The 116,266-nt window shown below is 43.0% G+C and overlaps 3 protein-coding genes across 5 annotated transcripts; all 3 read left to right on the top strand.

Moving 5' to 3' along the window:
• Positions 1 to 21,739: 21,739 nt before the first annotated feature.
• On the top strand, positions 21,740 to 26,468 carry LOC117054829 (transmembrane emp24 domain-containing protein 7-like). Its single transcript, XM_033163989.1, has 4 exons — positions 21,740 to 21,861; positions 21,953 to 22,169; positions 24,794 to 25,039; positions 25,898 to 26,468. The coding sequence occupies exons 2-4, from the start codon at positions 21,981 to 21,983 to the stop codon at positions 26,132 to 26,134; spliced, it is 672 nt and encodes a 223-aa protein (XP_033019880.1). The 5' UTR covers positions 21,740 to 21,861; positions 21,953 to 21,980; the 3' UTR covers positions 26,135 to 26,468.
• Positions 26,469 to 38,511: 12,043 nt separating this feature from the next.
• TICAM2 (toll like receptor adaptor molecule 2) lies at positions 38,512 to 39,412 on the top strand. Its single transcript, XM_033163988.1, has one exon. It carries the CDS (start codon positions 38,548 to 38,550, stop codon positions 39,229 to 39,231), a length of 684 nt encoding a protein of 227 aa, XP_033019879.1. The 5' UTR covers positions 38,512 to 38,547; the 3' UTR covers positions 39,232 to 39,412.
• Positions 39,413 to 56,895: 17,483 nt separating this feature from the next.
• FEM1C (fem-1 homolog C) lies at positions 56,896 to 67,349 on the top strand. Of its 3 annotated transcripts, none has more exons than XM_033164856.1 (3): positions 56,896 to 57,036; positions 57,997 to 58,713; positions 65,416 to 67,349. In XM_033164856.1, exons 2-3 carry the CDS (start codon positions 58,170 to 58,172, stop codon positions 66,723 to 66,725), a joined length of 1,854 nt encoding a protein of 617 aa, XP_033020747.1. In that variant the 5' UTR covers positions 56,896 to 57,036; positions 57,997 to 58,169; the 3' UTR covers positions 66,726 to 67,349. The 3 variants fall into 3 exon arrangements, with proteins under 3 accessions (XP_033020747.1, XP_033020745.1, XP_033020746.1); XM_033164854.1 differs by lacking the exon at positions 56,896 to 57,036 and adding an exon at positions 57,101 to 57,279; XM_033164855.1 differs by lacking the exon at positions 56,896 to 57,036 and adding an exon at positions 57,533 to 57,619.
• The last annotated feature ends 48,917 nt before the right edge of the window (positions 67,350 to 116,266 follow it).

The raw sequence follows: 116,266 nt of genomic DNA, 5'->3' as shown, positions 1-116,266 counted from the left end.
GGCTGAAGGGGCACTTCTCGCCACAGCCCTCGGTGGTGGCTCGTCGAAATGCCTTCTATGCAAAGCGGCAAGCCCCTGGGGAAACCACAACGGGGTTTGTGACCTCCCTCCGCCAAGCCGCTCAGTTCTGCAACTTCTCAGAGTTGGAGAACATGCTGCGTGACCGCCTCGTCGGTGGCCTGAGGGACGAGAAGCTGCAACGACGCCTCTATGCCAAGAAGGACCTAACGTTCCAGGTCGCTCTGGAGGAGGCCCTGGCAACAGAAGCCGCCGAGAGGTCGATGCAAGAGGCACGGCCGAGCGTGCCGTCCCAACCAAGGGTCCACCACGAGGACCTCATCGACGATTCAGGATCAGACAGGGAGGAGGTGCACAGAGTACAGCAGCGCACTCAAGCCGTGCACACACCACAGCTGCCTCGACCAGAAGGAGGGAACTGCGCAAGCTGCGGGGAGAATCACGAGAGGAGGACCTGCCGTTTCCGCAATGCCGAGTGCAGGCAGTGCAGAAAATCAGGCCACATCGCCCGGGTGTGTCGGGCTCGGCCCATCCGACGCCAGGCATCAGATGACCGCCCCAAGAGCCCCAGGTCCCGGGGCCCAATGCACCAAGGCAACTCGACGGAGACCACGGACTACCAGGTATACCAGTTGCCCCACCCCAACATAGAGAAAATTTATGTAGAGGTACAGATAGAGGGGGCCCCGTGCCGCATGGAGCTGGACACAGGTTCAACCCTATCCATAATCTCGGCACGGACTTTAAGGAAACTGTGCCCTAGTGGGGGTCCCAAACTCAGGCCAGCCCCATTCACCCTCCGGGACTTCCAGAAACGTAAGGTCCCCACAATGGGGGTGGGGACCTTCAGGGTGCAATATCGAGGGCGGACGCGGCAACTGGACTTGCTCGTGGTCAAGGGCTCCTACGTTAGCTTACTGGGATTGGCATGGTTTGGACCACTGGGGCTAGCCGTCACCGGGGTGAACCGCACTAGCTTACAAGTGGATGTGGACGCCATATGCAAGGAGTTTCCGGCGGTTTTCGATGGGAAATTGGGACAGTATACGGGCCCCCCTATTGCCCTACAGCTGGACCCCGCAGTACGACCTATCAGGCTCAAGGCCCGCCGGGTCCCGTTCGCCCTGAAACCCCGTATAGACGAGGAATTGGACCGGCTCGTGGAGCAAGGAGTGCTGGAGCCTGTGCCTAATGCCACCTGGGAAACCCCGATCGTCACACCCGTCAAGCCTAATGGTTCGGTCCGCATCTGCGCAGACTACAAATGTACCATAAACAAGGCCCTCATGGCCCACGCATACCCAGTGCCAGTGGTCAGCCATGTCCTCGCCACCCTGGCTGGGTCAATTTTTTTTGGCAAGCTGGACTTGGCCCAAGCCTATCAACAGCTGCCAGTAGATGAAGCCACAGCAGAGGCACAGACAATTGTGACGCACAGGGGAGCGTTCAAGGTAAAGCGGCTGCAATTCGGTGTCAGCGTGGCACCAGGCATATTCCAGAATCTAATGGACTCGCTGCTTAAAGGGATTCCTGGCGTCACCCCCTTCTTCGATGATGTGTTGATTGCCGGGCCCACAGCAGAGGAGTTTGAGGACCGCCTTCGCACCGTTCTGCACCGTTTCCAGACGGCGGGTCTCAAGGTGAAGCGGGAAAAGTGTCTACTAGGAGTGCCTCAGGTGGACTTTCTGGGATTTATGGTGGATGCAGAAGGGGTCCACCCGACTGGGGACAAGGTACGGGCCATTTGTGATGCCCCAGCGCCCAAGGGCAAGACTGAACTTCAGGCCTTCTTGGGGCTATTGAACTTTTACCATGCCTTCCTTCCCCATAAGGCAGCAGTAGCAGAGCCCCTACACAGACTCCTGGACAAGCGGGCCCCTTGGGTGTGGGGCCAGCGCCAGGAGGCCGCATTCCAGGCAGTCAAGGACTTGCTCGTCTCAAACTCTGTCTTGGCACACTTCGATGAGAGGCTGCCGGTGGTGCTAGCATGCGACGCCTCACCCTACGGCATCGGTGCTGTCCTTGGACACCAACTCCCAGATGGAAGAGAGGTGCCAGTGGCATACTTTTCCCAGACACTCACCGCAGCCGAGCGGAACTACTCGCAAATCGACAAGGAAGGTCTGGCAATCGTGAAGGGAGTAAAAAAATTCCATGATTTCTTGTACGGGCGGCCCTTTACCGTGGTGACTGATCACAAGCCGTTGCTTGGTTTGTTTGCCCCCGAAAAGCAGACCCCCCAAGTGCTGTCTCCGCGCGTTCTCAGGTGGTCAATTTTCCTTGCCAGCTACCAGTATGCACTGATTCACCGCCCTGGGAAGGCGATGGGCCACGCAGACGCCCTCAGCAGGCTACCACTACCAGAAACAGGCCCCGACCCAGCACCCGCACAAGAGGTTATGAGCCTGGAGCTGCTTCCCGACCGCCCTATTCAGGCACAAGAAGTTGCACACCATTCCAAGAAAGATAGGGTCATCTCCCGGGTCCTGGACTGGGTGTGGAGGGGATGGCCCAGCAGCAGCCCCGGGCCAGAATTTGCTGGCTACAGAACCCGTAAACATGAACTGTCGGCCCACAAGGGGTGCCTGTTATGGGGAAGCAGGGTCGTCGTTCCTGAGCCCCTTCGCAAAAGGGTCCTTATAGCCCTACACGAGACACACCCAGGGGTAGTGAGAATGAAGGCCCTCGCCAGGAGTTATGGATGGTGGCCAGGAATTGACGGAGAGATAGAGACCTGGGTCAAACACTGCCAGGCCTGCCAAGAATCCCGCCCAGATCCCCCAAGGGCCCCAGTCCAGTCGTGGGAGTCTGCCCGAGCACCATGGTCACGCCTGCACATGGACTTCGCGGGCCCCTTCCAGGGGAAAACATTCTTCATAGTGGTGGACTCCTACACCAAATGGCTGGAAGTCGCACTGGTACCATCCACTTCTACGTCTGCAGCCATCCGGGTACTACGCAGGCTGTTTGCAACCCATGGACTCCCTGACACTCTCGTCTCAGACAATGGAACCGCATTTACGTCAGAAGAATTCCAGACCTTCACAGCGCAGAATGCCATCCGCCACATCCGCTCAGCACCATTCCACCCTGCCACCAATGGCCAAGCAGAGCGCATGGTGCGGACCACCAAGGACACCCTACGCCGCATGACGCAAGGGGACTGGGAGTACCGCCTTGCCACATTCCTTCTAGCACAGCACAGCACCCCTAGCTCAACGACTGGCCGGAGCCCCGCGGAACTACTAATGGGCCGGCGCCTCGCAATCAGACTGGACCGCCTCCACCCCGACAGAGCTCAGGATGAGGTAGTGGTGGGTGAAGGCAGGAACCCCCGGACCTTTGTGGCCCAGGATCCAGTGTATGCAAAGAATTTTGGGGCAGGCCCGGCATGGGTACCCGCCACAGTCACCAGGGTGACGGGCCCCGTGTCATACGAGGTGCTAACAGAGGGGGGGCAATGCTGGCGCCGCCACTGCGACCAGCTACGGCGACGATTCCCAGGAGAAAACCAGGAGGAGGACAGGTCAGAGGAGTCCCAAGGGAACAGTGGGGCATTGAGACCCGTAGAGCAGGAGGGGCTGGCAGGGGAGGCAGAATCAGTAAATACTGAGAGGACCCGCGAGGCCGAAAGGGCACCGGAACCAGAGCCACGACAGAGCGAGCTGGTTGCGCCAGACCAAACAGCCCCATCACAACCAGCAGCCTCGGAACATGAGCCAGAACCAGAACCCCTGACCAGGGAACAGCCCAGGCCGCAACGCACACGTAGGCGACCAGCGTACCTTGAGGACTATGGATGCAACCTCCCAGGCACTACTGGAACTTAGAGGGGAGGGGTGTTATGTACTGAGTTGAATAGGATCCAAACTGCAGCAGGCTGATTGGTCCTAGAACAATAGGATTGAGATTGCAGCAGTCTGACTGGTCCCAGAACAATAGGATTGAGATTGCAGCAGTCTGACTGGTCCCAGAACAATAGGATTGAGATTGCAGCAGTCTGATTGGTCTGCAGGAGCCACCCAATCCAGCTCCAGGTGGAAGTGAATCCGCATTCCGATTGGCATACAGGAGTATCCCGGAATTAGCCAATCACGTGGGGCCCATTGTGTAAATAGTGTATATAAAGCAAACATTTTGGGGGAACTGCATTCCTCACTACTATGAGCTGAATAAAGAGCATGAAAATCACACTGGACTCCGAGTATCTTTCAGTCTACTAACTAACTTTCCACCAGAGACAGCTGGTGGAGATGAGACAGAGGCTACACTGTTTGTCTGCTTGTTTGCTTTTCTTTTATCTGCTTCCATTTTCTCAAAAGTGGCATGTGTGCAGGTGGGTGGAGAATGAATTTATGCCATTAGTCAGCAAGTGCAGAATGGGTAAGGAGGTACTCTTCACAGTACAGTAAACATTTGTTCTTCACCTCTACTTGTGCCTTTCGTCCTTGGCATTGGCTTGGGGAGCTGAAATCTGGAGCCTAGCAATGTGTTTTTCTCCTCTTTAAACTAAAAGTACACCCTGTTCATTTGCTAATTCTTTTCGCTTATTTTTGTAGCCTCTCCCAAGCCTGGGAGAAAGTTGTTTGCTCTGCTGGGGTGCAGCATTACCAAGGTTAAAATACACAATCTGCTTGTGATTACTCTCTGGAATTACATGTTGAAACGCTTTTTTTATTACATTGTTTGGCACTTTCCTGTCTTGAGCATTCTAAGTTATAACATTCTGAGTTTGAATGAAATTGAAAGCTGGCAGCAAGGACCCATTACGCCACCAACCCATAACCCATAAAGGGGTGGTGGTTGCTAAAATGCAGTCCTCAAGGCATTGTTGGACTATAACACCCATCAGCCCCAGCTATTATAGCCAATCAGGGATGGTGGAAGTTTAGTCCAACAACAACTGGCAGGCCAGATGGGCTCCACCCCTGCCTTAAAGTATAAATGATTAATGCCAGCTGCTATGGAAATGGAAAATGAAAGACCTTTATATTTACAGAACAGGCATGCCAACAGGAGCTTGATTATGTGACTAATATGCCACTAAAGCAACCCGCTAAGTGACTTTATGATATGATTGCAAACAAAGATATTAAGTGCTACGGTGACCTTCGTAAATGTTTGCAGCAATGGGCCTCCAGCAGTTGTAGCAAGTCACAAGAGGACCGTGCACACCAGGGATGGAGAAGCTTTCTCGGCCCCCAAGGGCTACAATCCCCTTCTTAGCAACCTATCAGTAGCCACATGCCAAAGGGAAAAGTGGACAGAACAACACGTTAATTTTACCCTCTGCACAGTAGGCTGGTTTCTACACATACTCATGCACCACTTTTCTTCTTTCATCCAGGCAAGCAAGAGACATCATTGGAGTTCAGGGGCAGATTCCAGCCAGGCAAGGACACTCAAAGAGCATGGAATTTGCTTCAATAAGATGTAGCAATAGCCACCTACTTGGATGGCTTTAAAAGAGGATTGGACAAATTCATAGAGGCTATCAATAGCTACTAGGCACAATGACTGCGCCCTGCCTCCAGTATGTTTCTGAATACTACTGCTGGAAACAGTAGGAGGGAGGAATGCTATTGTGCTCAAATCCTGCTTGTGGGTTTCTCATAAGCATCTGCTTGGCCACTGTGAGGACAGGATGCTGGTCTAGATGGGTCACTGGCTTCATCCAGCAGGCTCTTAACATTTTTAAGTGCCATCTAGAGAGGTATGGAGGGCCACACCAATATACTCAACAGGACTTACTGCTGAGAGTATTCATGCTTAGGATTGTGCTGTTAATTTTTAGCAGGATCCTGCAATTGAGAGAGGCAAGAGGGGATTTGGAATTCTAGATTGCGTAAAGGATTATATGGATTCTTTAAAGTTACATTGGTGAGTATGGGCGTAGCAGTTCACTGATCAAAGGGTTATCAAATCAAAAGTGTTCTGAAAAGATTAGCTTGAGTGTAATCCTTGAATGCATATGTCCTAGAAATAAGTTGCCTCCAGCTGAATAAGTATTTCCTAAAGTGATAAGAACTGTGGGATAATCCTGTCAGTGTGTGCATAGTACTCTCTGCAGTCACTTTTTACAAAAATGATACACATCTTGTTGAACTGGAAGGGCGATTAGTGACTCACAAGAGAATGTAGTTAAACTACTTTTCCAGTGCACACATACGGTAAATGGTCTGATGGAAGTAAAAGCAGCTAGTTTTTATCAAGCTGACCGATATGGACATCACTGGATTTTATCCATTAACTTTCCCTCAATTTTTTGTTGTAAACTTACTTTAACATGGGTAGTAAGACTACGTAAAAAGTAAGACTCTACCCTGATTTTGGAATAGCGGAAATAATATTTTCCCTCTCAATATTTGTATTTTCTTAAACAGTTCTACTCAACTTACTTTTCTGTATCCATTTTAATTAGGTAAAGATTCCACAAATGATGCTTTAACCACAAGGGCATTCTTGCTCCTGAAATTTTTCAGAAAACAATAAAAATGTAGCTGCATCATTCAGAATGTGACCAAATGAGATTTTTACATTTTTCAGCTTACTATGTGGATTTTAAAATTTTGGTCAAGTATTTTGAAAGTAAGGGGATATCTAGTATGACAATGGGTGGGTTTAACATTTGATTTATCTAATTTACAGTAACTAGTTATTTTATATTTCTTTTTATATATAACTTTTGAGAGTGGGTAGGTGAAAGATACAAAGAAGCAAAAACATTTTCCTATTTATTCTGATCAATAAAAAGCACTTGTAACTATCTACTTCTGTACAGTATAGGAACAGGGCCGGAATGTCTAACTGGCTTTCTCCGTTTTCAGGGTCTAGGTAAAGTATTTCAATACAAGTACTGTATTTACAAAAGAGGTTCATAACTTGACTAACAGCAAAGCAAAGTCCTTGGCTCAAGAAGCATTTGTTTGAGTGCAGTATTAAATTGCAAGCATGTGTTTTGTGTCAGGATCTTAGGTTTGCTCATTGGCTAAGGTAAAAAACCAGATTTCACTTGTTGGCATGTGTTCCTGTATCACATATAACTTTGACTGAACAAATGTCTGAACAAAACCTGAAAACCAAACAGTAACAGCACAGCAAGATTTGACTTGCTTTAGTGGCAAAGGAAATTCTTTGCTTAGCCTGAGAACATTGTATTGTAAATCCCAGTACATTTTTGCATACATCTCCCTTACTGAAGTAGAAATATCAATGGGAGGGTTCCAGAAATTGTTTTTGGTGACTCTAAGCCTTGGCACTATCTGAATTACTTTGGGGTGACTTCTACTTATAGAATTGTAGAACTAGGAGGGATATGAAGGGTCATCTAGTCCAACCCCCTGCAGTGCAGGAATCATTTATTCTCTTGTATTCGTGACTGATAACTAACAATTTTTAATTCTTTTATTCAGCATGAAAGAAGATTTTAGGGATCTAAGAGAGTCAGATATAAATATAAAACTAACTTATATCAATGCACATCTTTCCTATTCAACACAGGTAGCTAATTGTGCTGTCTCTCTATATGGATTCAAAATTGAAATGTACTGAAGTCACAAATATATGTATTTTATAGCTAAGCAAGAAATACTGAATACTCACACCAAGAAAAAAAGGTGAATTAGCAATAGTAAGATTTATTCAGGAAAACAGAACATTCATTACAATGTGATCAAGCATTGCAGCCTAAGCTCACTATTGTGGGATATGAGAAGTTCCTTAGGGCAGGGGACTGCTGTGCTGCTTGCTTGACCTTGTGGTCGCAGGTAGGGTAGAGAGGGTCATGTCTTGTGACAAGTACTGTAGTGTGAGCAGGGAGGGAGGGGTTTAGAGTGGATCCCCTGGTGAGCACTCAAAGGCACTCACATAGTGAAGGGATGTTCTCCCAATCTATTATTTATTGGTTAAATATCTTTCCTCCGCTTAACCATAAGGTTCCAGGGTAGGGTGGGTTACAAAAATTCAGAAATACAATATTAAAATCTATTAAAACAATTTACCATCAATCATCAGAAGAAAAGGGTGGGTCAAAGTGATGAGGTGCATCTTCAGAATGTGATGAAAGCTATATAATGATGGGATCAGATGCACCTCATCTTGTTCAAGGAGAAACATGATAGACCAAACCTTGAACCCCATGAGGTTCTTCCTTCTGAATGTTGGACTCTAGCATTTTAGCTCTGATCTAGGTATTTAATGTACTAAGCCAAGTCAATATGTTAGACAGAATGCTATATTCTGGCTTTTTAAATTTTTAACGTATGCCTGAATTTGTGTTCTGTTTTCCTAAATAAATCTTACTGTTCCTAATATTAACAGTTTTTGCCCCCCACCCTACCACAGAATGAAGATACAAGACATTAATTGAGTTTGAGGGGACAACTTTATTAATGTAAAAAAGGTATGTGCAGTGAGAAACATTTTGTAATTGGCACCTGCCTGTCTCAGAAGACAATGGAGTGTGCCTCCAGGGGTGAAGCCAAACCATTGTGTTAGCAGCATCAAAGTAACCTCCCTGGGGCGCAAGCTTGGGCAGTGTGTATGGAGGTCCTGAACTGCCCAGATGACAGGACCCATCTTGGCTCAAAGCCCTCATGAAAATATACTGATCAGAGCCTTTCTCTACCCATTTCCCTAAAATGGCTAGTTGAAGGGGTTGCCCTAGAGGAGCACCTCTCCTCTCCCCTGGTGTTTGAGACTGTGTGTGTGTGTGTTTGTTTAGCTGCTTTGACTCTGTTTGCTCTTGGAAACAAACCATGAAGCAATAGGGATGCTGGGGTGTGGGGAGGAGAACAGCAAACAACTAGTGACCGTGTAAGCTACCACTGATGCCTTGGGGCAGGAGCTGATAGCTTGCCTTGAACTCTGGACTCAATGGCTGCCAAATTTGAGAGAAGGGGCACGCATGCATAAGTAGCATGATATCTTTTCAATCAATCGGTTAGGGTTGAAATGAATCCTGGATTCTTATTATAACATGGGAATAATATGGCACACAGTTGGGGCTTAAAAACGACCTTCATCTGGAACCAATGTATGCTCTTTTCAACGTGATTTGTGCTAGTATTAGTTAATATTGGTCTCTTAGGATCTGTGAGGCATGGAGTTCATTGTGAGGTGATGTTGTGACATATGTATTATGAAGTGTAATACAATTAAACCTTCTGACTTGAGGTAAAAGGGCTTGCTCTGTAGTTTCCCTGTCCAACGATAAGGGATTCCCTTCCGGATGTGTGACCCAACAAACTGACCAGGCAATACAGGTGACCTTATTTAGGAAAGATCAGATAGCTGTCAGGGCCAAGCAGGACATTTATCAATAATACATATATTATTAATTTTCAATCTTAATTTATATTTTACACACCAAGGAGCTCATTGCGGCATACATGGTTCTTCCCTCTCACATTTCATCCTCACAGCAACCTTATGTGGTTGGTTAGGCTGAGAGGGTATGACTGGCACATGGCCACAGAGTTTTGTAGCTGAGTAAAGATTTGGACGTGTGTCTCCTCAGTTCTAAACTGACCTTCTAATGACTGGGGCAAGCATCTTAAGACATTATGCTCTTGCTTTCACTGTTTGTGGTTGTTTCTGGCTGGTAATGACAAGATGTTTGTGAGACTATAGAGACTATAATACAAAGAGAATCCATAATTTTCCAGAGTCAATATGTTAACTGAACTTGGAGGGTTGTATCTTTCCTGCCTTATCTAGTGCAGTAAAATCTCCAGAAATAGTCCTGCTGTAGGGGATTATTGTGCTCCTCACGAGTAAAACATAGTGACTCAGGATCTGTATATTTACATCAGTTTATTATACAGATATGTACAAACAGAGCTCAAAATTCCATGACCATCTTAGTCACTCTCAGATCCCGGAAATGGTGCTTTGCAAGAGCGCCTCCAGCAGAGAAACCTGGGGATCCCAAGTCTCCTCCTTTCCTCCTTCCGTTTGAGCCCCCAACGTAATTGGGGCGACGCGACTACCAGCTCCCCCTCCGTTCCTGAACTGCTTATTGGGTGTTCGGACTCCACAGCATCCGACAGCCCTTCCACCACAGAGCTCTCTTCCTGTCTCTCGCTCCCACAGGATGTCTCAGGGCTTCTTGGGTGGTGCTGGGTACTCTCAGCATCAGGGGTCCCTCCCTCCACCGCTGGCTCTCTCCTGCCTCCAGAGGTTCCCCTGACACCTGCCCTGATGCACTAAACAGAACTACAGTAGGGCTCAGAGGTTTCAACTCCCTCAGTTATGTTCTGTATGGCATTATGGAAACAAGAGTTACTAAGGAAAATAACAGAGTACTCTTTATTCAAAGTTTACATAATAGTTTTACCTCCAAAGATTGTGGGGGTTTTTGTTTTTTGTTTAATGGCTAACAGATCCTGGGCCAAGCCAGTTTTTCAACTTCTGCATAAAGATGCAAGTGATAACAAATTGGAGGCTTCATATGACTATCTTCAGGGTAACTATTGCTATTGTGGAATACTGCATTGTCCCTAAAGATTAAAAGGTTATGCTAGTAGTCATAAACTTTCTATGGGCTTTCAGGCCTGGAATGTTATGTTTGTTTTTATATGGTGTACTTAGTTCTTTTCAGCTTAGCTTCTCTGCATTCTTATACAGTGGTACCCCTGGTTACGAACTTAATTCGTTCAGGAGGTCCGTTCTTAACCTGAAACCATTCTTAACCTGAGGTACCACTTTAGCTCATGGGGCCTCCCGCTGCTGCCACACGATTTCTGTTCTCATCCTGAGGTTCTTAACCTACTTCCAGGTTACTGGAGTCTGTAACCTGAAGTGTTCATAACCCAATGTGTTTGTATCCTGAGGTACCACTGTGTTGCTTTGAGATTGTGTGTGTGATATGAAATGATGAAAGCTGCCGTGGTTAAGGTATATACACTGAAAAGGTGGTATGTAAATGAATTAGTAAAACCAAGATCTGGACTGTACCACCTTAGACTAGTTGTAGGTTCACATGACAGAATACTGCCTTATGCAGGAGGGTGGGGAACCTAGACATAGAAAGCTACCCTGTCAGGGAGAAGGTTGGACTAGAATAACTCTTGCTGATATGCTAAATTCCTGTGTGTGGGGAATCCTTGGATGAAATGGATGTGAACCCCTACCTATGATGTGAAGAGATTCACCACTGCTGTTTTTGGCAACTAGACTAGAGAGGACACTCTGATATATGTTTCACAGAGTCCATCTAAAGCTTTAAAAAGGAGTTGGGAACCCATTTCAACCTTTTGCTTTTCATTCTCGTCAAACCTTGGCGGCAACATGCCAGTGGTAGTTGGCTAGTAGCCACTAATAGCCACAACATCCATGAATTTGTCTTAATTCTCTTTTAAAGCCATCCTAGTTAGTGGCCATCACTGCCTCCTCTGTAACTATATGCTGAGTGACTTTCTTTGTTTTGTCCTGAATTTTCTAACATTCAGCTTTGTATATCTCCAAGCTCTAGTATTATGAGGGACAAAAAAAAAATCATTGTCTGTTTTCTCAACACCATGCATTATTTTATAAACTTCTATTTCAGACTATAAAAACCAACTTCTTGGGTGGGTATTACAAGATAATTCCAGAAAGACAGTGCTTCTGGATTTGTGTATACCAGACAGTAGGGGTCATCATTCATTGTATGTTATATTGCACGCTTTACAAAATTCCAAAGGCAAAATATTTAAAGAAAATTCAAGAGCCAACCAGCACTCTCAGTGACATTGATAAAATCAAACATCTGATGTCTAGTGTAGCTAAGCCTGTTATGTTTAGCTAAGTTTGCAGTAAAAGCTTCCCAACTCAGTAAAACCTAGGAGTCTAGCCTTGTGACCTGAAATATACGGTGTGCCATATTTGCATGTATATTTTATGCATTATATGTGTTTTATTACATGTGTTTTATTATGCTGTTTTTATGGTAGCTGTATTAGTTTGTTGCAGTAAAACCAATGAAGTGTCTTTTGGTACCTTACAGAATACACGAATTTATTATGATGTGAGTGTTCACAATTTAAAATCTACTTTATTAGCTGCAAGATCACATCTCATTAAGTGGGCTCTAGTCCACGAAAGCTTATGCCATATTGAATTTGTTCCTGTTAGGTGCCACAAGACTTTTGAGGTTGTCAATATTTTGTGGGAATGAGTCAAATGCATAGCGGGAAATTTAGGTTTGCACAATTAAAGTGGATTAAAGTGCTTTGTCACCCTAAACATTCACTTTAAAAAATAAATTAACTTTTTGCAGTTAGGAAAATGCCTTATAAATGCATTGAAATGTGTGGTATCAATGAATAATAGAAAGATTATAAGCACTCTGCAAAGAAATCAGGATGAATGCAGATTGTTGTGTAATCATCCCACAAACAAACCAGAGCAAATGCTCCATAAATACTAGACATAGTCTAATCTCTGTGTAAGCTTTGTGCAAGCAAATCAAAGTGAATGCTCAATAAACAGGTTGTCTGGGGGAGCCCTTTGGCATTGTCATCCTTTCCCTGGCAGGTGTCAGTGGGAGTTTTCCACTGCTCAGGTTAATACCGTAGCAGGGAGCGGATTTTAACTGGGATTGCTGTTGGGGAGGGAAATGTCAAATTAACCTCCCTATTTGCTGCAGTTCTAATGAAAACTGGTCCCTGCATCTTATTAGTAAACAAAGGGAGGAGCACTTAATGAATTTTCTAAGTTGCATTTACTTTCATGGGCTCTGTCTCCGTTGGGATATCCTCACTGCTTCCATCCAGTCCTAAACATCTTGCCTAATTCCTGAACTTCTGAATCATGACTCTTGAATGGTGCGCCTTCTGCCAAGCCTTTACCACTGCTTGCCTGAATAAACACTTATTTTTTACTTTTTTACTTACACATAAGAGGCTTGTAGCATCACATGCAGTTTATCCTAAGCAGGATCGTTCCCTTGAAGAGAGATAACACAATAATACAATACAATGCCTATTTACTTGGAAGGAAGTCCTCCCAGGTCAGTTGAAGTTAGTGCCTGTAACTATATGTAGGACTTAGCCTAAGCACACAGAAATTTTTCAGAAGCAAAGGGTAGTTAACTGGGCAGAAAAATACTTTTCCATGATATGGAAAGCAAATGTTCATGCTGTTTTAGTTGACGGAGCCCAAATACTAATAATTTCCACAACATTTAATGCATTGGCTTAGATACAAAGAAAGGTGAGTGGAAGTGGATAATATAGTGTTATTCCATGGACTCTTACAAAACTGCTAGAGAAAAGTTTCTCAAGATAGCACCACCATGGTTAGGGGTAGTATTACAGAATGAGAAACAAGGAGAATAAGGAAAATATATACAGGCATGGGACAGGCCGCAGCTAGCCCCTTACCCCACGCAGGACCAGGCTTCACCGCCCGCCAACATACAGCCCATGAAGGCCGCTAGTAGTCCAAGGCCCCGTCCTCCATCCTGTATGAGTGGGCTATGAGGCCCTACTCCAGGGCCTAGGCAGCCGCAGCTCAACTTGCAAGAAGGGAAGAGGTGGTGGTGTTGCGTGAGGCACGCGGGGAGTAGGTCTAAGGAGCGGGGCTGAGGGGCCGAGTGGGTCCGGGGCAGAGTTGGAGGGAGATGGTCTGCAAGGAGATAAGATGCTGGCGGCAAGGAAGCCTGAGGGAGAGTGCTGGGCGCCATCTTGAATTACTTATATTGCACAGATACCACACCTTTCACAGGTAAAAATGTGATTTTATGCAAGAAAAATATATCGTCCTCTTTGCCATTTTCCCATGTCTTTTTTTAAAAATTTCCTTCTCCTTTCTCAGCTTCATCAATCTGCTTTAATACCTGAAACATAGGTCGTCGTACTCGCGCAACAAAAGCAACAACGTGTAATTACAAAACAAACTCGGGAACAACGTTCATCACGAAATGAACAACAAAGACAAAGAATGACTCAAATGCGTACCGAGGAAACACCAGATCAACATGAAACCACACGTCAGGATGCACGCTTACAAACACAAGAAACACGTTTCCAACTTTCACACAATAAGCCACAGCAACGCGTGGCCAGGTCAGCTAGTGCTTGATAAAATGGTCATAGATTAAATTTTAAGGGCCTGAAGATAGACTCATCAGATATAATTTTAAACCAGGTTGTTTCTAGGGGCACAACAGATGTAAAAAAACAAAACAAAAAAGCCTTAGTTTTTTTTAAGAGCACTGATGTTCATCTACCCGGTTTAACAGAGGAAGATTTGGCTTCAGAACAGAGTGGACCTGCTTGTATATACAGTAATGCAAGCACAAGTTTTGCGTCAGTCCAACAAAAAGATGTGACTAGACATAGTAACTGTCCGGGGGTTAATACGTGCCTAAGCTCATAGTACAAATATGGACAATCATTTGATCAAGTATAGCAAACAAAGCTTAGCAACAGCTGTGCGTACAACACAGCGGTCAGCTCCCCAAATCAGTTTGCACAAGAGTCAGGCAGCTCAAACCCCACAGTTGACCCAGAAAGACCTGGCAATGGAAAGCAGTGACCCTTCCAGATGGGTGTTCGTTGTCGTATTAATGTCCACCATACATACATTTTTTTTGCAGTCCCCATACACCACCTTTGATATCAAAATGCCAGCCTATATATAACACAAATTTCCCTTTACCAAAGGAAATCCACTAAGTAAAAAATATCCTGTTGTCAATGTGAGATTGGCAATATTTCAGTGACCCATTTGCAAATTAAGCAATCCCTGGTGGTCAGACATACTAGTACAAACTCTGGGCCAGTTTTTACTTTGAGTTTCTTAAGATTCCTGGAGTGAAACATATTTTTCTAGCTTTTATTATATAGCTCTTTAAATGTGAATTACCGGTAGTTTTTCCTCTTTTTAAAAAATCTGGGAAGGTGCTCCTTATCAGAATTTGGTCCCAAGTTGCTAAGGACTTTATATCCTCATAACAAAATCCTGAATCAGGCCCAGTAGCTCAGCAACAGTGAGTGTTGTGGTTTAAGGTGGTCATATATCCCTTCTCATTGCCTTCCATAGCAGCCAGGCTTCAGCATTCTGCACCCTAAATCAGCTGCCTGAGCTGGCTACCTCACTCTGCCTGATAGAGTTGGTCCTGATGCCAAGTCTCTCCATATATAAATATTTAAAGGATACTTTAACAATGAGCCAAATATTAGTCCTTTATTATCCTCCCCCCTCACCATTTATAACAACCAATGGATTAGGAATCAAATTGAAATCTGACAAATATGGATTGGGTTGAGTGAATCTTACAGCAGTAAAAGGAAAGAACAAGTAGAATGGTGTTTCAGCAGCAGCTAGCAAGCCAACTAATACAGTATGTATATGTCTCTTACTGTCTGGAAGTGAAAGGCGCTTATGCAGATATAAAAAATGTGGCCTCAATTTCTTAAGGTTTCCTGAGGGTCAATGCCACACTGCTGCAAGGTTCATCAGCTACACAGAAAGGGGACATTGCTCAGTAGCTAAATAAACACCAGCATGAATGGAGCTTTTGTGTATGCTTCTGTTGTGTGTGCCTTGGAAAGTATACAGAGCAGAAACAAAACATCTTTTGACAGAAAGAGGAAAAACAAAGCTGAAATTCTTAACTATCCATGCCTAGCTTAAAAACTGACACACAAGTTCTTTCTAATGGCATGCACTGTCTCTTGCATTTAGGCAGATATTCAAGGATTTGGATTATCTTTAGCGTTGTTTTTTTAAACTGTGTTTTCATAACTAAAAATCATACCTGGAAATGTAGGTACAGTAGTTTAATTTTTCCTTGTAGGAGTGGCTCTGAACATTGCAGATGTCCAAGCTCAAAAGACTGGAAATTCAGAAAATAGGATAAAAAATCACCAGTCATGTTTGGTCAATTATCTACAGAGGTTTCTCAGACAAGAGCTAGGCTAGTAGAAGACAAAGCAACATAAGATAAGGTGAAAACAAAATAAAAAATAATAAAATTCCTTCCAGTAGCACCTTAGAGACCAACTAAGTGTGTTCTTGGTATGAGCTTTCGTGTGCATGCACACGAAAGCTCATACCAAGAACACACTTAGGTGCTACTGGAAGGAATTTTATTATTTTTTATTTTGTTTTGACTATGGCAGACCAACACGGCTACCTACCTGTAATAAGACAAGGTGGTTTATTATCAGAAACTTTGAGTCATCAATCCCTTGGCTTACTAGACTCATGTAACTCATACACCACATGTCTGAAACAGTACAGGAAGACAGTCCTGAAACCACTTTGACTCTCCCAAACTGACCAAATGTTTCTCTGCAAGGAGGGAGGAAATGGGAAAAAAACCCTCCCCATTGTCTCTGTGCTCACAAATCCTGGCTTAAGGGCACATTTAAGGTGTGAACAGGGTGAGCCTGTGACCTGGCTCAGTAATTACCTTAAGTATTTATCATTACAAAAGAATGGCCAGGGTGCCCAGTTCATCCAATCAGTGACCACTGACAGGTTTTCTGCCAGACAGGATTTTGCTGGAGACCACCTCTTTCTGTGATGTACCAGTATGTATGATGTTTCTGGGGGTGGTCTTGAGTTTGAGGGTGGGCAATTTCAAAAGTCTATATAAGGGCTGCCACACCTTCGTTCTGGGTCCTCCTCCTCTCTCCTGCATGTGGGGTGAGCACCCAGAACATCAACATAGCATGGTGCTGAAGTCTTTCCATACTTGTTATCATTACTTATCCAACAGATGGGTAGCCGTGTTGGTCTGCCATAGTCGAAACAAAATCAAAAATTCTTTCCAGTTGGTCTCTAAGGTGCTACTGGAAAGAATTTTTGATTTTGTTATCCAACAGAATTCAAAAAGGGGAAGGGGCTGTCTTCTTGTGAGTGAAAAACTAATGCTCAAAGGAAATGGCACATTCAAACTATGTCCAAGCACAGGCTGTTTCCAGTAGGGTTTTAGGCCTCAAATATAGAGACAGTCATTAGTTTACCAGAATTTAAAATCCAGGTAATTCCCTTAAAACTTCCTCCTTTCTAAGGACTATGGCATTTGTCAGAATGCTTTGAAAAGATGCAACAGACAGCAATCACATTCATACCTAGCTTGAAAATAGATAGGCTATTCAAGATACCCAATTGTATCCATTACAAGATACCCAATTGTAAACATTAATCCAAACAGAGACATTCAACAAAAGGCAATCAAATATAGAAAATTAATTACAAAAACTTCTTTGGAGCTAAGTCCCCTACTAACATCCACAGTGTTTTTCTCATTACAAGGAACAAACAGTTCCAGTCCATACTTATGTATGATCATGCAGGCTGTTCATTCATTTCAAGCTCAGGGAACATCAAAAGCAAAATACAATCCTACTCTGTTTATTTCCAGAATTTCCAGTATCTGAGTCTGAATTCTAGATCAATGAGTTCCTCTTAAAGTGTGTATACAAAAACTTCCTCAAGTGACTCAACAAGGTTATTCATACAAATGAACACATATTATTGTCACAAATCAGTGTTACATAGCCAGTGTCTGCTACAAACCAGGCTTCCCTGCCTCCAGAGCTTGAAAAGAAAGAAACCTTATAGCTTTTCCTGCTTTTTATCACCAAAGTAGATAGAATAATATGAAAAGGGAACTCAGTAGGTTATATTATGCCTTCCTCCACCAGATCTACTTCCACTGATTTGAGGAACATGGATACAAATCTTCAAAATCTGTAGACTATGCAAGTGCAACAAAGGAGTATTTGTCCAATACTTAAATGTCCCTTATTGTACTAACAATCCCTACTTGGTGGTTGCAGCTGCCAAAATGTTTTATACCATCATAATTACCTGTGAAGTAGCTACCTGATAGGAATAACTTTTTTATTCCCTGGAATTTTACGCCTTCCCCTGTGGTGCTCTGTCTATTTTCTGAGAGATGTTCTTACTAGCATATGATCTCACCTTAGCTGACAAAAACGTTCTTTGAGTATAACCAGAACTTTAAAAGAATATGTTTTATTTTCAATATTTATAAAGAACTAGACTTTGGAAAACTACAGTGGAACCTTGTGTTACATACCGTTCTCCTTGCAAATGCTTTGGGTTACAAGCTCCGCCAACTCCGAAGTAGATTCTCCCGGTTACGAATTTTGCCCGGGATGCGAGCGGTAGTCGCGTGCTGGCAGCGCGGCAGCAGCGGGAGGCACCATTAGTGAAGGCGCGCCTCATTACGAGCAGTTTCAGCTTAAGATCGGACCTGCCGAACGAATTAATTTCATAACGGGAGGTACCACTGTATTCTGATTCAACAGCTCCCTCTAGTGAATTACAGAAATTATGGCTTCAACTGAGAGGTTTACTTTGCAATATTTCATGTGTGCTTTTTCTGACCACCTTGTTAAGTGACTCCAAGATGGTGGCTTATTTTACAAAGGTCAGCAACTTTGGGAAAACCTTATCTGTGTACCTGAGGCTGCAGTCCAGTACTCACTTGCCTGGGAAAAAGTCTCAACGAAATAACGGGTAGCGGTGTGGGTTAAACCACAGAGCCTAGGGCTTGCTGATCAGAAGGTTAGCGGTTCGAATCCGTACAACGGAGTGAGCTCCCGTTGCTCGGTCCCAGCTCCTGCCAACCTAGCAGTTTGAAAGCACGTCAAAGTGCAAGTAAATAAATAAGTACCGTTTCAGCAGGAAGGTAAACGACGTTTCCGTGCGCTGCTCTGGTTCGCCAGAAGCAGCTTAGTCATGCTGGCCACATGACCCGGAAGCTGTATGCCGACTCCCTCGGCCAGTAACGCGAGATGAGCGCCGCAACCCCAGAGTTGGCCACGACTGGAGCTAATGGTCAGGGGTCCCTTTACCTTTAAGTCTGAATAGACATGTATGTCTATTGCGCTGAGACTTCGGTTACCGGTACATACAAACCATACATTTAAAGTACCCCCCTATAAAGCACACACACCCATATATTCCCTACTGGAAATAATATAGGCCTGGAGAGTTAAGAGCATTCTTTTCAGTATTAAGGTATATCGTTTGTTTGTTTGTTTGTTTGTTAAATATGTATACCTCCCTTCATCCAAAAATCACAGGGCAGCTCACAACATAAAAATACAAAATGAGAATACAAAACACATAATAAAATAAAAACTAACACAAACCAATAACCCCCCTCCCTCCCACACACGTTATTTTTTATTGAATTAGCAGGGTAGGACTTTTACTGAACTTCGTGATTTGCAATTCTTATAGAAATAAAAAAAAATAAGAACTGGAAAGCTGATTAAATCAATGATTCAGGGAAAGACTAGATGACCCTTGTATGTTCCCTTCCAACTGTGCAATTCTATAATTCTATGAAATACTCTATACTCAATAACTGTTGGCTATGGGGCCATAGGATTTGGCAGACGCCCCACTACAATGACAGAACATGATATATTTTTTCACCAAGACAGATACACCAGTGGAAGACTCCATTGTCTGCTCTCTCAGGTACCCTGGAGTGTGATGTTGCCAGGGTGTTTGAGGCAGTCAAACGGAAGGAGGGGAGGAATGATAATGAAGATTATTGAGATGTTGCCTGGCAAGGTTGGCTTATTGGGCAAAACAGCTGAAGGAGAAGGTTGTTTATGCAAGTTACCACCAGGAGAGAGACAGTCAAAAGGACTGGGCCTTGCAACAGTCAGGCTATTGGTCCATGAAGGCTTCCCGGAGTTGTATGCTGGATTCAAACCAGAGATCCTCTGCATGCAAAATGTAAGATGTTCCATCTGGCCAGGGCTCCTTAATGTGATCAAGGCATCTTTGAGAAGTTATTGGGCTGGGAGCAAGAGGGAGCAGGCACACTTTTCCCTTTTCCCCTGGCAGGTCCTGAATTCCCATCTTCTGCTTCTCAACTCTGTGCATATCTCTATTTTTCATTGTTGATTCTTCACCTGGCCCATTCCCTTTGGCAGTGCGACCCCCCCCCCAAGTTTTTACCTCCCTGGGTGGGATCAGAATTCCATGGGGGATTTATATACACTTTGCAGGTACTTTGCCCAGGAAGCTTATGTGTAAGTTGTATTACATGGCCTCTCCTTCCTTCCAGATAGTTCTTGTGAGGAGCATAAGGGATTCAAATCTCTGCCCATAGGGATAGCTGGAGACTTGCTATACCATGGGCATTGCTGGCTGTGCGCCTGGGAGTGATGGCTTGAGAGTGCTCTGGCATGTATATGCAGCAATGCTGGGGGCATGTCCTTGTTGTGGATTCACTGGCCTCTTTTGTCGGCAGTACATCTCCCGATTGTTGAGCATTCAGTCTATTTAGGGTTGCTGGAGCAGTGTCTGCTATTTCATACCACTTTTCTGTTTTGTTTCCCTCCTTCTGTACCAAGCTGAGCACACGTAGAATATGGTGGCCATCCTGGTGGAATTTCCCACCCCCCACCCCCCCGCTCAGGTATAAATAGAGTATATGAACGCTTTATTCAGTTAGGGTTTTCCTGCCCCGCATGTGATAAATTAATTGGCAAAGCCCTGTGGTATGGTTTTTTAATTGGAGATTAACTATACTTGCAGGTTAACCAAGTGAGTTACTTCATCACACTAAATTCCTACCATTTATAGATGAAAAATGGATCATCTGCTTATTCTTTGAGATCTTTAGCAGAAAAATGTCTGTTTAACCTAACCAAGCAACAAGCAGTCTGTGCTCCTCTTATTGTTAAATCATGAGCAGCAGAGTAACAATACAGTAAGCTTTTGAATCAAGGGTTTCCTCAAGTGGTTTTAAGGTCTGGTGATTTGTCCTCAATGCTTCAGAAATCAGAGAACATTATAAAACTAGACAGGATGCTTATAAACACTGTGGCTTTTCCCCAAGAGGTGGCAGCAACTTCAAAATTAGTCCCTTGGGTATTCAGAGGAAATAAAAGTGAGTATCACTTTTCGTCTTCCTCAAGGACACTTATGTCAGCAATTGCAATCTAATAAAAACCTACGGGGTTGGTTTTTTTTTTTATAGAACGGGGAAAATTATTTATCTAAACTTTTATTCTCACATCAACAATTTGAATACTGAGGAGTCGTGACCCTATTTTATTTCAAGGGTTGGCTAATTGAACTTAGTTTTAAGAATTAATTTTTTCATTGCTATTATCATTATTGCACTGGCTTTTAAAATTTTAAATGGTTTTATTAAAAAATTATTATGTATTGTAAGTCACTGTGTGGGCAGACATCTTTTGAATGTCAGCATATACTTTAAAAAAAAAAATGAACCATATATGTCACCGTGAGCTCCTTGGAGAAAAAGGTGGGGTATAAATGCAGTAAACGAATGAACGATGAGGTAAAATAAAATTACTTTAAGTACATAAACAAACAAACAAACAAACAAACAAACAGCCAGTGAGTTCAATGGGACTTACTCACTGGTTATATGTGCTTAGTTAGGCGTATAATCTGCCAGCGAAGGAAAAGCGTTTACACACATCCAGGGTGAGGGGTTCGAAACTTCCACACAACGTCCTTCGGCGCCGCTTTCTCCACCTCAACTGAGCACAGACGGCCGTCGCCTCTTTCCCGCTTCCCAAAAAACTCCCTCACGCGCCCTAACGGGAAGCACCAATAAGAACGTCCCGCGGCTGGCGCGGACTCGGCCCAGTTTCCTCAAGCACCGCCCACTCTTTGCCTAGTCCCCGCCCCCGGCCACTCCCCTCCCACCTCCGCCTTCTCCCTTCAAAGAACACCACGTCTACAATTGACAATTCACCCGGAAGTTTCCGCTGCCGGAGCCAGATCACTTCCGGGTCGTTGGCTCCGCTTCGTCCCCCTCCTTTTTTTCTTCGGCCACGCCGCAGGTGGGAACCGGCTTACATCCGGCTCCCTTCACAGGTGAGGTTGGGGTGCGACGCCCACCTTCGCTAGGCGTTGGGCGAGGCCGACGCTTTGATCTCACTTTCCTTTCTCGCTTCTCGCTTTTCAGTTCACCCTTCAGCGCTTACGGCCGAGAGATGTTGCTGAGGAGCTGGCAGGGCCCCGGAGCCTCCCTGGGGTTGCCGGCGGCGCTGCTGCTGCTGCTGCTGCTCAACTTGGGCTGGTCTGTCCGCGCCTCGGAGATCACCTTCGAATTGCCAGATAACGCCAAGCAGTGCTTCTATGAGGAGATCGTGCAGGGCACCAAGTGTACCCTGGAGTTCCAGGTAAGGACGCCATTCCTCCTCGCACGCCAGACAGGCCCTTGTCTCTTGTGAGAGCTGTCTTTCAGTTGCCTGCCTTTGGGTTATTCTAGAATAAGTGCCCCCTTCATGGATCACTGCCTTGTCGTGGTCCGTATAGTTAAAGCTATGGTTTTCCCAGTAGTATTCTACGGAAGTGAGAGCTGGACCATAAAGAAGGCTGATTGCCGAAGAATTGATGCTTTTGAATTATGGTGCTGGAGGAGACTCTTGAGAGTCCCATGGACTGCAAGAAGATCAAACCTATCCATTGTCAAAGAAATCAGCCCTGAGTGCTCACTAGAAGGACAGATCCTGAAGTTGAGGCTCCAGTACTTTGGCCACCTCATGAGAAGAGAAGACTCCCTAGAAAAGACCCTGATGTTGGGAAAGATGAAGGGCACAAGGAGAAGGGGACGACAGAGGATGAGATGGTTGGACAGTGTTCTCAAAGCTACTAACATGAGTTTGGCCAAACTGCGAGAGGCAGTGAAGGATAGGCGTGCCTGGCGTGCTTTGGTCCATGGGGTCACGAAGAGTCGGACACGACTGAACAACAACAGAATAAGTGCTGTTGTTCAATTAGAAGCAGGCAGGCAGGCAGGCAATATTGTGATTTAAAATTACCCCCTAAAGTAGACACTGAAAAGCCAACGTGGAGCGAGGAGATCTACTTTCTTTTCTTTTTTTGCAGCTTTTTTTGTTTCGGTTCTGTTCCTGCATTGCAGGGGGTTGGACTAGATGAGCCTTGGGGGACCCTTCCAATTCTACAATTCTGTGTACATGGCCGGAGGGGTGTGGGCAGGGCACGAATAGGAAATTCTTCTCTTTCTGCTGCTGCTTGTAAATGCCAACAGGTGGTTAAGGAACTCTATTCCAGTTAACTTTCGTTTAGTTATTTCAGTTATTGCATTTAACCTTCAAAAGATAATATAAATGTGTGCTGGTATCTTTCCTTAAGATAAATGCAACGTTTCAGTATCTCATGTGTCTAGTTACAGGTAGGTAGCCGTGTTGGTATGCCATAGTCAAAACAAAATAAATTCCTTCCAGTAGCACCTTAGAGACCAACTAAGTTTGTTCTTGGTATGAGCTTTCGTGTGCATGCACACTGTCTGTTTGTCTGTTTTATTTTGTGCCTAAGGTTCTGTTTTATTTCTGTGTATGTTAATTTGTGAGTGCTCGGCCTTGAAAGGTAACTATTAAGCAATTGAAATAAAAGTGTGAGAAGTAATTGAAATAGCCAGATACTGGCTAAGATAACATGATGAGATGTTTCAAAGTGAAGTTGTGCCCTCATGAGAGAAAAGAGACGTCCAAGTTTATTTAAATGCATGCACGAGTAAAGAGCATATAACACCAACTGCCTGTTGCAGTTTTCAGTTGGAGAAACTCAGTGACTCCTTGGATCTCTGGTGCAGCTGCATCTGTTCAAAAGTAAATGGTAGCATTTTTTTGGCTTTCAAACCATCAGATCTGGTGTCCTTCAGTACTTGCACTACACTGTGCATAGAAAAGAGAATAATAGGTTAAAGGAATGCAGTATAGCTTACAAGACTGAAAAATAGATACAACCAATTGTTACATGACCCAATAAAATGCATCAGTTGTTGGGTGTAATCCAATAAGAGCATATGCATTCTGGTATGCATTTCACACTTTTGATTACTTTCTAAAAACTAATGGGAAAGATTGCTACCATAAGTTATTTCTTTGTGTGCTGCCAAGGCAGAAACTTTGAAAGAATCAAGGAAGTTCATCATATATTACTCTTCCTGATTTCTTTAAGAAGCGGAGAGACATTGGAATATAAAACCTAAATCCAGATTGCTACATTACTCCAGCTACCACTTCTCTGTAAACTGGCAATGAGATGGAGCAGTGGACAGCAGAGATCAGTAGTTGGGGGGGGGTACTTAACCTTTCACCCCACTGCCCCTACTAGTGTTTCAGATTTTTGTTTCCATCTGAAACATGAGCATGAAACCCAGGGGTAGTGTGTCAAATAGTGTTTTCTCTTAAAGATGTTCACCAGGTGCCACCTAAAATGTCAAGCAATACATTTCTTTGCTACCCAGCCTGAATGGTGAATCATCTCATCGTTAAATGGAAACAAAGGGAGCATTCCTTATTATGCAATCCGGCAACGCCAGTTCTGTGAAGCCACAGAACACTGGTATTTGACAACTTTAGATTGCCATTCTACCTACTTCCTCCTTCCTTCCAATCAGCAAGGTAGTACAGTATTGTGCTTCTGCAAATCCACCCACTGCTGTTTGGGTTGAGCAATTTTAGACCGTTATTCCCATTTAACAAATTGACTTTACTGAGAGAATGTTTAAAATAAAGGTTTAGGAGATCAAGTTAAAGCAGTAAAATAGGTACCAACTCACTGGTGTCTTCCACGCATAGCTAACGTGGGGAATTAGTGTTATAAGTGGTCCCTTTTCTTGGCTCCCTTTATAGCTTAATACTCTTCCCATGCTGGAGCTGAACTGCCTTTAATAATTGTACCTGATGCTGACTATGGGTTTCCTTGTGGAAGGATATTTTGCTAGGAAGGGTGATGTGGCTGACTATTCAAAGTACCAGGTTTTTTTCTTCCATAGGTGATCACTGGAGGGCATTATGATGTTGACTGCCGCTTAGAAGATCCAGACGGCGTTGTGCTATACAAAGAGATGAAGAAACAATACGATAGCTTCACCTTTACTGCATCCAGAAATGGGACGTACAAGTTTTGTTTCAGCAATGAGTTTTCTACCTTTACACACAAAACAGTGTACTTCGACTTCCAGATTGGAGATGATCCGCCTCTGTTTCCTAGCGAAAACAGAGTTACTGCACTTACTCAGGTAGTTACACAACTGACTATTAATATAAATTAAGACTTTAATTCACGTACCACGTTAGAATTTTTTGTTTTGCTGTCTTTGGAAGACTTGGGCATTTGTCATAGCTTTACAATGCATTCCTAAGCCAAAGCTACTCAAAAGTAAGTCCTTTTGAATTTAATGGATCTTATTCCCAGGTAAGTGGTTTCAGGATTCTGCAGCCGTAGTTATTAACTGCTCCACTACTAAATAGTTGCTGCTTTTTGTCCCAGCAAGACAAGGGTGAGGTGTTGGACCACTGGGGTAGGAAAGAAATTGCTGCACAATATCAACATACCCTAGTGCAGTGTTTTTCAACCTTTTTTGGGCAAAGGCACACTTGTTTCATGAAAAAAATCACGAGGCACACCACCATTAGAAAATGTTAAAAAATTTAACTCTGTGCCTATATTGACTATATATAAAGTAACAGTGGTTGAAAAACACTGCCCTAGTGCTACTCAAGAAATGTTTACAGTGCACAAAGTAGTCATCCAGCCTATATGATACAAATAATTATATGATGTCTTTATTTCCGAAGGCTTTGTTGTCACATAAAATCAAAACCTACATATTCAAATGTGGATATCATGTAAACAGATCAGCAGTAGTTGATTAGCCTTCAGAAAATAAAGCTTAATAGCTAAAACGCTGGCAGCATTAAGATAAAATCAACAGTATAATTAATTTTGAGTGGTGTAAAAATGGAGAACTGATTAGAATTGTTATAGTAAAATATGAAAACGTAAAATATAAAATGAAAATGAGCTGAAAATGCAAAATCCTGCATACCTTTTTCAATAAGGAGTACTCATCAATCCTCTTTCTTTTTGTATCTAGATGGAGTCGGCATGTGTTTCAATTCATGAAGCTCTAAAATCTGTCATAGATTCCCAGACTCATTTTCGGTTGAGAGAAGCACAAGGCCGCAGCAGAGCAGAAGACTTAAACACACGGGTGGCTTATTGGTCAGTAGGAGAAGCCATCATTCTTCTTGTAGTTAGCATTGGGCAGGTATTTCTTCTCAAAAGCTTCTTCTCAGACAAAAGAACCACCACAACTCGTGTTGGATCATAACTCATGTTGAGAACATGAGTTTGTAAAACCCACTGTTTGTAAAAATATATATGTATATATACTGTTCTTCAAATAATTTCTAGTTACAAAGCAATGAAACATGGGGAACATTTTTAAGTACCTTTGCCCTTCTTAAAGTTGCAAAACACATGCTCCCAAAAGTTGTGGGAGAAAATAGCTTTTTATGTGTGATATATTGGTTTTCTCCTTCTGCTGATGTAGACATCTAAATTAAGGTTGCTTTTTAAAACAAAAAAACAACCATTGAGACTATTTGGTAGGAGCACAGTGCTTTCAAGAAAATTCTTTGAATGATGATTTGGAAGATTGTCCATATTAAAAATGTGTGGCATTCAGATTTTTTTCAAGTTTGGAAAGTATGGGAATATAAAGAAAAACAAACTATTGTCTCAGAGCCTTGTACTGCACTGTTATAATTTTTTATGGAAACTGGTCTCATTTTCTTGCAGAACCATTTCTAGGGCCGGGGGGAAGAGTGTGTATCTTCTTTTACAGTACTAAATTTTAGGCTGAGAATTCCAGGGCAACCAATTCTCTGTACAATGGAAAAAGCTGTGTGGGTTGTTATTTTTTGAATTCATCTTTTAAAATTAAACAAATGAGGAGACTGTCTTGTAATTCTGGAAGCTGGGTCTTTGAGCTTGTGGAGCTGCTTTTTCTGAAGATCTGAAGGAGAAGGCTGTGTCACAAATAATCTATAGTCTGTCAGTACCACTTGGAAACAAGAAGAGTAAACTAAAGTGCACTGGGTTTAATATCTTGTGACTCAAAACCAGTCTTGTAATCTCTTTACTACTTGGGCAGTCCCATGGGACCATGTTGGCCTAAATGGTTTGAGAATTGTAACCTAAAATAAGTGGCTTATCGAGCAACATATGCACAATGCTGGACATGATTGTATAACACCTGTGAAAGCTTATTACATTTGCCTATTAAAGAGTCTAAATAATATATTTTTGCAAAACTCTTTCTTCTGGGTGTAATACAGTAATGTGTCGCCTTGTCCTTGCTTCTGCCACTTTTGGGTTAGAGGGCTGCATTGAGGTTTATGGGAGTTACTTGCCATATAGCCGGTACTCTTTGTATGCCTAATAGAGAACATCTTGCATACTCCTGTGTGCAAGGTTGCTTGAAACAACAGTAAAATGCGCAATCAAAGTATAAGTAACATTATTACCCCAATCATACAACACATCTATATGAAAGTAAGCCTAATTGATTTCACCAGAATTTGCTTCCAGGTATTTATATTTTCTATTGGAGAATAAGGTTTGTTAGAAAGGATAAAGATAGGTAATTTCCAGTGTTTGTAAGCATATGAATACCACTAATCTCAAAAGCTTACAAGTACAAAAATCTTATCTGTCGAATTGCCCTCTTATATAATGTTGACTCCCTCTACTTTACCATTGTAGATGTTAAGATATCAATCTTGGAAAAATACATGACAAAATCTCCTGTCTTTTAATGCTCTGTAAGAACAAAGACTATTGTCTTGAGTTTAAATGCTGATGTGGTATTAAAGGGAGGTGTGGATGTGATCTTAACACTGAATAGTTCAACATCCAGTTTTTTAAGCTTCTTAGTTTGGTTAGTTACTGAAGCTGTTTGAAATGTCTACTTCACTACCACATAGTGTGCAGGTGTAGCTTTTTAGATACAACATTGATTGTGTATTAGTAGCAAGGAAGATCTCAGCGCTGTACTGGTTAAAAGTCCTGCAGAAATAACTTGGTGTACAGTGTTTTGTCTCCCACTTGAGCTTGAGTAAAATAAATTTCTTGACTGTACTTGTCTATTTCTTGCATTAAAACTCTACAATACTCTATTTCTGAAGACAGGCATCCTGAATACAGTTTTCATAATAGAATGCTGACTCATGCTGGAATCCAGCAACTGCTGCAGCTTCCACTGCTTGTTAGTGAAGCATATGTAAGAAACCCACACAGTGGAACAAGCAAAGACTGTTAAAAGTAATGCTCGCAGTATCTGGCTGTAAATTGGGTGGAATCTTACAAAAATATATCTGTTGGGGGGGGGGGGGAAAGTATGATATGATATCCTTGTAAGTAGGCCAGCTGAGAGTTTTTCAGCTCCAAAAATTGGTCCAAAAATGAGCCATTTACAACCACCTTATTATCATGCACGAGATAGGTGAATTTGGATAACCAGCAGTCATCTAAAAATACTATAGTATTTATAAGCAGTCTGCTATCTCCTGCTCTCTGATGTAACCGTGTGGTCTGAGTCTACACATGACTGCTGCCTAATACAGTTGCAGGTGCTCTTGCCTAATAATTCAGCAGCAGTTGTGCTTCAGTTTCCAGAGCAAGTGCAAGTGGAGCCCCACATTGGATTACTGTAACACATCCTATCCATTCATCTTGTGATACCACAGAGTACGCCTCCAGGAGTTAAGTCAAATCACTGCATTAGCAGCACCAAAGTGACCTCCCCGGGGCACAAGCCTAGCCAGTGTGTATGGAAGTCCTGTGGGGCCTAGATAAGACCTCCCTTTCAGCCTCGCTGATGTGGTCCAAAGGAAAGCACAGCAATACATTTTGTGACAGTTTGGCTGCAGTTGCCAGAAAAAAAAGGTGTACAAGGCACCATTCAACCTTGTTGGGGTCTCCACTCCAAATTTGTGTAGCGGTGGTTTAGCATCAGAATTTTTCTTCTAGATGGGCCACCTTGCCAGGTTGATGAACCCTATATGCCCCTCACTTTTAGAACAGGGGACCCCCACTAGTAATCTGGCTGCTGCGTTTGAAGCCAATTGAAGTTTCCAAGTCATCTTCAACTGCAGCCCAATGGAGACGTTACAATAATCTATGAGACTTTCTTGATCCCTAAAAGGTCTCTAAACAACTTACATTTAAAATCATATATCCTATCAGATAGCATGCAATAACATTTTAGCAGTCATCTGCAGTGATGGGATCAGTTACACCTGAATAAGAGTAGTGTTACTCAAAATGTGTTGGGTTTGCTGCTCTTGGTACACCTCTTTGTCATCCATTCCTGCACTTCCTATCTTTCCTTCCTAGAACTAAAAATGAACTGATTTCAGCATCAGTTGACAGCTTTCATTTCCAATAGCTTCCCCTCACGCTATTTTACCACAACAGAAATATTCCTTTAATGTATGTATGTATTCATGTTATAATGATGGCTTGAGTCAGAGACTACAACTATTACCACTACCATCAACCACGTGCTGTTTAGTGGTTGAATTAAGAAAAAAAATCAAGCTCTGGCCAGAGTGTTAACAAGAAGACGGAGACCACAAAGAAAGGGGAAGAGACCCAGAAGTACAAGAGGAAGTGGGAAATTGTATATTTAGCAAATATTTGATGCGAGGGAAACTCCATGTGTTGCCTCCTGGAAATAATGTGACACGACAGTCTGAAAATAGTTTTTATGTAAAATAAATGTGTTGTTGCAACTGAGGATAGGGCAGGGAGCAGAGGTCACAACAGAAACTTCTGCTTAAGAACTTCAACTGCTTGTGGTATAATGGTAATAAATAGGTAAATCAATACATGGTTTCTTTCATTTGTGAGGAATGTCATTGAACCAGTATGTCACAACAGAAATAAACTATCAGTTGCTGAAGAGTAAGGACAGGGAATAAATATCAACCTCATGCCTTTCACAGTGTGCCGGTGTGGTGTAGTGGTTAAGAGCGGTAGACTAGTAATCTGGTAAAACGGGTTTGCGTCTCCGCTCCTCCACATGCAGCTGCTGGGAGACCTTGGGTTAGTCACACTTCTCTGAAGTCTCTCAGCCCCACTCACCTCAGAGTATTCGTTGTGGGGGAGGAAGGGAAAGGAGAATGTTAGCCACTTTGAGACTCCTTAGGGTAGTGATAAAGCAGGATATCAAATCCAAACTCCTCTTCTTTCACATGGACTAATCTGCTTGTATTGCCTGAAACCAAATGGTAAGTACAGTGACACACTGGTCTAATCCTGCATTCCCACATCCTGTATTTGAGCAATTTAGGCTGCAATACTTAACAGGGGAGTAGGTCCTCTTTAATTCCATAGGATTTGTGACAGCCACACCATACATTTACATCTGAGTTTTGTTAAGAAGCCCCTATTCCCCTCACAGAGCTACAATTCTCAGAGAGGTTTACCAATCAAATCCCTCTTCACACAGCCACTGGGAATTGTGGTTCTGTGGGGAAATAGGGGGTTTCCTAATAATTCTCAACATCCTTAACAAACTACAGCTCCCAGAATCCTTTGGAGGAAGCCATGAGTGTGGTTTTATAGTGTTTTAAAGGTGGGTTTGAATGTGGCCTTTGGTAAGGATTGTCCTGAAAGTGGCTTTTAATGGTTCTACATAATGCAACTTTGATAGCACAGCCTTACCAACCATGGGTGGGAGCTTGTCATACATTTCCCTCCGTTTCACAATCCCAGGTAAGCAGCGCCTGAGCTTTATTCAGTCCCTAGGGAACCACCATGCATGGCAGAATCTCCAAGTGTCCCTATATTCCAGGGACTGTCCCAGATTTACAGAAGCCATCCCAGTTTCTGATTTGATCCTGGAATGTTCTGCTTTTCCTTAGGACGTCCCTATTTCCATCAGAGAAATGTTGGAGGGTATGGAGTTATGCAAACCTCGAGCCAAGGAGATAAGTAACTATACAACCTTTAGAAAGACATCTGAAGACAGCCCTATATAGTTTTATGATGTTTTTATATGTGTTGGAAGCTGGCCAGCATGGCTGGGGCAAACCAGTCAGATGGGCGGAGTATAATTAATAAAATTATTATTATTATGGAATAGGATGTCCCTATTTCATCTCGCTTTCAGGCCAAGGGAGCTTGCGTTTGTACACAGACAGTTTTCTGGGTCATGTGGCCAGCATGACCAAACCGCTTCTGGTACAACAGAACACTGTGATTCAAACCACCAACCTTCTGATCAGCAAGTCCAAGAGGCTCAATTTGCTTTTCTGTCTGTTTTTCAAAAGAGACTATGAATGGTTAAAGAACTATAAAACTCAATGGGCAGTTATAAAAGGTAAGAGTGGCTCTTCTCGCACAAGTCTTCCCCATAAGAACAAGTGAGGGAAACCTGGGGCAAGCTCCATTTTTAAATGTGAGAGAAATTCTCACATGCTACAGAATGAAGTTATAGAATTTTGAGCTGGCAAAGTGAGCTGTGCCACTTCAGGCTGCGGGTGGGAAATTTTGACTCCCTGAGAGTCAAAAGTTTGAGTATCGGAGGAAGCGGTTTTAGTCGAGCCCTCTTCCTCTTGTGCTAGGTTTCTGTATGCAATGGTATCTTCACATGGAGGAATATTCAAACATGTAATTACCACCACCCACAGAATCTCGATGGTCTCAGAACTCTGCCGGCTTATTCTGCTGGTATATACAGTATAGACAAGGCCAAAGTCTTCACACTAGTAAAGCCACAAAACAAAACCAGGGTAGAAATTTGAAAACATACAGTTCTGTTGCTGATTCAACTTTGGGGACTGGTCATTTAAGGCCATCAAGTTGCATTGCTGGTTTATATACAGCTTTAAAGTATGTTTTTGTGACACATATTGGGTTTTATTTCATTGGAAGCTGCTTTGAACATTGTGGCTGAGACAGGGGTGGGGAAAAGGAATCCAGTTGCCTTGGTGCCAAAGACTCCACTGTTGTTGATGTTTCCCTCTCCTCTCTAGGGCTTAACACATACTGGATAAGGCCAATGCACTGACAACAACAGCATACCGTACTTCTAGGATAACTCTGCTTATCCTTCACCCTGAAATGTGATACTATCTGTTTCTTTATTAGCATGATCCTTAAGACAGATGCTGACCTATGGTACAATCCTGTGTATGTTCACTCAGAAGTAAGCCCCACAGTGTTTAATGGGGTTTCTTACCTAGCAGGGGTGCAGTGGAATGCAGGGTTCAAGTGTGAAATGACATCTGTGTACTTGTTGTTGTTTTATTAAGAGAATTTCATTTATAAAGGGGGGGGGGAGAAAAAGTGAGAATGGGGGGGGGAGAGAAAAATACGTCACCATACATTAATATACACACTTGTATATTCTTATTATCTTAATGCTCATATAATTGTGAATAACCATATATAGTCTATGTAAACTCATTCCAAATATTATTGTATTTATCCAAGGGTAAGACCAAGGGTGCCAACTTGAATAAAAGATTGGGGGAGCCCGGGTAAGCCCTGCCCCACATAAGCTATCATGGAAATGCCTATCAACTTTTTTGGGGTGGGGTGGGACGGCCGCATCAAATATTTTATTGGGGAGGGTGAAAGGACCTTGGCCCCTAGGAGTTGGCTTCTGTGCGTAAGACACCCCCCAAACACACACAAACACACACAGTGTATTTGTGTGTGTGCATGACTGGAGTAAGACACACACACACGCACACGCACAAGCACATACACAGTTTTGTCGCTCCAGTCAGAGATACCATTGTACAGGTATGTTACACAGTCCTAATTCACATACTGTACTTAGGTTTACATCAGTCTGAAATGTCGACGGGTCCACCCGAGGAGCACGATTGCTCCTTCCTTTGGCCAGCTCCCTCCAGATGGGAAGCTGGCAGAGGGGGGTGGCAAGCTCCTCCTTGCTGCTTTTGTAGCTGCTGAAGGCCAGAAAAAGCCGACGGGTTCAAGCTCTGGGGCCCGCCCCGTCCATGTCATGCTTCCCCTTTTCTCAGCAGTGGCCGGTCGTAAAAGGCGCTGAGACACACATCCTCCCGGCCACAACTTCCGCAGGGGGAGAGAAGCTGGACGTTCCCGGTCGCCTCCGCCGCGGGGAGAAGGAGGACCAGGCAGGCTCACCTGCTCGACGGGTAAGTGCTGCTTCTCAACCAGATGCTGCAGGTGAAGCTCCAGGAGCGGCGACCCCCGTTCTTCTCCCTCGCCCCTTGTCCGACGTGAAGCCCCTTTGGGCAGCCAGACGGCTCCCCGCCCCCAACCCTCGTTTCAATGGGCTTTCGCGTGCAGCGTAGGGAAAGAGAAAGAAAAGAGAATTGTGCCATCTTAAAAGAGATGATGCTACAAAAATCTAGTTACTGGATTGATAGATCAGATGTCAAAGAAATAAACAACTCTGTCTGGCTTTTAGAAGACATCTGAATGCAGCCCTATTTAGGTAAGTTTTTAATGTTTGATGTTTTTATTCTGTTTTTAATATTCTGTTGGGAGCTGCCCAGAGTGTCTGGGTAAACCCAGCCGGATGGGTGGGGTATAAATAATAAATTATTTTTAAAAATATTATTATACAGTACTGGATGCTTCTCTCAGAGCCCCCCCCCCCCCGGTTATTATTTTTTTGTTCAACTGTCCTGTAAGGGCTGTGAGGCTATTATTATTATTATTAAAATTAGAATTTATATACTGCCCTATACCTGGAGGTCTCAGGGCGGTTCATAGAATAAAATCAAAATATAAAACCACAAAATACATAATCAAAATAAAAACAACAATCCAATAACCCCTCCCCCCCAAAACACCACATTTTAAAATCAAATCAGCCAAAGGCCTGATTGATAGCTAGAGGTCAGCAAAGGAGCATTAGGGATTTCCAGCAGGAACAGCCTAAATTGGTACCCACATAATTTTGGGAGTGGGAGGGAAAGGGACTTAATTCCTAACAATCTTCCAGCCTGTGTAGGTGGCTTCGAAAAGGGAAAGTGATGGTATCAAGCTGGAAATGCTGGAAGTAAGAGAGGAGGCGGATCCCAATCTGCTGCTGTCTTCCCTTTGATGTTGGATGCCCCTGGATTTGGACTCTCTGGAAATCCAACTTGTTATTTCTGTCTCAGATTTCTGAAGAACCATATGGTGTGGTGTCCAGATGAATCATACTCAAAGTAGACCCACTGCAATCACTTGACTTAATTTATCTCAGCGGGTCTGCTTTGAGTATGATTTAGTTGGACACACCACCCATTTTCTTTTAAAAACACTATACCTCATGTTGTGAACGTTGCGGGTTACGTGTTTTCGGGTTGCGCTCCGCGCCGAACCCGGAAGTACCAGAACGGGTTACTTCCAGGTTTTGGCGCATGCACAGAAGCACTAAATCGCGCTTTGCGCATGTGCAGAAGCGCCAAATCGCGACCCGCGCAGACGCGGTGCTGTGGGTTGCAGACACGCCTCCCGCACGGATCACGTTCGCAACCCAAGCGTCCACTGTACATAATATAAATCAGCCAAGAAGTTTGTAGGATTCATTTCATAGAAGTAAAAGTTAAAAAAAAATGTTTTTCAACATGGTATTACTGCATTTTTATTCTGCCCTTCTTCCAAGAACTTCAAGACAGCCTGGTAGCCTTTTAATTCTAGTTGTGTGTTGAGTAAAATGTGGGAATCATTGATGGGGAATTCCAGCCTGTTCTATATCAAGATATATTCTCTGCACAGTACTAACTGCCATAGGAAAACATTCTGAGCTCGGGCCAGCTTTTGGCTACAGTTTCATGTGTGCATATTAAAGTGCATATTAATACAGCATTTGCAGTGTACCTGTGCCATAAGGTGGTGCTGTTCCCCCAAAAATAAAACAGCCAAAGTATGCAGTTGCATCTGAGCCAGGTCTGATGAGCATTTCATACAGAAAGGTAACATATTCTGTGGGAATATGTTTTATAGGTGCCCTTGCACCTGTTTATTTATGTTTATTTATGTTTACTTTGTAATATCCTTCCGCCCTTGGAAGGAAGGGTAAAAAGGATCCGACAGGCAGCTCACTGCATGGATCCTTCCGTGGTTAAAAAAAGGCACTCTAGTTTTAAATAAGGTAACGGTCATTAGTCTGTTTCCTGCCTAAACTTAGCACAGTAACAGGATTGTAATTGGTTGATATGCTTGTTATGACGTTGGTTGACCCTTCAATAAATAGCAGCCGCTCCCTGTTGTGGTGTGGATAAAGCGCGAGGCAAGCTGAGTAAGAACATCGTTGCGTGGCAAGCATAGAGAGAAAGAGAAACTGAAACCAACCACGCAGGATAGCGGAAGGCTTCTTCACCAGACTGCAGTCTCCGTTGTGTTTATTTCATTTTTGTCTTAAAACCTTTTATTTGGCCGTCTAGTTTTTGGCCATTGCTTAGTTTAGTTCTTCTTCTTCTCCGGAACCTTTTGGAACTCAGATGCTCGCAGAAAACTTCCGAGGCAATCAACGACTTTCCGAACTCACAAGCTAAACCTTCAGGTCGTGGCCAGCGGACCCTTTTCACGGCGCGGTGGGAGCGGGAACTCCAGCATTACCAGCCGTCCCATCTGCTGGCTACCCCCACAATATTCATCCGATAATCAATCTTGTATGCACAGCTCGTTTTTCACTGCTTATTCCAGGCTTCTTCAGCAAGGGTTGCTATCAAAGTGATGGCTTTGCCATTTAAATTTCAACCCCTCCTTGAGAACACAAGAGCCCTGCTATATTACACCCCAGTCAGCATTCTGTTCTCACAATAAGCAACCTGGTGGCTATGGGAAGCCTATTGGTAGCACATGTGTGCATTAACATTCTCCTGCTCATATTCCCCAGCAACTGGTATTCAGGGCCATGGGACCCAAAGGTAAATGCAGCCATTGATAGCCTTATCTTTGAATTTGCCTGCTTGCTGTCCCTCATTCTCACCACCACCTTAAGCTTAAGTCAGGGAGGTATCCCAAGTGGCCATGGGTGTAGCCAGGATTTTGTTGGGGGGGGCAGACAGAGCCGTCTTAAGGGGATCTGCCGCCCTGGCGCGGCTATCCCTCCGGCGCCCCCGCCATGCCGCCTCTCCGCCGCCTCCCTCCCGCGCTTGCCGCCCCTTGGGAGGGGGGTGGGCGAGCGGGGGGTGAGGGGCGTGGCGCTGGAGCGGCGCGGGGCTCTGCGCGCCCTTCCAGCGCTTCCGGGATGGGAGGCGAGGGCGGCCGGCTCGCGCTCCCGCGCAGCTCGCGCTCCGCGCGCAGCTGAACGGCGCGGCGCTGCTGGGCAGCTCGCGCTGCATTGGGCGGGCGGCCGGCTGCGCGCGGGAGCGCAAGCCGGCCGGCCTCGCCTCCCAGAGCCCCAGCTGGAGTGCTGGAAGGTCGCGCAAAGCCCCGCGCCGCTCCAGCGCTCCAGCTGGGGCTCTGGGAGGCGAGGGCGGGCGGCTTACAGCCCGCCCGCCGGCACGCGAGTGCCCGCCTGCCCGTGGGGGCGGGGGCGGGTTGGGGAGGAGGAGCCTGGTATGCCGGCGGGCTCGCGGGGGCGCCCCTGGGGCGCCCAGCGCCCTGGCGCACCGCGCCACCGGCTTCTATGGATGAGACGGCTCTGGGGGCAGAACCGATGTGATCGGTCAGTTAGTTAAGTATATTGTTTTACTTGGTGGGGTGGGTGGGCAGCTGCCCCCCCCAGCTATACCCATGCAAGTGGCAGTGCAGTATACATAAATATAACCAGTTACAGGTAGGTAGCCGTGTTGGTCTGCCATAGTCAAAACAAAACAAAATAAAAAATTCCTTCCAGTAGCACCTTAGAGACCAACTAAGTTAGTTCTTGGTATGAGCTTTCGTGTGCATGTATCTGCACGTATCTGAAGAAGTGTGCATTCACATGAAAGCTCATACCAAGAACTAACTTAGTTGGTCTCTAAGGTGCTACTGGAAGGAATTTTTTATTTTGTTTTGTTATAAATATAACCAGTTAGGACAGAGGTTTCCAGAATTTTCATGTTGATGACACACTTTTTAGACATGCATCCTTTTGCGGCACAGTAACTCAGTTTTACTAGCAAGCTGGGGGTTAAACTAACCCCTTATAAGAGTGTTTGTGCGACACACTGCAGCCAACACACTAATGTTTCGCGGCACACAGTTTGGAAAGCTCTGAGTTAGGGAAACAAGTGACACCCCCCACCCACCCAAATACATGGGCGGTACTTGCAGCAATAAAACTGCTAGCACATTCGCAAAGCTAAGCAGGGTCCGGTATGGTTTCAAATTGGATGGGGTACCACATGTTGAGATTCCTGCATTGCAGGGGTTGGACTGGATGACCCTCGGGGTCCCTTCTTAACAAATCCTTTCCAATTGCACCCTAGGCTCTCTGGATCCTGGCCTGTGGGGGGGTTTACTTGGCGCGGTAGTTTCAGAATATTCTTGGTTTTTCTTTTATGTTCAACATAGTGAGCACACCTGCGGTTTGCTTATTTGCGGGAGTTGGTGAGCTCACATGCATCATATCTTCAGTGCATTCACACCACTGACAGGGACAAAGACTCTTTAGCATGTGCTATGTAGTCTGAAAGGATGGCTTCCTGTTGTAGATTTAAGTAAGCAGCTTCTGAGAGTAAAGGATGCCTGCATTCCTGGGAGTGCTTTTTTTTTTGGTGTGCACTTGGCAGGGACCTGCTACACAGTGTGCCCTGTTAGTTAACCCTTTGGCCACTGCTTGGAAACAGCTGCAGGGGGAGTATTTCAGCAGCCATTTGCTTATGTGCAGAGCTTTAACCACTTGAAGTGCTAGATACCCGTTTCCTTTTCACAGCAAATAGAAATGCTAAAGTAACTAAAAATTGGGAAGTATAAAGGCAGTCCGAAATAGGGGCCTTTCCAAGTTTGTGACATAATAATGTTCCCCCCCCCCCAAAAAAATTGCTGTGCTTCATTCTGGGCAGTTTACAACATTAATAAAAAATATTCAGTAAAAAACAACAACACCCACCCCATAATAAAACCAATTATAAACAATACAAATCATAACACAAAACAACCCCAAAGGCCTGCAAAAAAACTAAAAAGTTTATTAATAGTTATGCACATGTGTTCTGTCTTTTTTGGGGGTGACATACCCTGTCTAAACAGCACCAGAAACTAATATCCTGTATTATGTTATGATAAGAATAAAAAATTATTATTTATACCCTGCCCATCTGGCTGGGTTTCCCCAGCTACTCTGGGCGGCTCCCAACAGAATATTAAAAACACAATAAAATATCAAACATTATAAACTTTCCTAAGCCTTTTATAGGCTTAGGAAAGTGTGGCTTTTGTAGTTTCTCCACAGTCCAGAAGTGTGGCTATTGTAGTTTCTCCAGAGCTCTGCAGTCAACTGTCTGTTCCGTGTATGTATATTAGAGAGGCTCTTAAATCCCTTTTTTCCTCGTCTTTGTTGATGCATCACATGCTTTTGCTGTAATGTACTTTCCAGAATTCCAGTCTTGCCTTTACAAGCCTCGAAAAACTTCTGCTTCCCCCACCACTGCTGTCCTAGATCCCTTGCGATTTCAGAAATAGCTTTGAATGAATTTTGTGCCATGTTAAAAGATTGAGCTCTTTTCCCCTCTGAACTTCTTTTTCATTTACAGTATTCTATAGACTGGAAACATTCGGATACTTCATCGTCTTTAGATCTGGGTGTTTTGCGCTGCAATGGGAAATGGTAACTCCAAAAGAACATTTCCTTTTTCTCCAAGGACCAGCATGAAGGACAACCATGCAAGTCCAAGACAAGAAGGCTTTAAGCAAAGGCCCAAAACGTTTGAACTGTCACTGGGTGAAGAAACCAGTGGTGGTATCAATACTGAAGAAATTCACAGCAGTGACGAAGATGCTGGGGATGTTTTTTACAGGTTTGTGGTTCTTCATGCTGAGGAAGATGTCGAGGAAGCTGTTAGAGTCCAGGACTTGCTACAGAATGAATTCTGCATTAAACCAGGAATAATATTTGCAGAAATGCCTGGTGGGAGGCATCTGTTTGAAAATTTAAACGATGCAATGAATGGGTCTGCTTGGATAATCATCTTGCTGACCGAAAACTTCTTAAGTGAGCTTTGGTGCGAGTTCCAGTTCTGCACGTGTCTGTTCAGTGCATTGACCCTACCACACAAAGGATACACCGTCATCCCAATGAGGCCACGGAATAACCCACTCCCAAGGGAGAGGACTCCGTTCATTCTCCAGACCATTAACACACTACAGGAAGATAGCCCTGGATTTGCCCAGCAAGTGAAGAACATTTTCCAGGATTCAAGATATAGGCAACAGCAAGCCATATGGCAGTATGAAAAGAAGAAGGAAGAGGTGCAAAAACTGCTCGAGTGGCAAACCTATTAAAGCAATTTCTGTGAAAACCCCGTACACCCCAAAGAACTGCTTTTTTTTTTCAAATGATCCCCACTGAGTGTTAAATCATCCTAACACTTTACTGTGTCTCATGGCAGAAAAATGCTCTCTAGCTGTAAGAACTGACTTCATGGAAGCTTTGCAGAGAGGCTTCATAGATCAGGGGTTACAGAAACAGCCCTTGGCATCTCCAGTTAAATGATCTTTCATAGAGCCAGAAGTAGCTCTGCCTGGGAGGGGCACTACTAGTGAGAGCTGACAATACTGGGCTAAATGGTCCAATGGTCTAAACTCTGTGGTTCTCAAAGTGGGCAGTACCACCGCCAGGGAGGGGGGCGGGTTACCTGGAGTGTGTGTTATGAGATAGGGTGGCTCTGGAGGTGTAAATGACTATCAGACTTTGAGAAGCTGGTATCACTGGATCAAGTTCCATCAGTTTTGTTGCACTAATTGAACTAAATAGTTTTCATTGGATTTTGAATAAATGTGCAGTTATTATTCTGTTGTGTTATAATCCTCCTTCACGGATCATGCAAACTGCTATTCTGAATAACGCTTTTTATAGAGTAGCTGGAACTGGGGGTGATTTTATGGAGCCAAAAAGGGGCTGTGACCCCAAAAAGGTTGAGGAACCACGGGTCTAATTCAATGTAAGGCAGCTTTTGCTGGAGCTGGACAATTTTTTAGAGAGAGAATTGAAAATGGATTGAAAGAGGGATTGCAGTCAGTTGTGCATACACTCATCTTCCATGTTTAGTGAACAGGTTTTGCATTGTTTCAGAAACCTGTTCAACCAGGCACAGGAAGGGGACAAAAAGAAATGTTTGTGTACTTGTGTGTTTACACCAAGAATGAAGAACTTGTTGCCCTCCAGATGTTGTAGGATTCTCTTTTTCCCCCATATCATTTTTATTAAATCTCCAAAATATTCCAAAAAAATATTCCAAAATATTCCAAAAAATCATGTAATTAAAACAACAACAACAGCAACATGTAGTTTCTTTTGACTTCCCACCCCTCATTTCCTGATTTTTTTTACTCCTCATTAGCTGTTTTACAACACGTAAGTTTTAGTTTTCTAAACCCCACCATCATTAATTCTTTCAATAATCCACTGCTTATATTTCAAATCCTGCCAATGACTTCATATATGTGTGATAATTTGATAGATAATCCATCAGTGGACTCCACTCCTCCTTAAGCACTCAATCATTACATCTTCTTAATTTAGCAGTTAATTTCACCATAGTCCGTCAGTTTCATAGGCCATTTCTCCTTAGTTGGTCGTCATCCTTCTTTCCTCTTCTGTGCATATAAAGTTGTGGGATTCTCAACTCCCATTAGCCCTAGCCAGCATGGCCAGTTGTCTGGGATGATATGAATGGTAGCTCAACAACATCTAGAGAGTCACATGTTACCCAACTTGGTGTATAGGCTACTGTTGGAGAGGATCCTGCTCTCCAACCAGTTGCAATGGTCTTAAAAACTACTGCCAGTCTTTGGCCTTCAAGTCAGGTTTGCTGGGGGACTGTATTTCCAGCATCTGAGAAACTTACTGTGGTACCAGATAAGAACTAAGTCTTTCCTGCTAAAGACTATTGTATCTCCAAACTCAGCTCAAAGTGCTATGTTCTCCACGCCTCCTCAATTTAATAATATTTCCAAAAAGAATGTCATTTCCACCTGGTTCAGATGGAACCTGTCAGATGTGGGGCTTTCTGTAAGAAAAGCTAATATGCTCACTGCATTTTTAAAGGGACACAATTCAGTTGGAAGCTTGTTCTATGAAGTTTTGAAATATTGGAAGTTTCTTGTGGAGCTTAAGTGTTAACAAAGGATGCCTCATTCAGTTAAGGCAGTGGTTTTCAAGCAGTGTGCCATGACACGGGTGCCGCGGGCAACCCTGGGCTCTGTCCCTCTTTCCTTTCCTCCATCCTCTTGATGTCCTCTTGCATCTCTGCCTCCCAAAGGCTTGAACAGTTGTTTGTTGCAGCAGCCCTGGCTACAATGTGCTCCCCAGGAGAATGGTGCCTCTGGGGCTGGCCAGGGGGTGCTGGTTGCCAGGAGCTGAGGTTGCCTCAGAGTAAGCAAGCAAGTGGGTGAGGGAGCCCAGCCAGCCAGTCCACCAGCCCTTGCTGTTTTGGAATGAACGGACAAGTGGGAGCCCACTTGCTCTGGCCTTTCCTATGCTCGCTGTGTGCAAGGCCTGCTTAGGAGTTGAATGTCTCTCCGCCATGCAGGCCCGGCAGCGCCTGCTGCTGCTATTGCTGCCTCCCAAGGTAAGGTGCTGGCCTCACATTCACCTTTGGCCAGTCTCCATTGGGCCACTAAGGCTGAGGGCAGCCTCTTACCAGGCACCTCTCTTTGGGGCAGATGGGGGGCCAGCTCAGAGACTGGGGAGGGGGCAACAACAGCTGCCTGGATGAGTCCCAAGCAGAGGGGAGAGGAGAGGAGGCTCCACAAGGGAGGCTGCCAGCTCTGCAGGCAAAGGGTGACATAGCAGCTCCTGAGCCCCAAGGGGTGCTGCAGAAAGAATGTACTTGGTCAAGGGAGCCGTGGACTCATAAAGGTTGAAAACCTGAGTTAAGGGCTTGTTGGTAGCCCTATTTGCACTTGCATTGGCTATTAAATAATGGTATGTTGAACAGAGCCATCAGCATGTCTGGTCCATATTGTGGCCACTTTATGCAAAGGATCTGTTAGGCCACTATTTAATTTTTGCACTATAAACTACTTCAACTGCAATAGAGCAGAGTCTCTCATGTGCGTGCCATTCAAACCAAATAACAAACAAGCTGGAGGTGACAAAGTTGCCTGGCCCTTTCCCAGTAACTGTGCTCATCTCCAACATCCAAGACACAGATATTGGACCATAAATCAGTATGATGCTTCAGCAACTGTCTTGGTTCCTTCAGTCATTCCAGATCTTTCTTTTTTGATGAGTTTATACAGCTAGGATTCACGAAAAAAGGCTTCTCAGCAGAGAGCTTCCATCAATTGACCTCATTCCTGTCAAACCACAAAATGGCGTGTTGCAACATGTCTTGAACCACATGAAGAACTGTGGTATCCAAAGAGTTAGTGCCAGTTCCTCCAGGCTTCTTCATTACATGACTGGCAGACCCAATTCTACAACCCTCTTTACATACATTATCAGATAGCTTCTCTCATTCTGTGGCACTCTATTCTCCTGTATGATTGTTGGTTGAAAACAAAAGTTAAAATTAGGGTGACCAGATGCAAAGAAGGGCAGGGCTCCTGTGCTTTAATAATTAGGTAGAACAGGAAATTTCAGCAGGTTCAACCTGTTAGGCAAAAACGGCACTGGCTCAGATTCCATCTCCTACGTGACAGCCTTCTCCTTTCCATATGGATGCCCTAGTGCAACAGTGACAGACCTGGAAAAATATCCCCCAATGCTAACTAATGGTCCTGGTACTGCAGGTAAGAGCAGAACCATCATATCATCTTGCTTCCCACTCCCACCTCAGAGAGCCACTCCAGGAGCCACTCCATAGCTGATGGTTTCAAAGCTGCTGAGATGGCCAGGAGAATCAACAGTGTTGCACTCCTGCTGTCTCTCTCCTAGGTTAGGTACTCCGTCAGGGCGAACAAGCCATTTAGGTGTCAAAACCCCATTGAAATGGATCTATGTAATTAGTCTCATCTTAACACACCTAAAGTTGAGCAGTCATCACCCTTTCCATCACCTTACCCCCAAAGGGGACATTAGCTATTGAGCAGTATTTTTTTAATACCTCAGGGACCAGGGATGGCCCCTTGCACTAACACCTCTGCCATTGGCATCTCCTTCCACAAAGAGTTGTTTACCACTCCCCAGACCAACTCGCCCCAGACACTGCCCAGCTAGCTCTCATAAGTCATATGGGCATGACTCCAGAGTACAGGTGGTGGGATGAACAGATTATTGTTATTATAAGTGTGCATGAAAGCTCATACCAAGAACAAACTTAGTTGGTCTCTAAGGTGCTACTGGAAAGAATTTTTTATTTTGTTGTTGTTGTTGTTGTTGTTGTTGTTGTTGTTGTTGTTGTTGTTATTTCCTGCCTGTCTGTATTGCCCCAGCCACTTTGGATGGCTTCCAACTCATATAAAAACATAATAAAACATCAGACATTAAAACCTTCCCAATACAGGGCTGCCTTCAGATGTCATCTAAAAGTTGTATAGTTCTTTATCTCCTTGACATCTGATGGGAGGGCATTCCACAAGGCAGGTGCCACAACCAAGAATGCCCTCTGCCTGGTTCCTGTCACTTCACTTCTCACAGTGAGGGAACTGCCAGAGGGCCCTTGGAGCTGGAGCTTAGTGTCCTGGCCGAACAATGGGTGTGGAGATGCTCCTTCAGGTATACAGGGCCAAGGCCATTTAGGGCTTTAAAGGTCAGCACCAACACTTTGAATTGTGCTCGGAAATGTACTGGGTGACTGGTCAATATACTTGAGTTGCAACAACTGGAGCCAATCTCATATAATCGTAACAGGCTTGGCCCTGGACATTTCCGTTCATCCTTCAGCGTCAGTAGCATCAAGTTTGGAGCGAATATGAGTAACTTTCTTCTCAAAGTGCCTTGCAAATTCATCACAGTTGGTGCCAGAGGGTTCTGTTGACCCTGAAGAAGGACTGGCATCAACCAGCCTCTTCACAACCCTAAAAAACTCAGTGAGTTGGCTACTTAAAGATGCTATGGTTGGCAGAGAAGTGAGCTCTCCTTGCTGTCAGCACTGTCAACTAGTAGGGGAGCTCGGTCACTCTGGCAGCTGCCCCAGGGTGCCAGGTGCTCGCAAAGGCTGTGGCACTGTGCTGCCCTGGAAGCCAAAGACTGAAATTCTATCACTGTGCTCTTGGGCAGTTGTTAGTTTGCACAGGCTCTACGGTTCAAGTGCAATGTTGCATTGCAAGACCATTGGCTCGCAGTTGTCCTTTTTATCCTTTCTTTGTTTGTACCAGGCTGTGCTTAACACTATGTGGAATGTTGCTTTGATACTTGCACTGCTCTATTTATTTTAGGAGAATTATCACCCCCTTTCCTCCTCCACCATGCTAAAGAAGTGCTAATCCGATGTGATCTCCATCACATCTGAAGTCAGGAAAGCATATGATAAAAATAGTAAAAAAAAAATCTCAGCAGCAAAGTAATTATTCCATATCAGAACACTGAAAGCCTTGGTCTATAAAGCAGTTTATAAATATAATTCAGAGGGTGTGTTGATACATGGCAGACTGGTTATATGTCATGATGCTTAAGTGTTCTGAATGTGTTTTTCTAGAGGACTGATGCAGCTTGTCAAATAATACAAGCATTATTGCTTATAGCCAAAGGCCACCACAGTCCATAAATAGAAAGTACACAATGTTTAGCATATGCAAAAATGAATATACGGGAGGATTGGCTTCAAAAATCCCCCTGCAAGGAACCATCTCCACTGCAAATATGGGGAATATAAGATACAGAACACTCCACTGAATTTTTTGTATTCTGAGCATTATTTTTTTAGCTGTTGTAGCTACTGGTAATTTTGCAACTCTCCTTTAAAAGTTGTAAAAGGAATCACCCATGCAAACTTGTACAGTTATATACAACGCAAGGACAATGTTCACCAATCTCTGTGTGTGTCAGTAGAAATTTAAAAATGGCAGCTTGAATTTACTCAAGGAAAAGGAAAAGAAACCCATTAGGGGAGAGGGGCTGGCTTGTAAAGGTAAAAAATAGGTAAAGGACCCCTGGACTGTTAAGTCCAGTCAAAGACAACTATGGGGTTCTGGTGCTCACTCCATTGATGCACACATCTACAGATGGAATGGATCAGTGCTCAGCAGCCCCGCCCCGCCATGTCACACACCTGGCCCCCAAGTCCAGATATGAAGTTTGAAACGGAAGTCTACATGTGTAAAGCCTGTATACACATAGGATCTTCATTCAATTAGAAATCCTGCTTTCTCTAAAGAATAGTATGCCTGGGAATTTCAGCTTTGTTGTTGTTTTATTTCAGCATGTGTTGTTGTTGTTTAGTTGTTTAGTCGTGTCCAACTCTTCATGACCCCATGGACCAGAGCACGCCAGGCACTCCTGTCTTCCACTTCCTCTCGTAGTTTGGTCAGACTCATGTTGGTATCTTTGAGAACACTGTCCAACCATCTCATCCTCTGTCGTCCCCTTCTCCTTGGGCCCTCCATCTTTCCCAACATCAGGGACTTTTCCAGGGAGTCTTCACTTCTCATGAGGTGGCCAAAGTATTGGTACCTCAGCTTCAGGATCTGTCCTTCCAGTGAGCACTCAGGCCTGATTTCCTTAAGAATGGATAGGTTTGATCTTCTTGCAGTCCATGAGACTCTCAAGAATCTCCTCCAGCACCATAATTCAAAAGCATCAATTCTTCGGCAATCAGCCTTCTTTATGGTCCAGCTCTCACTTCCATACATTACTACTGGGGAAACCATAGCTTTAACTATACGGACCTTTGTCGGCAAGGTGATGTCTCTGCTTTTTAAGATGCTGTCTAGGTTTGTCATTGCTTTTCTCCCAAGAAGAAGAAGAAGAGTTTGGATTTGATATCCCACTTTTCACTACCCGAAGGAGTCTCAAAGCAGCTAACATTCTCCTTTCCCTTCCTCCCCCACAACAAACACTCTGTGAGGTGAGTGGGGCTGAGAGACTTCAAAGAAGTGTGACTAGCCCAAGGTCACCCAGCAGCTGCATGTGGAGGAGTGGAGACACGAACCCGGTTCCCCAGATTACGAGACTACCGCTCTTAACCACTACACCACACTGGCTCTCTTCTAATTTCGTGACTGCTGTCACCATCTGCAGTGATCATGGAACCCAAGAAAGTAAAATCTCTCACCGCCTCCATTTCTTCCCCTTCTAATTGCTAGATATACCTTTCCCGGCATTGCAGAACAAGAAGAATTTGCTTACGTGATGCTCCTGGGAACCAAAGAAAAAGAGAAGCAGCTGAAAGTATTTGAAGTTTCTACAGGGAATAGAGCTTTGCTGGAAAAGGGGGTAACAGACACTGGCTGGCAAATGATCAGCAGTACAAGTTGTTCTTGCTCTGAGAAGCAGCAATCAGTGCCCAACATACCACTGGAGGTGTCTGTTAAGCTAAATTTTGTTTTTCCTTGATTGGAGGAAGGAGCTTTTGAGGCCATAAAAATGTGACCAGCCCAATGAAAATGGTACCCTGAATAGGCTGTTCTTAACCTTTTAACATTGGTTAGAGAAAAAAGGGCTATAAGTAAGAGATGTGTTTTGCAGTTGTGGCATGACACTTTCAAAGCAGTGGGAAAGAGCAGCCAACAGAAGACTGGGAAATGGATGTGGGCTTGCAACTTGCAAATCTCATATGTTAGAAGTTTAAGGGATTGCTCCATTGGATAACTAACTGCAGGTAAGAGACTTTCCTATGCAGAGGTGAGTCTGTGCAGTTTCATGACATGCACTGGTATTGCCAGTGCATTTCCTGGTAGATAATGCATGAGATCACAATTTCCACCTGATACTGTAAACACTCGAGGCTCCATTTGGTTACTCTAGTTTTACAAGCTCTCAACGTGCTTTTTATGCTGTTCTCTCTGAGCAAAGGGTGGGACTGCATGTTGAATCAGCTCACTGTGGAAAACAGGTCTGCTTTAGAAAGCAGACTAGAGGAGCTCGGGGTAATCATCCTTATTGTGGAAGTATGTCTGCATAAGCCATGTGTTACACACCATGAGCAGCGCAAGATTCCAGGAATTGCAGGTGCACGTAGCAGGATCTGTGTTCCCTTTTGGGACAATGAGGCACAGCAGATACTGTGTGGTGTCTTTATGACATATGGTTTTATTTACACATTGGCAAAATTCAATCATCCTTGATTTATTCTAACCCAGCCAGATGGGTGGGGTATAAATAATAATTTCTATTAAATTATTTCTTTATTATTTGAATATTTATTACAGCCAGGAATTAAATTCCTGGGATCTGGCACTCCTAAATGATCACAGGTGCTCCTAAATGATCTTCTGTACGTAATTGTGTTGGCCTTTATTAAGGTGAGTGTAATCTTTATTTTCTCAGAGAATCCCAATTAGTAAAAATGGGTTGTAACTACAATCTCCCTGTCACAAATACTTCTTGGGAAACGGGGAATGATTGAGAGCATTGTGGCTGAGCAACTGCAGACATTACAGACAGGAGATTGATGATCTGGATTGGCAAACTAAGGCCTGGGGGCCGGATCCGGCCCAATTACCTTCTAAATCCTCCCTGAGGACTGTCTGGGAATCAGTGTGTTTTTACATGAGTAGAATGTGTCCTTTCATTTAAAATGCATCTCTGGGTTATTTGTGGGGCATAAGAATTTGTTCATATATTTTTTTCAAAATATAGTCCGACCCCCAAGGTCTGAGGGACAGTGGACTGGCCCCCTGCTGAAAAAGTTTGCTGACGCCTGATCTGGATCAGGCCTGGGTTTGAGACCAAATCAGCCTTGGTCATCCTGATAAACAGGGGGAATGCAAACCTGCTCTTTCTCTTTGATGTCTCAGTGGCTTTTGATAATGGTATCCCTCTGGACTGACTTTGGGTATCAGTGTAACTGTGTTATGATGACTCTGTTTCTGCCTGCAGGGTTGTGTCCAGAAAGTAGCACTGGAATTTTGGAAGACTGTGTGTGAGCAGACTTTTGTCAACCACACCTGGAAAGAAAAGCAAATGTTCTCCTCCACCTTGTGCAGCATCAAAACTGCAAAATGAAGTGGATTAATGAGACCAGTTCAACTTTTCACAATTCCTCCACTAGGATATTAATATCCCTGCCCTCTTTGTACTTCCATAGAAATTTATAAAATTTTTGAAATATTGAAATATCCAAAGGATAATCATCCTTCTGCCAGAAAACCAGCACTTGTGTCTTGGGAGAGATAAATTCTGTTTATCTATTAAGTAACTCGTGTTTTAAAACAACAGCATTTCTCTCAGTTATTCTACACCCTTCACTGCTGTCATCGCCCAGTTTCTTCTGATTACTGGAAGAGCTTAACATTAAAGAGCCAAATGTTGCCACATGTTATGAGCAATTGGAAATGTTTTTGGCCCTTCCCAAGGGTGTACAAGAGGACTCAATTACTTGAGTCATCTTTGCTTGCAAACCTCTCGCTAGCATTTCAGGCTCCATACCACTTGCTGTGTTAACCTGTTGCATTACGTGCAGCGAGTGTTTTGTAAATATCTGAGCAATCCCCTCCATCGTCAGCAAAGGTATGACAGGAGCAGAGATGAGTAGGTAGTAAAGTTTGCTTGGCAAAAACACAAAGCAAATGTCACCACTCAGTCATCGACTTTCTTCATATTTACTGAGCAAGCCATGAAATTGGTCCCAAATATTCCATGTTGGGCCAGCAGATAGCCATGGTTCTTGTTCCTTTATGTATGGCAAAGAGGACTCATGAGATTCTTCTTTGCTTAGTTTGTGTACATACAACACACCAGAGATCCTCAACTTCGGATTCCTAGATGCTGTTGTACTATGTGTTTGGTGCACACACAAATAGGAAGAAATATTTGGGGGCCAGAATGCTTCAGCAGTGAAAAAGAACCTAGAGGTATGTGTCTGCCTGCCAGTGGATCTTCCTTCCAGTACTGTAATATAAAACTCTATTGAGTGGGAGCTGCCAGTTCTGTTTGAAGAAATAAGAATGTGTAGGAGCCAAAACGTTTATTTACCTCCACCCAGAGTGATACCTTGTCATCTGAACTTTGACCAATTTGGGTTAATGCCCAGTGCTGATTACGGTGTGCAAAGCTGTTCTCTTTTCAGCCTGGAAAACAGGGAAGTGTCTCCCTATTTGTGCTAGTGAATAGCTGTACATTATCTGAAAGTATTCCTTTGTTTGGTTACGTGTATTTTCTATACCCCCACTCGATCTTAATTTAGCATTTACCCAAGATGAATGTATTTTAATTCCTTTAATCTTTCCTCATAAATTAGCACAACTAGCCCCTTAATCAAGTTAATTGCTCTTCCAGGATTTCCCTCCAATTAGTCTTTCTCTTGTAGATGCTAAGGTCCACAAAATGTATTCTGTATTCTAGCTAGAGTTTATAACTATACACAGAGGAGCCTATCCTGAGGCTGGTGATGCTTTGAGACAGGATGTAGCTCCTACACCACCTGTTACCTGATAATCCCCAACACCTATAGCCTAACCAGGAGAAGGTGGGCTAGGGTGGGGAAGCAGAGCTTGAGGCTATACAGTGGCTGCAACTTGCTTTATACCTCGGGGCCAAATGACACGTTACAAGCAAATGCTTCGGCCTTTGGCCTGATAGCGGAAAAGCCAATTCTGGAGAGGGTTCTCAGAACTAGACAGGTAGCACACAGGGACTGGGTATTTAACTTCTTCCCTACACAGTTTCCTGCTCTCATTCAGAAAATCCAAATTTGGAAGCGATGGAGGGAGAGTGTGGGCTGCCACTTGGATGAAGGTGTTGTGTGGATGCCACAAAAATAAGCAGAGACCTAAGTAGCTTCAGATCCACATTAAACTCCACTGTAGATGAGCCCTGGGTGAGAGAACCTGGCAATTCAGTTGAAAGGCTAAAGAAGTTCCAACTGCACATATAAGAAAGTCAACAGAATAACTTTGCCTGCTGAGGGGAGAAGTTGTCATTAGAATGGGCATAGAGCAGACTGCTCTTTGGAAAAAAGTATTTTTAACCATGAGGAATTGTGGTGTACTGCCACACCAGTGGCCTAAACAGCCATAATATATACTGGGCTCATCCTAACTTACTTTTGTGTTGCATTTCTAGGCACAGGTCCATGCTTAAAAGCTCCATGTCTGAGATTTACATATCATATCATATCATATTATATATTATATTATATATTGCATTGCATTGCATTGCCCTGGTGCTTTCCCTGTGAAAACCTGCTCTTTGCTGCTGAATCAGAGCAAATGACAATCCTTCGAAAACTCAAATTGCCATTTGTTCTTAGTGTTAAAGAGCAGTGTTTCTTGGGGAAAGTGGCGAGGTGAGAAAGAGCACTCAGACACAGAGCTTTAAAGCGTGGATCTGTGACTAGAAAGTGAGAGGCAAAAGGTGTGTGTGGATAACCCCTTAGTGTGGTGGTGGTGGTGGTATTCACCTGACCTCCAGTTGGTTGTGTTGCTGACACTTACTAGAGGGTCCTGGGGGAGGTGTGAGTCAGTGACAAGCTCAGTGCAGTGCAAATGAACTGCTGGGAACACTGCATTAGCTCTGCTGGTACATTTGTACCCCTCTGACCTTGCCCCTCCCCTTCTACCTCGCAGTAAATGGTAGCGATGTGACCAGCCAGAGGTCAGGTGAGCACCACCCCAACATGTGCTACTGAATATACTTAAGAGGAAACATAACGCAAAGAAAGGCACAAAGCAAGTACCACCTCTTTTACATCTTGGCCTGTTGTGGTGTTGATAGGTGCCCCATTAGCCCTGGTACAAGCTTAAGCAACAATTCTGAAGCTGCTTGCTTGATGCTGATTCAGGAATCTCTGCAAGTCTATTCAAGGGTGTGGTGTTTTGTTTTGCATGAGAGGCCCAGCAAAATGCTATCACTAGTGACTTGCAATGCTTTTTTATTTGTCTGCACTGCAGCATGTTTGTACACTGTTAGACTCCCAAGGGGAACTGCCTTAACAGCCATTTGCTGAAAGGCAGAGTAAAAAAAGAAAATTTGCATCTCACCTTGTACGGTGCAGTCACAAGTAAACCCTGTAATTCCATAGTAATGTACAGTTATCATCATAATGAAAGACAACTTCCTGAAAGAGCAAACTGGTATTTTTGCCGTTATTTAATCGTAATTTATCTCTAGTGATAAGGACTAGAAACTTTCTCCTCACCTATCCTCAGGTTTTTGCTAGTCATATAGCACCATAGGTTCCTAACATTTTTATAATATTTTGTTTTCTTTTTGTATCTGTTAGGTGTTTGTGCATTCTATGGAGTTCTAAGTTAGCTTTGGGACTTTCTTTATAGAAAGCAATGAATGACTGCAACAACCAATAAATCACCCTTTAAAATGTTGTTGATGGAGAATTGCACATTTCCAACATGATGAAATAGCACCATCATACAGAAGCTGCAGTCTTGCACAACTCAATGAGGAACTGTTAAAAAAATTAACTGCGAGTCAATGAAACAGGTGTAGCAGTGGAACCAATTGATATTAAAAACCCCAACACCAGTTAGAATACTCTCTACTGCATTTTGCACCAAGATTGCACTGTTAGGTGTACTTTGTGTTAGACATAACTGCAATCTTGTTTCATTATCAGGATTGTCATATCTGGAGACAGGAAACCATTTTATCTGTGGTCAGCTTGGGTTGTGATCACATTTTAGTTTTTGCATCTTGTCTTGTAGTGAAAGGCAGCTTGAATATTTAAGCCACCTGGCCTAATTAAGATTATTTGACCTGCAGGCTATTTTAAAATAGTCTTTGGAATTGCAAAGCTGAGGGAGGCACACTCTAGTCTTTGCCATTGGACAGGAGACTAAGGGCCAATGGGAGGTTTCACCTTTCCCCCCCAGGAGGAACATCATGGCAAAACAAGCCTAGCTTCACCCACTGGCTTCAGCTTTTCCTCTCCCTGCTAGAAAGAACACTCAGCTCCAACTGTCAGTTCTACACTTGCAGAGTTGTAAGGAAGCACACTCTGGTCCCATCCATCAGCAGGAAAATCTAACAGCTGCTGGGCTGTGTGAGTTTGCACACATCTGTCTATTGTATTCTGCCTTGAGGATCATTCATTCAAAGGCAGGATATAAATCTTCTAAATAAGTAACAGTGCATGTTCAATATGTTCAGCATCTGAAACACTACCTTTTTTAAAAAAAAGAATCTCTAAAACATTTCTTTTAAGAGTGACTATAATACTAATAATGTAGAGAGCGCTATATGCTTCTCTTCTGGTGTCCTCCAATGTTTTGGTCTGAAAATCCCATCTAGCCCAGTTAGCAGGGTAGGGATGGGAGTTCTGGTCTAAAAAATGTAGAAGGCACAAGATCAAGGAAACCTGGGTTAACCTCAGCCACAATGACTTTTCCCAAGCTACTGACTGCATGATTCTGTGCAGCTTGGTGACCTTAATTCAGTAATGTGTGTGTTCATATCTCACTCTGTACAGGAAGGGAATACCAGAAAACAACCCCAGCTTACTATTGTTAAGCTAGTAGACGTGTCTGGAGGGCCCTCTACCTTATCAGCATATTTATTTGAGATATTTATAAATCGCTTTTCAAGCAAAACTCACAAAAATATCACAAAGAAATATTAAAATATTAGGATGCTAGAGCATAAACTAAAAACATATTGTAAGACTGCAAAGTGGCAGTGACACAGGCACCCTCTAGGCAAGCTTGCCTACAAGGACACCTCAAAGTGAGGCCAGGAGAGCCTGCTGCTCTAACATCCCTTTGTTGGAAGCAAGAGGGAAGGTACAGAAGCAGAAGCTGGGAGAAGAGATGAGGGTGGCAGCAGCAGAGGAGGGCAGCGGCGGCAGGGAAGTGTGACACACCCTGCTGTCAGAGGTGGCGTAATGTCTTGCACCAGCCCTGGCTATAAGGGGGAAACATGTTTTCAATTATCTATCTTCTCCCCCTAGGGCAGTGAGTGCTCAAGGTAGCCCTGTGATGTTGGCTCAGAGGCAATCAATACTGATATGAATACCAATTACAGGGGGCAGCTGTTGCCTTTAAACTCTGATGTTTGTGGGCTTCCCAAAGGTACTCAGCTGACCACTGTGGGGAAAAGAATACCAAATGGTCCTCTGGCCTTATCCAGAGCTTGGAAAGTTCATTCTAAAAAAGAACTACGGTAGCTCTAGTTCTTCAAAAAAGGAACTAATTCCAATTCATGTTTGTCCATGTACTTAAAAAAAAACAACTTGTTCCATTCATAGTTCCAATTTGTTCATTCAAATGATCCTTGGCAAAAAAGGAGGATAAGAGCTTTCCGATTGTTACAAGCTGCTGAAGAATAACATATACTTCAGAAGTGGAATATTAATTATTTATTTCCCCCAACAATAATTATTTTTGAAGCTTAAAGGCCTGAAGAGTCTAAAGAGTAAAAAAAGGGAAAAGTGAATGAACTTGAGGTTGAGCTAGAAATTGTTCAAAGTTCTACCCCAAATTGAACTTAATTCACTCAGCAATTATTAAAACTACGGTACTTTCAGATACAGTTCAGAGATTTTTGAACTAAAGCAGTGAACTTTGTTAAACCAAACTATTTAATTGCAATAATTAGTCTTACCTACCCTGTGGGGCTCATTACATTTTTATTTCTGTACTGCAACATTTGAAGGCTGAAATGGGACATGAAACCCAACTTAAGCCTACGATGATGACATCATCAGAGCTGTAAGGATCATGGTCATGACCTTTTGCAGCCCAGGAGCAAAGTGCTAGGTCTGAAACTGCTCATCTAATGACAAATGTGATTAAGGTGCAGAGGAAGAAGTCACTAACTCCACACCCTAGAGCAGTTAGCCAGGATGGAGCCAGGCTCTTCATATAAGCACACAGGACAAGCAAAACCATTTTTACAATTGGAAAAGATTTTGAATCAAAAGAGAATTGGTAGGAAAACAAAAAAGTTGCCAATAAGCATAAACAAAAGCATACCCTCCAACATTTCTGTGATGAAAATAGGGACATCCTATTCATACCCTCGAACATTTCTCTGATGAAAATAGGAATATGTTGTGCTATTCTTTCTAGAAAAAGAGGTGCCGGAACTCACCATTAATGCCTCCCTTGTTCTCTTAGAACAGGCATAGGCAAACTCAGCCCTCCAGTTGTTTTGGGACTACAACTCCCATCATTACTAACAGGACCAGTGGTCAGGGATGATGGGAGCTGTAGTCCCAAAACATCTGGAGAGCCGAGTTTGCCTATGCCTGTTAAGAATGACAATGGTGACTACCTGAGAGGTGCTGGAACTGAGTTCCAATGAGTTCTGGCTGAAAAATGGCTTTGGGGATGTCCTATTCCATACCCTCCAACATTTCTCCAATGAAAATAGGGACGTCCTAGGGAAAAGTTGGACATTCTGGGATTAAATGAGAAACCAGGACGGCTTCTGTAAATCTGGGGCTGCCCCTTGAAAATAGGGACACTTGTAGAGTCTGAAGGTTGATACAAAACAAGTTATTGTTGTCAGTTGTTTTTAATGCTCTAACCCAACCTTGGACCTTACAGTGAAGGGTAGGTAATAAATAATAATAATAATAATAATAATAATAATAATAATAATAATAATAATAATTACAACAAATACAAAACCTGGACTGGGGGTGTGTGGTGGCTAGAGTGTGACACAACTTCAAAATGATGGAGGAAACAAGGAGGCAGCTAGAGAACCATCCTCACCCAGAAAAAAGATCAATGCATTTGTATTTGTAGGACGTAATCCAAGATGGCTTGGAATCTCCCATAGGAATGCTGTTGCTGTTTTGTTAGCTCCCTGAGAACAAACAGGTTTTATATACCGATAACAGCATAAAGTCTTGATCTGCCCTTTAGCTTTTATGTGATGGTTTGCTTTTAATAGGCTTTTATTTTTAATGGTATTATCACTGATTAGTTTGCCACTCTTGGCTCCTTTGGGGTGATATATATGTGTAATAAATACATAAATTACAGTCAACTACTCGTATTGCACCAGAGGGCTTCATCTTTTGCAAGCAACTGTGGAGCAGACAGTGCCAGCTGGCCCTACTCCTGCATCTTGCCAGAGGAAGGCAAATACCCCTTCCCAAAATTCAATGCCACTTCTCATCCTTTCATGTTTTGATCTACAAATTACAGCACTGTAATGCTGTATAGCAGGCATGTCAAACAGGTAGATCGTGATCTACCGGTAGATCACTGGTAGAACATTGGCTCCCCCCAAAGGAGCTGAACAACTGTGGCTCCCCTTAAAAAAGCTCAACGTTTTACCTCCTCCCTGAAAAAACTCAACAACTTTGACCCAAACAACCCCCAAAATGGGCCTTCCTCCTTCCTAACAAAAAACAACAACTCTGTTTTTAACTCTGTGAGTAGATCGCAGTCTCTTGGGAGTTGGCCACCCCTGCTGTACAGCATGTGGCAGGACCATCACAAATGTTTCTATTTTAGGGTTGTTTGCTTTTGTTGTCAAGAATTCTGGCACTTTATCCTGGTGGTGGGTAAAGCTTTAAGTAGCTTGTAAACAAAAAATACAGGTACCTGTGATTTCTAAAAAATAAAAACCAACCCCAACTTTTAAAAAAAACACAGAAAACAAGCGTCCCTAGGCATATCCAAAGTGCTTTTCCTCTTTCATGGTTAGCATGACAATTAATCAAAGGTACCTCTTTGACACAACTTGGTCTCCTTTTTTTCTTTTACTGAAGAACAGGGTATTTTAATGCCATCCTCATTGCAGAGGTGTCTGTGGAGGGGATATATTGATTGAAAATGTCTAGTAAACCAGCTCAGTAGCTGGGTTCCTGTTGAGAGTATTTGGTGAGCTAACATGACAGTGTTGTGGGATTGAGGATCATCGGAGTGATTCATTCTGTGATATTATGGCAACGGATAAAGCTGTATTGTAACTTCTGAATAAATGTGAAAAATAAAATAATAATAATAATAATAATAATAATAATAATAATAATAATAATAATAATAATAAAAAATGAACATGGTGTAGGAGCCAGTGGTGGTGTAGTGGTTAGCGTACTGGACTAGGACCTGGGAGGAGACATGGGTTAACATCCCCACTTGGCCATGAAACTCACTGGGTGAGCTAGGGCCAGCCACTGTCTTCTCTCTGCCTAGCCTGCCTCACAGGGGTGTTGTGAGGGTAAAACTGGGGTGAGGGAGAATCGGGGACATGGGCTGGAAATCTAATTTAAAAAAAACAAACCACAACCACCCTGAACATATCCAGAGTGCTTCCTCTGTACAGTTGCATTTCCTCACATTTTAAATGTGCACTTTATACAAATTAGGGAGAAACGAAAAACACCTGACCCCCCCCCCCATGGCTACAGATCCTTTTGGCGGCTAGTGGTCAAATTCTGGCGACTAGCGGCCCTTAACTCTCCTCCTCGGTTCTCTGCCCTGATTCAATCCCACGACACAGGGAAAAAGCCCCTCAGAGTCCTCCTTCCACGTCCCACACGCCAGTGGCGGGAAGACGAGGGGAGGCAGCGCGGCAGGCCAGGCGACACGGAGCCCGGGTCCCCATAGGCCGCGCTCGCTTGGCGCCCGTCCGCCTCCATTATGTGCTAATTTTGCCCCGCGCTGAGCGAGGCTCGGCTTCCCCGAGCTTTTCCTCAGCCCGGAATAGCTCGGCAGCCCTCCTCCCTCCCCCCGGCGGCCGCAACGCCACCCGCGCCTCACCAACCGCTTCCCTCAACCGCCTTCGTGCTTGCGCTCTCAGCCCAACTTGTCCCCTAACGAGTCCCGCCTCCTTCCCTCTCGCCTCAGGAGGCTGGCGGGCGGCGCAGGGGCCACCCCCACCCCGCACTCGGCCTCGAGGCGGGACGAAGCAGCACGGTAGGCTGCGCCGGGTTCTGTGTTCGTTCGCTCGAGCAGGGAGGGCGGGGAGGAGGAGGGAGGAGGCTGGCTCGTTGCAGTTGGGAGCGCCTGTCATGGAGGAGCTGCGCCGCGAGCGGGGCGCGGTGGCGGCACCGACGGCTGGGTTGTGAGAAGCGGCGCGGCGGTTGTTCTGAGGAGACGGAGACGGGCCTGCCTTTCGGCGGCGGGAAGGTAGCTGGCTGCGGAGACCAAAGGGGGAAAGGGAGAGAGAGACAGGCTCCTTCCTCGGTCCTCGTCCTCTTCCCTTCGCCTCCGCCCCGGCCTGGCTCTCAGGCGTTGCCGAGGCTCCTCCTGCCTTGCCGGTCGCAGCGAAGGGCGAGCGGGGCGGCTGGAGTTTCGGCGGCCGGGCAGGCAGCGCTGCGGTTCGGGGCGGGCGAAGGGAACGCGAGGGCCGAGCAGGCGGAGGCGACGCAGGTGAGGAGCGGCTGCCCGCCAGTACAGCTTTCTTGGCGACGTTGTCCGCCCGCCCGCCTGCCTGTCTGTTTCCTTTTGGCCGCGGGAGGCTCCCCAGGGGAGAAGTCAGGACAAAGGGGGCGGAGAAGCGAAGGGCGTCCTGGGTGGCTCCGTGCCCGGACTCGAGCACAGCTCCTGCGGGTGGGCTGGGGGCCGTGAGCAGGGCGAGGCGCCTCGGGTGTGGGTGTCGTGGCCGTGGGGGTACGATGGGGCCATCTATGCCGTCAAACAGTGTAGGGCAGGCGGGGAAATTCCTGAGGGCGCCCTCCCAGCTGAGGGCGCACTTTAAAGCTTTCCTTTTGTGATTCTTGTGATATTTCGGGGATAGGTTCGGATCCCAGCCTTAAAAGTTCTTCGCTTTTGCTTCTTCTTTTTTTGTAGCCACCAGGTGGTGACAATCCCGTGTCAGCTAGGTTGTCTGAACCCAGATGGGCTCAGCAGACAAAATAGATGGTTAACTGGTATGAGAAGTGGCAAGAATAATTTGCATCTGGGATCCTATCTCCCCCATAGTCATCTCAAAAGCTAGCATTTGTTGCCGGTAAATGTTCAGATTCAGCTGCCTTTTTCTTCTGGGGACAAGCGGGAGGGACAGTATAAGCAAGGGTAATGATTGTATTTTGAGTGTCTTCACTTAGATTCAGAGAGGAAGCTGTCAAACTTTGTCTTGTTTTCTAGGTTGCTGAGCATAGTATTTGCTTTAAGAGGTCGCGTGTGAAAGCTTCATGCAGTACACAGAGGCAGCACATCCTCGGAGGAGAGTGTGCAGGGAGCAGCTTCAACTCTGTGGTTCCAGTTATCCCATTATCTGTGATTCTGAAGAACACGTCAGAGAGAGAGGAAGAGACTAAATGGATCTTAAGACAGCAGTATTCAATGCAGCTCGGGATGGCAAGCTGCGGCTTCTCACCAAGTTACTGGCAAATAAAACTAAAGAAGAAGTGGCCTTGCTGGTGTCAGAAAAAACAAATGGTGCCACACCCCTTTTGATGGCAGCCCGCTATGGCCATCTAGACATGGTGGAACATCTACTGGAACAGTGCAGTGCTTCTATAGAAGTTGGTGGCTCTGTGAATTTTGATGGTGAGACTATTGAAGGTGCACCACCATTATGGGCAGCATCAGCAGCTGGCCATTTGAAGGTGGTCCAGTCTTTATTAAATCATGGAGCATCTGTCAACAATACCACTTTGACAAACTCAACACCTCTTAGAGCTGCCTGTTTTGATGGTCATCTAGAAATTGTAAAGTATCTTGTGGAACACAAAGCTGACCTCGAAGTATCAAACCGCCATGGGCATACATGCCTTATGATATCGTGTTATAAAGGGCACAAAGAAATCGCTCAGTATTTGCTTGAAAAAGGAGCTGATGTAAATAGAAAAAGTGTCAAAGGTGAGTTCAGTATCCATTTTCAGCAGTGACTTTTAAAGAACTGTTCAGAATGTTCATTTGGTTTGACAATTCAGAGGTTCAAAGTCCAAGCTTAATTCTGTCCTTGCTAAATTTTCCATGTTGTATATAGCATTTCTTGAGGTTTCGTTTGTTTTTTTAAAGGGAATTGTTCCATAGATTATGCTCAGGTAGTGTTGTATAGTTACAATGATTTGGTGATAAAGCAACATCATACAGAAACTAGATTATTTTGGATCATTGAATGGAAGAATTTAATCACTATTAATACAGGTAATACTACGAATACAAGTTGCACTGGCATTCTTTAGGCATCACCACCCATTATCTAAACATATCTATCTGCCTGCTAGGTATAGTAAGGAAATATCCCATATTAGTCTTATCCTTATAGTTCTAATAGAATTACAATAAAAGGATAGTGGCACTGTGTCACAGCTGAAGCCTTTGTTCTTCTTGTTTACTATGTTGACACTTTTGGTCAGCAGAATTGCTCTGTGGATTATTCTCGTGATTGTAGTATACTCGTCCATTTGTTCTAGGCATGACATTGCTTTTTTATTACAGTATTTTCTTTTCTTTCACATTTTTACTAGTTTGCTAGGAATGTTTATTGCTTCAGAGAGTCACAAATACTACTTTGCCCACCCTGTTTCTGACTCACATGCATCTGACCTCCCTCACTACACTAATCTAAAAAACAGGAGTATACCTGAGAGACTGACTGTGCACTACACAGGTCTACTCAGCAGTAAAACTAATTGAGTTCCATGGGGATTACTCTCAGGTAAATGAGTCCATAGCAGCCTTAGTCTTAAGAAAATCCGTGGGCTTTGGTTCAATCATTTCCACTGTGTAATAACAAATATTATTTGTATGCTAAGAGTGTGAGTGACTGAGAACACACTGGTGTAACTACAAATCAGGAAATTTCTAGTTTTGACTTGTTTCTGTCGTGAAACCCCCCCCACACACCCACACCCACAGTTGCTTCGTTTCCTGGATGCAATATAGTGAGGGGATAAATCAAACTCTGGTTACAGTATGTAAAATTGTTGAACAGTCCCCAGCTTTATATATATATATACTAAGTATTATTATTATTGACCAGCTGGATCTTGTTTTGTGACTTTCTGGTGTTGTCTTTCTTCACTCTGCTTAATGACTCATAATTGAAACACAAGTTCTGCCCTTATAGCAATGTGAAAGGAATTCTATTTTTATAAGCAGAAGAAGCATACTGCTGTCACTGACACTCAGTAGCAGAACTTTAACTAAAAGAACTGTGTCATGGTCATGGGTTCTTTCTATTAGTAAAGTGTCTAGATAATCGAAGCTATGCCAGGTGAGAACCCACAGAAACTTTTATGAATGCTGTTTCCTAAACATTGGAGAGTGACATTGCTGGTTTATTGGCAAATGAAGCTTACAGAGTTGTTTATCCTTAATGATGCTCTTTTTTCCAATTGCTGGAATAAGAGTTTTGGCGTAGAGTTAAAAAAAAAAAATCACCAGAAGTTGTGACTTCATCTATTTTTCTTTGTCATAGGTTCACGTAAGAATGATTTTATTGATAATATAATCTTAATTTTATTGTAATTATTAATAGAAAAAGTAATTATCTTAATTCCCACATCAATATATTCAGAGGGTAAACTGGGGAATAATTTTTTGTTGTGACCAGTTTAACGTGACTGCCAGTTTTGGACTTTGAGTAGTATTTTGTGCACATCATTCTGTACTGTGAGCTCTGAAGTTTCAAAATAACACAGGAAGTAAATATTTCAGAGTTTTTGTTTTCATGCAGTATATATGCAGATTGAGTATAGGTATTTTAAAAGATCTTGATTTCACCTTTAAAAAGGTAGTCTTATAGTTTGGAAAGCAGTGGGTGGTCTCCAGTTAACCCATTCTGTCAGTGCAAGCATTTTCACTTGCACAATGGAACTTCTCCCTTCTCTCCTCCTTCCATGTGCCCCTTACTGTTCTGGGTTTCCCCCCAACCCTCTGGAACCTATGTAGGGAGGATATTAGGCATGTGCAGGGAGAGGAGGCGGGAAGTTCTGTTGTGCTAGTGGAAATCTCTGTGCTGATGGAACAAGGTACATGTAGTTCCATTTGTAGTCCTTTTTCATATAATGCATAATGGGTCAGTTACATGATGCTTTTTGTTTCAAAACATGCATAAATGTAGGTTTATGAAGTGTGACCTGCTAGTTGGGGCAGTAAGGCCTGTCTTGCCAGCTGGGGAGCACTCTGGTTTCTGATTTCTAAAGGTAGTTTCAAGCAGCTCGCAAATGTAGATAAAATACACATGTATTCCTTAACTGTGCTATTCTATAAAATGTATAGAATAGAACACTTAATGAACAAAGCAAGCTCAGAAATAAGCTCAGTTGAATCCTAACCCCTGGCTAGCAGTGGCAAGATTTGCTGGAACGAATCAGCTATCCACTGCAACCACAGTCCTGCTGCTTGTGTTTGGCAGGGTGGGATGGGGCAGGATAAATGCCCCTTCACTATGCCAGCTACCAGGATCATACCCATCTGCCATCATGTGATGGCAGCACACCAGCTCTGATCTTGTGTCAACCCAGTCCATCCCTATAATGCCTCATTTTGGGGGGTCTCCATTGTAGTAGTGATAATGCCAGTGCTAGCTTCCACCTTTCTGCTGTTTGGGTGGGCATATTGAATTGCAGCTCTGCCAGTGGCAAAAATCCCCTGCTGCTGCAGGGTAGTGGAGCCAGGCAGAACCGGATGGAGGGACACCTTTGCTGCATCTACACTTGCTCCCAACATGGCCATTTGGGCATTTGAATTGCTCTGTTACTCTTTAGACAACTGTGGGCAGGAGTGCAACCAAAGTCTCCCTGCTGCAGATAGCAGTAGCCTGGAGACTTTAACAGGGTTGGAGAAACAGACAGCCCTCCAAATGTTGCTGAGGCTGATGGGAGTTGAAGTCCAACAGAGTCTGGAGAGCCATGCTTTTTAGACAAATCTACCAAAGGGTAATTAACTGGTCTGAACATAGCAGTTTTATTCAATTCCTGAGAAGCACTTTCTTCCACCATATGTCCTCCACAGTGGTGATAGTAAGAGAAGTTTCTGTCTCGGGTTTCTATTTCTGGCTCTTTTCTCTAAATCCTTAGAAGATTGTGCTGGCAGTATGTGGAGGAGCCAGCTTGTTTATTATGTTGTTGTTGAGCTTGATCCTGCCTTTTGAAAACTCCTAGGTTTGTGTGGAACAATTTATGTGTCTATAGTATAGTTGTAGTACAGTGTGGTGGTGTGTGTGTATTACATGAAAAGATATGTAAGATCTTAGTTATTTGGCAAGTAACCTAAAATATGTGTGAGGGAGCCTGTCCAGCGTATTCTAGAGCCAGACAGAAGAACCGTGTCAATCCCTTCTTTGTTAGTCATACTGTTGTGCTTATATAAACCTATCACATTTTTTGTGATCTATGATTATCACTTCGGAGTCTATCCATGGCAACATTGTCACTTGAAGAAATATTAAGCTGCGTAGGTTTAGAAAGATTTTATTTAGGAATCTTTTAAACGTTATTCAAGGACTAGGAAAATGTTATACTGCTTCCCTAGTGGACACTTTTAGGAAGAAGGCAAACATGTTAGGTTAAATATGAAACTTACAGGAAGCTGAGCATTTCAGATGATACATTTTCATTGCATGGATAAGGAAGTTGAGTGAAAATTGAAATATATGCGTCGCAATCCTATGCACATAAGTACTTGCCCCTCTGAATGTTCAGTATGTCTTATTAGCAGCTGTTACCTCAGGCTGCAGTCATATGCACAAGTGGAAGGGTAGTCTTTCAATAAGGTTATGAGTTATTTAAGGGTGAAATCCAGTTTTCAATCTAACTCTTGGGATGGATTTTGATCCAGCAGAGGCATCTGTGAATATCAAAAGGGGGAAGCAATTTTCTCCCAATTCCCTTTTCTGAAGAAGTCCCTCATACCACTTTTCATACTGTTCTAAAAGGTCCCCTGATCCTCTAGAACAGATTTGGTCAGGCATTGGAAGGTGAATTAGAGAAAATCTCATTCCCTCCTCTAATGTTAGTAGATGCCTGTGCTAGAGAAAAAGCTGCCCTGCAAGTGAGAGGGCAGCATTCAAGGCATCTTATTCTAAATAACTAAACAATGAAATGTGGTGGTTCTGACAGGACATGATTAATCCATGTATTATGGCTTTCAAAAAGTTAAAAATAAAATTGATGCATTGTCTGTGATTCAAAGGTTAACAGATTTATAGCCAGTAGTAATATACTAGGGAAGATGACCACACTCTTGTAGACATTGAGTTGTACTCTGTCCATGATTGTACAATGGGTTACTTTATCAACCTGTTAAAGAATTAAGATTTTGGTGAGCTGGCTTAGTATCTTAAACTATATGGCTAGTGAGCAAACAAATTCAGTTCCTGTGAAATGGTGAACTATTGGAGAGAAGCTGAATCTGATTCTTCAGTGAAATACTGGTTGTATTTTATCAACAGTTAAGTTCCTTCCCCAAGTTGGGACGTAGGGACATGATCCCAACACAGTGCTTCTGTGCTGCATTATTACCCAGCCGTGTATAAGCTGGATGTTGAGTAGTATTAGCATCAGTGAGCCATGTGCATATGAATTGGTGTAAGTAGAACAATGGTCAGTAATAATTAGGTATTTCAATTTCAGCTTTTTACATCCTTTTCTTAAGCTATCATGCTTTGTTCTTTCTATCTTTAAATGCCTTCTTGGTTGTCTTCCAAGTTATCTCTCCCTGCCTGTCCACAAAGATCTGTCTCAGGGCCCCATGTGAACAATTTCTTGGACAAACTGACTTTTCATTTTCCTCATAGCATTCTTTTTTGAAAACTCTCCCATTAATTTGACTTCACAGTATTTCAGTAGTGATGGGGTGGGACAAATAGGCAACCAATATCCTGTTTGTGGGTTTTTTGCTATATACATAAACGGCTTTATTACAGAAACATTTTGTAAGACATGCTCAGAAGGCTATCTACTAAGAAATTTACCCAGTATAAGTGAAGGGAAGCAGAGAAGTATTAGAGTACTGTGACTCAGGCTACAAGCTTTCACGCACATTGTGGTATAAATCCAATTAAACAAAGTCAGACTTCTTTCTAAATAAGCATGCCTAGTATTGTGCAGCATATCTCTGTGCTGTTCGTTTGCAAGGGAGTACCTGAACCTATTTTTTCAGTGGGCAAGCTGGCATATCTGTTCCATCTTGCTATTTCAAGCAGCAGACCGATACAGCCACTCATAATAGGAATATACTTGCAGTTGAACTATAACTATTTCAAAGGCAATCCTTCAGTTTATTAGAAATAATTAAACAAAGATCAGCTATAGTTTCAGTTGCCTAATTGGATGCAGATTTACTCCCCCATTTGTGATTTGAGACATCAAGTTGGGACGGTTACCTACCTACAAATATATTTGTAAAATTGTACCATAACTGATCATGTCAAATGGTGGGATGGAATACTTCCTGTTGCAGGATCTGCTTACTTGTAAATGCTCCAATCTGCCCCTTGACACAACAGAGAAAGATGCTTACCTGCAGGAATTTATTTATTTTGATAATTATTTTACAATTCTAGACATGTGCTGACTGCAACCCCACAAGCAGCAATCAGACTCTGCATTGATTGTGAAACTTATTGGATAATTCTTCTTTCTCCTATTCACAATTTTCTAAAGTGGAGAGGGGATTGCTACAGAACTTGGAAACAGTCACTGCTGTGACTTCAGAGATTTTGATGCTCCTGAAGGGCCTTGTAACTGAGTGACGTAAGAAAGTTAGGCTTGTGTAGAGCAGAAAATTATAGATAATTTTTTTAACTATGCTTCATTATTTGATCCAGTAAGGCTTAGCTGCCACAATCCTATAGAACTCCTTACCCAGGGGTGGTTAACTTGTGGTTCTTTGAAGTTGTTGGACTTCAGCTTCCAGTCCCAGCCAGCATGACTAATGGTCAGAATTTATGGAAGCTGTAGTTTAGCAACATTTGGAGAACCACATGTTGGCCACCCTGTCTTAATTGGTTTACCTCCTGCAGAAAGAATAGCATTACTCACCTGTTCTTAAAATGTGTAAGGTAATCCTTGCAGAATTCCCCCCCCCCCCCAAATGATGTTCACTTTACTGTGACCTGACTGTTGGCTACAGAAACAAGTTATCTAAATGTGCCAGCATACAGGGCTTTCCTTTATCTCCTTCCCAAGTCCATTTTCTCAGGTACTATAAATGCTTTGAACACCACTGAATGAGTGGTTCAATAATATGTATTGGGAAAACATGGGGAAATTTTTAGCTCCAGCAGAACAGCTGCAGTAGGATGTTCTGGCAAAATGCTGTAAGCTTTGGGTTTGCAAATATAAAGGCCCACATATTCAAGGCTGATTGTTTTTCTTAAATTAAAATAGAAAGATTATAAGGAATATTACATTTCTTACATGTTCATGACTTAAATTAAAATACCACATTTGTTGATTATGTGTCCACTGCTTATGATGTGTAATTTTATCATTATTTTAATGACTAACCTACTAGATAATTTGACTTCTGTACAGCCATAATTCCTTTATTGTTTTTCTGAAAATGTGTCATAGCATACATGATTTTTTTGCTTTCTTTTTTCCATAGGAAACACAGCATTGCATGATTGTGCAGAATCTGGTAGCCTGGAAATCATGAAGATGCTTCTCAAATATTGTGCAAAGATGGAAAAAGATGGCTATGGAATGACTCCCCTTCTCTCTGCTAGTGTTACAGGTCACACAAACATAGTTGACTTTTTGACCCAACATGTTGAAACTAGCAAAGTAGAACGTATAAATGCACTGGAACTCCTGGGAGCCACCTTTGTGGATAAAAAGAGAGATTTGCTTGGTGCTTTGAAATACTGGAAAAGAGCTATGGATATGAGATACAGTGATAGGACTAACATACTGAGCAAACCTGTGCCTCAAACGTTAATAATGGCCTACGATTATGCCAAGGAGGTGAACAGTGCCGAAGAGCTAGAAAACCTTATTGCAGACCCTGATGAGATGAGAATGCAGGCCTTGTTAATTAGAGAACGTATTCTTGGCCCATCTCACCCAGATACGTCCTACTATATTCGGTACAGAGGTGCTGTCTATGCAGACTCTGGAAACTTCAAACGATGCATCAATCTGTGGAAGTACGCTTTGGACATGCAGCAGAGCAATTTGGACCCCCTGAGCCCTATGACTGCGAGTAGTCTGCTTTCGTTTGCTGAACTCTTCTCCTTCATGCTTCAAGACAGAGCAAAAGGCCTGCTGGGCACAACAGTTACATTTGACGATCTCATGGGTATACTGTGCAAAAGTGTCCTCGAAATAGAACGTGCCATCAAGCAAACTCAATGTCCGCCTGACCAAATACAGCTCAACAAAGCCCTTTCCATCATTTTGCATTTAATTTGCTTGCTGGAGAAAGTTCCTTGTAGTCCCGAGCAAGATCATTTCAAGAAACAAACTATATATCGATTTCTTAAGCTACATCCTAGAGGAAAGAATAACTTCAGCCCACTCCACCTTGCTGTTGACAAGAACACCACATGTGTGGGGCGCTACCCAGTTTGTAAATTTCCTTCTTTGCAAGTCACTGCTATACTAGTGGAATGTGGCGCGGATGTAAATGCTAGAGACTCTGATGACAACAGCCCTTTGCACATATCTGCACTGAACAACCATCCTGACATCATGAATCTTCTTATCAAGTCAGGATCACATTTTGACGCAACAAACTTGCATAAACAAACTGCTATTGACTTGCTGGATGAGAAGGAAATGGCAAAGAACTTGATCCAGCCCATCAACCACACTACACTGCAGTGTCTTGCTGCCCGTGTAATTGTGAATTATTGCATAGGTTACCAAGGGCACATCCCAGAAAAACTTGAGAACTTTGTTTTGCTCCATAGATGACAGTCTGACAATAGGCCCTTGGTACTGTGGGAGCACGAGTTAGTAACATCAATTGTTGCTTTCTCAAGCACTGTTGTGATATGCCAGCGATACACCATCATTCATTCAGCTTGGTCCATCCTGCTCATTGGCTAAAGCATTATTAGAATCAGATCTGCAGAATTGGTTGCCCAATATTTAAAACATACCATATAATATATTTTGTGGATTATTTAGAAATGTAATGCTATATTTGGACTCACTAAAATTTGTCTGCCAAAGGCTTGTCTACTCTGGTTTAGTTTGCCTGTTGGTTGTTTGGGACTGAACTGAATAATTTTCGTGGTGTTGTCTTATTCTTACTGGTGTGTGGATTTTATATAGTTGGGAAGTCATCTTTTTGTTCTTGCTTGAGCATTTCTATTCTTTTTTTCTAATGGGTTCATTGCTGAACTATACAAGTTGTATGGACTTGTTAACATTTGCAATTACCATAAGTGCTTTTATCCTCTCTATGCACTGGCTTGAACATGACTGTTTGTGTGTTGGCATATTTCTATGCAGCAGTTGGCCATTGTCAGCTCTGACACTGTTTTCTTGCAGTTTGTTAGAGAACTCTTTGAAAATATACCCTTTACAGTTTGACATTTCTTGAAGACATCAATCAGCTGTCTAAACTCTCATATGACTTTTTGCCCCCAGCTTTTTCTGCAGTTGCTTTCCATTTATTTTTCTAGAGTTGCGTGCTGAATTTGGAAGTAAAATGTGTTCTTGTTGGCAATCCCAATTTAAATTAAGTCTGAAAGTCATATAAATATGTCTTGCTGCGAGGAGAGAAAGGAAAGAAACTGCCATATTCTCCTCTACACTAGTGTCTTGCTTGAGCTGATTGTGTGACTAGGCATAGAGAGTTTTTTTTCAAAATTAACCTGAAACTTAATCATACAACTCAGTGAGAACTAAATCAAACATAGTCTGAAATTACAACTCAAGATTCTTAAGTACAAAGAAACTAAAGCATGTTGGCATGATGCTTGTCAGTCCAGATCTAGCCATCAACTAGTATAATTAACTGTATGGTTGTAATCAGTAGCCCTCTGCAGGGGCTTCAGAAGTTTAGTAGTATCCCATTCATTTTCAAATAACTCTTACAGATAATTTGCATGCATTTTATTCTCTAATACCTTTCAGCCATATTTATGGAAAACATCAGAGGCCATGTTGAGTACATAGTCTCGACTGAAAGCTATCTATTTTTATAATACTTGCACAACAGCTTAGCTATTGCAGCAGAAAGGGCTTTTTAGACTTGATAAGGAAACCATAAGTGAAGACTACAAATGAGATTAAGATTCAGGTAATTAATATAATTCAGCACTTTATTGTTGATTCATAATGAAACTTATTATGGCATATGAGACCTGCAAATGTCTTAAAATAAAATGGTTCTCAAGAAAAAAAAATCACACCTCATTTTTCTTCAATGGAATACAGTGTATTTGACATTTCCACAATCTAACATATTGAGTGTTTTCCAGTACTACTATACCTAGTGCTTTTTCAATTCAGAAAAAACCAACAACACATAGGTTACTGTCAATCTGTAGCAGTTGACAGTGCAGGAAAAATCAAAACAAGGCTGGCATTAATCTGGAATTCCTTTTTTAATTACAGCATTACTACCCTCAGTTGATTGATCACATTTGGTTGGCACATCCTCACAGTACATATAAACTAGTACTCACACTGACTTTTTAAAATCATCACTTTATTGGCCTATTCATAAATACAGTAATGCTAAACCATGGGTTAGCATTTTGAGAACAAACTGCAATGTGTCTTTGTGCTTTCACTTTTTCTTCTTTGTGTTTGTGGGAAGAAGACTGAAAACCTCCAATTTCATTTTGGAATACATCATAATATCAGGAAACTAGTTTATTTATTCTAACTAGTTAGTTCAAATGAACCAGGATTAAACAGTAGTTTTACATTCTCATTTGTTAAAACAAACCAGTTAGCGACTTCCCAAACAAACCAATTAGAATTAGCCATTTCCCAATTCAGGATGCTATGGGAATATGTGATGCATTTAAACAAGGTAGAAGCTTGCTTTCTCCTTTTTTCACATGTAAAGGAGGAGGAGAGTGGAGAGAAAGGGATGCAAGTCCAAAGTTCACTGTGGTTCATTCTTGCAATGCTAAATCATGTTTTAGTGTTGCTTTTGAAGTGGGCTGTTGCCCAATCTAGAGTGTACATGACAAACATTGATTTGTTCCATCACACCAAGAAAGGAATAAGAAACTTGCAATGCTATTAGTTTAATTTTCAGAACTGGCAAGAAATGCAAGTTATTTTTTGTTCACGGGCACATCTGGGTCACTATCAAAAGCAAATTGTATGGGGAAATTGGGTTCACAAGTATAAAGCAGAACATTTAATTTAACTAATTACTTTTACCCTGGTTGAAACACATTCCTATTTCTGGATTCACAGCCTGAGCAGTTTTGGGGCAGGGGAGTCAGATTTTTCATAATCTTCATTGCTTGCCTACAAGTAGACAATACTAATTCATATACTAGAAGGGCAAAACTTAACCTACTTTAGCCTTAAAATAGGACATGAGATGAACAGGGAGACTGTAGAACACTGTGTCCTCAAAGATGTTTTATTTTCCTTTGTAACTTTACTCAGGCAGTACTAAGCGTTTGGAAATGGGGATATCTCTTGACTTATTGGATATACTTTGAAAAATATATTCTGCTGATAAGTTAAAGAATTGGTATTCTGTAAAACTTTTAAGAAACCGTTAGTTAATGGTGACTGAAGACTCCTTATATTTGCCTTCTTACTGAACGTAGCATCTCTGTACTGAACAACCATACTTCATTTTTAAAAACAATACAGTTAATTTACACCCTACACCTACAGTCCAAGACTCATGAAGACAAAGTCTGGTTCTCTTCTTGTTTTCACGTTAATTTTCTAAATCTTTAAACTATTGAAATTAATTTGCTAAATGTTCAAACTAATGCAGCTTAGATGCATAGTAAACTAGAAACTACCAGATAGCCATCTCTTTGTGGCTTCCAACAGTAATTACCCACCTCTTGGAATACTGATGATAGCTGTTCCTGTAGTCCTGGAAATTATTACTTAGTATGGGGCTTATAAGACATTCATGAAGATGTGTTTTAGCATGGGTTGTAGGAATATCTCCTTGCAAGCATTAGGGAAATGACGCCCTTTAATCTGTCTGATCATTTCTCTTCAACGTAGTTTCCTCTAAAAACATCTAGTTTCTTCTTAGTGAATTGCTGTCATGCCTTATTTGAGAACCTCACATAACTTTCAGATAAACCATCTCTTTATTTGGAAAGAGGCAGAAATGTGTACCATCAGTATGGCTCATCCTGATTCTTGACCAAGTTAATCCAAATTATTGTTTTTATGTATTTCCCTTTTTATTTATGAATGCTTGTAATTTTTGGCACTAGCACAACAGTTCCTTTGTTAACAAGAGCTTAGTTGCCAGAGAGGGCTCCAAATAGTGTCGTCTTCTAATGTTGTACTGAGCAATTAAGAAAGGGAAGAGCAGCCATACTTTGTACTAGCTAAATATCCCACACAGTGATAGTGTGCATTCAGTGAGTATTGTTTAAGAGCAGAGAACCAGGGAGTAAGACTGGTACATTTTGGAGAGAAAGTTTTTGAAGTCGTAGCCAGATTTTATATGCCAAAGCCACTGATTGCTCTGCTTTGCTAATCTGTATGGAATCTGATGATGAGCCAATATTTTAAAGATAATAGCAATAAATTATGTTTCCATTTTTAAAAATACAAGTTTGTAGCCCTCAGAATTGCAGAAAAAAGGGGGAAGCAAGAGATCAGTCCACTTAGAATAAATACATGGTAAACCCTTTAGTTGCTGTGAATTTTTGGACTCCTTTGGGTACTGATTCCTGTATTTTGGTGGATTTGTGGTACACAACTGAACTTAACCATGCTAAACTCCCAAGTAGGCAAGTCTAGGCAGTCCTGAAAGAGGCTAGAGGTGTAAGCTATTGACTTCCCTTGTAATGTCATAATCCTGATTAGTTTTAGCTTGGCAAAACAAGTTTGGCTGTTGATTCTTCCTTTCTTTATTGCCCATGCAGTTATTAGTGTCAACTAAAAGCTTTAAACCATTGTTTTCCTTGAGTTTTTCAGCAGCATACTCTGTTTCTCCTATGCAATCCTGTCATTTGATCTGTCCCTCTTTTTCCTTGTATGTTTGTTACCATTCTCCCAGTCTCTTACGTGGTACACCTCAGTTTTCTCACCCTTACTCATTAGCCAAAATTGAAATGGGACACCTGAACCCATTTCGAAGCAGGAGTATAAGATCGCTGCTTCATAGTATAATGTCTTTCTTTCTTTCTTCAGTCTTACCAAGTTGTGCCTATGATAAGCCTATCAAAAACAGAGGAATGCACCTGCTAAGAAAATACTTTATCATGCCTTTTTTCCTTCCTGCTGGATGTGACTTTAATACATTAAAAAAAGAACAAGATGAAAGATCTTGTTTCTTCAGTTCCTTATCAATTAATCACTGCTAACCTTGCACAAGTCTTTCAATGTGTTGTTGTGGAGTTAACATATCAGACTTTAATAAGTTGATGTATGTAAACGAAGAGCTCAGGGCTGTGTGTAAGTGCACTGAAATTGAAATTTTGCACTAAGAAAAGACTGTGAATAAACGTAATAATTCTGCTTCTGCAAACAATTTGTGAGAGACAAGAAATCATATAAATCATTGACATTTATCTGAACCCTGTTTTCCAGCTGTCTCCACAGCTTTAAGAACTGGAAGCTTTTATTTTCAAATGAAAGCTGAGATTCCTGAGGTGCTGCACACTGCATGCTCAGAGCTTGCTATCCTGTGCATAGCTTGATCACAGATGCATAGATCACACAATAAGTGTTCCTGTGGGAACTTGGGCTTAATTTGGGCTTATGGCAACACCTGTAACAATATTGGTGACATTTGTGGAATGTTACAATACAACAGAGATATTGAAAGAACAATAATGGCATTTGAAAGAAACATTGAAATTGCTGGATCTACAGAGGAGATTCTGTTCCTGTCTACACACAATGCAAATCTTGAGGGTTTTGTTGAATAGCCATTGTGCTACTATAAACACAACACTGGGGTATATCACTTTGTGATAGACAATTAAAAAAAAAAATCCAGATTGCTTCTCTTCTCCATAAAGGTGAGAAACTGATTACCGGTAACACAAAAAATTGCTTTTCTTTTTTCTTTCTTTTTAATATTTTTTTTAAAAAAAACCTTTGTGTTTATTAGAATGAATTTCCCCTGATATTATGGTATTTTCTGGGATGCTGAGATAGAAGTATAAACTAAAGAATAGCTTCATACCAGCATGTAGAAAACCTTTGAACAGAAATTAGCTGAAGTTCATGAAGTGGAGTAGTAGAGAACAGTATGCTGCCCATGTCTCAAAAGTAGTGAAATAGAGCCATGAAGGTGATTTCTCATGTCCATTCAAGCAAGCGGTCTATCATATACCAGCTCAGTACAATCTAGTTTTGTTCTTTCCGCTTTCCTGAGCAGCAGGACGTTCCAGGGCAGCTTTAAACGACCATTTCTTATGAGGAGGCAGTGCTTATGTTTTTATTTTAAATATGCACAGAGAAAATGTGAAGCAGTGCTAATTCACAAGAAGAATCATTCCTCCAAGCCAGCTGTGTCCAGCATGGTTTATCTGCTGAAATTTTAAAACACCCTCTTCCTTCACCCCTCTTCACCTTAGCTACACAGTACTTAAATCTGTTTCAGATGTTCAGGCAGCGACAACCTTCAGAGTGGTGTGTTAACAGTTTGGTGGGTTAAGCAGGGATGGGCCCATCTCTGTCAAAAGTTTGTTGACAGAAGTAGAACAATGTTGTGAGTTACGTAAGATGTAGTAAAAGGAAAGACAATTCAGATTTTAAAATAATGTATACAACAATTCTAAATATGGGGAATGTGAAATGGATCGGCCTGCATTGCTTCAGGTGTGCACGTAAAAAAAAGCTGTATTTCCTTCCTCCTCCACCCTCCTCTCACAGTGCAAAGTTATTACCACATGAATATGGGCAGAAAATAGGTTGCGCTGGGATCACACTTCATTGATGCAGCATACAGCTGGAGATATAAAGAGAGTGCCTTTGCCTGTCTCTCCGAAGCCAGTCTGCATGACTTTTTTCCCTTTTACTGCAAAGTGCTCTGAATGTATTAAAAATTATCTGTCTGGCGACTAAGTTCTGAACACCTATTATCCTTAAATTATGAACAGTATGTTGAAAGAGCAGTGTGCCTACTTCATTGCTCAAATTAATCTCGAGGTTTTTATTGGATGAGTCACCACACGAGAATTCCTCACCCTTGAATTTTCTAATTAATGAGATTGCTCAGATCTACCTTGTTTCTCTCAGACTTCCCTTGGTCTTCTGAAAATCCCTTGCACCGATTCCTGAGTTATTGGTTCATTTCAACTTTTCTCTCACTCGTCTGATTTCCCAAGTTTTGACCTTGATGTATGGCGGTGTTGTAGACAAGATTTAGCCTATTACACAAAATATACTTAAAAGAACAGATCACAATTTGACTATGGTTCCTCCCTCTATTATATTTGTAGTAGGCTGAGATCAGCTATGTGGGAATTGGGTCTGTTCTCTTAAAAAAAAACCTCTATAATGTAACATTTTTAAAAATCATACTTTTATCCTGCTTTTCCTTCAGAGCATGTAGGCCTAAGTCCAAAACAGAGCTGGACTTAGTGGTTGTAAGCATGCCTAAGTCTGTGTGAGATGTAGGCCTCAGTCTTTACAGAAAGCTTCCAATATATGTTCCGTCAAGACACTGACCATATTTTGGCAAGCCCAGTTTTCTATACCGAGGTTCAATTTTTGGGCCAGCTCTTCTAGGGAGATGGCTAATCTGGGGCACTCCTGCTGTTATAGGACTCCTAACTCCCATCAGTCCTGACCAATATAGCTACTGGTCAGGGAGTTACAGTCCAGCAACATATAGCATGTCATAGATCAGCCACCCTTGCCCTAGGACTTGAAACTAGGCCTTCTCCTCAAAACTCTCCTTTTCTTAAAACATCTGGCACAACCCCCTACTGCCCATGGGGAGAACTTCAGTGAAATTCTCATAGATCAAGTGCAACATTTTTGTCCCCTTAATTTTGAGATGGTGGAGCGGTTTTGTTTGTGTCCTCTCTCTTTTCCCATTTTACAAATCTGGTAAAATCTGCATTGTACAGCTTTCCCAGATGCCGGCGCTGGAATTAAATCCCAGGGAAGAGACAAGGTGTTTTTTTCCAGAGCAAGAAGACTGGGCAGCCCCAAGAGGCTGCTAAGTGCTGGCGAAATGTTGACTGGAATGAAAAGCACACACCCCTTCCCCAGCCTCCTTGCAGCACTAAGGTAAGTTTCAAGATCCCTCACCTGAAATTCTAAAGAAAATCTCAAGTTCCCCAAGAATGAGGCAGAGAAATGAGAGCCTCTTTTGCAGAGAAAGAAAGATTTCAAGGAACTGAACACACAGATTTGGTTAAGCACTACATGTAACTGAAATAACGTGTGTGATTTTCCTGTTTACCCATGTTTTTTCTTCCCTTCTGTAGTTTCTAATTGCAGGTTGTAATCCTCCCAGCAAGGGACCTACTCTCTTGTGCTATAGACATTGATGGCACTATATTAAGTATAATAATACTGGCAAACGGGTAGCATGTGCTACCACCATGCATAAGAAATGTTACAATTGCCTGAATGTGTGTGGGTGGGTTGTTGTTTTTTGGCACACTTCTTAATGGGTACATTTAAAAACAAAAACAAAAAAACCCAAGGTGCTATCTGTGCACATGCCCTGTCAGCAATTAATTGACATAAGAACAACCAATGAGAGGGCAGAGATAAATACAAAATGGATGCCTACTGGTATGAGCAGGATAAGGCTGAAATTGCTCCTCATATGCAAATTCAAATACACAGGAGTGTAGTCTGATTTTAATATAGGGAAAGTAGATTAAGAGCTAAAAATGCTCTTTTTGGATAAGCCACCTGTTTTCCAATAGTGTCGGGAACATGAGCAATTTTCAGGAATCCAGCTTTGCAGGAATGCTGGTTTATTACTAAATGCATTTTACCGCGTTAAAACAATGTAATAGGTGTACAGCACAAAAAAATTAACAGTTATTTCGATACGACGACCAATAAAAGCAGCCGTGTCAAACTATTCATAAGTTATTGAAGTCATAGTCCCCATATTCCAAAAGCCTGTCAGAAGAGGTGCACCTTGACCCGTTTCCTAAAAGGAAAACGTTGCTGGTAAGTCTCTTCAGACAGCTGCGGGGGGGGGGGCACCTCTCGCCACAGGCCCAGAGCACTTCTCCCTTTGGCCTTATGTAACAGAGTTAAGTACAAGTGTCACATATCAGACTGGGCTTTGCTCCCAAATCCATATAAGGATCTCTCACTTAGGGGGTTTCCTGTACGAATTCCTTGGCCAGCTGCCTTGTGAATATTTCAGCTGTGCTCCTAAGCAGCATTCTCACTATTTGCTGTAGGCTGGCTTCTTTTCAGGATTTTTTGAAATGCCCGCATTGCCCTTATTTTTTGCATATAGTCTGAGTTGCCCAGAAAGGCTTGAGATGGTGTTGCTGTTGCCCTCATATCTTGCGGGGCCACCGATTCCTCACACACTCTAACCATGGGGTGTGTATATGCAGGGCTTTTTCCCAGCCGAAACTCAGTTCCGGCCCCTCTGGTGCATTCCGGCTTCTCTTTAGCGTTGCGTTCCTTCCTTGGGGTTGTGCAGCTGGTGGCATGGCACTGGTAGCTGTGTGCTGCGGGCTGCACGGTGCCCTTGGTTGTGTGTTGGAGGCAGCAAGCAGCACAGCGGTCGAGGCAGCATTGCAATCGGCGTGGCAGAGTCGGTGTAAGGCGTTTGGGTTATGTTGCTGCATTGATGCGCCTAAAGCAGCTGTGGGTGGTTGCTGCCCCTAAAAAACAACAACTTTGGTGTCCTCCTGAAAGGAGCTCAACAACTTAGGGTTGTTCATCCCAAAAAAGTGGGAGTTCCTGCACCTCTTTTTCTAGAAAAGAAGCACTGTGTATATGGCTGCAGGTATATCTTTTTCCAGAGCTGCTTCAATGCTTTCCAGGGATGATTTCGGGGAGAAGTGCAGGAGTGGGGAACTTCTGGCTCATAGACCTAATATGGCCTGTGAGGTCCTTTCCTCCAAACTAAGCCCATGTGCCTACCTGATGTCAGGCGAGAGACAGGTAGAGACCTGGCTGCCAATGCACAATTAGGAACACAAATGAGTATTCTTCTAAATGTTGCCCATCACCGCATTCGCTCGCCCACCTTTCAGTCATAGTTTATTTGATTTTAATGTATATAGCAAAATCCTAGCTCTCTGAATAATGGTCTTTGCCACCCAATTGCTTCCCCAAACTATTTCCCCCCAAGTCGCCCCTGGTCCTTTCTTTATTACACAGATCTGGTGCTTATGTGTTAATTTCCTATTTCAATGTGAGTAAAGCTGAATTCTTCAGTCTAGTATATGGAGAGGAGGAGCAATGTCTGCAAAAAGCCCACATGTCTGGCAGAAGTTGAGTGCTCAGCTATATTCACATCTGGATAAAGACGTCCTCTTTTATCTGCAATATTTGTAATCTGTATAACAGTAGTTTGTATGAGATGACTAGGCCATCTGTACATTCACTGAAATGTGATTTGAGTGCCTATAATGTAGTATGAGTCACAGACAATTGTCTTATATCTTATTTGACTTCTTAGTAAATGCAATGCAGAAACCAGCTAGAGGATAATATGGTGCCTATCATGTCAGGACAAATATGTTAGAGATTCAAATGACAGGTGCCTGAAAAACCTAGATTCTTTCAGCAAATAATACACCCTAAATAATCAAGTGACCACATTTGTTTTGATTACCGGTTGCCTGGTTACCTGCATTGTAGCTTGGATGTGAGGACATACAATCACAGAAATAGTTTAGGTGTAGTTCTGCTTCTGCGTTAAAGCAAATGTCTCTATATTAACATTGAAAGGGAATCATTAACATGCTGTCAATCTGAAATATCACTTACCCAATGAATTTTGAAACTGCTTCTGCTATTGATTGCCATTTCTGAGACAAAGGCTTTGATGTTGCTGCTATTCAGATGCAAGCAGAATATGCTGTAATTCTTAAACTTTCCCAATAATGTAATCCCAGATTTGCATATGGAACCACAGATCAGCAGTTCTCCCAGAGTGTAAGGGTGTGATTTTATGCATCTGATGTGAAGAGAAACAGAAATATGGCACAATAACTGTGCTGATTCATACTTGAAATAACAGCTCTAACAAAAACGAAACCCAAACATCATGGCTGTTCAGACACTGAGAAAGAGAGCTAATACCAGATTTGCCTTTCTCCCTGTTTAAAAAGCCAGCATTAGTCTAGGAGATTTTCTTGGAATGATTGAAATACTAATGCGGTCCACAAACAGGGTAAGTCTGAGCCCCTAAATTTAAGCTGGTTAAGTACTCATGAACTCTGTTCCATTTCATCTACTGTATTTAGTTGGTTTGTGAACTTCTGTGCCCAACCCAGGCAGCAGCTATAGAGCTTGTTTGTGCAAAACAAAAGGGCAACAGTAGAAAAAAAAGAGAACAGATTAAACTAGGATTTGTAGTGGGAAGTTGTACACTGGAAATCTGTAATTATATTTGAGTAGAAAACTTGCTTCTGTTATTTTTGAGAAATTCTAAAGCAAATGCTAGCCTATGTTGGGGATGGGGAACCTGTCCAGGCCTTTTTGCAGTTTTTATTTCTTCCTACATATTTGCAGTTGCTTCAGCAAACAAATACACACTTGTAAATTGACTTACGTGTGTTCCAATAAACCAGTGGTGCAGTTATGGCAGCATTTGGGGGTAGCATACCCTCCAAGTGTCCCAATTTTGCTGGGACGGCCCCAGAATTCCTAGAGCTATTGCGGCTTCTGACTTGATCCCGGGGCGCCCTGATTTCTCCTGGGCAGTGGATGGAAGCCGCAGAAGCAGCTCCTGAGGCAGCAGTGGCATTGGGAAGAAGGCGGGTGGACTCTTAACGCCCTGTCAGAGCCATTCCTCTTGAGAGCCAGTGTCGTGTAGTGGTTAAAAGCGGTAGACTCGTAATCTGGTGAACCGGGTTCACGTCTCCGCTTCTCCACATGCAGCTGCTGGGTGACCTTGGGCTAGTCACACTTCTTTGAAGTCTCTCAGCCCCACTCACCTCACAGAGTGTTTGTTGTAGGGGAGGAAGGGAAAGGAGGCTGTTAGTCGCTTTGAGACTCCTTTGGGTAGTGATAAAGGGGGATTATCAAATCCAAACTCCTCCTCCTCCTCCTCCTCCTCCTCCTCCTCCTCCTCCTCCTCCTCCTCCTCCTGCTTCTGCTTTCTTCAGGTGAGGGAGAATGGGCTTGCCTCCACTCTCATGCCTCCAATTCCAGTCTGTCTAAGTATTGTACAGGTTTCTCTGGCCGGTTCAATGTTTTGATGGATCGTTTCTAGTTTCTCCCAGCTTCGTTGTTAGCTGATAACCGATTTGTAACTGGCAAACTGTAAGCCAGCTAACGGCACCAAGAAGATGAAAAACTTTGTTTCCTCCTTCTTGTGTTCAGCTGCTGAGTGCAGTCTATCGGTTTCCTGGCTGCGTTTGCGGCATTGCAGTAAAGCTGCACATTATCCTCGATCCCTAACTGATAGGAACGGGCTGAGAGGGGAAAGCAATGGAGGAACTAGCTTGCGCACGTGCGGTGCATGAGGTCCAGTGCTGTGGCAGTTCAGTTGTATGATTTCGGGGGGAGCTGCATGTGTGGAAAGGAGAGTGGGATGGAGGCTGGGAAGCAGCAAACTGCCCTCTTGTGCCCCCTGGCACTGGTGGTGGGTCGGCGAGGGGATGAGAGCAATGAAACGGGCACCTTCAAAGTGTGGAGCTGGTGCGGCTGAGGCGGACAAGTCATGGCGAACACCCGACCCCGACACACTTCTGAGGTGGGGGAAGGAGGAAGAGAACGTGTTGTAGTTCTGTCACAACCCCCCCCCCCAAAATGACTCTGTGTGTTCATACCCGCCAACATTCCTCAGATAAAAATGTCTGTTTTTATCTGAGGGGTGTTGGATGGTATGGGGCAGAAGTCCAGGGCCTCACTCTGCAGAATGAGCAAGTGGGGTCCCACAAACCCCCAACGCAGCAGGGCAGGCTCGCCCCATTTCGAAGTACAGTAAGTGAAATAATAACACATAATCATCTAAAGAGTGGGCCCCATTAAGTCCAGAGTATAAAATTATCAAACTATACCATGGTGAGAAACATTAAAAGGAACCGGCATAACACAAGCAAACCGTCATATACTGGTAGGTTTGAGGGTGTTTTGTATCTTACATCTCTGCCTAAGTTTCTGCAAACCGGGAAAGAATATGAATTTATGACGGCCAGAAGAAAACACAACTGTGAAGGCATGTGTTTTTCACCTCTGCACCAATTAATTTTAATGAAGTTTGCCTTGGAAAACGTTTATGTATGCAGCATCTCGTTCTGTGTCCAGTGATAAGCGCTGTTATGCCTGGGTTTCTTAGCATGAAAATGTTTTGTGCCTCAGAAAATAGACACTATAGCTTTATACCTAAGTAGCAAGCTGCCAAGGAGAAGAAGAAAACAATCTGTTAAAAATTCTCTACTGAGTCAGAAAATCTCTAAAACTGGTAGCTGTAGAGAATTCCCTATTTATAGAGAATGTGTACAGGCATGTCTCTTAGTCAATAAATCAGGGCCACGAACTTGGGTAAAAGCCTTAGCTGCTAAATGCAACGTTTTCCTTGCAAATGCATTTAGGGGTAGCAGGTTTTGTGTGATTTGCGTCCAATGTTTTCCCAACAGGCGTAGGAGGAGAATGTTCATTTTTGATGAATGCATTCGTTCCTTACATTTCCCAGAGTTCTGGTCGCAGCTAGATTTCTTGAGGGGGCTGCAATGCCACTGGAGTTTTAGGGGAAAGCAAGGGCCTGGACTCCAAATGGCCTCCTAGCATGGAGAATAGGCACCAGTGCTATTTTTCTAGGAAAAAGAGGTGCCGGAACTAACCATGAACACCTCACTTGTTCTCTTATAATGGCAATGGCGTCCACCTGAGAGGTGCCGGAACTGAGTTCCGGCTGGAAAAAAGCCCTATCAGGCCCTGACTCTTTCGAAGTGGCCCAAGTCTTTTTGGATAGGTAATGAAATTGATAGAAACTGAATTAGGGGGACAATCTGAGTAGGCTAGTAATTTGAGGAATAGATTAATTTAAGATGATTCGATTTAGATACAATTCTGAAGGTTGTGAATGTCAGTAATTGAATTGATTTGGAACAGGATTTGTTGGGCAATTAATTGAGGCGGAGGGAAGAATTGATGAGAAACAGATTTAGGGGAGTCTGGGGTGGGATGCAAATTAATTGAACAGTTTACATGGGGTAACTTTGGTGGCTTGCCTTCTGTAACACTTGTATTATTAATTTGCATCTTGCATAGAAACTTGGCATATGCAAATATGTTTACGCGTGGCCCATGTGCCAGGTCTTTACAGTGTCTAGCAGGGCTTATTGCCACAGACACCATCCCAGGCACACACATTTCTCACCAGATTTGGCAACTGGGAGAGTGAATGGTTCCTCTGAGGTGGTTAGATTTTGCCTAAGGGATTAAGTATTGAACAATAACTACATACAACAATTGTGCTTTCATAGAAATGGTTCTACTTCTTTTGTTGAAACTACTGATGCAATTATTCCCCATTCTATCTATTTTCCCCTTTCTGGTTTTGTGGCCTTTTGCATTTCTTTGCAGGGGTAACTCCGAGGAAGGGTCACAGCTCTGTGATAGAGCACATGAACTTGCAGATCAAAGACCCTAGGTCAAACCACCGCCATCCAATCTTCACATAGAGCTGAAAACCCTGGCTGAACCCTGGAGACCTGCTCCAATCAGGATGGACAAGACGGGGCTGCGTTTATTTATTTAAAATATTTTCTAAACTTCTTAGTATTTAAAATATTCACAAAAATGAAACACAAAAACAATAAAACGCTATAATTAAAAACAGAGGTACAACAACAAAAACCACACCACACACCCCAGTAAAACAGTATGATAAAAACAGGAATTCAGGAATAACAGAAGACAATATTAGGCAGATTCTGATGATTCTGACTGCACATGTAAGCTGCTAGATCTTCATCAGGACAGTCTCGCTGACTATTCTCATTATTGGTGCAAACTCGAGTACCATCTGTGAAAGTGCTGGTTCCTCCTTGGCTCTTCCATTAGTAAAGCAAATCAATAGCAAACTACCACTGATGTAACCCCTGCGATGGCTTGGCCCCTTCTAGAGGTAGTTATAGCAGTAGAGCAGGCATGTCCAATAGGTAGATCATGATCTACTGGTAGATCACTGGACGTCTGTGGTAGATCACTGGCTCCCCCCAAAGAAGCTCAGCAACTTTGGCTCCCCTAAAAAAAGCTCAACAACCTCGACCTGAACCCCACAAAAGGGGGTAGATCACTGCCAATTTTTAACTCTGTGAGTAGATCGCAGTCTCTTGGAAGTTAGCCACCCCTGCAGTAGAGCAACGTAAAAGTCCTGGTGTGACTTTATCCAAAAGACATCTTTAAAGGACAGGGCTGGCATTTGCCTGGCTCAAATTTACATGTCTTTTCTATCTAACAAGAAAGTGTTTTCCAAAGCTCAGCTTGCCTTGCTTAATGTGCAGAAGGAATTGATATCATCCTTTCTTTCTCGTCTGTGGGAGGAGTGTTGCTAAGAGACTGAATTCTTTATATGTTTCAAAGAAAATAGCTCGAGAGTTTCAGCAACTAAGTGAAGGGAAATGAATTTTCTGAGAGCTGCTTTTCCCCCTCCCCCCACCCCGAAATAAGGACCTCAGTCATGCCATGCTATGTTTCTGGCTTTGAAAAGAAAGATAACATCTTGCCAAGATACATAAAATTATTTTTTCTTGTGTCCACTAACAATGACCACTAGCAATGTCAGAATTTCCTTGACAGCACTCTTGTTGGTTTTCCACTGATTAAGCCAATGAATATTACTTCACATTACATTGTCGTAATCATCTTAATGGATACTGGCTATGGACTTGCAGTATGTTTCTGTGATAGATCAGTTGTGTGGGTGTCCCTTCTTTAGACAATATCCAACTGTAAGCTCGAACAGGAAAGAGACAAAGGCAGCTTTTATTCAGGATGATAGGTTCCTGTGAATGGCAAAGTGTATTTTGTGCTCTGGAAGCTTACAGAACAATTTAACGGATGGCACTTATCTTCCCTTCCTTTAGATGTTCAGTGCATCTTCCATGGCAAGGATGGGGGTACCTGTGACCCTCCAGATGTTGCTGGACTCCAACTCCCACCAGCCCCAGCCCACATGACTAATGGTCATAGGAGACTGGGGTTGGAGTCCAGCAATTATTTGAGGGCCATAGGTTCTGTGGGACCCCTGATAATCCACCCAGGTAATGATGGCACTTTGGCCTCCTTTAGCAATTGTACAGCATGTCCTCTTCCCTGAAGCTATTTTAGCCACTGCTCTTTGCTTTCCTTTGGTCAGATATTGGGGCAGAAATGTTCTCACTAGTTGTTGACAGCTTTCCTTTTTAAAAAAGTATTTCCTCAGGTTCTGGACACTTGATCTGAAATTTACAGGATTTAAGATGTCTGTGACCAAATCCTTGGATTTTTTTTAATTTTTACTTTTTGGTTCAAATCAGTATGTGAAATCCACCTTGCCCATCCCACATATTATGTTTTGGTCTGCACCCTTTAGCAATGTCAGGTCACAATGCTGCAGCAACAACAGGATGTGCAGCTAGTAGAATTTCCTTGTCAAGTCTTGTCCTGGCAACCCCATGCTCTCTTCGTTGTGTGACCCAAAATCCCTGTCCCTCCAAGCGCCTCGAGCTTCTCCACTTCCTTCCTGCCATTAGTCACACTCCTACCTATTTCTACAGTTTTGCCCCAATCCTACAATCTTTCTGTTCTCCTCCTCTCTTCATGAATCTAAAACCACATTCCGCCAGGATCCTGCTTTTGTCTCAGTTCCTTGACCAACCTCCCTAGTGCTCCTCTTCTCCTTGTGTTGTATACTCTGTCCTCCAAGATCTCTCATCACAGCCCCCTGCTTCACTCTTCCTAACAGTCAGACCAGTCCTGTGTCCTGGAACCTCTTCCCATGTCCTCAGCCTACCCAAGTTAAGTTTTAATTCTAGCCCAACTTGCAGCTTTCCCTTCTGTTACATTTCTTGTGGACTGCACCACAAGACATTTCTTGCCACTGCACCTCTGCACTCATCTAGTGTCAGTTGTTTTGTTTTTTTTAGTACAATACAGATTACGTGTGTCTGTGTGCTTCAGCTAGGAGCCCTAAAGTAACTGGCCAATTTAAAAATAGCTTGAGCTCAGTTAGTATTTATACAGTTCATTGGAAGTACTAAGCAGGAACATTTTTATTCTCTGTACACATGCTATTTACTATACAAATACTTCGTGTGCAGAGTTCATGGCTCCCTATCATAGCAACAGATGCTTGACGTAAGAATATATCCCAGTATGTTACATAAAATTGTTTTAAAAAACCCTGAAACGGCTTGATCCAGAAACGTCCTATTGTCTGCAGCTCATTTTGAAGTAAAAAATAACTCTGACCTTGATGTTGAGTTACTTGCAAAAATAATAAAAAGGAGGGAAGAACCGACAAATGTATCCACTTGTTAAGTAAGACAAATTAAGAAATGCAAGGTACCCATGGGAGTTGGCACAGAATATGCCAGGGTTTATACACTTTTAAGAGAAGCTTTTTAATTAATTAATTAATTAATTAATTAATGCATCAAAATATATTGATGGGGGGCTGTGACTTACCAGGAAAAAGATCATGGGCCAATTTTGGACAGGTCAGTTAAAACACCAATTCAGTGCGCAGCAGAAGTGGGGTGGGGAGGGGTGGGGAAGCCAAAAATCCACATTAGGGATCGTTACGAAAGGGATCCAAAGTGAAACTGTCAATATTGAAGTGCCTTTATGCAATACTATGGTGTATAGTTCTGGTTGCCGCCTCTCTTAATAAAGTTGTGGCCAATTTTAATCCCATAACACGTTGTCTTGTGTCATTATTCCGCTCAGGGGTCGCCTGGGGTTTGGGGGACTCTGCCTGTCCACGCAAAGGATATTGTGGAGCTAAAAAGCGGCAATCAAAGTGATCAGGAGCCTAGAGCGATTCTACTACAGTGGTACCTTGGGTTACAAACACCTCGGGTTACAAACACTTCGGGTTACAGACTCCGCTAACCCGGAAGTAGTACCTCGGGTTAAGAACTTTGCCCCAGGATGAGAACAGAAATCGTGCGGTGGTGGCGTGGTGGCAGCGGGAGGTCCCATTAGCTAAAGTGGTACCTCAGGTTAAGAACGGTTTCAGGTTAAGAATGGACCTCTGGAACGAATTAAGTTTATAACCAGAGGTACCACTGTATTAGGGAAGGCTGCCATGCTTTGGGTTTGTCTGTTTTTTTTGTTAGCAATGAAAGGTGGGGGGGGGGACGTGACAGAAGGGTGTGCTCCATATGGAACAAGTGGGCAGGGTTTTGGCCTGATTCAGCAGAGCTGTTCTTATGTTCTTAAAAGGTCATGTGCAAGAATATTCTAAATATATGTTGTTTATGAATCATTGCAAGACACCTTAAGGGCTCATGTGAAAGCAAGAGAAGTCCAATCAATGAATATAATTAAGTTGTATTAAAGTCAGTTGGCCATAAGAGGCGGAAACTTATCATTCACTGAATTTTCACCCCAGTCATTGCAAATAAACAGAACTCCCTTGTTATCATTATGCAATTTTTAGATGTCACATGAACATCACCATCTGGCTTGTCTATAACATCAGTGTCACTGAGGTGGTCCAAAAATAAATTTCCTTCCTCAGGAGTACACTGAGTTTGCCTTCTAGAAAATTGTCTGTTTAAATAGAAAGCACCATTGGCTGGACTCCAGAGCAGAGTTTAGACTTAATAGAGGGAGTTGCGTTTGCTCAGTGAAACTTCTGGTGTTTTATTTTCAACACAAGCATGGGTGTAAGCCAAGGGGGACAGGGAGGGGTAGCTGCCCCCCAATCAATAAAAATACATAGCAAACCGATGTTCTGCCCCACCCTAACAAAAATCCTGGCTATGCCCATGAGCCACAAGTGTTTCCCTTTAAATATAAATGTCTTGTGATACATGACAAATTACTTTTGAAATCCCTTTCGGTTTCAAAAGAAGTTTGTCACGGGGATTCTCTTCCTCCTCCCCGTCATAGCAGCCAACTCCGGGGAGCTGTGGGTGCTTGGGTACCCATAATAATATAATTGTGGGGGCTGGGCATCCACATAGTCAATGAAAACAGCTGGCAGGCCGGAGTGGCGCTGCCTCCAAGACAGAAGCAGTTCAGCTCCACCCTCCTCAGCCATTGATTGAGGCACCCTTTTTGTGAGAAGTAGGGCTCAGACACTGAGGCATCTCTCTGCCTCTGAGTCTGAGCCCTTCCCAGCTGGCTGCAAATAGGAGAAGGAAAAGGAGTCGCCACTGTCGGCCACCATAATGCGGATGCGCAATGTCACACAAACACACGCGCCTGCATGTAGTGTGTGTGGTGTGTGTGTGAGAGAGAGAGAGAGAGAAAGAGACGTCACACATGCACTACGTGCAGGTGTGTGATGTTGCACATCCACGTTGCGGTGGCAGGCACCCACAATCCTGAGGGCGAGATGGCGCCCCTGCTCCCCGTTGTCCTGCCAGCTCGTGATAGTACCTAAGCAGGGTATGCCTTCTTAGAGGTGAAGTCAATTTGGAGCAGCGTTGAACAGAACTGTTTTGCTGGCCCTTGTGCCAGTCATGAAGCTCCTCTCCTTACCCCTTTCCCTAAGCAGAAGGATGCAGTCTTGACTGACTTGCTCCTTAGGTGAATCAGGAAGTCTGCTCCCCTCCACCTGATCTGTGACAACAGGTGGCTCCCAGGGCCTAAGCTATGATGCACAAGGAAGCTCTCCTGTGCAAACCTTACTGAAGTGAGTTCAAACGGTACAAGGAAAGCACAGGACTTTTGGAAATCATGCTGAAGGGGAAGTAGAGCGGTGTTCTCCTGCCTACCAGCAACGGCGCTAAGTATCATTATCTAGATAAGAAATGGTTAATGTGGTTAAGCACACGGAGCTAGCAAACGCTTAATTTTGCAGCAGATGCCATCGTGGAGATAAACACTTCCCATTTGAAACAAGAAGGGATTTCACCAGGGCAGAATAGTTTCCATACAGAACAATGTGGCCCATTCAGATCTCAATTAAAGTTCAATTGTTTGTTTACCGAGACTTCGTTTGTTCAGCCAAGAAAGGCTGGGGGGGGGGGTATTATTTAGAACAATTCCTTTTGTACATGTCCATTCTGCAAGGAAATTGGTGCAGAGCAGAAAATAGGAAAACATGACTTAATCAGTAAATACAGTTTCTCGAATATAAGGGCATTTTCAGTCATTACACTAAATTGCCCTTTCCTATCTCTTTCTATATTCTGTAATGCAAATATAAAACCTACATTAGTGTGTATATATAACTACCGGTAAGTGTTCCTGTTTCGTATGCGCACCAGTTTTCTGATTGTAAGAAATTGCCAGGAGTGCAGCATTTAACTGGTTTGTTGGTCTCCTTTGGAAACGAAGCCAATAGAGGTTTACTGCCGTTTTGTACTTGTTTGTGTTTATTTACAAAAATGCAGGTTGAATGGATGGAGGTACAGCAGTAAACATCCTGAGGGATGCTCCAGAATTCTTGCATCTAAATTCTTGCATCTTTCCTTAGATGCTTCCAGGGCCAATTATGCTCTCTCTATTCTTTCTGTGGCCCTGCAGCTTTCATCCCTTCTGAGGTGTGTATCATGCCTCAACATTATTCTCATTCAGAATACCTTTTTACCTAAGCTTTTGGGGAGGGATGAAGTAAATGGTGACATTTTACTTTTGCTTCTCCTGCCTGTTTTATTTATGATTGTTCAGTTTATGATGCTGCTTGGTTAATTTTTTTTGGGGGGGGGGGATTTTAATGTTTATTCTTTGCTGCCTTATCTTGAGTGATAAGCAGACTTCAATTACCTTAAATAAATTACTTATTAGTCTGCCTTTCTCCAAAATGTCTCCTGTTTCTTCATAGCTTGATGGCTCTAGCCAGAGGAGATGGAAAGGTGGGTGAAAAAAGACATAGGCAACTACTGTTCTAGAAGTGGGCATTCCCTGATCCTTCAAAGGCCAGCTATCAAAAGAAATCAGCTAATCTTCATAACAACAGACTCTCCAACATTTCTCCAATGAAAACAGGGATATCCTAACCCATCACCATCCTCATAATTTTTATAATTTATATTCCACCCATCTGACTGGGTTGCCCCAGCCACACTAGGTATAGAAACATAACTTCCCTATCCAGGACTGCTTCCAGATGTCTTCTGTTGTTGTTCAGTCGTTCATTCGTGTCCGACTCTTCGTGACCCCATGGACCAGAGCACGCCAGGCACGCCTATCCTTCACTGCCTCTCATAGTTTGGCCAAACTCATGTTAGTAGCTTCGAGAACACTGTCCAACCATCTCATCCTCTGCCGTCCCCTTCTCCTTGTGCCCTCCATCTTTCCCAACACCAGGGTCTTTTCTAGGGAGTCTTCTCTTCTCATGAGGTGGCCAAAGTACTGGAGCCTCAACTTCAGGATCTGTCCTTCTAGTGAGCACTCAGGGCTGATTTCTTTGAGAATGGATAGGTTTGATCTTCTTGCAGTCCATGGGACTCTCAAGAGTCTCCTCCAGCACCATAATTCAAAAGCATCAATTCTTCGGCGATCAGCCTTCTTGTCTTCTACAGATTGTCTTCTACAGATTGTAAATGTACTTATCTCCTTGTCTCGGGGGTCGCATAACTCCATACCTTCCAATATTTCATCCAATAGGGATACCTTCCAATATTTGTCTGATGAAAATAGGGACGTCCTAAGGAAAAGCGGGACATTCTGGGATCAAATCAGAAACCGGGACAGCTTCTGTAAATCCAGGACTGTCCCTGGAAAATAGGAACCTTTGGAGGGTCTGTAACAAAGGAAGTAACTTTAGGAAGGATATTTACAACAGTACCCTTGAGGGTCTTCCCCTGGAGCCTGAGAAGCCTCTGAGCCCCTCTCTCCCTTCACCATCACCTTGGTTACGAGGTGGTGAAGGTGCTTTCTCTCTTTCTGCCATGGGGGCGGGCGGGTGATCCAGGGAAGGGGGTGGTTTCCACAGCATCCGCTCAAAACTCAAAATGTGTCCATGGGCCTAAAAACTTTGGCAAGCCCTGATTTACAAATCCAAGACTGACTAGGTATGCATGAAGAAACATACACTGATAGAAAATCCATTCACCAAAACCCTAAGGGTCAATAATTGGAGAGTTTGAAGTGATCCCAGGAAGATATCTGTCTAGACCAACTCCTAACCCCATATGACTGCATGAAGAACAGAAGCGTTCTTAGGACACGATTTCTAAATATGTGAAGGGGAATGAGACTGCACCTGATAGTCACACTCCCCGTTGATGAATAACCAGCAGAAGCATCTCCGTCTAGTAGCCACACATCCCGTGTTGATGTGCATAGAGCACTTTTGCACAAACGGGAAATCTGGGTCAATCAGTGTTTCCTAATTGCAAGGAAAAACTCTACATTCCTGCATTGCAGGGGGTTGGACAAGATGACCCTTGTGGTCAGTCTTCTAACCCTGCATTCTATGATGCTATGTGCATAGAAGCCTTTCTCGTTAATGCCAAATGTGTGGCTGCTGTGGAGCATTGTGGACATGTTTTGGCATTTGGGGTGCATGACCGGTAGGCACAGCCTCATTATCTCCCCGCCCCCCAACTCTCTCTCCCTCTCTCTCTCTCAGAGTGTATGCAAAGGGGAGAATATCTGCAGAGTAAACCTTTCACATGCAGTTGGAGACAAGAGGCTCAAATACATTTTGTAGTGCCATGTGTGAAACAGTTATAGTAGAGAAGGGATGTGTGTTTTAAACCGGCTACTGGGATAGCTTGAGCTGTTATTCCCATTACCAATGGTTGATGAAGAGCGCAATATGAAAAACAAGACCTAAATGATGCCAAAACTCATCCGTTACAAGTGCCTGGGTGGGTTGGTTGTTTTTTTTTATAATCTCACTCCCTGAACAGTCATTTCCATGCTCTCCTGAGAGGAAGTCATGACAGTTAAAACAGCTTAAATACACAGTGTACATACTAATTTAGTCTCTTGAGAGCTAGTGAAGTGTAGGTGACAATCATGCACAAGGAAGTCCCCAGGGTAGTGATGGTGCTATGCCAATAAATGCTGCTACTACTAAGGCCCCTACTGCACTAAGAATTTAAAGCACTGCCATACCACCGCCCAAAGAAAGGGCTCTCTCGAGGATCAAGATCACAGAATCATAGAGTTGGAAGAGACCACAAGGGCCATCCAGTCCAATTAAAAGAGGTGTGGGGAAAGGAGACAACAGGGCAGATAGATAGTCACAGCTCAGCGAAATTATGGGAGAAACGTATGTTGAAAATGCTGTCTATAAGAATAAAAGAAAATTATTGTAAATTAATTTGGAGATGGTATTTAACACCAGTCAGATTAAATCAAATAAACAAGGAATATTCAGTGTTATATTTGAGGGGATGCCAGGAAACAGGGAATTATGTTCACATGTGGTGGGGGCAATTTTTTTGGCAAAGGGTGTTTAAGGAAATAACAGAAATCACTGGGTTAAAGCTGACCGAAAGTCCAGAGGTAGCATTATTATCAATTTACGATGGGGTGGAAGGTTCACAGGCTATGAAGGACTTGCTCACAAATTTATTGACAGCTGCACAAATTATTATAGCTAGGAAGTGGAAGGGGCAAGCAGAATATAAAATAGAAGAATGGTATGAAGAGGTGTGGGATAAAGCCATTACTGAAAAATTAACATGTGCCATTAAGGTAAGATGGGGAATATGCAGAGGAAATGATTTTGAGGAGATATGGAGGGTGTTGGTAGAATTTGTACTGTTAAAACGGAAAGGGGTCGGACCATCGGAAGAGCTGTACAGGTTTTGGGAGGTTGGATAGTTACAGTGGAATGGTCTCAGTGGTGGGGTGCACATGTTTATTCTTATTTATTTATGATTATAATTTAAAGAAAAAATAAAAATTGAGAGAAAGAAAGAAAGAAAGAAAGAAAGAAAGGGCTCTCCCAATATTACAGTCCCTCCCCTGGCCATGTCCCTTCCATTGACCTTTCTCCTGGCTCTCCTTGAGTTTTCTTGCCTGGCTGGAATGTGTGCTTGAGCCATGACAATGCCTCTTGTGTGCCTGGAAAGGTGGGAGGGATGTTTTTGCATGTAAGCGTCTTAACTTTGTATGGCTGGAATGTACCTTATTATACAAGTTAAGAGTCACATCCGTTGCTTCACCCACTTTTGCCTCTGGACCTGCCCGCCTACAGCGTGCGGCCCCCAGAAGGTTGCCTGAGAAGGAAAGTGGCCCTAGGTTCAGAAAAGGTTCACCATCGCAGATTTAAAATGACTGGAAGATCAACAGTTTTCAGTGACATTAGCTTAATTCATGACTGGTAACAGCAGTGGCATAGCGTGGGTTGTGTGTGCAGAGGGGCCGTTGCCTCAGACGCAAAATTTCGAAAGTGAGCAAAATGTTAAAAGAAAAACAAACTGCTTTGAGGGTTTTCTTAAAACAATTCATAATTTTTTCATGGAATATAAATAATAATAACAACATAAACGGCCACCATTGCTGTCCCCTCCCCAGCTTCCCTCTCCCTCCCTCACCAAAACCGCCCAGCCCTGACAGGAACCACAGGTTAGAGAGTGCTATACTTGCCTTGCCCCGGGAGCTGACAGCCCACGCTATGCCACTGGTTCACAGCAAAGTAAAAGAAGCCAGTGTGACTAAACTTCTGTGTTCCACAAGGCCCGGTTATTTGTGCCAAGCAAATGTTAAGGAAAGAAAAGTGGTGTGTCTGTTCCAAGGAGGCTGATTTCTGTCTGGCTGTGCTATTAGACTGACAATTCCTCAACATCTTTTCAAAGCCTTAAACTTTATTAGACTATGAACATGGAACGAGAACACAGGAGCAGAGTGGGAGTGGGAAGGGCAGAAGGAAATAATGGCGGCGTAAATGGAGCAATTTACACTAGTTTTAAAGGACAGATCTGATGCTGACATTTTTGTTCCTCTCCATGGAGCAGAAAGAATGAGTGAATTATTATGTAAATTCAGATGAAAGCCTTAATTAACCGGGGATGATTGTAGAACACAAAGTCAAGAATTATCTAGGCAGGGTAGCAGTTTTACACCAAAGCAGCCAGCTTTGATGTTCTCCAGATGTTACGGTAATTTACGAGCTGATACTAAACAAGACTGGGGGATCTCTGGTCTTTTGGATGTCGCTGAACAATAATTCCCACCGGTCCTAGAAAGCATGGCCAGTGGGCAGGGATGATGGTAGTTTAGCAACATCTGCAGGGTCAAACATTCTCCACACATGTACTAATAGGATTGGAGTCAGGGCTTTTTTCAGCTGAAAGTCGCTGGCACCCCTAAGGTGGGCTTCATTGCCATTCTAAGAGATCAAGGGAGGTGTTCATGGTGAGTTTGGCACCTTTTTTTCTAGAAAAATAGCACTGATGGGAGGTACCCAACTAACATGTCCCATGTCCCACTCACCTTCCCCATTTTCAAAAATTGGTTTTGCATTGGCTGCTTCCTAGTTCTCAAGTACTGATCTGAGGGACAAGTTAGGTCCTTTTAAACTCTCAGGTAGATGCCATTGTCATGTCAGGATTGGCTGTCAGTTAAGGTTTTCTGTTGTATATACAGATCACAAAATGAACATGAGAAGATTCGTGCTGGACCTTCTTTCCAACCATATACTTCATGCAAGCCAACAAGCAGAATATAGATAACCCTATATCTTGTGTTGTTCCCATGAAACTGGTGTTCAGAGGCATTCTGAGGTAATATATAGCCATCATGATGACTAGTAGTCATCGATAGATTTATCCTCCATTAATTTGTCCTATCCCTTTTAAAGCCATCTAAGTTGGTGGCCATCACATCTTGTGGTTATTAATTCCTTCCTTAAATGTAGTGTCTTTGCGTGAGACACTTTCTTTGGATATGCTTTGCATTCACAAGAGAGTTCCATCTCCTATTTGGAATGTCTAATATAAGACCTTGTGTTTTCTCTGGGGTTTTTGATCGTGCTAACATTTACTCATCTGTATGCATACATCAGGTTCCAATTATAAACACACCACATAATTAGCATCCTATGGGAGAGGAAACCCATGCGTTCTAACATGTGACATTCTCTGGTGTTTAATTATCCACCATCATGGCTTCATTAATTGCTCAAATATGCTCTGGACTAACATTGCATTTGTCATCATATGAGAGTTCAGCACACTGTTTACTTGAGTTCTAATCTACCTCCAGTCTTCTCATCCTCTGGTTAGTCACTGAAGAATGTAGTAGCTGAAGAATGTGCTTGCTGGTTGCCATGTGCTATGATGAGGCATTTCAAGTATTAATTAAGCAGCATAAACAGTGGCATTACTGAGATGTCTACATGTGTGCATATTGTGGTCATAGTGAACACTGTGCTAAATTCATTGGCTTCAGTGCAGCTAATCTAGGACAATTTAGAATTGCTCAGGCCTTTGAAGAGAATCTTGATCTAAACCTTAAAACAATAATCTTTTAGAAGGCCTGCGGAATGTATGGATACCAAACACCCAATTTAGAATGTTGATGTATTTTGCATATTAGAAAATCAGGTAGGCGGAAAGAAAAATTATTTTAATGTTCACTCAAGGAGCAAGAGTGGGTGGAATAAACTGAAAAACAGACTTGTAATGGGAAGAGAAAAGCAGGACAGTGAAATAAACAGATATTTCACTCATCAAACCCTCTACTATATTTGGTGCAAACAATAAAGTCGCATTCCATTTTTAATTTGAGATGTATGAATGGGATTATTTGGGAAGAAGCAGTTGCAAGTCTACATAAAACCATGTACTTAAAGGCATGTACCCTACTTGACTTGAAGCCTAGTTATATGAAATGTGTGTTTCTCTCTAGCAATCAAGATCAGATAAAACTCTGCCCAGCCAGCCAACAGAGAACAGGAGAGCTGGCCTGCAGTTTTGTAACTCCTTGCATACTCTGTCCTGATTAACCTGATCTTCAGACCTCATCTTTTTAGAATGACTTACGGTGATGTAGATCCCTCTGATTTGATTTTGTTGTTGTTGATTAGTTGGCCACCCCCATTTGCTTTTGCTGTGTTCTTTTTGTGCCGTTTAGCTCCAACGCCACATATTGTTTACTCCACCAACAGAGGCGAGGAGTGAAAACAGCAGAGGACAGAAAATGATTTCATTGCAGACGAGCCAGGCTTTTTAGCTCACCTGACAATTGGATACCATTTGTCAGAGATGAGAGGGCAGGAATTTATTATTTCAAAATGAGGTGACTAATTTAGTGTGCAAAACAGCTCAGCTACAAGCTCAAGGGACCTGTTTTAATGTGGTGTGCTTTGTCTAACAAACCTGTTGGATGACATAACTGCATCTCAGAGGTAAATCTCCTTCACTAATTGGATTTTTTTAAAAAAAGCTATGTTCATTCCAGCACCAAAGATTGGGGAGGGATATGAGGCACTATGGCCCTTGGGGCCATTTGGCACTTCCCTGTTCCTCCTAAGTTAAATGGATGTAATCAGAGGCAGGGCGGAGGGAGAGTTGCGCTGGTGAGCTGTCTGATATGTCAAACAACCACAGACCTGTGGGGCAGGTTAACATATATTGGTGTCCCAGACAAAATAAATAGTTAGTTTTGGGAATGATAGTCCCATAATGTTCTCTGAGGGCCAGTTCCCAAACCAGTTGCCCATATCCCGTTGCATAGGCTTCTGGGGCTATCCAAGGTGGATGCATCCTCAGGAATTAACTCTTTCCTTGGTCCAAGATCCAAGAATCTCTTGAGAGCAGCAGCAATAAACCCTGAACAGGCAGACAACGATTTGCTACAACAGTGTGAGCAACAGCATCAATAAGAGAAGAGGTTCACCTCCTCTCACATCTGACAGGTCTTACCCTCCCCTCTTTGGCTTGAAGGCATAACCATTTAACTTGGCACCCTCTTAAGGTGAGCCTAATCAATATTTTAAGGTTTGAGAAGAGCCCCGGCTGGCCAATAATGAGGGAGACACTACTGACCAGGACTTGTCTTGGAGAAATTGATAGTCTGGGGTTGTTTACTGTGAGGTGACAGGATGCCAACAACAACAGAGAGGGTGCAGTCGTTGGGTGAAATGGGCAAAGATAATTATCCTTACACAGAAGGTTCTTAGTAGTGAGTGTAAATTGAAAATGGCAGCAGGTTCAGTTTGAAGGGCTGCAAATTCTAGGCTGGCATCCTTTTCATGTTTTCCTTTATATTTGTGTGTGTGTGTGTGTGTGTGTGTGTGTGTGTGTAAAAAGAGATGCCAGTATTCACATGGTTATAAAGTACTGTGTGTACCAACACAAAATGTCTGCCATGGGCAGCAAAAAGAGAAAGTGGTCCCAGTACTCTGTACCAGTGAGGACAGTCGCAAAAGAAGCACTGGGGGTCGGTGTCCTATTTAATCAGTGTTTCTGTATTCCAGTTTATAATTTGGGACCACCCCCATGTCCTGCGTGTACATTATACCAGTTGGATTTTTTTATGTTTTGTCTGCATATGCATCTATTGTATCGGTTTCGGAACACATTGGAAGTCTGGAATGTTTGGAACAGGAAAAGCCACAGATCCTACCTAGTTCTTGCTGTCTCTGTCAAGGGATGGCACTTTGTTGCTACCATGTCAGAGAGACAGGATCTTACAGGGGAAGAGGTTGCTTTGTCTGACTGTGGAGCAAATTGTGGGGCAATGAGCCTACAGTCTACAGTCAGCTCTGACGCACTACCAGAATACGTACCTTTTGCAGTTGCATAATAGATAAGAGCTCATTTCGCTTCCTATGTTCTTATTTACTGTATTTTATTTGCAAAAAAAATACTTCTATACTGCAATCTCATTAAAAAATATCAAAGTAATTTACAACTATTTTACACACACACACACACACACTATACAAATTAAAAAATACTATTGCAGGCGATGTTCTCTTAATTGCCTTCATAAGCTTGGTGCCATAGGGAAAAAAAATATCCAGCAGACGTTTGAAGGTTAAAATAGACGACGTCTGCTGAATCACTGTTGAAAAAGCATTCCACAGGACAGGGCCGATGACACTAAAGGTTTCGTTACACATGCAAGGGCACCATTCCATGCAACAACCACAAAAAATGCTGAAGGGCAAATGGCTGCAAACAACAACATGCTGATAAATATAATTGCACTTGCACTGCATTTCGGCAAGACTTACAATGAACCATACAGCATTCTTCGATACATTATCAGCAACAACAATGATTTTATTTATACGTTGTATAAATGTATAAATAAACTGTATATCATAAAGACACCACAGGCTTCACTGTGTCTCTTGGTCCAAAAGGAAACTCAGAGCCTGGGTAAAGCACCTTTAATGCCTGTTATCTCGCACTGGGGTGGCATCCATTTCCTTTGAACCCATGTTGATTTCACATTGAAGGCTTAACAAGGGCTACCACACAGCTTAAAGGCACACTCAGATCTATTTTAAGTACACTTGAGTCTAGCTATCACCACCAAGGAAAATAACTTCGACTCCCCCAAACCTTACTTAAATTCTAGCACCTATAAATCTTTAACAGTGTCTTCATCCCCATAGCAAATAAAACACACGTTAAACTATACCGAGAATCGTTGGCACTGAAATTACAACGACAGAATGTTTGGGAGGAAGGGAGATAATATTCTGTTTTAGAGTTTGTATTTTTGGCTTCCTTTCCCTCTGTCATGAATCATTGAATGACTTCTAATTTTCAGCTCCTTCTACAGAGAGGATTCTGTGTGGAATGATTATGGATTTAATTTGAACAAATTGTACTCTGTAACAGATTTCGAGGAAGGCTTAGATTTATTAGAGGGGGGAAGCATATTTAATTTGTGAACATATTTAATGTGTGCTCTCTGACTTGTTTTCCACAGCTGGTCGTTGGAGCAATAAAGTACTGAGGGTTGGTGGTTTATTCAAAATGACAGGAAAATCCCTTCAAGTTCTAACATACTGTTTTACAGAATGCAGAGATCATATTTAAGGACCTTAAATTAAGGTGGCCAAGATCTTGCTGCCAGAGGTGTATCTCTGGGTTGATTCACACATGCATGGAGCACATCTGTTCAGATCACAGCAAAATGTGTGAAATGTCTCCACTGGAAATGATTGTTTGATTTCATACTAGATCATGTGATTACTCTGACTGTGATAAGCTTCCAATAGCAAATGTTTCTGAGCATAATTCAAAGTGTTGGTGCTGACCTTTAAAGCCCTAAACGGCCTTGGCCCAGTAGGCCTATACCTGAAGGAGCGTCTCCACCCCCACTGGGGTCCAGCTCCAAGGGCCTTCTGGAGGTTCCCTCACTGTGAGAAGTGAGGTTACAGGGAACCAGGCAGAGGGCCTTCTCGGTAGTGGCGCCCACCCTGTGGAACACCCTCCCATCAGAAGTAAAGGAAATACAGTAAACAACTTCAGATAAGAAGTGTGCATGCACACGAAAGCTCATACCAGGAACAAACTCAGTTGGTCTCTAAGGTGCTACTAGAAAGAATTTTCGATTTTGTTTTGACTATGGCAGACCAACACGGCTACCCACCTGTAACAGTAAACTACTATCTGACTGACTTTTAGAAGACATCTGAAGGCAGCCCTGGTTAGATAATTTTTTTATGTTTGAAATTTTATTCTGTTTTTAATGTTCTGTTGAAAGCCGCCAAGAGTGTCTGGGGAAACCCAGCCAGATGGGCAGGGTAGAAATTAATTAATTAATTAACTAATTAATAATAATAGAACTGGTCACTAATGGAGACAGACTGCTAGACTGGGTAGATGCTTGGTCTCATCTGGCAAGGCAATTTGTACATTCTTAGGTTTCGTAGCTACCTTCTAAGCTATTTAAAAGTTTAAAAGAGGGAGATGGGCAACACATTGGTGCCTGGTGCAGAATACCCTGGGCTTGGGCTCCCTGGATTTCTTTTAAGCTTTAATTCTTCAAGAATTAATACAAAATGGCTCCTTCTAGGATTGAGTTTGTTCTCTAAACTCACACATTTCTTCCTCGTTCTAAGGATGCGTTCCCTCTGCTGGTCCTAGTGCTCTTAAATAAACAGTGTTACACAATATACTACAATGCCTTCAGGCCTTTTGGTTCAAACATAAACACACACACATTTTAAACAAACCTGGTTACAATCCAAAATGCACAATGAATGCCACATGTTCAACAGTTGCTGGCCTTGCACCCAGTGGAGCATAGGCTCTGTCTTCTGTTCCATGTACCTCCTGCATAAAAACATCGTGCAGGTGTCTGCAACGCACAAGTTATGTGCTATCCCTCTGGTGTTTGGGGGCCCAGAAGGTTTTGTTGATGTTTTGTTTTCCTGAAGTGGGCAGTGTGATTGGGCTTTTGTGACTGGTTCACTGGCACAAATGGTACTTTGTCCTCTGGTTCTTCCTGCTCCCAATGTTCCTGGTTCTCTCAATCTGTCTGCTGTGCATGGTTCTGTTGCACATCAGCCTTGGACCGTGCCTGTTCTGCCCTTAGAGGACATTGCTGTATGCTGTATCTGCAGCTTGCCCTTCTCTCTCCTGGTATGAGCAGACATCTGGAAGTGTTATTGCTACTTGCCAGGTCCCCAACCATTATCTCTGTCTGCACATGAACAGCATCTCAAGAGGGTTAACAGAGACAGTGGCATAGTTGTACAATCTCGGTAATGCATTTAACCTGGTTCTTTCCAGCTACCGGAGTCTCCCGTGTTCCTTTATGATATGGAAGGTGCAATCTGTGAAGAAGGTAGACTGTTCTTGTCATTCTACTCATCAGTAATTTTGCAGTAGAATATTCCATACCTGTAACTCTATACCTGTAACTTTGGGCATGGCTTCAACTGCATAATTATTTCTTCAGGAAAATATTCTATTTCTGTCTCTTTGTCAGGAGTATGTGTGTCATATTTCTTTAGGCAAAGCATACACTGGCGTCCTAATGGTGATTTCCCCCACAGATTCCCTCCCCCCACTGACTAAAGTTTTATGACCAGGCTCCGTCTTCACTGGCATTCCAGATGTATTAACTGATGGCATCTCACTGTGGTGAACACAGCTGCTAGTAGCGCAATTTGGGCAGGGTGATATATCAGCTGCTGGACTTTCATCCAGTAAGCAAGCTCCTTGTCCATTTGTAGGAAGCATCTACTTTTAGTTAGGCTTGTTTCCTGTGATTATAAAATCTGAGGACTGGTGAATCGGATGCCTTTAGCTGTTGCAGTGTTATATTAGAACTAGCAATGTTCTGCTAGAACAATCAACGAGCTGTTTTACTCACCAGTACTTGGTGCCTTGGTACCTTGGTTACCATTCCAGAAGTCTGTTCTTAAACCAAAGTGTTCTTAAACCAAGGCATGCTTTCCCATAGCAGTGGGGGACTCAATTTACAAACAGAACACACTCAACAGGAAGCGAAACATGTTCTGCTTCCAAGGCAAAGTTCACAAACCAAAACACCTACTTCCGGGTTTGCAGCGTTCTTAAACCAAGTTGTTCATAAACTAAGCTGTTCTTAAACCAAGGTACCACTGTACTGTAATGTAGTAATTTAGGGTTGCCATACGTCTGGGAATTCCCAGACATGTCCTCTTTTGGTGGCCCTACATGCCCATCTGGGGGGAATTTTATACTTTAAAGCAAACATCCTGGATTTGGGGTTTTATTTTTATTTTTGTGCATGGGCTGCTCTTGTTCAGGTTCTGGCTCTGGCATGGGTGGCCAGAGCGATTGCCCTAAAAAAGCTCAATATCTTTTTGTGTCCAGATTTTTACCTCTTGAAATATGGCAACCCTAAGTAACTGCTGGTGTGGAGAATATATTACTCGCAAGCAATTTGTTCCTGCATGCAACTCACTGATAGTACATGTACCTGGAAGCCCCAGGAATCTGTGTCTTCCTGGTGCATGCATATGCAGTAAAATGTGTCCTATCATGCATGATAACCTACACAGAAAGAGTCTGTGTTAAAAGTGTGGAAATGCACTCAGTGTATGACCACCTCATTCAGAGCTGCACTGTTAAGCCCTGAATAGCTTTTAACTATTGTAGAGAGAAACTATATCACTTTCCATCTTCCTCTGTGTGCTTGACTCTAAAGAAAATGTGGTCACATGAATTCATTCTCTGACAGTGTTAGAGAGGCTGAGGTAGTTATTTTGTTTAATGGTATATGTATATCAACATGATCCGTATGTGCACATTAGGGCTGCTCTGTGGCAGCCCTCAGAGTACAGCTGAGGAATCTGCTTGCCTTGCATAGCAATTAGACTCTGGTAAAGCAAGGAACATATTCAGATATATCGAGATGTTTACATTTACAGGTAGGTAGCCGTGTTGGTCTGCCGTAGTCGAAACAAAATAAAAAAAATTCCTTCCAGTAGCACCTTAGAGACCAACTACGTTTGTTATTGGTATGAGCTTTCGTGTGCATGCACGCTTCTTCAGATACATATGTTTACAGATCATCTTGCATTGTCCATGAAGGTCCCTATCCCCTCCCCCCCTATTAACGTCTGAATTACATTTTCAGGAAAACTACAACTTCTGGAAGCTCAGCAACTCCTGAGGATTTCTGAAGCTTACACATTGACTAACAGCAACAACTAACAAATTTCTTAGCCCTTTTAGGCCAATATCTTATGGCTCCAATAAATGCAAGGCTCTCCACGCACACAGGAGCTTCTCTATTTAATTCTATGAATAAGAGAATGTTCCTTGTGTAGTTGGAAACCTGTATGTGTTAGTTGCTGCTACAGCCAGCAGTCACTAGTTATAGACCTCCAAATGTTTATAGACATTTCCTCTCATAGCAAAAGAAAAAGGAGATGCTGGCAGTTACCAGGTTATGAATCATACGGTTGGTGTACAAATATTCAGGCCCAGCCCCAAATGTACAAGTAAAATATTAGGATGACAGCATTTATATGGGCATCAATGAAACAGATGCAGTTTGAGAGATCTGTCCAGGGATTCCTTGCAGAGCATCTTAGAATGCTTGGATGCAACTCCAGGCATGTGTGACTGTGGTCTGAGTAGATCTTGCCCTTACTCCATAGAGTATGAGGCCCCAAATGTACTTTCTGCTTCCTTTGCAGTGATGTGACAATTTTGCTTTATTCAGAGGAGAAATCTAAGCCTGGTCTCTATGTAGCAGACATTGAGTCTGACAGTTAAGTTTTTCACCTCAGTTCTCTCTATAACTACTGCCACACTGAGCGAGAGAGTTAGTTCCCTTTCATATCAGCAACTAGAAAAAATAGGATTCAAGGATAAGTCTTTAGGCACACAAGCTGAGGAAATAAATAAATTTATTTATTTATAGCATTAAAACGTTATAAAAACATTGTAGAATACAAGCTACCATTACAAATTCAAAGCATTGATTATTGACGCAGTTGAGAAACCCTTATTAAATCCTAATTACCTGAATCCACAGGGCCCAGGATGCAAGCAAATGATTGTATGTACCAGTACCTCCCAAAAGAAAGAGTGAAAGATGCTTGAAGGATGCTCAAATGAATTTTTCTTTTGAAGGAGATAGTATACTGTCTCAATTATCAAACAAAACAAGACCACATTCCATAAAATATCCAGTTGCATGTGATTTGATAAATTATATGGAAAAATACACACACACTGCCACTTCTACAATAATTTTGATTAAACATATTCTACTGTCATCAAAGCAAAATAATTTTATCAACATCTAATAAAACTGCATCAAATACAAACAATTCCTGTTTTTATAAGTCATATCTGGATAGAAGTTCCACAGACATATTACCGAAACCTAAATTATATGAGAATGTGTCCGGTTCACATCTGAACATACTAAAAGTTACAATGTGAAAAATAGCATTCACCGTGAGCACAACTTGTTTAACTAGTCTGTAGAGATGAATTAATTAAGTCAGGCCAATTAAAAGGTTTTCTTTTTATAACAGGAGACAAAAGAGCATTGGCTTCAAGTTAGGGATTGGGGTGCAACAATCGTATGCAAGTCTGCCCTCCTGGCTCTGAAGGACGTCACAAAAATAGGAGGATACATTTTATTCCCATTTTAATATGTTTAACTGTGTTGCACTAGGGTGAAGAAAATCAGCAGCGGGGCCTGCTCCAATGTCTCTGAAACCAGCCAAAATGGGTAGAAAATCGGGTGCAGCAGTGGGGGTATTTGCTACAGTGGAAATGTGTTCATGAAGGACTTTGGGGGAGAAGGTGTGTCTCCCATCCTTCCTCCATCTCAGGTGTCTTCATCCAAGCTGCTACCATCATAACTTCAATATGAGTAATGAATGGAAATAGCAGTGTTGAAGGACGACAGCTGTAGAACCCTTAAACGATATTGGGTCTGGGTAAAACTTAGTTGCACGCCACCCATTTGTCCCACTCATATGTCACCCTTGTTACATGGAACTCCTGGTGGTGCGTGTGGTTCCCATCCAGGCAATGTTAGAACAGGAGCTTTGAGCTGAAAAGGATTATCTAGAAATCCACCCTGGCCTGACTCATTTATGTCCACCCCTGCAGTTTCCCCCCACTCCCACTGGTTTGTTGCTCCTAGTGACGCATGAGATGTTCCTATGCTGAAACTGAAGGGTGATGGGGAGAACACTTTCCCCTTAAGCTGTTGTGCCTCTGTGCCTTGTTCCAGCACCAGTTATTCTGAAATATGTACAAATAGCAGGCTTTCCACCCTCATTTGCTTTGCTCTCTTTCATCCCCCCTTGGCTTCTGACACCCAGGCAGGTTCAAGAGATGCTCTCTCAATAGCTTGCAGAGCTGCTGGACTTAAAAGTCTGACCTTTTGGTTTCCTGCCACCTTTACTTGATGTATGATTCAGTCCTACTCTGGGAAAATTGCTAAATTGTCTTCTAAGGTTAAAAACAAAACAAAAAAACCATATAAAAGGAAAAGAGCTGAAAGCATTCCCACTCAGTCACGACTCTGACAGAAACAGGCTGGTTTGATATGCCCTTTTTTCCCTTTTCTTTTTTGAAACTAGACCTTGCATGAACAACAAATCTTCTAACTAGAAAATTGGGGAGAATTGCATGTTTGGAATGCTAGAGTTGGCTTACTCTGAAGCATTTCCCCTTTTGGGATGAATCAATGAGAATATTGTGTGGCATGTATTCACCGTTACAGGGAGTGTGTGGGGTATAGTTATGCATTTCAATCGTAATAGCGGGTGTCTGCATAAGTTTTTCACTCTGTAAAGCAGGGGTCAGAAAGATATGGAGGTCTCATACACCCCAGAAAATGTGGTTGCTGACCTTGAGCCAGACATCCTGGAGAGTGAAGTCAAATGGGCCTTAGAAAGCCTTGCTAACAACAAGGCCAGTGGAAGTGATGATATTCCAGCTGAACTATTTAAAATTTTAAAAGAGGATGCTGTTAAGGTGCTGCACTCAATATGCCAGCAAGTTTGGAAAACTCAGCAGTGGCCAGAGGATTGGAGAAGATCAGTCTACATCCCAATCCCAAAGAAGGGCAGTGCCAAAGAATGCTCCAACTACCGCACAATTGCACTCATTTCACACGCTAGCAAGGTTATGCTAAAATTCTACAAGGCAGGCTTAAGCAGTATGTGGACCGAGAACTCCCAGAAGTGCAAGCTGGATTTCGAAGGGGTAGAGGAACCAGAGACCAAATTGCAAACATGCGCTGGATTATGGAGAAAGCCAGAGAGTTCCAGAAAAACATCTACTTCTGCTTCATTGATTATGCAAAAGCATTTGACTGTGTCGACCACAGCAAACTATGGCAAGTTCTTAAAGAAATGGGAGTGCCGGATCACCTCATTTGCCTCCTGAGAAATCTCTATGTGGGACAAGAAGCTACAGTTAGAACTGGATATGGAACAACTGATTGGTTCAAAATTGGGAAAGGAGTACGACAAGGCTGTATATTGTCTCCCTGCTTATTTAACTTATATGCAGAATACATCATGCGAAAGGCTGGACTGGATGAATCCCCAACCGGAATTAAGATTGCCGGAAAAAATATCAACAACCTCAGATATGCTGATGATACTACCTTGATGGCAGAAAGTGAGGAAGAATTGAAGAACCTTTTAATGAGGGTGAAAGAAGAGAGCACAAAATATGGTCTGAAGCTCAACATCAAAAAAACTAAGATCATGGCCACTGGTCCCATCACCTCCTGGCAAATAGAAGGGGAAGAAATGGAGGCAGTGAGAGATTTCACTTTCTTGGGTTCCATGATCACTGCAGATGGTGACAGCAGTCACGAAATCAGAAGACGCCTGCTTCTTGGGAGAAAAGCAATGACAAACCTAGACAGCATCTTAAAAAGCAAAGACATCACCTTGCCGACCAAAGTCCGTATAGTTAAAGCTATGGTTTTCCCAGTAGTAATGTACGGAAGTGAGAGCTGGACCATAAAGAAGGCTGATCGCCGTAGAATTGATGCTTTTGAATTATGGTGCTGGAGGAGACTCTTGAGAGTCCCGTGGACTGCAAGAAGATCAAACCTATCCATTCTCAAAGAAATCAGCCCTGAGTACTCACTAGAAGGACAGATCCTGAAGTTGAGGCTCCAGTACTTTGGCCACCTCATGAGAAGAGAAGAATCCCTAGAAAAGACCCTGATGTTGGGAAAGATGGAGGGCACAAGGAGAAGGGGACGACAGAGGATGAGATGGTTGGACAGTGTTCTTGAAGCTACTAACATGAGTTTGGCCAAACTGCGAGAGGCAGTGAAGGATAGGCGTGCCTGGCGTACTCTGGTCCATGGGGTCACGAAGAGTCGGACACGACTGAACGACTGAACAACAACAAAAGCAGGGGTAGCCAAGCTGTTTTGTACTCCAACTCCCATCAGCCTCAGCCACCCAGGCCAACAGTCAGCAGGATGAAAGTTCCACAATGTCTGGAGAAAACCCTGCTGTAAAATATGTAGTATATTATATTTCTCTATAAACCGTACAGTATGTCTGTAGAGTTGGGGCTTGGCTGCACAGCCTGCTTCCTATCAACCCAAATTTTATTGAGTCGTTATCCTGCTGCTGGAAGAGCCAATTTGGTTGGGCTATTTAACCTTTAGCCGTGTTATTCTGTACACCAACTGAGAGTTAGAGATGAGCAGAAAACATCCATTCGTTTCTAGCCAGAATGTCCTCTTCACTATTACATCCTTATTTGATGAGAAGATATGTGGAGCTGTTAGTTCTAAGTGTTATCCCATCACTGTAGACCTTCCCGACCTGGAATATGAGTTTTGGAAGCCAAGGTTAAGGTGATATGAGTGTTTTGATTTCAAACATGGCATTTCATATTCACAGGACCACGTGCTTTGCATGTGTCCATATCCACCTTTGGTCCTAAGGATGGGGGTTGAGGAATGTTGGGAAGTTTTGGTTCAGGTCGAGTGCTTCCAGATAGCAGCAGTACTAGTTCAATGTAGAGACGGCAACAATAAGAGCCTAGACAGAAGTGAACTCACCATGGGGAAAAATGCATCCTGGTTACTAGGGGGGAAAGGGCAAGTGATGGAGTTTCCAAGGACCAGAAAGCAAAACAGAAGCAGGAAAAGTGGATTGCAGAGAAGGGGACCTCCTCACACCACAAGATTCCTGTTGTCTGGCATTCAGCCATCAATCACAGTTCTGAATTTGCTCGTTGTCTAAGATACACTGAGAGGTGGAAGTAGCAAACTGGCTAATCTCTCAGAATTTGCTTCAAAGGTTGCCTGTATATTGTGCTTCATAACTTTCTTTCTAGGATAGCTGGAGACTTGTTCTGTGTGTTTTTTGTTTTGTTTTTTAAAAAAAGTTGAAGGCTCAGAATCTGGGGACTCTTCTGGCTGTGGGTCCAGGATATCAGTGTCGCTTGTACCTGTCTCTTGGTTGTTGCGAACACGTTTTTTCGAGTACAAGTGTAATGCTACCTATATTGGCTAGAACTGTCCTATTTAGGGAAGTTTATAATCTGTGATATTTTAATGTATTTTAATATTTGTTGGAAGCCGCCCAGAGTGGCTGGGGGGGACCCGGCCAGATGGGCGGGGGTACAAATAATAAAATTATTATTATTATTATTATTATTATTATTATTATTATTATTAAAGGAGCTACATTGTGGTTCTAAAAAATGCCCTAATATTTTCCTTTGATTCTGCCCTGAGAACCTCTGGGTTGAAGTTATAGATTAAATAAATAAATAAATGTGCACAAAGAATAATGGGTTCATATCTTTAGTTGCCTCCCTAGTGCTTTGCTTTTTAGTCCCCAGCTCTGACTAGCTTAATAAAGCAGAGAAGGTGAAATTAAATATATGTGAATAAAATAGAGGATAATCATGACTCGGTATGGAAAGCTTTTTTAAGGAGGCAATTTCTGTTACAGCTGCTTCGAATAAAAAAATAGTTCTGGGACCTTCCTGAACCTCAGCAGGATGAAAAATCAAGCAGGCAATAAAAGGTAGAAAGCAAACCCCTTGTATCTGTGGGCGTTAACATAGAATTAGCATGCAATTATGACAGTGGGTATGGATATGAATCACAAAATACACTGCCTTCCTTTAAAAGGGTAACTTCAGTAAAGCAGACCAAACTATCAATTTGGAAGACGTATTTTGGAATTTGCCTTGATTCATCAGCTCATGCTGGATTGATTATAAGTTTTTGATAGAGTGCTTAATTATCTGAGGCACGTATTTTGTTCTGTTTTTCAGTGCACGCTGCAGATGGGACATGTGATGATTCATCAAATGGAACAACAGCATAGTCTATTAAACAAGAAAGGGACACACACACACACAATTACTTCCCAGATACCAAAGTTTGAATCTTTGTTGTGCCAAGGCAGGGATTTTCATACCTGAAGCCCTGAAGCCTCAGGGAAAAAAAGTCAGTGGCAGGGTGGGGCTGGTTGAGTGCCTCTCAAAAACAGTTTAATTAAGGTGGTCTCAAACCAGAAAGGAAAAAGTTGAGTCACAGCCTATCCATGCATGTATAAGTTACATGTGCATTATTTCTTTTTAGTTGGTTTGAATAATATTTTGAATATTTTTAAATACCCATTTTTAACTGGTTGTTTTTTTGGGGGGGGTGTAATTTAATGTTTTAGTTTATATTTTGTAAGCCACTTAGAGGTTTTATTACAGTCAGGAAGGATGTGCAGTTTGTTAAATAAATAAGTGTTGACACGCAAGGAAATAAGGAAAGATAGAGAAATCAAGCAGAATTTAAGCATTTGAACCAAGTGTGAATGGAATAGAACAGGCTTGTGTACTATCCCACATTTGAGGGTTTGTTTGTTTGTTTGTATGCAGTCAAGTGGTGTGTAAATTTTATGAAATAAATAAATTCACAATTGTAATGTCCCTATACTTGTATCAGGAATTACCGTCTTTCTTCTTCATAATGGCACATTGCTGAAAGCTGTACGTACTCTGCTGTAAGAGGAAGTCATTTATTTTCCAGCCGTTTGTTCTACTGTGTTCTAAAACCCAAGTACCGGTAGGTAGTTCTTCCCAACTTTGATTAAACATATGCTACGAAAAGCATGTATCTCCTACTAGCTGTCCCCTCAACATTCACAATTAGCCTGGAGAGCATGTGAGAGGACAGACTGTGCATGGTGTCCTGCCTTAGCTAGAGACAAGATGTGCATGCACAGATTGTCAAACGCAGATTTAGGTTCTAGAGACCCTGGGGAGAAAGCTGAACCCTGATGCCAATTCTAGCAGCTCACATTAACAAGAATTTCAAAAGGGTAGCTCCAAGAGGCAGAAATAAGGACATTTTAAAACAATATTTCTTTATCAAAGAATTTTCAAAATGCCAGACAACAAAACACACACACACACACACACACAAAAGAAAAACGGGCACTTATAACTCGTTGAAAAACAACCAGAACTGTGTTGATTTACTGAAGATTTGTGTCCAAAAACAGCTTCTCCCTGCTGAATAGGGGCCATTGGGAATACATACTGTGCTCTTCTCCATTTTCCTGAAGAAGTCTCAAAGAGATTTCTTCTTCTCTGTCTCTCTTTTAAAGCTTTTGTTGGGTGTGAGCCCTACCTACCTTGAGTCACTTTTGATACACAGTTGTGACAACTCAGTAGGCTACTACCAGAAAAAGGATCAAACAATTACAGCTTAATGAGAGCCTCGGCTCCTGGAAACCATTTTCCTATTTATAGAGCATCAGTTGCTATGGGACAAAACAGCCCCAAGTACTTCTCAGTAAGTTATATTTATGTGGCACTTTTATCATGCTACAGGTTTGCAGGAACCCACAGCTGTTGTAAACAAGAGCCTGTTTTCTTCCAAGCAGTCCAGTCTCTTTAAAACAGACATTGCTGCTTCTTGATGATCTTGTCTTTTTCTTGCTATGTAATAGATCCCGTTTCTTAAACAAGAAGGGGGGGAAGGGAAGATCATCAGTCCTGCTAATGTGCTGCAGTCTCTCAGTTGGCTGCCCTGCACAACTATGGAAAAAAGCTTTCTCAATGAAATCTTGGAAGGAAACGCTTAGACAAACTGGTATCGTCAATAGCAAAAGAGCTACTGTGATGTTTAAAATGTTCCAACAGTTGCATGAGCAACTGTGTGGGCAAGCCTAACGTAGCATGATGTGCATGACTGCAGACTACTAACTGTGGCTTCTGATTTATGAACATGTAACTTGGGGGTTGCCCACATGATGACCAGTTTAGTCAAATCAGACCTGCCCATATATCTCCCAGTAGTTCCGCATCTATATCAAGTAGATTTGTCAGAGAAGGAGGTGAGGAATTTTGGCGGCGTGTCACCACTCCTTTTTTGCAACTTCTGTTATGTATGCCAGCGGGTGCTGTGCTTCAGTAGGCTATAATGCTTTTTGGCCCTCTTGCGCTCCTGTAGTTTACATACCGCAGACCCCCAGAGCATAGCTGTCAAGTTTCGGATTTGAAAATAAGGGATCAGCACCCTCACCTGTCCCGGGGACAGTCTACGGTTCTCAGGGACAGTCCACACCGTGGTAATCCCCCCAGGCTACAAATTAATTTACACCAGGCTACACACCATCATCTTTCCCCACATTCATATGTGGGATTTGAGTGGAGTAACACATGACTGGAAAGGTTTGCAGTTCCACAAACATAGGTGTGCACTGCCTCGAAATAAAAAGAAGTGAACAAAAGAAGGCTCACTAGGGGGGCATTGCTTTAAAAAAATGTCATCTTTGTAACCAGAGGTTCAACTGAATAGAATCTGAATCACATGCACGAGTGGAGTTTCTTTTTCCAGCCTTGTTTTGCAGCAATAAAGCATGGTGGTTCTCAGAGGCGCATTTCCCTGATATGTTTTCCTGCTACGCTAACCAGGGGTGGAGGAAGGGGGTGTGGTAGGTGTGGGCTGCCCCAGGTGTCGCCAAGGGGAGTGACAAAATGCCGGGCAGCATTCACTGTGAGGCCTGCAGTGCACCCAAGCCACGCATGTCTCCTGGGAGAGTCATGGTGGCTTGGGCACACGCAGGCTTTGCGCTGCCCAAATGGTCTGCCTGCTGCCTCTCCCCCCCCCCCAGCTGTACGGCAGCTGTGTGGGAGGAGGCAGGCAGACTCCCGAGGCCCTGCAGTGTGCCCTGCCCCTATGGGTGGTTCACCCCGCTCCTGGGCGCACTGCTCCAGGCGCCCAAGCGGCTTTCTCTGCCGCTGATGCTAACACAACAGCTAGTCCTATGACCTCAACTACTGCTTGCTCAAGCCACATGGATCTGAGCTTCAAACCCACAGTTAAGAAAGGGTGAAAAGTTAATACAGTGGTACCTCAGTTTAAGAACAGCCCTGTTTACGAACTATTCAGTATACGAACTCCGCAAAACCGGAAGTTGTGTTCCGATTAGCGATCTTTACCTCGGTTTACGAACAAAAGCCGAGCGGTGGAAGGGCACAGGCAGCAGGAGGCCTCATTAGGGAAAGCATGCCTCAGTTTAAGAATGGCTTTGGTTTAATAACGGACTTCCAGAATGGATTAAGTTCATAAACCAAGGTACCACTATAGTAGGTGCAGAGTCCCCAGACTCAGGTTAAATAGACCATGAAACTGCAGGCCTACGTAGCCTAAGTCTAACAATTAGGAGATAGGAACCTCCTATTTAATGTACTGAGGGAGACAAAAGGGCAGGATGGATTCCATGAAGCCACCATAGCAACCCTGTGTGTTGATTGGTGTCACCTTTGCATGGGTAATAGAGGGCACTGACAGTAAGCAACGTTATGATTGGTGGGTGGAGACAGAGTTGCTAGAGTTTCCATGGGAGTGGCAGGTATTGTTTGTTAAGGTTTATTGTTTGTTTGTTTGTTTGTTCTCACTACAATTACAGTGGTACCTCCGGTTGCGGACGGGATCCATTCTGGAGCTCCGGTTGGATCCCGAGGTTTCCACAACCGAAGGTGCCTGTTCTGTGCACACACACGACACAATAAAGCACTTCTGTGCATGCGTGTGGTGTGATAAAGTGCTACTGTGCATGCATGCGGGGCGAAACCTGGAAATATACGTAAGGGTTTGCCGCATGCGTATCCCGAAGGATATGTAACAACAGGGGCACATAAGTAGAGGTACCACCTGCTAGGACCCTGACAAAGTTTTTGCCATCATTAGCCCTATTAAAGCAGCGGAAGTAGGACAATATGATTGACCCATCCAGAATTCGTGTCTTCAGATATCCTGGTGCATCTAAGCAATATTTATATTTGCAGCCTACAGGTTGATATTTTCCTTTCCAGTTGTCCAAGGGGTTGTACACACAGACATGAAAGCAGAAAATATACACGTTAAATTGGGTGACACAGAAGAGGAGGTATAATTCACCTTGGTCTTCTTGTCATAGCTGTCAACTTTTCCCTTTTATTGTGAGGAATACTATTCGGAATAAGGGAATTTCCCTTAAAAAAAAGGGAAAAGTTGACAGCTATGCTTCTTGTGCATACATGTCTTTGACGTAAGTTGACAGAAGACTCAGTACAGGTGTCATCAGAGCTCAGAAACTGCTTGTGCTAATGAAATGCCCTGTCGCAAAATGTGCCTAGAACAATGGTTCATTTGAGCACTGCCTAAGTTTCTCTCCAGTGAAGCTAGAACTACACAAGAGAGTAATAATCATGGCCATGCCTTCTCATAGCAAATCAAGGCTTCCCATGCTCATGTTTAGGTAGCCAGAACTACACAAGAGAGAGGATTCAGCAGACTTGGGATAATGCTCAGGATTGTAGATGCTCAACCACCTTTTAGGTGTGGGACCCTAAGAACTGATTGGCACACATGAGTCGTGCTGATGTCAACAGCACTTGTACCAAAGGAAATTATTGGTGGGTTCACCCAAGCTGGAACATACTTATTTTATTTAGAGTATTTAGAAACCCCCTTCCACCACCATCCCAGGCTCAAAGCACATAACAAGAAAACCCCATTTAAAATAATATATCAATTATATTGTGCAGGGAAGGATGTCAGGTTCTTCTGTATCTTAAAAAAGGGGGGAAATCTGGGTAAAGAGAAGAAAGTTAAACAGGTTCCAAACAACAGGGGTTGAAATCAATAGATGATGATGATTATTATTATTATTATTAATCAAATTTGTATACCACCCAATACCTGCAGGTTAGATGTGACCAACAAAAGTTACTGCATTGCAGGGGGTTTGACTAGATGGCACTTCAGGACTTTTGAAATATGTAATTCTGTTTTTCTATGGTTTCAGTGGATCTGCTCTGACGTTGCTGGATGCGGCTCTTGTCTACCTGCCATGTTACTCCCCAGGAGACTGTAAAATACCATTAAAAAAAAAAAAGCAACATGAAACCTTTTCATACACGTAAGGAAAGGTTTCATTTGCTAGTTGTCATCCAATACCAATGGCCTTCACTTTGGAACTCCTCTCGTTAACTCCCCAGAAAGAAAGGAACAGAACGAGTCTTTAATATAACAAGAGATTACATTACTAGCTACGCCTGGCCAAAAGCTACATTAACAAGAGGGAACAGTCATGATAACACCAGTGACAGCTGGAGTTCATCCTAGCTCGATGCCTTCTCACTCTTCCGTGCAGATGGCTCCAAAGGTCAGCTGATCTACGTCTTATATATGAGTTGCTCGCTGCACAATTTCTTGCACTAGCACTAGCTATTAATATACTCTTTCAGCTCTGGATGAGTAGTTGAACTCTTGCTGGGCTGCACAAGTCCAGCTTATTGTACTCACTAGCAAAGTTCTGGCTGTGGATAGGGATTGTGGGGCGGGATTTGATTGGCAGTTCTCTGTTTAAAAATCCTGCTAAAATGCATATATTGGGGAAAATATATGCATGAAGAGGCATATATTTTATTGAAAATAACAGACAAAAATGCATTATATTGGCGAAGGGTGCTTGCAGAAAATGTGTATATTAGGAAAATTGCATGCAGAAATTTATATATACAGTGGTACCTCGGTTTTCGAACATCTCCGTTGAGGAACGTTTTGGTTTTTGAAGGCCGTAAACCCAGAAGTAAATGGTTCTGTTTTCGAACACGCCTCAGAAATCAAACATGCCACGCAGCTTCCGTATTGAGTTTTCCGTATTGAGTTTTCAGTTTTCGAATGTTTTGGAACTTGAACAGTCTTCTGGAACGGATTACGTTCGAGAACCGACGTACCACTGTATCTATATCTGTATGTATGTAAAACTGCTGAGTGGGGTTATCCAGAGTTTTGGAATACACTGTCAGCAATATGTTGATAACACACAGCTCTACTTCCTTACATCTGCAAGTGTGGCAGAGGATCTGCAGGACTCTTGTCTTGCCTAATGGACTGGATGAGAGCCAGTAAACTGAAGCTCAATCCAAATAAGACTGAGACACTGTTCGTGAGCAGTTCCCTAGACCCGATGGATGGGAAGCTGCCTGCTCTTGATGAAGTTACACTTCCTCTAAAGGAGCAGGTATGTAGCTTGGGGATACTTTAAGTGGAGGTCTTTACTTGGAGGTCTTTAAGTGGGGGCTTGACAGCCATCTGTCAGGAATGCTTTGATTGTGTTTCCTGCTTGGCAGGGGGTTGGACTGGATGGCCCTTGTGGTCTCTTCCAACTCTATGATTCTATGATTCTACTTCTGAATCATTCGCTGTCTCAGGTAGCGTCAGTGGCTCAGAGTGCCTTCCGCCCTATCTGGACAGGTATACTCTGGTAACCTCTAGGTTAGATTACTGCAATGGATTGTACGTAGGACTGCCTCTGAAGACGGTTTGGAAACTTAAGCTGGTGCAGAATTTGGTGGCCAGGTTGCTTGCCAGGCAGGGGCGTAGCTAGGGGGTGGTGAGGTGGGCCCCCACCAGGGGCACAGGTGAGGGGTGGCACAAAATCAGCTAAAAATATGTCCATAAATATGTCTATAAATAAAAATATTGATTATTGTCTCATAAGAAAAGGTTTTTAATAGAGGGTGAATTGAATGGGTGGAGGGGGCAGGCTAGGGGACGCAATCTGGACGGTTCTGCCAGGGGTGCAAGATCACCTAGCTATGGCTCTGTCGCCAGGGCAAGACAATTGGAGCAGATTACATAAATCCTGGTCTGCATGCACTGGCCGCTAATCATTTTCTGGGCTCATTTCAACCTGCTGGTTTTGACTTATAAAGCCTTAAACAGCTCAGAACCGTGATTTCTCAAGGACCACTTTCCCCTATATATGAACTGACCCAGACCCTGCGATCATCATCTGAGGTCCATCTTCGTGTGCCTCCCCCATAAGAGGTTCAGAGGGTGGCAAAAGGAGAACAGGCCTTTTTTGTTGTGGCTCCCCATTTGTGGGATGTTTTTCAGTGGAGCCCAGCAACGGAAGCATGCAGCTGTATTGAGGCTGGACCAAGTATTGATGTTTTGTGCCCAGGACAACAGCACCTGTGCACACACACACACACACCCCATGCCACACCACTGTGCTGTCCTATTCACCTCTTGTCTTCCATAGCATTTATGTTTGTGCCCCAAATTATACTTTCTTCCTAAGTTGCTGGTTTTACTTTAAATTGTGTGCTCTAGAGTTTGTGCATCTATTACTGTTTTATATAAGTGGGGAAGATTACCATAGAAAACAGGGGCTTAAATAGAAATTAATGCTTGATGGAATTCTGGCACCAAAAGATAGCATCATAATTAGTTTCTATATTTCACATATTAATAACTCTGCATAATCCTAGGCATACTTATTTTACTGCCGGGCACGGCTAATTAAATGTGCTATAACATCTTCTCTCTTTTCTGGAACATATGAAGGCATTTTAAATAACCCACACTTTATTGAAGATAATTTTATTACTTAAACCTTCAGACAAGAGGATCATGTTCTCTGTGAAGAATTGATAATTTCCACATAACTTAGCTGGAAGTTTTTAGAGCCACATTTTTAAAAGATCAGACTCCACCGTTACAATTCATGTTCTGTGTTTTTCCTTGGCAATCATTGTTTCCTGCCTTCCTAACTAGATTGCTGAGACCCAACTCTGCTTTTTCACAAGTTCTGCCTGGATTCCAGGAAAACTCTCCAGAAGGATGTCAGGGATCACTCCAAAGTTATCCAGGCAAAATGGCACTCTATATGTTCACACAAGTTTAAGCAGAATAAAGCAGTAGTAGACTGCACCCTTTGAGTACCCATCTAATGCTATTGTTTGTGGATTGGAACTGTTGAATGAGTACTCCTGCAAAATACGTGATTGGCTGTACAGGAAATCTAAAGGATGGACCGACATGCATAGATAATAATAATAATTTATTATTTGTACCCCATCCATCTGACTGGGTTTCCCCAGCCATTCTGGGAGGCTTCCAACAAATATTAAAATACATTAAAATGTCACAGATTAAAAACTTCCCTAGACAGTACTGGTGTAAAATCTTGCACAGATCATGTTTTAAATTGAACTCCAAATGGATGTTTTGAGATTTCTGGAGCAACCATTGGTCCATGCCTCTTCCTGCACAACCCAACCCCACCTCCATGCCCTGCCCTGCCTACAACCGATGGTATGAGAGAACTGATAAACTAGAGAGCAGTGATAAATCTGAGGAAAACTATTCAGATTGTCTTCCTTTCCCTTTTATTGACAGGCTTCCGTTTGCTGGTAGCTGGCAACACAAATGGGATTCTGAAAAAGGTATGTGCTTATAATATGACATTCTTGGCTAGTGACCTATCTGAGCTCTTAGCATCACACACTTAATAAAAATTCTTATGTAGAAGGATAACTCAGGTGGTTGGAACATGGTGCTAATAACACCAAGGTTGCAGGTTTGATCCCCGTCTGGGACAGCTGCATTGCAGAGGGTTGGATTAGATCAGTGGTTCCCAATTAGGGGTCTGGGGACCCCTGGGGTTCCATGGAATGCACCCAGGGGGGGGGGGTTGTGGCCCCATCCCTTGCTTTCCCCCAAATAATTTTTTATGTCTGTGATTTTTCAATATGTTGGCCAAAATCAGTTTTGAAATCACACTGCGATAATGATTTTGACCCAGCCATACACCGCAGGGCAGCCCATTTCAAGGCACCGCTGATAACACTGATGCCTTCCCTGGCGCTGAGGGAAAACAGGGCAGCTGATTGCGAGGCGATTGCCCTCACTTCAAGACACCATAGCACCACCTTCCCCTGGCACTGAAGCAGAGCAGCTTCTCTCAGTCAGCAGGAAAGCAGCAGCAGCCACCATGGACATCCATGGCTCCACTTCCTCTCCTCCTTCCACCCACCGAATCTCTGTGACTGCTCCTTCTCTCATCCCTATGCCTGATCTCCAGTTTCAGACATTGTGATATATCACGATGTTTAGCTGCTGATATAACACAATGTTGAAAACCAGATATCGCTCAACCCTAGTCTGTTTTTGTTATTACCTAAAATCCTTTGCTTATTAGGGGCTACCCCACATTTTATCGCTTTGCAGAGGTAACTGTTGTGTATTAAGTAAGATATTCTGTCAGCCGGGTAGAGTACTGTCATTGGTCAATTTAAAGAGTACAATCACAATCCACAGCCTGATTGGGTCCCGCCGGAAAGTTTGAATGTTATTGGTTCCCGCTTAAATGTATCTTTTCCCTCTGTCCCAATGTGTCTATAAATAGAGCTTTCCCTACCCCCTATTCCCCAGTCTTGTCCAATCCTTATAATAAAGAGCTGTTCACTAAGAAGTGTTACTGGACTTATTGCTACCAGAACCCACGACACAACAGTAACTACCATGGAGTTATCAAAATTTTCAAAAGTAGGGGATCCCTGACTTGGCATTTGAAAAATAGGGAGTCCTCAGTAATTAGCTAATTGGGATCCATTGGATTAGATGATCCTTGGGATCTTTTCCAACTCTGCATTTCTGTGATTCTAAATCAAGGCACTTGTGTACAGAGTTTTTTTTTCTGGAACCCTAAGCATGCGTGGCAATAAGTTTTTGTTTTGCTGGGATCATGCGCAAATGTTTCGAGAGCCTGTGACAAACAGCGCAGCACATGCACAGAGAGTGAAAAATCTGCATGTCCCATATCAATAACCAGATTCCCCACATAATTCCACCGGGTTTGTGTGCAGTTTTGAAGTACTGTACTATGCACAGGCAATCATATAGCTGAGTGAACAGGCTTCCTTGGAGCAAGGATAGCTTTGGGCTGCTTATTCAACCTCCAGGCAGTGTTGAAGTATTTTTAAATCTCTTCAGATTTTTATCCAGGCTGATATGTTAGTCAGTCTTTGCATTGTCCTAAAGAAAAAGGAAAGGCTGCAAAGACGACTGGATTTATGCCACAGAAGGCTGCTTTCTCCCTCGCATGCTATTAATGACTTAGGCCCACTCAGCACTATGGCTAAGTTAAGTTAGGGGTATTGATTTCAGTCCCTGTCTAATGCACGTATGAGAGGGCTGTTCTGATGAATGGAATGAGTCAGCTAGTTTGCATACAGAAGCAATGTATCTTCTGCAGTATAGTGCAAAATCAATTAGGCCTCTTTTTGGCAGAAATGCTTTTTAAAACAGAGGGTGAGGGGTAGGAGCGGAAAGAGAAATTTGTTCAGTCCACACATGTTTTAAGTGAAGCAGCT

This window comes from Lacerta agilis, chromosome 11 (genome assembly GCF_009819535.1).
Source record: "Lacerta agilis isolate rLacAgi1 chromosome 11, rLacAgi1.pri, whole genome shotgun sequence".
Classification (NCBI taxonomy): domain Eukaryota; kingdom Metazoa; phylum Chordata; class Lepidosauria; order Squamata; family Lacertidae; genus Lacerta; species Lacerta agilis.
The sequence above is the reverse complement of the archived record's forward strand: the minus strand, read 5'-3'. Positions and strand labels throughout refer to the sequence as shown.

What these genes read in the sequence shown, in the direction of transcription:
- TICAM2 (XM_033163988.1), top strand. Translation starts at nt 38,548, where the DNA reads ATGGGAAATGGTAACTCCAAAAGAACATTTCCTTTTTCTCCAAGGACC.
- FEM1C (XM_033164856.1), top strand. Translation starts at nt 58,170, where the DNA reads ATGGATCTTAAGACAGCAGTATTCAATGCAGCTCGGGATGGCAAGCTG. An exon ending in AAATAGAAAAAGTGTCAAAG is followed by an intron (nt 58,714 to 65,415) that starts GTGAGTTCAGTA and finishes TTTTTTCCATAG; the next exon opens with GAAACACAGCATTGCATGAT.
- LOC117054829 (XM_033163989.1), top strand. Translation starts at nt 21,981, where the DNA reads ATGTTGCTGAGGAGCTGGCAGGGCCCCGGAGCCTCCCTGGGGTTGCCG. An exon ending in AGTGTACCCTGGAGTTCCAG is followed by an intron (nt 22,170 to 24,793) that starts GTAAGGACGCCA and finishes TTTCTTCCATAG; the next exon opens with GTGATCACTGGAGGGCATTA. An exon ending in GAGTTACTGCACTTACTCAG is followed by an intron (nt 25,040 to 25,897) that starts GTAGTTACACAA and finishes TTTTGTATCTAG; the next exon opens with ATGGAGTCGGCATGTGTTTC.